Below are 141,921 nucleotides of genomic sequence, written 5' to 3'. Positions count from 1 at the left end.
ATGAACTACCAGTAATTGTCAAAATGCCACCATCAACTTACAACCCTCACCAAAATAGGGCATTGAACTACCATATGATACCAGCCGAATTCCTATTAATGTTACCACTATGTTGTTACATGTTTACAAATACACTATTAATTACAAAGTTACATACCCAAATTGTCATTCCAAACACTAATAATTAAAAGGTTACAAACAGGTTACAAACACTTGCCATTCCAAAGTGAGTCAAGTGACATTTAAGAACAAAAGACTTTTTTTTCATGATAGCCGATTGTAGGACAAATGTCCATTACATGCACCATAATAGTTGCCCCAAAACACACCTACGAAGACAACAAAAAAAATCCATGAAAATGTCAAAAGTTGACTATTTGTCTTCGAAACTTTCACTTGCATGTCATATCAAACTGCTTCAATCTCTAGCTTGGCTTTCAATTCTGCAACCTCTTTGTTCAGCCTCGCGTCCCTGTGTTGCAGACGATCCAACACTCGTTTCGCATGGTCGCACATCTCAGTATCTTTCCATTGGAAGAATCCGCACGAGCGACTAGCCTATTCAAATTAAAGGCCATATAAACAAAGGTTAGTTTATCAATTTTGAAAAAATTCAACATAATCATATCTTCTAAAGTGAAGACACCCATCAACTTTGCACCTTACATTTAAACATACCTTCATTTGTTTAGCAAAGTCTATGAGAATTTGCTTATGAATGCAATTTGTGCTACCCTAAGCTATAATCCCCCATATCACAGATTTGAAAGCTAAATATATACATAAATTCTACCTAAAAGATGAGAATTTAAATTGAAGAGTACAATACCTTATATTATCACAATGATGTAACATTTTAAGAACATGCAAGAATAAGAATAAAACCATAGGCTAGGTTACATGAGCTTATTAATTTAAGAAACGTGAAATTCTAACTTAATGTTTGAGTTGAATATAATTTATCCACCATAACTTTAAAATGATATGCATACCCAAACATTTATAAAATTTGGCTTTGATCCATCATGGTTTATCAAGGTTTGAATGCATTCAAACAAATGTTTGGACTTTGTCATAACACTTTTGTCATCGTTATGTTTAATGTTACTTCTTCTTTCTTTCTTTCTTTTTCCCAGTAAGTAGATAATATAATTTGTTAAAGGGTAAATGTTCATCAATATTAGCAGGAGTATGAGTACTTATGTTCATATTGTAAACGCAAGTGTTTAAAAATTGAAACACGTGAAAAAAAAATAGCATGAATGTGTTATAGTCTGCATTGTACTCATGGTTAACCCCAAACATATTCATTCACTCCAAATATTACTAATTTCAATTCCAACCACATATTGCCTGATAGCACACTTGAAAAATATCACTCTGTTAAGCTAGTTATATTCTTTAATTCTCTAACAAATACTGAAACCAACTAAACAATTTTTTTTCTTAAAAAAAATAGTCAATGAATCAACTTCAAAAACGGGATTCAAACACTTGAAAAAATTCAAATGACATTCGGCTCATAGAGACAGTGGTTAAAAATTCAAATCGGATCTAAGATCTAAACTTTCAAACCCTAAAAAAAAATTAACCATTGTCTACGAAATAGAAGAGAAGAACTCATCACATCCTATAACACAACCAGCCGAAATTATCTAAAATCTGAACTTTCAAACCCTAAAGAAAATTACCCATTGTCTACAAAATAGAAGGGAAGAACCCATCATGTCCGAAATCACGTCCGAAATTTACAGATCTATGAAAAAAATTCTTACATCGTAGTTAACACAACTGTAAAACAGCTTGCCGAAGTTATCCTCAGTGAAGGAAGTGTTCAAAGGTGCAGGTACTCCACAACGGCACATGGGCTCCCTAGAGGTTGCTTCGCTTTTCAGTGAACACGACATTGTTGGTCTTCAGAAAGTAGCCTCCTCCTCCTCTTCTCTTGTGCTCTTGCTGTTTGAAGTTGAAATGGGAGACAAGCTTCAAAAAGAAATGTGCAGCTTGTCTTTATTTCGTTTTTTTTAATTTTTTTTTTTTTTCCCTTTTTTCTTCTTTTGTTTTTATTCACAATCGTTTAACCTCAGCATCTGTGGGCAAAAAGGGCATGAAAAATGCTTGGACGGCACGTGAACTGCATATGACCCATTGACCGTCTATTTTAACCACTTTGACTAACGGAAGGGGGCAAAGTATGTAACTGTGGTAGTTGAATGCTCTATTTTGGTTAAGTTGGTAGTTCGTGGGGGGGTATCTGCAAAAGTTGGTAGTTCATAGGGGGAAAAGGTAATTACCCAAAAAAATTACTAAAAGAATGTGAATGATGAACTTATTTAAATTTCACGTTTGTTTGAAATAAATTATTGCACAGGTTATTTGAAATATACATACGTCGAAAATTTTATTCAGAAATTTTATTTTTGGACACATATACCGGAATTCATCTACGTTCACAGCAGCTTTAAATTTTTAGAACCTTCTCACATAACAATTAAAATTTAAACAATATAACAATAGATTGATAAACATTTGGTCGATGCACTAGTCTAAATTTGATGTTTGTATTATTCTTCCGTATTGTTTTTTTCGTTGTTTTTTTTTTTTTTTTTTTTTGGAATACAATATAAACTTGTCAACAATTGATTCTACATATTATTTTGATTATACATATATATGTATAGTGTACAAAACTAAACCCTAATTTGGTTAAGGATCAATAAATAAAATATACCATTAACAGTACTTTTGTGTGTGTGTGTGTGTGTGTGTGTGTATTATGTGTATATATTTAAAAAAAAAAAAAAAAAAAAAATTCGACAATGGGCCACATGGCATAATGACACATGGCGGACTGGACACGTGAATTTTTCAATGTGGCAGACATATGGCCATGTGTCCAAATTTCATGTGGCCACGCGTATTAATTACATGTGGCCACATTGCCACGTGGCCATGTGGCAACGCGTATTAATCCACGTGGCAATATGGCCGTGCGTAATAATGCCACGTGTACAAATTACACTTGGCCTAATACCTACTTCGGCTTTTCTGCTACATCTAGCAACGTGTTTTGGAAGACATGTTGCAATATGGCCACATGGCGAATCCCCTATTTTTATGTAGTGACGTACGTCACAGCCAGTGAAGTGCTTTGTCCACGTGGCATGTCTCATTTTGGATTCTCCTTTCATATATATGTTGGCCATAAAGGCTAACCCAAAAAAAAAAAAAAGGTGATTTTTTAATTCTCATATTACGCATGCATCTATACACCCATTATTTGGTTCTTAATTTTAAGCTGTTTTCCACAGTTTTCCCTTTAACTTTTGGGGCACCATTAGTAAAATGGTATTAAAAACACAAAAAAAAAAAAAAAAAAAAAAAAACCCTATAAAGTTTTGTTTTTTCAAATTTTTTACTTTGTCCCGTGTCTAGCTACATTCGGTAGGAGATCTACTCAACGCAAAAGCTTAATTAAGCTTATGGGTTTAGGCATGACTATGTTATATTAATCACTTACATAGTCATACTTGTGACTTTTTTCAATTCACACACACACACACGTGTATGCTCAATAATTAATCTCAATCCCTAACTTATTTGTCCAAAACCAAGCTAATGTTGAATTAATCATACGTTGATTAGGTTGAGAGACAGCTTGCATCCTCTAATTAAATGGCTTGTATACAATATATGAATCATGTTTAAAATTAAGTCAAATGAATTAACTTTGCAAATATTTAATAGATTAATACATATATTACAGATATATTGTTGAAAAGTTTTGCATATATATATGGTCTCAAGACATGAACCACGAAGTTATGCAATTTATGTCAAACACAAACAAAACTTCCAACGCGCGCATCACCTACAACTTAATCACACGCCAACCAAATTTGATAGAAACTACGGAGTGTTTCTGCAACCTAAGCAGCATTTGCGCCCATTATGTGGAGACCCAATGACTTAATGACAGCTAGTTGGATGCATCAAACCGTTAATACCTCTCCCAGTACCCCTTCCTCCGATGCCGGCTATCGATCAATTATTAAATTTAAGACTTGTTTGTTTTTATTTTACATAAACAAGTGCGCACATACATAAAAAGACTATATATTCTATGTGCTTATTTATTTACGTAGGTTTGGACCTCCCATACAAAAAAATCCCAGTTTCACCAGTGTATTAATTGGCTAACTTATTGTTAAGCTATATATCTAGTGTACTGTCTTCTGGTTCTTGGAGGTCATGATCCTGCTGCAAGATGAGATTCAATGGTGGAAATTCAATCTAAGCTCTTTGAGGTCCTCTTAATTAGGTCTAGAGAAGATCATGTTACCTGGTCTATCGATGTCCCTTTGGGGAACATATATATCAATGAACTATTACCTGCGTGAAGCTAATTAAAATGTAAAGATCAGTCTAGAAGATGTTCTAGCTTGGTCTGTATTAGATTAATGAAGTTAATTTGTATAGCTTATTTCTTCTAGCTAACTCTCTTTGTTTGAATTGTAGCTCTAGGTATTGATTTTTTTTTTTTTTTTTTTTTTTTTTTTTTTTTTTTACTGCATGTAAATGTTGTAATTACCATTTGTCTACCATTCAAAAAAAATAAATTACCATTTGTCTACTTTTGCACTAATAAGTTCGCTCGTTAGGGAAGAAAAAATCTCATACGTATCATTTAACATGTCACTACAAAAAAACATGATTTTCGCCACGTGCAAGTGGCCACGAGTGCCCCACGTAACGGATCTGGTTGTCACTAAAAACACATTTAGCCACGTGTATTTTAATACACGTGTCCAAATGGCCACGTGTCACAAAATACACGTGGCTAACTGTCAGCCACGTCTAAAATACACGTGGCGAACAATTAGCCACGTGTATTAAATACATGTGGCTAAATGTTTTTTTTTTTTTTTTTTTTTTAAAAAAAAATGAAAAATTTTGTATGTTTTTGACACGCATTCTTAAGACACGTCTCCAACAATAATATTATTGCTTAAAAAAAAAAAAAGATGAAAAGAACAGATCTGTTCTTTTCTTCTTCTTTTTTTTTTTTTTTTTTTTGGTAGCAGCAATGCACCGATTCGGTCGCCGGCTGCCTCTACCAGGTCGCGTACGACGACGGCTCGTACACGGTCGGCGATTTCGTCACTGAGATGCTGTCGTTAGGGAACTCCGGCGCGGTGAACGACGTCGCTTTGGGTTGAGGCCACGAAGACGAAGGTCTGTTCGTCGGCGCCGGAGATCAAAGCGTCGTCGTTTTCTTACTGCCTGGTCGACCGCGACTTGAGCAAGTCCTCGACGTTCGAGTTCAACTCAGTCCCACCCGGCGACTCGGTCACAACTGCGTTACTGAGAAATAGCAAAAATCGTACGTTCTACTACGTCGGACTCACCGGAATGAGCGTGGGTGGTCGGGGAGGTCGTCGGGAAGGCCGACCACGCGGTGGTCGGGGAGCTGGCCGGTAGTCCAGTACTGACGGAGAGAGAGAGAGAGAGAGAGAGAGAGAGAGAGAGAGAGAGAGAGAGAGAGAGAGAGAGCGAACGAGAGACGTCGGGAAGGCCGGAGGGAAGCCGGCAACGCAATGGTCGGGGAGCTCGCCGGTGGTGCAATACTGACGGAGAGAGAGAGAGAGAGAGAGAGAGAGAGAGAGAGAGAGGGAACGTGATTTTATTTGATATTTGAAATTTGAAAGCTACCGACCCAATTTCGAAATTTGAAATTACAAAACCTTAATAAAAATTTGAAATTTGAATTGATAAAAACAATTCGTCACGGGCCACGTGTAATTAATACACGTGGCTAACTGCAAATATAAATAAAAAAAATTAAAAAAAAATATAAATATTTTAACCACGTGTATTTAATACACGTAACTAACTGCAAATATAAATATAAGAAAAAATATATAAATATTTTAGCCACGTGTAATTAAATTGGCCACGTTTATTAATTACACGTGGCCAATTAGCCACGTGTATTAATTACACGTGACTAACTGCAAATATAAATATAAAAAAAATAAAATAAATAAATAAATATTTTAGCCACGTGTATTTAATACACGTGGCTAACTGCAAATATAAATATAAAAAAAATATAAAAAAAATATAAATTTTTTTGCCACGTGTATTTATTACACGTGGCCAATTAGCCACGTGGCTACAATAACGGTTACTGTAGACACGTGGCTAATTGCTTGTTTTTTTTGTAGTGTGTGCCCAGTTTGAAAATCTCTCACCCCTCTCCTTTTACTTTCTTATGATTTTTTTTTTAAAAAAATGATTAGAAAATAGGATTGATGTGATATAAAGTTTAAATAATTTATATGAAAAAAAAAAGAAAAAAAAAATTGTATTGTAGTAAATTTTTTATTTAAAAAGTACTAAAAAAGTGTTGATGTGATATAAAAAGTAAAAAAAATTAAGAATGTTTTGAAATTGATATCTTTTAGGAGAAATAAAAATAAGAGAAAGAGAGAGGAAAGTAAATTCCAAAAGGGACCGTTGGCTACTAAAAATGTGAATTCTCATATGACAACAGTTTATACGAAGATGATTGAATACTACCCAAAAATACAACTTTTCACCACCTTGCCTTTGTGGCAAGGTAGTCCCCCACTACTTTTTAAATTTTTTTATTTTTTAAAAATAAATTAAGGTAGGAGACCATCTTATCTATAAGGTAAGGTGGTAAAAATTGTATCTTTGGATGGTATTTAATCATTACTCGTATACGAACTATCACGTGAGTTAATAAGAAATTGCAGTAAAAGCTCCCGAACTCGTATTTTTCTTTTTCTTTTAACAAAATATGTGAAAAATTAGCTTTCTTTTGGTAGAAAAATCGATCAAACAAAGTCCTAGCCACAGTAATGTGGACGCAAAGGTTAGTCTCGAATCTCTACAAAGAGGGGACAATTGGAGGATGGAGTCAATGTGACGATTAAAGTTGGTTAAAAAATGTCTTTTTGTGTGTAATTTGTTAATTTTGTTTTACTAAGTTCCAAGTGGGTGGGTAAAACTTTTGACTCAAATTTCCTTAGGCAGAAAAGAAGAGAATCAAACGTGAAAAGCAAAATACTTAAAAAATAAAAAATAAAAAAACGTGAAAAGCAATTCACGCACGGCTTTTTTGTTTCCAATTGCTTATCACTTCAATGATCTGTAAACCAATAAGCACAGGCAAATATCTTATTTTAAAACCTTTCTCATCATCGTCACCCTGCTCTCGGCTCAGCAAGTTGCTGAATTTTCATAAACATGTTTATATTATAATATGTCTTCATTACTCGAAGTCTCAAAGATAAGCACTGTGCGTGTAAAGATGGATGAGAGAAAGCACTGATCACATTTTCACAATTACTTAAAAATTGCTTAATAAATTGCGGAGTTCTAAACTTAATGAATGTCTTCAATATCCAAATTAAGATAAGCACGGTAGATGTAACGATGAGAGAAAATGTTAGTCACATTTTCATGATCAATCGAAAATGACTTTTCACGTTGTAGAGTTATAAACAGCTTGTTTAGCGTTTTCAATATCTAAAGATAAGCACGATAGGTGTAACGATGAGAGAAAATGTAAGTCACATATAATTTGCACAATCACTCGAAAATGACTAATCAAATTGTAGAGTTCTAAATAACTTGTTTAACGTCTTCCATACCCAAAGATAAGCACGATAGGTGTAACGATGAGAGAAAATGTAAGTCACATTTAATTTGCACGATCACTCGAAAATGACTAATCAAATTGTAAAGTCATTCTAAACTTGTTTAACATTTTTTTTTCCATTCAATTACATAAAGATAAGCACTGTATATGTAACCACAAAAGAAAAGATTAATTAGTCATATTTGCACGATTACTCAAAAATGGCTAATTAAATTGTAGAGTTTTAAATTAAACTCATTTAACGTCTTCAATACACAAATTAATTAAGATAAGCATCGTATGTATAACGACGAGAGAGAAAATGTTAGTTAGACTCGCACGATTACTCTATGATGACTGATCAAATTGCAGATCGAGTTCTAAACTTGTTTAACGTCATCAATGCACAAATATGCAGACGCAAATATATAATCAAAAAGCTTTCTTATCATCTTCAGCGGCCTGCTGTATCAGCAAGTTGAAGAATTTTTTGAAACATGTTTAATGTATTCAATACATGCACAAAGATAAGCAATAGATGATTATGAGCTCATTGAACTGGAACTGGATTAGTCTTTGTAGGTTATGATTATAACAACGGCTGCTGCTCTGGCTTATTTAATATTTGAAGTCTAAAGATGACTTTAATTAGGAATTGGGATAGTTTTTCTAAATTATCATTACAACTATGGCTGATGAATTGGCACATTTAAACCAAGAAGACCATGCAGCAGTCAAGTTTGAAAACTCTTAAAGAAACATGGCTTGAAAGTCAACAAAATTTTGCATCCACAAGTAACCGTATTCCAAATATCCAAACTTATTGAACTACGTACGTACAACTCTGCAAGGTTGCTGTAGATGCAAGGAACATGCATAGTAATTTCGAATGGGCGTAATACTGTAAAAATTCTTAGCCAGTAATACTGTAAAAAGGGCAAGAGAGTGTACGTATACGGGCGTAGTAATGCATGCATAGAGAATACCTGTATCAGTGTGGTAGCCTTAGAATGTGTATTTAGGCCTTTCACTAGGCTAGTATGTAGGTCTTTTAGGTTTCTTTGAGCTTTTTGGTTAGTCAAGCTCTAGTTAAAGATCCGTCGATATGTCGACAGCCCGTTTAATAACTCCCTCTCCTTTCCTTTCCTCTTATTTTTATATGTTTTAAAAAACATCAATTCAAAACATTCTTAATCTTTTTTATTTTTTATATCACATTAATAATTTTTTATTATTATTTAAATAAAAAAATTTACTACAAAACAAAAAATATCTACTTTTTTATATAAATTCTTTCTATTTTATATCACATCAATCATTTTTTACTTACACTAAAAAAAAATGCTCCTATAAAAAAAAAAGGGGTGGAGAGGGTAAGATAATTACTAAACGGACCGTAATATGGCCATCTCCAGTAATCCTTCTATTCATTTAATTGATTAGTCATGTGCTGACCGAACAATAAATAAAAATCTGAACTTATCTTTTACACCTATCGGTATCTGAGCACTCCAATTACCAATAAAAAGTTGTACTCGTTGACAAATAGGGTTCTAATTTCTATGATCTAAACTGAATGCACAGTGCATCGATGGATTTAATTGGCTCATTGAATTTGTTTTGTCCTTTCTCTTAAAGATAAAGATTATTGATTAAAAGGATTTTTGGGGGTTGGTTTATGTTCCATCACTCTTTATCATAGTCTTATTAAGTTTGCTCCTGTCATTGTCATTGTCGTGAAAAAATTGGAGTTAAAGAGGGTGGTCTCATACTTTTCAATTTTCTTCGAGACCAGCCTGACTCCTTGAAAATTTGATTTTATTATATGAATCTGATCCTTTTTGTTGAAAATAAGAAAAAAGTCCTGACCTCCTATAATGCCCTAGACATGTTAAAATTAAATATGTAATATTTTTACTCTCATTTTCTTTCTTTAATTTCTTTTCCATACACTACTGACGGCTAATTAATAACTTCAGCAGGGTTCAAAGTCTAAGATATATCAAGAAAGTCATGACATTGGCTACAAAAGATCTATCATGTACTACTAGGTTATGATTTATTGCTATATTTTTATATAATTTTTTGTTATCATTATGTGATAAGATAGTCTCCTACCTTATTTTATTTTTAAAATTCAAAAAGTAGTAGGGAACCACCTTGCCACATAGGCAAGGTGGTAAAAAATTGTATAAAAATATGGCAATGAATCATTACTCTTACAAATTATTCCTATAGTTTCGCACAAAATATATGATGTTCATTGTTTCGGAAATATGTTTTTGCGGGGCCGGCTCAATAGATTTTGAGGCACAAGACAACAAATTTAAGTGGGGTCTTTTTTATATTTAAATATTTAATATTTTTTGGAACTTGCAAAATTCATCTTTGTAAGAAGACATATTTTGTGTTTAGCTACATATAATTCTTTTTATGTAGAATTTAATTTACTTCATTCTAAAAATTATTTTAATGGACAACTTAGTCTTAGTTTTAAGTTCATGTAAAATTATGAGTTCATGTAAAATTATGAGTTCAGTAACAGTTTTAAGAGTACAATTAATATAACATTCCATTTTTCTTTCTTTTCCTCATTAATATCTTATAATTCAATTCTTTATATTTATTTTTTATAGTAATTAAGACCTTAATTAAAGAATACTGGCTAACTTTTTTGTTATAATTGGAACTATCATTTTTTTAAAAAAAAATAATAATAATAATTATACTATCATTATTTGGGGTCTTATTTAATTGAAGGCCTTAGATGATTGCCTAATTTGTCTGACCATTAACTGACCTTGTGTTTTTGGTTAGATCCAAAGCTTTTCTTTTAAGGATGTACGTGATTTTCTCGTTGATCACTTTTTATCTAGATCGTGAGAGGGTTTTAATGTAATTTTCTAGCCTTATTTGTCCATATTTGTCTTCTTGTAGGCCCTTGCTTGTGCAGGCCTAGTACCATCTTTTTTTTAGGGTTGTCTGTGGATATTTTTGTTATTGTTGAGTTTCTTAAATTAACTGATCTTACTTAAAAAATAAAAAAAAAAAAATAAAAAAAAAAAAAAAAAAAAAAGTATACGTGGTTAACACCCAAAAAGTAATTCTTAATTAGTTGAATAATTTACCACATGAACCCTTTACCCTCTTGCTTATTCAATTATATGAAAAACCCTTTTTTTTAAAAAAAAAAAAAAATGGTGGGGGTATATAGTTAGGGGTGGACCTACCTTAATAGCTACGAGAAAAACCCCATAAGTTTATAAAATCCTTAGACAAATATTATTTTATATATCAGGACTTCGTCAATGATGACTTTTTTATTTTCTACATGGCTAGATGATTTAGCTTTTACTCTATTACTCTTTGTATTTATGTATTTATTATTTACCTAGGTCCGGACTCCACACAAAAAATCTCGATTCCATCCCGGTGTATGGTTTCTCAATTTAGAATCTTTCTAGAAATATTGAAATTTCAATAATAATTATATAAAAATAATAACAACATTTACAATAAGAAAAATAACATATTATATAGATTGGACCGTTTTATTTCTGAATTATGTGTAAAAAAAAAAAAAAAAAAACTGTAATATAAATATTTGGGTAATAAAAAATTCGCTTTGAAAATGTGAATCTTGTTAGAAAATGGTTATAAGATGGATGGGGGATGTAATTTTTACCGAACTCCTTTAATCCTCATCATCAAAATGGATTTGTAGATATTAGCCAAAGATAATTGATGGTTAATTGCTTAAACACAGCCTAAACCAAATCATAGGTGGGCAAAAACCTCACTCATGTTGGGCCTATGGGCCCTCAAGTGGACACCACAATTATTGGCCCAGATGTAATATAAGCTAGGCCTAGTGTTCACCTCCAACCTTTTCCTCTTCTTTATTTTTCATACCACAATTATGCAATTGTTTTAGATACATGCTTTAATATTTGTTTCTTCTCTCTCTCTCTCTCTCTCTCTCTCTCTCTCTCTCTCTCTCTCTCTGTGGGAAGTTTGTATTGAATCTTTTTTTTTTCTATCATTTTTTTTTCCTTTGAGGAGTAAGGTGTAGTTTTCTCGTCTTCCATGGATTGAGAGTTATTGGTTGTCATTGTGGTGTTGATTGCTAGTGTAGCAGTCTTTTTGCAGTATGCGATATGGCGGAAGATCTCTCCAAACTCTGGAGGAATATTTCCCTCATTGAGGAGGAGAGCCAGGGGTAGAGGCGATTGACCAGGGAATGCATGAGATTCTCTCTCATGGAAGATCTTGTCTGGTAGGCAAATTGTTCTCAACCCGAATCATCGAGAAAGATGCCATCAAATCAACTCTTATCCGAGGATGGAGACCTTCGGGTTCAGTAGTCTTCAAGGTTGTGGGTGAAAATCTTTTCTTGGTGGAGTTTGAGAATGCATGGGACAAGTCTAGGGTGCTCAAGGGTCGACCTTGGATCTTTGAGGGGAATCTGTTTTCAGTGGGGGACTTTCATGGCGATGTTCCACCTGTTCAGTTGAAGTTCGAATCAGTGTCCTTTTGGATACGTATGTTCAATCTCCCTCTAGCTTGCATAAGTGAGGCTATCGGTATCCATCTAGGTACCTCGGTGGGACAGATGGTGTCTGTTGATGCTAATGAAGATGGTGTAGGATGGGGAGTCTTTCTTCGTGTGCAGATTCGATTGGATATTTTCAAGCCCCTTATGAGAGGGCGTGTCCTCAAATTTAATGGTGAAACTATTTGGGTTTCCTTTTCTATATGAAAGGTTACCAAAGTTTTACTATCACTGTGGCGTTATTCGGTATGGTGCTGCAGGTTGTGTTAGCAAACCAGGAAGCCGTGGTTGTGGTGACTCTATGCAAGTCTAGCTTGGCCCTTGGCTTCGGCTCCGACCTTCAAGAGGACCACTGTGGGCAGGGGGCGGGGAGCCCTAGTGGTCTCCACCACAGTTTCATCTCACTCGGATGCAAAAGCCATTTCCGCAGAGAAGGCAATTTTATCAACCGTCATCTCAAAGGTGGTGGGTGGCGACACAAGAAGTGATGTGGCAAAGACGGTTGTCCAGGGCGGTTATAGTTTTATTGACAAGGCAAGGACACCAGCATTTTCAGGAAGCTAGGGAGAGTTAGTGGGGGATGTGTGCATGGAGGAACCACTGGGATAGGTTTATGGAAAAAACCTGTTTTTGGAATATGCAACATGTGGGGCATTTTATGGCAACCATCTTGGTTCTGATAGCCAACAACAGTCTCTTGGTTGCTCACAGGAGGTGAGAGGCTCCATAGTTCAGGGAAGTGCAGGTAGGCAGCATTGTATAGGCCCTCACGTACCACTTGGGTCTGGATCCTCAAAGTCCGGGGGCCTAGCCCCTCCCTTGTAGCCTGTCTCTTTGCACTCCCTGTCTGGGACTTCCCTTTCGACATCTAGTGGTGATGGATCCTCCGGCCGAGTCTCACCCCAAAAGGCTCATCCTAACAAAGGCTCTATGGTCATCTTTGAGCCACCAATTCCCAACCTAGTAGTTGCAAGAGTTAGCCCCAGTCCTGTAAGGGGAATTCAGGAGGAGGCAGCTGGTTCGGAAGAGTAGTGCAACAAGGCAGCTGCAGCCTTTCCCCATGGCTTAGGCAAGGGCTTTACATAGCAAACCCCCTTCTCCCTACGTTCCACGGTCGGTGTTGAAAATATTGGGCTGGGTCCACAAGGTTTTTTGCATCTGCAGAGCGGTTCTCCATAGCCACTCGGCACATCCTCAGGGCTTGCCCAAAGTAGTCCAGTTGCACAGGGGGATCTTTCAACAGGGAATGCCAACACAATTGGGGCCCTAACCTTTCATGCAGGAAAAGTTCAGCAAGTCATGACCAATCCCTCCTCACGTAAATGGAAGAAATAAGCGCGAGGCAACCATAAGGGGGTTCCATCTACAAAACTCCCGTTAGCGAGTAAACGTCCAAGGGAGAAAATGAGTTCAGTGGCAAGTCAGGGGATCAATCCCATAAAAACTAAGGCAGTGGTGGAGGCTGATTCCCAACCCCGCTTGCCGCAATGAATATCGTAAGCTGGAAAACTTTTAAGGCTTGGGAACCCTTCAGCTGTTCGTGACCTTTGCCAAATGGTGAAGGAGAAGCAGCCCAGTTTTGTGTTCCTTATCGAAACTTCGTGTTCTAAACCACGAATGGAGTGGATTCGTGCCAAAATGGGATTTGCAGGATGTTTTGTGGTGGATCCAGTAGGAAGAAGTGGCGGGCTTGCCTTGCTGTAGAAGGAAGATGGGGCCCTCGAAATCTATAATTATTCTTGTCGGCACATTAACGCTACTGTGAAGTAAGAGTTAGGACTTCAAAGCTAGAAATTAACGTGCTTCTATGGACATCCAGTGAGTGCTAGGCGTACTGAATCATGGGAATTGCTTAAACATTTGAAGTCTCTTCAGCCCATCCCATGGTTGTGCCTTGGAGACTTCAATGAGATTGTGGAACAATCAAAAAAAGAAGGGGGAGCAACAGATGGACGGTTTCCATACTACTTTAGATGAGTGTCAGCTTGGAGATCTAAGGTTCAATGGGCCTCAGTTCACATGGAGCAACCGACGAACCGACAACATGTTTTCTAAATAAAGGCTGGATCGGGCCTTGGCTAATCATGGATGGTGTGCTCAATTCCAGAAAGTTACGGTCACATCCTTGCAGCCCGAACATCTGATCATAACCCGGTCCAAGTTTGTTTTGCTGCTGCCCCAACCGAACAACAGTCCTATAAGAGACGGTTTAAGTTTGATGGCAGTGGACGACTGATGTCAAATGGCTAGAAGTGCTTAAGTTTTCTTGGGGGGTGAGGAGACCCTATGTTGTCTGTCCAACGAAAACTCTCCTCTAGCCAACAAGCACTCTCCCAGTGAAGTTGGAGGAAGTTCGGGAATGCAGCCTTGTTACTAAAAAAGAAACTGAAGCAACTTCAGCTGTTGCAAAGTCGTGAGACGCCAAGCTCTACTGACAAAATTAGACAACTTCAACGAGAGATCGAGGAAATTCTGGAAAGGGAGAATATCAAGTGGAAATAGAGGGCCAAGTAGAGTTGGTATCTTGGTGGGGATCACAATACCCAATATTTTCACTTTTGGGCAAATCATAGAGGAAGATTAATGATATCAAATAGATTTGAAGAAGGGAGGGTGTGGAGAAAGAAACAGGACATAAGCAGGGCTTTTCTCACCAACTATGAGAAGCTTTTTTCTTCACAAGGGCCTACTAGAGTCACCGAATGCCTGTTGCACATGGAGCCAATCACTGTTGAGATGAATGTCACCTTGTTGCAGCCTTTTGTAGAGGAATAAGTCTGCCTAGTTGAGCATCCCCTAAAAGCTCCGGGTCCGGATGGCTATCCGGCTAGTTTTAACTATAAATCTTAGTCTACTACTGTAACACCCCAATCCCATATTGGGAAGAGATGAATAGTTCACATAGAGTGAGTAGTTATATAGATATTCATGGGTGCTAAGTCCCACATTGCTTAGTTACTAGGTGAAACTGGGCTTTATAATGGATTCTAAGGAAGCTTCAAATTGACTTGTCCTTTTGGGGTGATAGCGCAGATGTGGCTAGCGCTTTTCCTTGGGTCGTTACAACTACGACTGGTTTTTGAATGTAGGATATTTTGATAGGGCTTTAAATTCTACCAATATAGTCCTTATCCCGAAAGTTAAGTCGCCTACAAAAGTTACGAAGTATCGATCCATAAGTCTATGCAACGTCCTCTATAAGCTCATTTCCAAAGTTCTGGCAAACCAACTTAAGAAAGTTTTACCCTTTGTCATTTGTCCGAAACAAAGTGCATTCATTCTTGGCTAGCTTATTACGGACAATATCTTAGTGGATTTTGAGACGCTACATACCATGGATGCCCGGTTGAAGGGTAAGGAGGGGTATATGGCACTCAAACTCGATATGAGTAAAGCGTATGACTGGTTGTAATAGGACTTCTTGGATGCAGTTATGAAGAAAATGTGGTTTGCGGATAGGTGGATCAAACTACTTATGTCTTATGTTCGATTGGTTTCCTACTCCATTCTTATCAATGGGCAACCGTACAGACATATAGAGCCTTCTCGAGGGGTTCAACAGAGTGATCCTCTTTCACCTTATTTCTTCATTTTTTGTGCGGAGGCCATGAGCTCATTATTGCATCAAACTAAAAGGGAATGTGTGCTATCCGGTATTCTTATTTCCCGAGGGAGTTCTACCACTAACCATCTTTTCTTTGTCGATGATAGTCTCCTTTTTTGTCGGTCTAATCTAAGGGAGTGTAAGAAGATCAAGGAGGTGTTGAATTGTTATGAAGTAGCGTCGGGACAAATGGTCAATTGCGCTAAAACATCCATGTTTTTCAGCCGTAATACAAAGCCTACGATTCGAAGTACACTTTTGAGGGTGGTGGGAGTTGCATCTACTCAACACTATGAACGCTATCTCGGACTTCCAGCCCTCATTGGAAGATCTAAGGCTAGTGTTTTCAATGACATCAAAGGCCGAATTCGGAAGAGGATGAATGGATGGAAGGAGAAATTCCTTTCCCACACTGGGAAAGAAATCCTCCTCAAAGACGTGCTACAAGCCATCCCAACCTATACTATGAGTGTCTTGCAACTCTCCAAAACCCTTGTTGGCAAGATTCTGGTGGAGCCATAAGGAAAACACAACTAAAATCCCATGGCTAAACTAGTCTAAACTTGGAAAAAGTAGGGACACGGGTGGGTTAGGCTACGGAGATTTTGAGGTTTTCAACATGGAGTTATTGGCCAAACAAGGGTGGTGGTTTTTTACAGCATCCAAATACCTTGGTCTTTAAGGTATTCCAAGAGAAATATTTTCAGCGCGACAGTTTTATGGAATCCAACCTTGACCGCAGACCTTCCTATGCTTGGCGTAGCATTTGGAACTCAAAGAAACTCCTTCAAGAAGGGCTCTTTTGGAAGGTGGGCTCAGGGGTACATATTCGTATATGGGGGGATAAAAGGATTATGTCCAACCCATCTCTTGTAATTTATTCACCCACCTAGGTTTTAAACATAAATTCAACAGTGAATGAACTCATAAATTGGGAACTTAATTGGTGGAATGTATCTCTTGTTGATACCATTTTCCTGCAGCCTGTAGCGGCCTAGATTTGTGGAATGGGTATCTCCCCGCGATCACAACTCGATAGGTTGATCTGGTTGGGCTCTAAAAATGGCATCTTCACTGTTCGAAGTGCATACCACCTTGGGGTCGAGATTCGCAACCGGGAACGGGGAACCTGCTCCTTCCCGTTGTAGGCCAATCTGGTCTGAAAGATCATATGGCAAATGGCAATTCCATGTGCAGTACAATTGTTCCTATGGAGAGGCTGCAACAATATCCTTCCAACGAGGGAGAAGTTATTTCACCGGAAAGTGGTTTCTGACCTTTACTGTCCTCAATGTGGAGTGGAGGTGGAAACATCGGGCCATTTTCTATGGCAATGTGGGATGTCTTCCGCGGTTTGGACCAAATGCCCCAAAAAAAAAAAATCCAAAAATGTGTCATAACAACCGGGGATTTTCTGAGTATCCTACAATAGCTCAGTAGTCGTTTAGAGGCTCCAGAGCTGGAATTGGTGGCAGTTACGGCTCACAAAATGTGGACACCCAGGAATCGCTTTGTCTTTAGTGGTACGATTTAGCCCCCCAGGTGTTTGGTGAATGGCATGAGAGAAACTATCTCTGAATTCCAGCAGGCCTGTGTTCCTCTGCACCCACCTAAGGGTTGGGTCAAGCAACCTCAGGTTAAATGGGAAAAACCCACTTCTTGGTGGATCAAGGTGAATTGGGATGCGGCTATAGACAAATCGACGAATGTAATAGGGGTGTGGCTCATAGCTCGTGACTCAACAGGCAAGGTTAAGGCATCTATGTGTTCGTACATGGCTTATATAACGGAGCCATCAATGGCGGAGGTGTTTGTAGCAATGAAAGGAGTGGAATTTGCGAAGAACATGGGGTTTTAGCGGCTCTTGCTCGAAGGAGATGTGCAGGTGATAGTGTCGGCATTGAACTTTGATGGGCCTTGTTCGGCCAGTTTAGCCAGTTTAGTTGAAGATTCTCGCATTATACTGCAATCCTTCTCTTCCTGGAGAGTTGCTTATGTTAGGCAGGGGTGTAACATTGTAGCCCACCGTTTGGCCTGTATGGCCGTTCATCTTTGTATTTATCAGGTTTGGATTGAGTCTTTCCCAAACTCAATCGTAGATTATGTATGTGTTGTCAAGGGAGTTTTCCCTAATCTTTTATGAAATATGAGAAGATTCCAAAAATAAATAATAATAATAATAATAATAATAATAATAATAAATCCTAGCAGGCTATTACTTATATATATATATATATATATCAATTTATTAGCCAAAATTAGGTTATAAAAAATTACCATTACATAAACCGATCTGATAAAATAATAATTTCACATTGTAAAATTACAATTACGCGGGCTATAAGGTAACAATTACATATACTGACTTTAAGCTATAATTTATCTACCTATACTAAGTAATTTAAGTGGTTTTATTTTAAATAAATAGTAAAAAATGCAAGAACACATAAAGAAAGAATGGGTGGTTTGTGACTTTGTGTTATGTCCAAACCATAAAGGTGGCCATTGGAAGTTGTTGAACCATCCCTTTAAGGATAGTTCAGCCAGCCCTAAGCTAACTTTGGGGTAGCTGAACCACCTTTTTAGCCACATAAGTAGTTCATTCACCCTAACTTGGCCAATGAGATTGATCGAACTACTCCCATCAGCTGGGACACCCCTGTGACTTGCATGCGATGTAAGCTACTCATTCTCTCTTATATGTGCGGTCATGTTTTGAGTTGTTCAAATAAAATGAATGATTTAAATAAATGACCTAAATTAGAACTATTTATATAAGTATTGCAAGTTATCTTGACTGGAATCATGTATATATATATATACATAAATAATAGGGGAATCAGTAAAAGGAGAGCCTATAATCGTGACAAGTGGCATCTCATACAATTGACAAGTGTTCCTATTTTTGTGTAAAAACAGTTTTTTGCCTTAGAAAAAAACTGTATCCTATTTTTTTTGTAAAAACAGTTTTTATCCCTACACCAATATGTCTTGCATTGTGTAAAAGTTGTGTAAGTGGGTTGTGCAACAAACACATCCCATTGAACAAATGGGAAATAGAAAAATTTTGTAACGGTTTTTTTATTATCTATGCAACATTTACATTTAGGTGGGCATAAAATTGAATAGACGGTTTGTAATTGAGCTATATATATAATAGGAGAATCAGTAAGAGGAGAGCCTATAATCGTGGCAAGTGGCATTTCATACAATTGACTAGTGTTCCTATTTTTGTATAAAAACAGCTTTTTACCCTAGAAAAAAAAAATTGTATCCTATTTTTTTGTAAAAACAGTTTTTATCCCTACAAAACAACTGTCATTTGTGACATTTTCTCCTCCTCCCATGTGGCATTCTTAGTGAAACATTGAAGTCAATTTTTGGCAAAGAACAAAATATCTGTTTGTAGACTTTCTTTTGTAATTTCGCATATATTGAGAAATAACCTAAACACCGGCCACTTGAGAATTTTGTTTGAATCATAGCCAATGCCACCATTTTGCGGGAAAAGGAATTCCTCTCAAACTCCACTAAAAACTCTGGTATTGTATTATTATTAATTTATTATTATCACTCTCATTACTCAGGTGTTGATGAATGCCTTTATGTAATTTACGTGAATTCATGTAGTAAGTGTTGATTTTTTACTATACTTGATCTTATTTCAAATTTAAGATGATGCATTGGATTCAAAAAAAAAAAAAAAAAAATTAAGATGATGCATGAAACAATGAACCACCAATTGATCTGCAACTCTCATAAATATGTAGTGGTTTTTGTTTGTGCCGAACAATAGCAAAAATTGTGGTACTCATACACTCATATGTGATGCTTTTCTGTTTGCTTTCGTTCGCATTGCCTTGGATTATGTATCCAACAGGCAATGCCCACAATATAATCCCATCTCCAAAAACCTATGAATTTTATTGAAGTAGAGGAAAGAATACAAAAATACAATTTTTTTCTATTGTATTAGTATTTTTTTTATTTTCAATTTTATTAACTGTGGTTATGTTCCTCTATTTCTTCCTTTTGGTCTTATTTCTAGTTCTAATTTATATATCATTTTTAATTTCTGTTCTGAAAGTACTCTCTCTCTCTCTCTCTCTCTCTCTCTCTCTCTCTCTGTGTATATATATATATATATGCAAAGATGGTAAAAAGAAAAAAAAAAAAAAAAAAAAAACTCTATTTCAAAGGACTTCTTCCTATACCTGTCAATTTCTTTGGAATAGGGAAAAGTATATAGAAAATATATTTATTTTTATGTTATATTAATATTTTCCATTTTCCATATTTATTTTATGTTCATTTCCTTTCTTTTCTTTTTCCCCCTTCTAATTTATATATTATTTTTCCTTTTGAAAAATTTATATTGAATTCAGTAAAATTATGGTGAGAGAGAAGATTCTTATCGTTGTTTTTTGTACGAGATATGACGATTTTTTAGTTTATACTGTTATTTATTAATTTTTTCTATTCTTTTCTTTTTTTTGGAATGTGTAATACACATTGTTTATGTACTTAATTAATTGACGATATTGCTTTCAAGGTTTCATTGGAATGGAAAAAATTATACATAAAGTACAGTTATTTTCTATTATATTAGTATGTTTCATTTTTTATTTTTTGTCTTTATTTTCCATTGAAATAAATAATGCTCTTAGTTAATTTTTTTCTCTCATATAAGTGGTTTTTGTTTTTTATACTCCATAATTTTATTATTTTTTTTTTTTTAGAACCGGGAAAATGTACAGTAATTAGTTAATTTCCATTATTTTAGTAATTTCTCTTCTCTCCTTTTTTTTTTTTCCCCCTTTTTTTGTCTTTATTTTTTATGGTCAATTGGTCATGTTAGTTTGTTATCATTTTTTCTTCTTATTTTTTTTTGTTATAATTTATATATTATTTTTATTTCTATTCTAAATAAATAAATAAAAAAATCTATTTGACAAAACTTATTGCTATACCTGAACCAAAGAAAGTATACAAAAAAAAAAAAAAAAAAAAAAAAAAAGAAGTTATTTTTCTATTATATGAGTATTTTTCGTTTTTTCATTGGTCGTCTTTTTTTTTTTTTTCTTCTTATTTTATATATTAATTTATATACAAAAAATACACTTCTTTTTTATTATAAGAGTATTTTTCAGTTTCTGTTTGTTGTCCATTTTCATATCCTGTCATTATTTTCTATTCAAATTTATATATTATCTTTATTTCTATTCTAAAAATAGTTTTTTTCTTTCTTTCTTTCTTCTTCTTCTTTTTTAACGTTATATATGCAAAGAATGGTTGGGAAAAAAAAAATCTCTATTAGACATAACTTTTTCCTATACCTATGAGTCTATGAATACATTGGAATCGGAGAAAATATACGAAAAGAAGAAGACAATTATTTTTATACTATATGAGGATTTTTCTTTTTTCGTTTATCATCTATTTTCATTTTTGTCCTTATTTTATGTTCTAATTTATATGTTACTGTTTATTTTTGTGTTAAAAGTATGTGTGTGTGTGTGTATGTGTGTGTGTGTGTGTGTGAAGGACGGTGAAAAGAAAAATTAAAAAAAAAAAAAAAAAAAAAAATCTCATTTTGACAAGACTTCTTCTTATACCTATCAATTTCATTAAAACTAGGAAAAATATACAAAAAAAAAATACAATTCCTACGTTTCCATTTTTTGTCATTTCTTGTTCTAAATGTAGCTTTTTATACATTATATATAACACTCCAGTCCCATATTGAGAAGATAGGAATAGCTCACATCGAGTGAGTAGTTTATAAGAGATAGTCATGAGTGCTAAGTCCCACATTACCTAGTTACTAAGTAAAACTAAGTTTTATAATGGATTCTAGGGAAGCTTCAAATTGACTAGTCATTTTGTGGTGATAGCGCAAATGTGGCTAGCGCTTTCCCTTGGTTCGTTAGTTTTAGTATCAGAGCCACCTAGTAACGCCAAGTCATCATATGGTACTGGAGAACTGCATGACGTGGCCCTGACGAGGATGTTAGTGGTTTAAGGGGGGGAGTTTATAACATTCCGGTCCCATATTAGGAAGAGATGAATAGTTCACATCAAGTGAGTAGTTTATAAGAGATAGTCATGAGTGCTAATTAGTCCCACATTGCCTAGTTACTAGGTGAAACTGAGCTTTATAATGGATTTTAGGGAAGTTTCAAATTGACTAATCCTTTTGCGGTGATAGTAAAGATGTGGCTAACGCTTTAATTCCCTTGGGTTGTTATATTATACATGCAATACAGTAGTACTATATATATATATAATGTTGTGTGAGTTACGGTTAATTTGATATTACCTTCAATTTTAAAGATACCATCTATACAATAATAAGAAAATAATATTTATAATATTGACAATATAATATTTCGCTTCATATTTGGTGGTTTATAAATTGTTAATAATTCATTATTTGATCACAGCGAGTATGTGATGTACCCCTGAGTCCTCCGACAATGAGGACGATCATGCTTGATAGATTTTAGTTTCTCAATTATAAGTTCTCAAATTTCGTACTTATAGACTTGATACATTTTATGTAACATTTTAATACAGGTTATCATGTTTGTAAATATTGAATACAAGTTATAGCAGTGATGTGAATGCACTATTTTGTTTGTTTTTGTGAATTCCTATATTATGTAAAAGGTTTCTTAAATTAACGTCTATAAAAATTGAATACATGTGATTTATTTTACTTCTTTATGAGATAATTTACAATATATGTTTACATATTTTCATTCTTATTCTTGAAATTTTATTTTATTTCTTAAATTAAATGTAGCATTGTAATAGAATAACTTAAAACTTTTTATTAAACTACTCTGTACATTATCTATTACTTTTTAAACATAAGCACGTGACAGTTTTAATATGTTAGTAAGACTGATTAGGATAAAATTGATGTAGAGTTAGATAATATTAGCAATGGATAGAAATTTCATACAAACCAATTTGTAGGAAATTTTCTACAATCCATATGTAAGAGTGACGTGTTATTTAAGCATGTGAGAATCACATGTTTTTTTTATTAATGTTATTAAAAAAATGTGAGAAACATATGTTATTAAAACATTATGTATTTTTCACATATCAATTGACACATGTCATTTTTATACGTAGATGGTAAAAATTTTCCTATAAATTAATTTGTAAATTTTTTTTGTCCAATAGCAATGTAGGCAATTCTTTTCTAAAATAAAATTGACCGTTACATGCATACAATCTCCTTCAATAATAGTAATAGGTCAAATTATTGTCTTGCTCTATGTACCGGACCGGACTCCGAGCAGTAGTCCAAGTACAAGTAATACCATGAAAAGCTACTTAAATGCCGGCCACCGATGTCTGTCTCTCCACTTGCTGCTTGTCAGCAAATCATTAATCATCTGAGAGGCAAAGTCGACCCACTTTCCAGTTTCTACATTCCCTCTTGACTTGGACACTTTTTTTCTTCTCCTCCACTTCCCTTTCACACTCACACTCACACTCCAATCACTCGTATATTCATTGCAATCTTACAAAAAGCTCCAACATCTACACCTGAATCTATTTCTCCTTTCACCTGAATCTTTTATATATATGTAGCGTTCACTCATGGGCTGCTTTCAGTCCAAAACCTCCCGCCTCACCTCCCCAGATCAAGACCCTCCTCTCCCTCAGCCCACCCCAGATCCAGGTAACTTTTCCCATTTCCCATTTCCCATTTCGCTTTTACTTTTGGAGCCACTGTTTTATTTGGGGTGTTTCTTGTGGAAGCTAATAATGGGGAGGAGTTCTTACAAAAAAATAATGGGGAGGAGTTGAAGCAAAGCGACGGCGTTCCGGGCTTCAAGGAGTTCGGCCTGGCGGAGCTGCGAGCGGCGACCAATGGGTTCAGCAGCGAACTCATAGTTTCGGAGAGTGGAGAGAGGGCACCCAATGTGGTGTACAAGGGGAAGCTTCGCAATAATCGCTTGGTGGCAGTCAAGCGCTTCTCCAAGCTCTCCTGGCCAGACGCACGTCAGTTTGTGGTATGTTACGTATGTAATTGTTTGTGTATGTGTGTGTGTTTTCTCACTACTATTCATGTTTTTGTTTTTACTCAAATATTAATCAAATGATCATATTTAGACTTTTCAATCAGTATTATAAGTTTTTTGGAAAACTAGTGACTTTGGAAAAGCCGGTGATGATGTAATCAGTATTAAGCATGTGTTGTGTTTCCAATTATTAAAAGGGCAATTTGATACGAGGGAAAGTATAAGAATATTAATTTAATGATTAAAATTACTAAAAGTTTGAGATAATTTTGTTTGAAATTTTGTTTTGTAGACGGAAGCTTCTGGGGTTGGCAAGGTTCGGCATAAGAGACTGGTGAATTTAATTGGGTGCTGCGCTGAGGGAGATGAGCGGCTATTGTTGGCAGAGTTCATGCCTAATGATACTCTCTCCAAGCATCTCTTTCACTGTATGCTTTGTCCTTCACTTGATTGTGTATTCTGCTTTTGAAGCTCTTCCTTTTTGTTTAGTTTGTGTCTATCTTTTTGGCTATTTGAGAAATTATTTTAGGTACATGTTAATCGAATCACCTAGTTCAAACAAAAGGGGATGAAACCGGGGCTAGAGTTGGTACTCTGCATTACATTTATAAGTGTACATAGAGTAATTGTACATCTTAGATGGGAAGCACATAAATCAAATATATTTACAGTTCAAAGAAAGAATGTTCCAGAACAACATAATGTTCAGAAAACCATAAAGGATCCTCCAATATCATCCGGTATGTAGTAGTGTGAGGATTGTGAAGTTCATAATTTGCTTTGTGCATATTCTATAATCCCTGAGCATGCAGAATTTATTTGTGCCATTTGTTTGTTTCTCTTCCATGTTTGAATTTTGAAACTGCTGTCCTGGTCGCAGGTTCAAGTTCTCTTTTCTTGATGATTATTGATTGTTTGAGGGTTTAATGTGTTGCTTAATGTGTTCTTTTTTGCCTTCTTTTTTTTTTTTTTTATATTGCTTTTGTAAACATTGATTACTTATTGTAGGGGAGAAACAGCCTTTTCCTTGGGAAATGCGTGTGAGAGTTGCATACTATATTGCACAAGCACTTGATCAATGCAATACCGAAAACCGAAAAATCTATCATGATTTAAATGCATATAGAGTTCTCTTTGATGAGGTAAGCATTTGAATTGTAATAAGTATTTCGACATGAAGATTGATCTTAGATGCAATACAATAGTATTTCATTAACTTCAAAATTTGTGATATACATGCATGAGTTTGTTGGATACTAAGCCACTTTGATAGATTATACACTGTATCAATTTATTCCTAGCTTTATATGAATACATCTGACTTCTTCTTTTTCCCCCTCAAAACTACATTCGAGTAAACTAAGCATATTAATCATGTAGTTTTATTTATTTTCCTAGGTAAGACAGAACAATTAAGAGTAAGCAACATATGGTAAAAAATATTTTTGTGATGTTATTATCAGATTCTTGATATTTGATTTTTCTTAAACAAAATACTCATAATGCATCCAAGAGTTGGATGGATTCCTCCTGAAAATTAGGCTTCATGGTGGAGTACCGGTGTAAAGTAAGGAATTTCTCATAGAAATTAAGTTGCATGGGAATTTCTCCTAGTCACCCACTTACAGTACAGATGATAATTTTCTTTTTTAAGACTATGCACTATTGGCTGCATTGTATCAGGTGTATTTCTTGCCCTGAGCACCCCATGGACATGCTGCCATTATGATTTTTTAAAAGTGGTTTTGGGTTTGCATATTAATCAAGCTAAGACTAAATTTCAGGGGTTGGCAAGGTTTCAAATACACCAGATGTTACAAGCCACACTATTAAGAGATTAAAAGAGATTTCTTCTGTGAGAAAGGGGAAGGCAAAGAAATGAAGTATTGGTTAAGTGAGACAACAGTTTTTATCCGGGGCTTGATGGGTCCTTCGAGATCAGCCCTACATCTAATTTCAACATTGACCTCCTAGGTAAGTGGCTTTAGAAATTTGGGGTGAATAGATAAAGAATGTAGATGATTCTGATGGTGTTGAGGGCTTTAATAGATGGGACTCAATTAAACCTTCCTCTTCTCACAGTTGTGGAGTTAGGCAAACAATTGAGTGTGAGGTTTTTTTTTTTTTTTATTATTATTTTTTTTTATCCTCTGTTCTTTTTTCTTTTTTGAAGAGTAATTGAAGTGGTTAAGGGAAGGGAAAAGTGGGATAGATTTTATGATTTTCATTTTTAGAGGCATAGAAATCTGGAATATGGATTTCTTTCCTCTAATACGTTTAGAATCACAATGGACATGAATATTTTTGACATGAAATCAAATGGTATCTGTTTTTTCGAAAGTCTCCATGGTTAAGTGTTTATTATAGAATTTATTCAGGCAATGTCAGAGCTGTGGATCAAATCCTTTTCAGAACATTCAGTCACCTCTCAATTTATAGTCCTTCAAGCAGTATAGATTCTTAGTAACATTGAGATTTTTATTATCACTATGATCGATCTGTCGGAGAAAAAGGGGTAGAAATACTGTTGTAAGCGATGAGAAAATAGTAGTTATCTTAAAAAATGTTGAGTTACAATCTTCCATCCAAACATCTGAACTTGTGTCGTACCTTATTATTTTTTGCCTCTCCCATCTTGAGGCAGACACTCCCGTTGTTGTTTTTTCATCTTGTGGCTGGGATATTTTGTGTTAAAAGTGATCTTACCAGTTTTATTCTTAAACTTAATTTTGTTCTTATGTCAGGATGGTGACCCTCGACTATCTAGTTTTGGTCTTATGAAGAATAGCCGAGATGGAAAAAGCTATAGCACTAACTTAGCTTATACTCCACCAGAGTTTCTGCGGACAGGTACATCATTATGATTTAACATACATTTCTATGGATATTGGAAGTCCGCTTGTGGGCCTTTTTTAATTTTATGTACTTTTTTGGGACAAAGATTTCATGAAGTACTTAGGCTATTTATTTTGTTGAATTAGGACAGATTTTCTAGAACAGAAAATTATAAAATATAGGAGAAGGATGTAAAATTCTTCTAAAGTAAAGAGAACGTGATATCAAGCAGTCAAAGCGATCTAAAACAAGGCTGCGAATGGACAATTTGGAAACCTCTCTGATGGAATCCAGTAGATAAGATCCCTTAAACTCTAATGTTGTGGCCCTGTGCTTGGCTAAGGGATTAACTATTACAGTAGTGGTGTGCGATGTAAACCCAGGAAACTTTTTGTTTTACAAAGTCTGTCTAGTTTCAGCATTTGTCTTTGTTGGTTAATCGTGTTACAAATGGAAATTTTATTGTACAGATGCTTAGTTTCTCTGTGCAATGAGAAATGCATTTAGGCATTTCAAAACAATTTGAAAAGTAATTTGTAAAAAGTTCACTATGTTCCTGGTTAGCACATTGGACACTCACGATTTTCAGGTTTAAATTTTTGTAGTTCAAGACTTGGTAAACAAGCTCAGTAGGAAAAAAAATAAATAAAAAAATAAAAAAGAAAAAGGAAAGGAAAAAGACTTGGTCAACACATTAGGATGTTTTGCTCAATAGTCTTGATATCATAGATGCATTAATTACTCTCCCTTGACCATTGTGTGTTTGGTTAGTATTTGGAGTCCTCACTTTGGTTGTAATATGTAAAATGTTCCTGATGGTGGTTGAAAGTTAAGTACTCCGCTACATGATATTTGTGTTTAACTTTTTGCAGGCAGGGTCATCACTTTGTGGTTGTAATATATAAAAAATGTTCCTGATGGTGGTTGAAAGTTAAGTACTCCACTCTATATGATATTTTTGTTTGACCTTTTGCAGGCAGGGTCATCCCAGAGAGTGTGATCTACAGTTATGGAACTGTTTTGCTGGATCTTTTGAGTGGAAAGCATATACCTCCAAGCCATGTATGAGTATTCTATCACTTGTATCATCTTCATTGTTCTCTGCAATTTCATACTTCCTGGTAGTCTGCACTTAGTTAAATTATCTGCTCTCTATATCTCTGTTTAACATGATCCTTGTCGAGAGTCATTCTGATTGTATCATTAGCTTATAGTTAAGAACTAATAAACTGTGCAAATAAAACTAATACTGTTACAAGATACCATTGGTACTCCTTTCTATTCATCAATTAACAAAGTTATGATAACAGAGGTTTTAATTTATTTATTTTAAATGAAAATTTTATTAAAAAGCAGAAAGGGCAGAAGCAATATGTGCATGAGACATACAAAGATAAGGCCAAAAAAATGTAATATGAAAATATAAAATCGAAAAAATGAAGAAATTAAAAAAAGAGAAGCATAATAATAATGGTAATGGATATTTCATCATGATTTATGATTACTGTTGGTGTCTGTTTTCTAATATGTGCTCACAAAATAATAATAATAATAATAATAATAACAACAGTTTGATTCTCTACTAGGGGACTTAGCACTACCAGCTTTATAATATACCCTTTCTTTGTTCTTAACAATTGATTAGGCTCAAGATTGTCAACATTTGATGTTCCATTTTGCCCATGATGGTTCACCATTACTTTCAATGATTATGATACATGCGATCAGGCCCCCTCTCTCTCTCCTTTGAATTTTGAATAAATTAAGCAACTTTGATTAATCCTTGGATGGATAATGTGTCTACAAAGATAAGGTTAAACAATATTGTCCTCATCACTTTGGTTTTGTTTCCCAGGCATTGGATTTGATAAGGGGAAAAAATTTGTTGTTATTGCTGGATTCATCCTTGGAAGGACAATATACCCAAGAAGATGCGACAAAGTTGGTTCAGCTGGCCTCAAAATGTCTTCAATATGAGGCTAAAGATCGACCTGATGGCAAGTTTCTTCTTTCGGCCGTGTTACCCCTCCAAAAGAAGAAAGAGGTGAGATTTTTAGTGTCTTGAAAATCAACTTAAGAGTTAATTTGTGTGCTATGTCATTCTGAGATGGCTCGATCTTTACATATGATTTAGCGATTTTGATCACATTGGTAATCCTAGGTTGCATCACATGTCCTAATGGGTCTAGCAAAAACGACAGTGGCGTTGCCAGCCATACTTTCCCCACTGGGAAAGGCTTGTGCAAGGATGGATCTTACTGCAGTGCATGATATAGTGCTTAAAACAGGTTATAAAGATGAAGAGGTTGCAGAAAATGAGGTGAGTTTCTTTCATTACCTTACTGCTAATCGTTTCCTTAATGTTACTCCACAATCTATACGTAGAGCAGATGGAATTAAATAATTAAATGCAGCCTTCCATAATCAACACTTGGGTTTTTTTAACCAAGGATAAAAAAAGTTGTTGATGTTTGTGCTATATTTTAGTCATCCTAGTGATCTTATATAATGATCTGTTTTTCTTTAAATCTATTGTTTCTGAAGCTGTCATTCCAAGAGTGGACACAACAAGTGCAAGATATGTTGAACACAAAGAAATTCGGGGATATTTCATTTAGAGACAAGGATTTCAAAAATGCTATCAACCATTATTCGAAGGTATCTTCTTATATTTCTTCCGGTGGGTTCATTTATTATCAATATGTATGAGCGGGGTTGACTGACAGAATGTTAAGTCGAGATATTAGAAAGTTTACATCTCAAAATGACAGCCATGGAAGCTAAACTTCAGCATCCTTTGTCGTTCTTGCTAAAGCTTACTTTTCAAGCTTGGTATCTTGTTTGGATTCTGAATTTCTGGCCCTTGTGGTCAACTTCTACTTATCTCATAATTAGGTTATCTTAGAATGTAATCATTTCTATATACAGTTAATATCAATGATGCCAGTTCCAGCGGGTACCGTCTTTGTGCGGCGAGCCCTCTCGTACCTGATGATTGGCGAACCAAAACTTGCCTTGAGAGATGCCATGCAAGCTCAGGTGTGCTTGCCCGACTGGTCCACTGCCTTCTACATGCAAGCTCTTGCTCTCTCAAAGCTTGGGATGGAGACCCATGCCCAGGACATGCTTAATGATGCAGCCTCCTTGGAAGGCAAGAAGCAAAACAGCTGCCGCAGATAAGGTTCTCAGCTAATGGTGGCAACATTTCTGTCAACTTTTACCCTGATTTTGTCATGGGCTGGCCAAGAAAATCCATATATATATATATATATATATATATATATATATATATATAAAAGCCGAGTTTTAACTTAGAGTTAGTCTAGAATTGTGACATGTGGCGTGAACCTATTATTTTTAAACATTGAACCGGTCTTTTAAGTAAAAAACTAGTGAATTTTAAAAGTTGAATCGGTTTTATTATGATTTTAATAAATTTATTGTCCTTAAATGAAAGCATCATGGGTGTGAATCTTCATGAGATCAAAATAAAAACTTTTTCGCATTATAGCATTATATGGTACGGTGAGAATTTTTTTTTAAAATCTAAAATTAAAAGCTTTTCCTTATATATATATATATAAAAGCCGAATCTAACTTAGAGTTTGCTTAGAATTGTGACACGTGGTGTGAACCCATCATTTTTAAACACTAAACCGGTCTTTTTAAGTAAAAAACCGGTGAATTTTAAAGGTTGAACCGGTTTTGTCATGATTTTAATAACTAATACACACACACACATACATATATATATATATAAAAGCCGAGTTCCAACTTAAAGTTTGCCTAAAATTGTGACACGTGGTGTGAACCCATCATTTTTTTTTTTTTTTTTTGCTCTTCATTTGCTTTTTCGAATGTTTAGAATTATATATGATTGAAATATAATAGGTATCACACCGACGATATAAAAAATTTATACTAATTTTCTATTTTATGCTTTGGTAATCAAAATCGTGGTTTTCTTCTTGCCATTTTTTTTCATACTCATTTTTATTCTAAACTACACATATAGGAACAAAGATTTTAACATGTTTTAATTTAGAGAAATGTTTATTGCACACACTTTATACATAAAGTCCTACGTGGTACACACTAGATAAAATAAAATTAAAAAACGTAATACGTATCACACTAACAATATCATAGATTCTTACTATTAATCCTATTATTAATGCTTTGATAATCAGAATCTAAGTTTTTCTCTTGCTATTTTTTTTCTTTTTACACTTCTTTCCATTTTTAACTACACATCTAAAAATATTTTAAATGTTTTAATTTATATGAATTAAAACTAAAATTATGGTTATTTTGATAATAAAATTTTATATGATTTATATATTCATGTAATGTTCTATATATAATGAAAGTGTTTTTCCAAGTTTCAAAATTAAATTATAATTAATAATCTCATATATTGCGGGGGTTATGAGCTAATTTGCTCTACCACATAAATGTACAAAGCATTGCTAGTTTCAATAATTACCTCTGCCGCCACTGACTTAACAATATCATAGACGGGAAATGATACTTGGGAAAACGTCCCCCAGCAGACTTTTATAATAAAAAAATAATTTTTTTAATCAAAAATAGTTTCTGATGTCACATCAAAAACTGTTTTTGATTAAAAAAATTATTTTTAAATGAAAAATAACGGGCAAAGGCCGACTGTTTTGCCCCCGCCTATCATTACTCCGTAAGAGAAAGATTACCATAGATATCGTGAGATCTCTCTTTATTAATCTAACAACTAAATGCCGTCCAACGTTAATGGTCGTGCACTACAGCCTAGCGCAAGAGGTCAAATTCTCTTTGTTCCCTTTCGTTCGTACGTATAATAAATTTTCTCGAGAAATTATTAGAAGGAAAGATCTTTTCTACTCTTCATTTGAAAAGGAAAAAGTGATCGATCTTAAAATTAAAAATAGGATGGACTTCTCAACAACAGAATCAAAACAAATTAAAACAGTTTAAAAATAATTACAAAATATAGAAAATGGGTTAAACAAGTGACCCGATTTTCTCAATTGGTCGCACAAGGCGGTTACAAAAATAAAAAGGGCGCAAATTAAGGCGAACTTATTTGAACCCCCACTTGGAACCAACAACAACTATCAGGAAGAGGCCGAAGCCGAATATCACTACAAGAATTTGCTTCATTAGCATCTAAAATTTTAGCGGCGACCTCAAAGTGGCGACTACCGCTAATAAGGCCTCATTAGCGGCGACTTTTTTTTCGCCGCTAATAAACAAAATCATTCATATTAGTGTCGACTTTTGGATTGACGCTAATATATTGCCACTAATAACTTGACGGGAATTTTTTACCATGCGCATGCTGTTAGGGGAAGATATTAACGGCTGCCCTTGTTGCCGCTAATAATAAAGACAATAATAGTGACTCAAAGTCGCCACTAATAATCGACTAATAGCGGCGACTGTTAGAATGAGAAATTATTAGTAGCAGCTGTTAAAAATCTCTGCTAATAATCAATTATTAGTTGACGCTTAAAAAAAATTTATTAATAATAAAGATATTAGCCTATTAGAATTATAGTAGCATATTAAAAAAATATATTTGCCTATTAAACCTATAGAAAAATTTAATTTTTTTATACTATTAGTGAATTTTTCTATTTTCTATTCTTGTTTAATATATATACACCATTTTCTTTTTCTTTTATATATATATATATATATATATATATATATATATATATATATTCATTCTTCACGGTCGATCCTGGTGCATTGAATTCTAGACTTCGTCAAATTCATCATTAACACAACATAATGATCTAATGTATCACTTTTCTAGTGCATTTGTTTGATCGATCCTAGCGTACTAGTTCGATTGATCATGATAGATCATAGGATCGATCCGCATACACTAGTCCGATCGATCATGACTTTATGCATTGTCTAAGTTCAATGTAGGGACTGCAAGAAATAGAAGAATTAACACAAATTCGATTACAAAAATCTCGACAGTATAATAAATTATCATTACTGACTGAATAAGAATCCATTGCTCCAGTGTTCCCCAATTTGAGGAGCTAACCAATTGGAATTTGCAACAAGCAGAACATATAAAAATCGCAGAAGTTCTTTTGCAAGATTCTCTAGTAGCTTGTGCACTACGGCCTACAACCTATTATATTTTAGGGTTAAATATGGAATTGCTCCATGTGGTTTAACTTTTTATTTTTTGTCCCCCGTCATTTATTTTGTATCGCAAATAGTACATGGGCTATGGGAAAAGACAAAGATAGTACTTCCATCCAAAAACTAACAATTGTCTACATCAGTACCACTAAATACCCTTAAACACTCGACACATGTCTCATATGCTACGTAAGTTGCCACATCAGCGCCATGTCACTGCCACATATTATTATTATTATTTTTAAAGCTTTAAAAAATAAATAAAAAATTTAAAAAAAAATGGCTTAAGGGTTAGCCACCCCTACCGCTGGTCTGGGGTCGCCGAATCACCCCATGACCCTAGCCTTTTGGAAGAATGGCTAGAGGTGCATATATAATATGGAATTAACTATGCTTTTGCACTTTGTAAGACACTTTCTTTTTTTTTTGACATGTCTACACAAGAGGGGGAGGGGGATTCGAACTAGTGACATCCGCTCAGGGGCGGTCCTACATGGAGGCTAGGGGGGGCCCTGGCCCCCCCAAGCCCCAAAATTTTCCCCTTAAAAAAAAAAATCCCAAAAAAAAAAAATTAAAATTTTACCCCTTAATTTTTTAATTTTTTTAGTTTTGCCCCCTCTATTTTTTTTCTTTTCAATTTGGCCCCTCCATTTTTATAAACCTAGGTCCGCCACTGCATCCGCTTCATGAGGTATGGTCCCTAGCCGATTGAGCTACCCCTTGGGGACTTATAAGACACTTAATGAACCGTGAAAAAGGCCATTTAGACCCATTTTAACCACACATGCTTATCATGAAACAATAATTCCTCCTTAAACATCAAATACTAAGCTGAGATGGTAGTTCTTGTAGTAATTGTGTTGGGGTGAAAGGCCGAAAACAAAATCACAGCGAAAATTATTTATTCTTTTTTGTGCAAATTAAATAGTCAATCTAGCACCAAAAATATCAACTCACTCAAGAATAATGCAGACAAATAAATCTAGCAACCACCACAAGCAAGACACCAAAATTTGTCCGTGGAAAACCCCCAAGTGTGAAAGAAAAACCACGAGACCTAGTCCAGTTAAAACTTTCACTATCAACAATAATGAGCTTACAAATGTCTTCTCTAGAACAATATTTAGAGGTTACCACCACATCAAAAATACACACATTCTTAGATTAAAACATAAATTCATTACTTCAAAAAGTGGATTCCAACGAGAACAAATAAAGGCCTCATCAAGTCAGGATGAACAACTAAGCAACTAGCCGGAGAGGAAATCCAACGATCAACATCAATCAATATATAGCTCTTGTCGTCAGGAACAACATACTTAAATTTCATCAAGATCGAGCCATAAACAATCCTCCAATGTGAGAAAACTTTATTTTTCTCTCTTCCCTCTCTGTTTTTAGACGAAGCTCCCACCAACTCTCTGTGTTTCAAAAACTGCAGACCCCTTTCTTTTCTTTCTATTTTCTTTTTCTTTTTCATTTGCTCGCAAGTCACGCATTGCTTGCTGCCAGCAGAAACAGGGGTGAGTGCCCTGTTTCGCTGGTCTGGGTTGGTCCCCCACGTAGGAGGGACCACCCAACAAATTGCAATCGATCGATCTGTATTGCTCTCTTTTTATCCTGGTCGTACCGTCAATCTTATTTGACATCAAAAAGCAGATCAAACCTCATTATGTTCGATCTTGCTCCCTTTCTGGCAGTTTCTGCCCTCTTCTACTTTTTGTAATTTAAACTTGTGCTCTCTTTTCTTGTTTAGTTGTTTCTTCTTCTTCTTCTTCTTCTTCTTCTTCTTTTTTTGTTTAAATTGCTGCATGAAGAATGTATTACGGGAATCATAATACATGCATGCCTTTGTGCAGTTGTGCAGATTGTGTGTGTGCGTGAGTCTTCGCATGCCTGTGTGCAGTTGTGCATGCATTAAATGTTTTGTCACATGCAGCAACAATATAGCTTAAATTCACATGCTTGACTGATAGCCGAACCATGCACCCTCTAGACTGATGCTAGATCAGGGACGTGGACGACTGGAGGCCAAAGGAAGGCGGATGGTGGCAGAGAAACCAAGCCCAGCTGAGAAAGACGGAAGTCGGCGCTAGGTCGTGAACGAGGCACGACAGGAGGCGGCGAGGTGGAGCTGAGCAGTTGGATCGCCGGTGAAGGTCGGATGGAGCTGGGTCAGCTGTGGATCGACAGCTATGAAGCAAGGTGAGATTCTTGCTATGCAAATTATTATTATTATTATTATTTATTTTTTTAATTTTTTTTAATAAACATAAAATAAGGAAAATCATGAATAGAAACCAAGGGGGTTTGGTGCCTGTGAAATGATAAATATAAGAAAAATGATTTACTTTCTTTTCCTTTCCTTCCTCCATCCTCTCATTTGATCTAAATATAATGATTTGATTAACAGTTTAACAAAATGAAGAAGAGGAATAAAAACCACAATTTGGCTAAACTTAGGGTTCGTTTGGATTTGTGATTTAAAAAAAATACTTTTTAAAAACATAAACATTTGGCAAAATCGCAGTTTGACATTTAAAATCACATGTTAAAGACTACTTAGTCTTTAAAATTTTGAGTTTTCAAAAAAGTATTCCCTTGGCTTCAATTTGAAAAAATAGTTTTCTACTTTTTCAAATCGCAATTTTTTAAAAACTCAAGTCTCAAATGATTCATTTTCTACAATTTGATTTAAAATCACACTTTTTATCTACGAAATCGCAATTTCAAACGCACCCTTAGCCCAAACAAGCATGGTCGGTCGCACCGGTCTACCCTTTTTGGTAATTAAAAAATATACCGTACACCAATTATTTATTTATTTATGTTTATTGAAAAAAAGGAACCAGGGAAGATACACAGAATGCACCAAAAAGATCCATAGAATGCACCTCTGTGTTGTATATATCCAGCCAGCTATATACATCACCCATTTTCATATACTCCTTTAGAGATTTTCAGCAGAAGGGCTGATCATCAAATCACTGATCACTGGAATTCTAACTAAACACAAAGGAAAGAAATGTCAGCCGAAATAAGTAAACAATATTCAAGTGAGAGATCAGCTTAGAAACCCCAGAGCTGCAAGTCGCAGTTTCAGAGTGATCCGTAAAGTTACAGTGCCCAATGCCCATGGTGGCAAAATGGGTGAAGAGAAAGAAAAGGTTAAACAGCCTGTTTGGCAAATGGTTTTTAGTTTTTGTTTTCGAAAACAAAAACAAAAAAATCATGTTCTTTTTTTTTTTTTTTTTCTTTTAAAAAAGTGTTTGGCAAATTATTTTCGAAAACAATTTTAAAACACAGAAAACAATAGTTTAGGTGTTTGGACAATTGTTTTTTAAACTGTTTTTACTGTTTGGATTTTTTTTTTTTTTTTTTTCAATTTTTTGTTTTTGAGGCTTCTTCTCTTTTTGTTACTTTTTTTAAAAAAAAGAAAAAGAAAAAGTGGTAATCCAAGTGAGAATTTTTTAACCATAAATAATTAGAGGGATAATTCATGACCAAAACTTATAACTAAATATCTGTCACCAAGATCACTTAGAAGAAGAAAGAAAAGAAAAAAAAAAAAAACTGGTACCTAGAAATTAATGGGTTCAGAAGGGATAAATAACCGGCTCCCAAATGGTACATGAAAATTGGTACACTGTAATATTTGCCAGAGGTAGAAAAACTTTTCAACCAGTCCAAAAAAAACCCTGCAATATATATACATTTCCAAATATCAGCAAAATTAGGAACAATTTGAACAAAGATCAGCAATGTTGTATTTCACACATGCACAAGGAGTTAAGAAAAACTCTTAACAGCATAAATTTCAGCAAAATATATGCAGCTCTTTCATGCAGGACAGAGACAACGAGTTTGTTAAGTAATTATCTATAACTCACTCGATTTCAAATTTCATAGTGAGAACAACACATTTTTCAAGCAATTTCTGTGTTCCTTAAAACTTAGTAGTGATAACAAATTTATTCTAATACTTGTTGATTAAATAAAAATTGTATTTCTTACTGAAACTCATATGTACCTAAGCATTTGTTACTTTGGAGACCATGTGCAGCAAGGTGAAAAGCATACAGCTGCACAAGATGGAAAAAATATTGGAGACGATAGCCAAGCATATGGTACAATTAAATAATTTTGAGTTTCTATTGTTTTCTCTATTTTATTTACTTAATAATTTCCATATTTTGTAGAGAAAAGAAGTTTATACAGTAGCAAACGTCTTTATGTCAAAAGTCCTCACAGGAATTGCCTTTCTCAATGAAACAAACTTGAGCATTGATGAACGACAAATAGAAGGTAATTAAATAGCTTGAAAACACAAAACAATTGATCTAATCTTTACTTAGAAAATAACTAGATTTTTTGGCAATTAAAACAGTATCGGAAATAGAACCCTATTATGCCGACTTGCCAATAGAACCAGATATTGTTGTCGTCAACACGGATGCTTCAATGAAGCGGAGGGAAATTTGGCTGGGCTAGGTGTGATAGTTCGTGATGTTGGCAGACTACCGCTACTAGTGGAATTAGTCTCGATGCGGACCAAATATAATAATGTTTTGAAAATGGAGGCATTGTGGGTAACAAGGGCAATAAACATTCGCCTAGCTGAAGGCTACGAAAAGGTGTCCATTGCGACGGACGCAAAATACATCTACAACCTGATTCTAAATGCTGAAATTTTCAAGATGACAAATCAGAATTATGGAGTGAATGCAGAAACAATGGAGTACATATATCTGTCGAGATCAATACTAGACGAGAAAGGTTGGGGTTTTATATAAATTTGGCGCCAAACAAACATGATAGCGGATTTTCTCGCAAAGTATGCAAGAATTCAGAAGGAGAATGGTAGGTTGGACACAGGGTATTATGAAGATTTGGACACACTATACTTGAAGAACCGCATGCCTTTTGGGTTGAAAAATATATTTGAAAGTGAAATGAAACTTATTAGAATATCTGGAAGGAGTATAGCTGGACCGCACTAGAATTGCAATGCTAAAACCCCAAGAGTTTCTGATGCAACAAACAATAGCAATGGGGTTACATTGAGAGATTGGACAATAGGTATGATGCAATATTTACATTTGAACATTCAACAATAGGATATGCATAGAGTTAGTACTCATACTAAAAATTGTTCTGCTTGTTTTTTTTTTTTTTTCTTTACTATTAGTTGTGACATGATACATATATTCCATCCAGTTCAGGAATGACAAATCACTGGTAGAGGAAGTTGAAGGTATTCCCTTATCTAACATGAGATCTATTTAAATTTAACTCTTTCATTTTCAAAATTCAAATTCACTGATTGTGAAATTGACAGAACTTTTGTGCGCTCTGTGTCCCTAGTTATGAAATTGACAGAACCTTCGTGCACTTTTACCTACCTTTGGGTAAAGAGATAAATTATCAAATTCAAACTCTCCAAAATCGATTTGCGTTGACGGCAGCTTCATCCTCTCCTTGGACTGAGGTAACTATTTTTCTTGTTTCATCATCATCCTTCGTCAACCCTTAAATTGAACATGAAGCTGCAGTTTTAAATATGTTCAACTCACTTTGTTGAAATCGTAACGCCTAATTGTAGGAACAAAAGAGCTGTAAGTGTCTGATTTTAATGTAACAGTAACGAAGTTGAGCTATTCACACTTCAAAATTTTTATAATAATTCTATTATACAAACGGTATATTTTTTGAAGAAAAATGTTACTCTATAAAACATTTTTATCTCTTAAAAAGAAGCGGCACAAGAATAAATTACAGAAAAATGTTGAGGGATTCCCTTGAAATAAATGAAGATTATTAACAGTGTATTATGTATTTATCATATAATAGAAGAGTTTACTAAACTCCTCAACCAAGAGTTCAAGGAGATTTGCAGGAAAAGGACCATGGAATACCACCAAAAGGAAATTGATAAACATATATTAACATTAACCTTTCTCAGCCTCATGCATAAAAAAATGATAGATCACGAATTCAGAATCATGTTCCAAACATATTAAAGGTAATCCATATTACCCAAAGTTGATTGATGAGTCTATCCAACACAAATGCTGCAGCCTAAAGATGACCTCAAAAGGTATAATAGCCTCCAAACAAGTCTTAGGGAAAAGCAACCCGAGCAATTTGAAATTAGAGAATTGTAACAAGGGGTGACAAACCAACTCAGTTAGAAGTCTACTAATAATTTGTATCACATCCAGTCAAAAGGCATCTGGACTATGATCTATACCTTAGCAAGAAGTTTTTTGGAAAACAACTTCTTGCATCTCACGGTCATTGAAATTAAATTTTGAAAATGAAAAAGTTCAATTTTAAATAGATCTCATGTTAGCTAGATAAGGGAATACCTTCAATTTCCTCTAGCAGTAATTTGTCGTTCTAAAAATGGATGAAAAAACATTTGATCTCCATGGAAGATATGTACCATGTCACAACTAATAGTAAAGGAAAAAAAAACAAAACAAAACAAAAAGCAAAAAACAAGCAGAGTAATTTTTAGTGAGTACTCACCATGTATATCCTATTGATGGATGTTCAAATGTAAATATTGCATCATACTTATTGTTCAATCTCTCAATGTAACCACATTGCTATTGTTTGTTGCTTCAGGAACTCTTGGGGCTTTAACATCGTGTTTCTGGTGCGGTCCAGCTGTACTCGTTCCAAACATTCTAATAAGTCCCATTTCACTTTCAAGTATATTTTTCAACCCAAAAGGCATGCGGTTCTTCAAGTATAGAGTGTCCAAATTTTCATAGTACCCTGGGTCCAGTCTACCATTCTCCTTCCGAATTATTGCGTATTTTGCAAGAAAATCTGCTGCCGTGTTTGTTTGGTGCCAGATATATCTAAAACCCCAACCTTTCTCGTCCAATATTGATCTCGACAGATATATGTGCTCCATTGTTTCTGCATCCACTTTATAATTCTGATTTGTCATCTTGAAAATTTCAACATTTAGAATCAAGTTTCAGACATATTTTGCGTCAGTTGCAATGAACACCTTTTCGTAGCCTTCAGCTAGGCGAATGTCGATTGCCCTTGTCACTCCCAATGCTTCCATTTTCAAAATATTATTGTTTTTGGTCTGCATCTAGACAAATTCCACTAGTAGTGGTAGTCCACCAACATCACGAACTATCGCACCTAGTCCAACCAAAATTTTCCCCGCTTCATTGAAGCATCCATGTTGACGACAACAATGCCTGATTTTATTGGTAAGTCGGCATAATAAGGTTCTATTTCTGGTATTGTTTTAATTGCCAATAAATCTAGTTATTTTCAAAGTAAAGGTTAAATCAATTGTCTTTTGTTTTCAAGTTATTTACTCGTTAGCTTTTGCTCTCTCCACATCTCTCTCTGTCTCTCTCTAGTTAAAAGTGTATTTTGTTGATGCGTTTTTGGTGATCATATATGCAGTAAGCAAGGGATGATCAGTAATTCTTCCACATCAAGATCAACCTATATCCCCTTCCTCTTTTTGATTGCATCAGTGATTGGCCTACTCCAAGCGGATGATCTATTTGTGCGCGCAGCGACATGTTTTGCCCATGTAATCAACATCAGTGCATGGCCTCTGCATGTGTTTTGTTAGTGTTCCTGTTCCACATGATCGATGCTCTTTCAGCTACCACTCGTACATCTTGAATATTTGTATTATATTGCCACTTTTTTTTTTTTTTTTTTTAACATGCGAAAAGAACATGTTTTTTTTAAAATTTGTAAATTTCAAAAGTTGTTTTTCTCCATGAAAAATTTGTAGATCAATCGTAAATATTTAATCAACTAACAATTTTGATAATTAAAAACTTTTCAATCCATATATCTTATCAAAAAAGATAATTGCAAAATTAGTGCTTGTGGTTGGCCTAATTTACAAATCTCTTCATTGTTGTATCAAAGTAAATTAAGATGTCCCTAGGATATGCAAAAAAAAAAACAAACAATTTAGTCCCGGAAGTCAAATTCGGTTAAAACATTTAATAGATTCTGTTATGTGTCACGTCAGCACCAATAAAATGACAACCAATGTCACAACTAATAAAAAATATTAAAATATTAAATATATAAAACTTAAATTAAAAAAAAATTGAAAAAATAAAAAATTGAAACGGGCAGCCACCGCTAGTCACTCCCCTAGCCACTAGGGGTGGCCTATTAAATGAGAATAACTATTTAGCATTTTTTATTTTTTATTTTTGTCATTCTTTCATACAACTTTTTAAAAATTTATTAATTGGATTAACACTTGCAAAACATAAGATAAAAAATACTAATCTAATTGCTGGTTTTTAAAAAAGTTATATATGAAAATGACATACTCAAATTAAATAATCATTTACGATTATTAATCCCAAATAGATGAGGAAAACAACATTGGATGGGCCTAAACTTGGGCCTTAATTGAAAGGACGATTGCCAGGTAGGCTGGTACTGTCTTGACGATTGGCCAACCGGATCTTGACTTGAGAGATGCCACTTTATGGAGTTTATAACTGAAATTAAGAGCGAAACTAGCATTTAGGATTTAGAGGAAAAAAAATTTAAAATATAAAAATTGGGGGATATAATTCTGATTTTCTAAGAATTATAAGAATATTTTTTTTTAAAAAAAAATTATAAAAAACATGGAGACCCCCAAGCCATCATGTGGCTATGCCCCTTACTGGAATTTTGTGTTTGTATTCGCATATATGTATATCATGAACCAAATTAAGATTTTATTACTATTATTATTATTTATCTTAGGGGTTTAAAGTATGAACAAAGGTTCAACCTAATTTTTAAGCTTAAAAATGCAGATATATTTAACTTAATAAAAAAAATTAAAAGAAAAATTGAAAATCAAAGAGTGTCATATGTGGCCCTCGCCCCTCGGCTGTATGTAGTTCCGTCCTTGTGTATATGTGTATATATTCATATGATGTGAGGAGAAGATTTTTTTTTTGTTTGTTTGTGAGGTTAGAGGAATATAGATTTGATGGTTTTATGAGTTTTCCATTGTATCCCCCTTTTTTTAATTTTGTTTATTTATGTCAATACTTATAAATAGAAAAAATAAATGATGATCGATGACAGGGTTATAATTTGAGTGGAACAATCTAAATTGGGGGGCAAACCTTGGATTAAGCCTGATTTTTTCAACCTCAAATTCAAGTTCATCCCAAGTCTTGCTTGTAGAAAGTTTTTGGGTTAATTTTTATGCTGCATTCCATTTAGGCATGCCAGGGAATACTTAATTAGAGATCCTGATTTTCTAAATCTTTCAAAATATGTTATGTATAGAATTTTTAGATATGTTTCAGGATATACTCCTAACAATAAATTTTTAGAATATGTTATTTATAGAATATGTTCGGGTTATTATACCACCACGTTTTTGAATTTGACGTCAACGACAACTCACTCTATCCTATAGGTTTTCCCTTCTGTGATTCAAACTCATACAAAATAATACAAACCTCAGTTAGAATTCACCCTTGAAAGCTAACTTTAAAAAAGGGGTCTAAGATTAAGATTGCATCTAAGGTAGAAAAATGTTCGGTTGTACGCTCTCATCCCACTCATATCTCACCCTTGTCTGCGTAGGCCAATGATGTGAAAGATAATAGAGAGAATGTAGTGGGACCCTAATTTTTTTAACAACATTATTAGTCCACATAAACAAGGGTAGGATAAGAGTAGAATGTGAGTGTACAACTAAGTATTTCTCTTTAAGTTATATCAGATATTTATGGTCATAATATTTAATTACTTTAAAAATTGGATTGGGATCTTTTTTTCATTGAATAAAAGCATGAAGTATCTGTTTAAAAAAAAAAAAAAAATTGGATTGAGATCCACAACAATTAGTTGCCTATAATGCTCGCAATTTGAATAGTTAATTAATCTGAGAAGAGAACCCCTTCTATACGGTCATGGCAAAAACCAGTGGGTTTATGCCCACCAATAAGAGGGTGACACATCACCCTAGAACAAGAAAAGCAAAAGTCTGCAAAATACTGGATTTTATCCTTCTTTCACTCTTTTAGTTTGAAAAAAAAAAAAAACCCTCCCAGCCACTGCCTACCCCAGAAGCCGCCGCCACCGCCACGTTAGATGCCGCCGCCGGTAAGTTCCGCCGGCCATCCCAGACTCTGCCGTCATCTCTTTCAGCCGTCGTCACCATCTCTCGCTCAATCAGATCTCCTCCCGCCCAATCAGATCTTTTCCAAGCTTCAGGATAATACTCAGTGGTCACCGGGGTCCCAGGCGGCACCGGCATATGGACCGGCTTGCACGGCGTGCCCTTGCCACACTTCTGACCATACCAAAACACCCACCCCATCGCTGCGAGATGCTTTCTTGCCTTTTTTGTCCCATCTTTCTTCTTGAAACTACTTGTATAACTCTCGTCTTCACCCATCATGTACCAATCCACAATGGCCTGGGGGCAATACTCGGGTTCAACAAGAACCAGATCTGAATGTGAATGGCAAATACCAGTCACAGGTATTTGCTTTCGTGGGTTTTAACAGGAATCGGTGGAGAGGCAGAACAAGTAGATCTCCTCCTATAGTCTGGAGATCTGCATCGTGGAGGCGACCATCCGGCACGTGGAGGCGACGATCTGCTGTCCGGCGTGGGGCAGTGGCAGCGGGCGGTGGCTGGGAGGGTTTTTTTTTTTCGTTTTTTAAACTGAAAGAAGGGTTACATCCAGTGTTTTGTTAACACTTGTTTTTCTTGTTTAATGCTGATGTGTCAGTTTCTCATTTGTTGGCAGAAAAGTCTTGGGTTTTGCCAATACCTGATAGAAGTTATACTCATCTGAGAAAGCTCATATAAAACCCACCTGCTCGGTAGCTGATCGGACAATCCAAAATTAATTTAAACAAATAAATTTCATATTAATTATTCAAATTTAAACAGCTAATTGTCATGAATTCAACGCTTAAAAATAACTCTATTTTTTGCCTCAATTTTTCGGTCCAAATTTGCTAAGAGAAATGATTCTTCACCACCTAAATATACAACTTTTCACCACCTTGTCTATTTGGCAAGATGGTCCCCCACTTTATTTTATTTTTTAAAGATAAAAAAACTCTAAAGTTAGTAGGGACCACCTTGCCACATAGACAAGGTGGTAAAAAGTTGTATATTTAGGTGATGGAGAAGGAAAATGTTAGATTTACAACACCAATACAACAATTACACAACAAGCTCTCACATGAGGGTGGGTCCCATACACTGGAGCCCACCTTCATGTGAAGGGTTGTTGTGCAGTTGTTGTGATGATGTTGTACAAGAATCAAATCCCGATGGAGAATCATATCTCGTTTGCTAATAAGAGTTGTTTAGCCACGTCAGCTAATGGCCAAGTCATGCTTATCCACGTTGTAAAATCTATATATTCATACCTCATGAAATTATATATTTTTCCTCTTTGCAAAAAGATAACGTCGATTCATTTTTCCTTTTAGTGTCGTGCATTGCACGCGTTGTCCGAAAGGTTTATCACGTGGGCCGCACCTGACACGCCAACTTTTAAATAATTTGAAAATTCTCTCGCTCACTTTCAAAGAAAAAAAAATAACGATAAAAAATTGAAGAGCCGAAGAAAGAAATAGGACATCTGCAACAGTCGGAGGGAGAGCCTCTGCCTCAGACCACCGTTGGTTGTTGACTTAGATTCGCTCGCTCGCAAAATCATCTTTCTGGGTAATCTTGAAATTATCTTGTTCTTTTCTCCTTTTGTTTTTGAATCGTCTTCTGTGGATTTCTCTGTGATAATTCGTGAAACTTGAACATGGGTTGGTGAAGAATTACTCTTACTGGGAGTTTGGTTTTATTCTTTAATATGCACAAAGCTCTTTATAATTTTTCTGGGTTTTTTTTTTTTTTAATATATTTTTGTCTTCTGAGGAATTCTATGTGATAATTCGTGAAACTTGAACATGTGTTGGCAAAGAATTGTTCCTGATGATTGTTTCATTAGTGGAAGTTTGGTTTTATTCGCGAATATGCACGAAGCTAAGATCTTTTTCTTCTGGGTTTTTGTTTTTGAACAAATTCGAACGCTTCATGCTTCTGAATTCAAGCTTTGTGCTTAATTGGCTCGTTTAGTTTGAATCTTGAGATATGTTGTACACTGAGGTACGAAAAATTGGATGTATGGTATCTTATTGGTAGTAAACAGTACCTGAAAATTTCAGGGATTTTTTTTTTTTTTTTAAGTTGGAACAAGAACAGATTTTTGATACAGACGATGTGAAGTAGATAGGAAAGAGTGAGGTTTGTGCTGATTGATCAGATAATAACTTTTGATTTTGGGGAAGTTGTGACAATCTAAGTTCTTGAGAGCACTAAAAGAAACCAATCAATTTTTTTTGATATTTCCCTTTGTGGGTTTTGGCCTGTGCTGGGTCCTGGCTGCGGTAGAGATACTTGAGATTGGATTTGAAGGGGCGTTTATGTGTTAACCCCATGGTTTCGGCACAGATATTGGATGAGAAAATCGTAGACGGGGGGCGGTTTTGGTGATAATACGGGAGTTTGAGGAGGTTTAAGGGGAAATTATCTTATGCTTCTCTTTGGAGTTAATTTTGTAAGGCTAGAAGTGGAGGGACTACTAATCATGTGAGGCATTTAGCCTCATATTTGTGTTGGTTTTGGCGATCATATGGGAGTTTGAGGAATTTTAAGGGAGAATGGAGAATATATCTTATACGCTTCTTTTTTTTTTTGAAGCTAAACAGTTACTTAATTTTGTAGGACTAGAAGTGGAGGCACTACGAACCCACGAGGGATGTAGCTAGCCTCCTATTTGTGTTAATTTGTGGATTTGCACGGTCCCATGGTTTATGGTGTCTCAAACCCTATAAGATTTAATATGGTGGGTGAGGTCATTGGACTTGAACCCATGGAGTGTGAGTTGCTTACCAATCTGAAGAGAGAAAAAAGGAAGGTCTATGGTACTTATTTAGAAATGATAGTTCAACAAAGAAAGATTTATGTAAGGACTTCAACATCTCCAGAGGTTTAGTTAAAATGTTGACAATAAACAAGGAGCTTGGTAGCTTGCACAGTTATGTGAGATTTGTATGGCTTTCTACTAAATCTTTCTTTATACATTGGTGCAAAATAAGTGATTAATATACTGATATCTAAGGTTCTATATTCAATGATCTAGAGACCAATTCAAAGTATCAAAATGTTTAGAAGTTTCACTTTGTTATCTTCCATCTCATTATCCTAAAGAAGAAATGGCAGATTCCTAGTGGACATGAGGGATTTCATCCCATTAGCTTTCTGGAAATGTTTGTAATATCTGGTGCAGGTTTTGGGGAAATGGGTGATGCTTTCTTGGGAAGGTTTTCCCTCTTTCAAATTGAAATTCGACGTATTGAGGTGGAATTTAGAGTGTGTTTACAGTTGATGTAGTTCTGATTAGTAGAATGCAGTCAGGAGTGGTTTGCAAAATGGATTGTTATGAAACTTTTGATGACATGAATTAGAAGTTCCTTTCCTTTTTGTTTTTTTTCTTGTATTTCCTCCTTTACAAGATGTTAAGCTAGGTAGAGAATATGCATTGATCTTTTTTGTTTGTAAGTTAGTTGATGGGGTGTTTCGAGATTCTTTAAAGTTTCAAGGATTTCGAGGCATCAAGGGTTCTTTTATTTTTAGTTGATGGGGTGTTATCCAAATTAGTTACTCGGTCAGTGCCAGTCTAAATTGAACATCTATTTGACTGGAACGGGGATGAAAGTCAACTGTATCAAGTTTGAACAATTCTAAATTAAAGTTTTGCTGATCAAATTATGATTAATTATAACTTATGTGTGAATGGGTAGTTTTACTTTTTGCTCTATGCATTTTGGTAATCAAGCTCTCTTGTTATTATTTCCGGGTATTTTTTCCTCTGAGATCACTAATTTTCCAAATTGTGTCTAAATACTTGCTGAACAAACAGATTGTTGGTTTATGGATAAATCAGAGACTCCTGAGGAGGTGACTCGAGAGTCGCTTATTGCCATTTCTAATTCTCTACCAGATAAGGACCCCACTTCAAAACTCTTGTCCGAAAAGTTGAATGGTGAGAATCTTGTTGGAGGGATTGATTACAGTGGAGAAGAGAAGTACAGGTCTAAGCTGATTTCTATTTCCTACACGCAGTCACCAGATACTGGGGGTCTACCTGTTGCTGGGGGTCTACCTGTTACTGGGGGTCTACCTCTTACACCAGGAGGCCTACCTGTTACACCAGGAGGTCTACCTGCTACGCCTGGAGAACACAAGGGCTAGCCTGGATAGCCGGTCCTGTCTAATGAATACTGTGGTATGTTGTGCTGTAGAACTGTAGTAATTTTGAGCGCATGGATATGGTGAATGGGTGATGCCCTATATGTTTTTCTGGAAGTTGATGTTATTGTAAAATAAATCGCATACAGAATTGTGCACTGTTTTGAGTGGGGAAGCTTTATTCAGGCTAATGAATGAAGATACATAACCATCTTCCTTGCTAATTCCTTCTTTCATGATACAAGTTTCTGTTTCAAATTGCAAATGCTTAATTTTTGTTTATTTGTTAGGTGTTTGATATTTCTGCTCTTGGGGTGTGTGCGCACGTGTTTTCAAATGCGCTTTAAAGAATGTTCTCATGAGGTGATATACAGGAGCTTGTTCTGCACATCGCTTTGTAATTGAAATTAGTTTTGCTTTTTTCTTTTCTTCAAAATTTAAATAAAGTGTTTTGGCTTTATAAACTGTTGTGGTTGGTATTCCTTTTTACCACCCACACACACACTTGCGCACGTGTAAATATATATTGCGATATTACATCGCTTACATTTAGATTGATATCTTGTTGAGTCCTTTACGGAATTATGTCTTTTACATGCTTATTATGCATGCTAAATTTTGTAAATTTTGACTCATTAACTGTTCTAATTTGATTTATAGGTATGTGACAAAGACCATTGCAAATACAATGAAATTGTCTTGGACTCTTTACTATTTCTTCTTGTCAGTTTTTATACCGGAGAGAAGAATTGCATATTGCTCTCTCAAGAGGTGGCGCACTATAATAGAGAAAATTACTTATAATATTCTTTCGGTTTTTGTCATCCAATTCAATGCTTTTCTGTGTTATGCTTGGCAAGAGTTAGGAGGCTTGTACTTGTTTCTTTCTGGACTATAATCAAGAAATCAAGATGTACTTATTAATAGAGGCATTTTTCCTGGTGGAGATTTTCTTTTCAACTAAACTTGTGTTAGAATTTCAACTCTCTGTTTTAGTTTTTCTTCATAAAGCTTCTTTTGGAGACTATGCAATAATTGTGGATACTTTGTACAGCTTAATATCTGCCAAAATGCCTTTGCTTGGACTGATACTTTGGCAAATCTTTTGAAATCTATGATTGGTTGGGAAGGTTAGTTTTTTACTTTTGTTGCAATCGCCTATCTATCCTATATGGCAGGAGGAAATTAAGAAGTCATTCTTTTACTAACATTTACACTGACAGAGATCTTAGAGCAGTCATTCAGGCAGCAAAGTGTACAGAATCAAAAGCGAAGTCATTTGCTGCTTTAAAGTTTAAAGGAAGGTGTCTTCAGCAGGGCACCGTACACTTTTTTTGTTTGGTATTATGAAAATTTTATTGTTTCAAAAGATAAATACAAAGTTGTTCCAAGCAAATACAAGAAAACTCCAAAAGTATTAAAAGTGGAGTCTCTTACAGTTAGCTCGGGCTAACTTTTAGAATGCTTGTGAAGGGGTTGGAAATGGACCAAAGCTTGATCGAAAATGTTATCTGGCTAACAGGCCGAGAAAATGGCCACCATGATTGGTGGTTTTGTAGCGGGCAAACGGTATCTTCGGCTAAGCTATCGGAGGTGGATTTTGCGACAAGCAAGTTGGACTTGAGCACCATCTCGGAGAGGGTAGCACTGGTACTAGTTGGGCTAGGATAGTTAGAGAAGATGTCTACGAAGATGTTCGGAGATGATGTTGCCCGACGGTTTACGCATAAAGGACATCGTTTGTTTGTTTGAAGTCGGCATTGACAAAAACGGGGGTAGGTGTGTCGGGGTCACGCATGAATGGGGAAGCTTGCGGGCTGCATGATGGAGGTGGGATGCGGGGGATGGAGGTAAGGTTGGGTGGCCAATGGTGGGGTGTGTCGGCGACGGGCGGAGAGGAATGGTTTTCAAACAAAAAAATAATAAACATGAAAACAAGGGAGTAGGGAGGGAGTCCTAAAGTATGTTCTTCATTCATTTTCTTTTTCTTTTTCTCTGGGTTTACAGTATGCCCTTTCAGATATGTAGTTTCTTCAGGTATTTGAACGCACCAATTCATCTTGTCACAATTGTAGTCTACTGATTGAAATAGTGTCATCATTGCAATGCTGGTTGTGAGATTTTTCCTTAGTGGGTGCAACTCTAAACATGAAAAATATATTACGCAGTATTTTGATGTTATTTTTTCATTTTTTTTTTCTTTATAAAGAGTTATGATTACGAGGTTGACAATGATCTTTTTATATATACTTCTATTTTATCATTAGGGAAAAAAAAAAAAAAATCATGTAATAACCGATGTTTTTAAAATAGCCCTACGAAGTGACAAGTGTACTAAAGTGATATATCAAACTATCAAGGGTGTCAAAATTAAAGACGAGTAATGATAAAAGTTTCACTTGTGTCCCTTAAAAAAATAGATGGCTTTTAAAATTACTATTGGTTTGTGTGATCAATCAATATTAAATTTTGATCAAATAGTGATTTTAAAAGTCATCTTAATTTTTTTAGGGATGCAAAAGTGACACATGAAGGACTTATAGAATTACTGCAAAAAGACCACTTTTTTTATTATATTCCTATAATACCCCTATTCTCTTAAAAATTAAAATAAAAAATTAATAATAAAAAAAAAAAACTAAACTAAACTACTAATATATATATATATATATATATATATATATATATATATTTTAAATACAAAATCAATCTATGCAGTTGGCTTAAATTACAAATCGCTCCTTACAATATAAAAAATTATTTAGAAGCCATCAGGGTAAGCCAAAATAACAATTTAGTTCCTACAGTCAAATACCGTCAAAATATTCGACGGATTCCGTTAGTGTGCTACGTCAACACCAATAGAATAATGACACGTGTCACTCTTAATAAAAAAAATAAAAAATTAAAAACTTACAAAATTAAGGAAATATAATTGCCATGGAATATTATATATATACTTCTATTTTATCATTAGGGAATAATTTTAAAAAAAAATTCATGTAATAACGAATGTTTTTAAAATAGCCTTATGAAGTGACAACTGTATTAAAGTAATACATCAAACTATCAAGGCCTGTCAAAATTAAAGACGAGTAATGACAGAAGTCCCTCTTGTGTCCCTTAAAAAATTAGGTGGTTTTTAAAATTATCATTAACTTGTGACTGATCACTATTAAATTATGATTTTAAAAGCCATCTTATTTTTTGAGGGACGCAAAAATGACACATGAGGGACTTATAGAATTACTCCAAGATGGCCACTTTTTTATTTTTATTATTATTATATTTCTATAATACCATTATTCTGTTAAAAATAAAAATAAAAAATTAATAAAATAAAAACATAAACTAAACTAAACTAAACTACTGTTTTAAACAAACTATTTTTTTTTTTTTGAATAAATGTAAAATCAGTCCATGTAGTTAGCTTAAATTACAGATCGCTCCCTGCAATATAAAAAATTATTTAGAGGTCTTCAGGGTAGGGCAAAATAACAATTTAGTTCATGTAGTCAAATTCTGTCAAAATATTCGACGGATTCCGTTAGTGTGCTACGTCAGCACTAATAGAATAATGACACGTGTCACTCTTAATAAAAAAAAATTAAAAACTTAAAAAATTATTTTAAAAACAAATGAAAAAAGGAAAAAGAAAGGGGAAAGGCGTGGCCCGTGAGCCACCCCAAAATGGCGCCGGGGTTTTAAAGGAATATAATAAAAAAAAAATAGCTTTTCTAACACATCTTAATAGTTTGATATATCACTTTAATACACTTGTCACTTTCTAATACCATTTTAAAAACATTATTAGTTCACGAGGCTTTTTGATATTTTCTCTTTGTCCTTATCAATCAAAAATGTGTTCTAACATTTCAATCCTTAACCCAAGTGCACTACACGTGCACAACTCCAAGAGATATCAGGGTTGGGTTCACACATGTGAATCCCTTCCAATGTCTTAGAGTTGTACACTTGTAGTGCATTTGCTGTAATTTTAACATTTCTCAAATATATATATGGAAAATGTTAGATTTACAATATCAATACAACAACCGTACAACAACCCCTTACATGAGGGTGTGCTCCACATACTGGGGCCCACCTTCATGTGAGGGGTTGTTGTGATGGTGTAGTGTAAGAATCTGCACTACACCCCCACAACATGAGTACAACACCTCTTCACATGGGGTGGGATCCAATGTCTAGTGAAAGTAACATTTATCATATATATATATATATATATATATATATATATAGATGGAAAGATATTTGAAGTCAAACTTGACAAGGTTTTCCTTTCAATGATTTCGTTCAATGTGGTTGCTACTACTTTTTAGGGCAACTTGGGCAAGTGGGGCGGATCCGGAGTTTTTTTTTTTTTTTTTTGGGTCTAAAGAGGGGAAGAGGATATCCTTGTCCGTACCTGTAGGCTGCAGTCTAGAGGATATTTTTCATCAATAATTAATTTAAAATAGCAATTTAAATATAAATAATTTTTATTACTCAATAGTAAATTTAAAAATAAATTAATGTAAAAATTTAATTAGATACGCACCAAAAAGTTTTCAAGAAAGAGAAAATCTATTTATAGAAAATTGATGCTTGTTATTAGAGATGATGACAATTATAAGCTGCCTTGGTGGGTGGGAAGAGAAAAGATTTTTTTTTTTTGAAATTATTTTTATAATTCTTAATTTTTCATTATTTTTTTTAAAAAAAATTATCTAAAATTTTTAGAAAGTATCAATTTAGGATATTTCATCTTTTCAACTTTTTTTTTAAAAATCTCAACTCTTCCTTTAGGATTTTCCATTCAATCCTATCAAAATTCTCAAAATACCCATTTTTTTTTTTTAAAAAAAAAAATTATAAAATTTTTCAAAGATTCAAGCATGAGTATTTTTGCGAATTCCATTAAATTTTGATCAACACCTAAATCCTAACAATTTTTTTTTTTTTTCTTTTTTTTTTTTTCCCTAAATAAAGGATGAGTATTATGAAAATTTTAACAGGATTCAACGAAAAATTATAACGGAAGGTTGAAATTGAAATATGAATACTCTAAATTGACATTTTTTTATAGTTTGAGTATCTTTTTTTAAAAGTGATTAAAAATCAGAGATTGTAAGTGAAGTCTTTTTTTTTTTTTTTGATGGTGTTTGGTGATTTACGTAATGGTGGGAAGGCGGGAGGAAAAACTATATGGCGAATTTCATTGGTGCGAATTGTGTGTGTGTGCACGTGCGCGCGTTTAGGCCTATTAAAAGTATTTCATCCAAATAATTATTGATCGGAAGATGACCTAATAGTACTGCTTAAGACCAAACTCAAGTCCTATGTTTTTAAAATGGTTAAGAACCCCAGATTATTGGAAAAGTTCTCATAATTGACCTCATCCATATTTCTAGCTAGTAGGTGCAATTGTTCAAAAAATAAAAAATAAAAATAAAAATCTGCAAAAATGCAAGGCCTAAAAGCTCTACACATGTCAGTGGGAGAAATCGCTCCCGCTAATTAAGCATTTGCAGAGAAGAGCTTTGGCATATATTCTGAAACAGCATTGGGTTCTTCCTATATAGTACTGTCGGATAACAAAACCCAGAACATAATCCGACCTTAATTTGACCGATTTGTCGTTTAGGATATACAATATGCTAAGCCACACGTACAGTTTGGTCAACGTTGCACCGTTGAACATCATGTCACCACGGCCTCCTCGTCAAAGGGAGAGAGGCATATATATATATATACCGGCCACGGGCCACTTAGCTGCAAAGGCCGGCGAGATAAACTTAATTTTAGGTCGCCGGCCGGTAGACCTAATTTTAGCCTGTAAATAGGCCGGAGAGCTGGAGTTAATTCGGCTCTTCTTGCATTTAAAAATATTCTACTGTTTTCTTTAATTTGTATTCGGATGCAGGCCTTCGTGATCAACCCACAAATTTAAGCAACTCTATGATGGTGGAGTACTAGGTAGTAATGACACCAATGGAAGTATTTTTGTTTAGGATGATTTAGATCCTTAAACAATGTCATTTTCCTTTAGTACTCCTTTTCCATCAAGATTATTATTTAAAGGTGGTTGACTTTATATTTAATGTTCTCAGCAATTTTAAAATGAAATGATACTATTTATTTCATAATCAGGATTTAGGCCTCGTTTGGCTTAATGAATAGACCCTTAGAATGAAATGACTATTCTCATGAAATAGTCATTATTTAATTTGTTTGGTAGGAGTTTATTCCTTGAAATAGTTATTCCCATTAGAATAACTATTCATTTACGAAGAGAAATACGTATATTCCTCTAAAAAATTAGAAGAAAAACTATTCCTTTAGGAATATACTACATTTTCCATAAAAAAAAAACTACTCATTATTTTATATTTTCTCTATTTTTTTTTTAAAAAAAAGAAAAAAAATAAACCCTTTACAGTGGCTGGCCGGGGTGGTTAGCCAGCCATTGTATGGAGCCGGGGGTGGTCAACCAGCCATTGTATGGAGCCGAGGGTGGTCGCACCCGCCCTCGAAACGCTTCATGGTAGACCCCCGAGGCGACCACTGCCAAATCATTTTGGGGTGGCACCACTCCTGGGGTGGTTGCAGCCACCCCCAACTTTTTTGGTGGGTGGCCGGCCACCCACTTGTTTTCAATTTTTATTATTATTTGAGTTTTTTTTTATAAAAAATAATAATAATAATAATAATGTAGATTTTTTTAGTAATTTTGATTGGATTCTGATTAAAATATATGAGTTATTACCAAACTAAAGAGTAAGAATAGCCATTCCATTCCAATCTCTTTTATTCTAGGTAATAGCTATTTCATTTCTCTATGGAATGCTCATTTCGCAAACCAAACGAGGCCTTAAAGTTAATGTATTTAATGGTATACATAATATTACATTATTTAAGTTTGTTAAAAGATATGCCAACATCGATTTCATATATATCCGTACACTGTTTAGATGCATTAATTTTAAATATTGGCCATGAAATGGAGACGGTCCTTGTCCTGAAGTATTAATAACATGTTAATTAATACATTGACCTTTATAATTTTTATTTTTCCTAACATGTCTTAGGGAAAAATGCTCTACCTGTTTTTGAGCGAGGTTTTATCTTTTTATCAAATTAGTGCTCTTTAAGGTTTTAGATTTATAAAATCAATTTTTAACGGTGATGAGTGACACATGGCCATTAGACCACGTCATGTCCAATAAAAAGTAAATGCATGTCCAAATGATCCATTCAATTAGCTAGCTTACATTAAGTCATCAACGTACGTTGGATACACCATGTTATATTGACACGTAAGCTATAACTAAAAAAAATGACACTTTAGTAAGAACATAAAAATAAATAAATAAAATAAAATTGCTATGGGAGAGAGTGGTCACGCATGCAGCCACATGGCGGTCCCTCTATCATATGAGACTGTCCCATCCTTTGTGTGAAGAGAGGTTTCGTAGTCACTATTATATTGTACAGAAACAACTATTTCTAACTGTCGTGGCAGGCTAGGAGGTGGCCGCGGCGACCCCCTCCTACAATAGATGTTGGTAATATATATGGATGGTTTGAATAAAGTATTCCTTTTGTGGGACATTTCTCCCAATAGTTGTATGCATTATTCCTAATCCAAGAAAAAAAAGGTGAGCAATTATTCCTTTTGTCTAAACACTTTATGATGATTTCTTTTGAGGGTAGTGGGAAATGGTAGATGTTGAACATCTAATCACATATGTTCGAGTTGGATTTCCACTAATTTTGTCATATATTATCTGAGGGAGGACCAGGTACGTAGGTTTTCTTGATTACCTTTTTTATCTTCATTTCTTTTCAAAGATTTATTGTATGTGGACGGCCTGGCTAATTAATCTAACTTTTGATTATATGCATTGCGTCATTGCTTTTAGTGGATGTGCCTTAATCTTTAATCTTTTCACAGTGGACTTCCTTTACAATCTATCAAGTACAGAGACTAATTATTTATCATCACTAAATATTCATAGACAATTAGCTTAATATAAACTATATATCCATTAATTGCAGCTGTTGCTCTAGGTGTGTATGCAAATATACCACTACCCTTTTATGCAAGTTCAGAAAAAAAAAAAAAAAAAAAAAAAAAAAATCTATGTTCCAATGGCCCAATAGCAGGCTCATGCAATGCCCAATTCAATGCTGTGAGTAATGCTGCTAGCTTGTAGCACTTGTTTATTGGACTGATATGGAAATATCTATCCTACCTTTATTTTGATTATGTTAACAATGGTCGATCCAATGACTGATAGGCACTGCCGGCCATGTTAACTCAATAGGATGAGGGTATGATATGTAGCATTACTCCTATGAGAGTAGAAAGAGTTTTTTTTTGGGCGGACTTTTTAGGATCCTCTTCAATAAAGTTTATGATATGCTAAATGATATAAAAAGTGTTTGTATAGGCTGTAGTACCCCGGTTTGAATTGGATTATTGAGACATTATATGGACAAGTGTTATCAGCAGTTTCAGAAAAACTCCAATTGTGTCTAATCTTTTCAAGGTATCATGTAGATGGAGGGTAATAAATACCATTAGAGTCAACCTAATAAAACGGTGCAATGCTAAGACACTGCAACACAATGTGACTCTTAACGAAGAAGTTAGGAATTTGAACGAAGGAGAATCGAATGCCCCGGATTGGATTAAATTAGATTACCAAGGCATTGTATAGTCAAATGCTAAGTTCTACATTAGTTATATATTAGTTAAAACTAAACTATATATATATCCAATTCCAAGAGAGCCTCATTAAGGATCTTTTGAAGCATCAAACAAATGTGATGTATATTCCAAGCATTCTTTTGTATTTCTCTCTTGTAAATATCTATAAGCATTACAATGATATTTGTTCTTACCAATATTAAGAGTTATATATCAAAGGTCTAGCTATAAAATAGAAGTAGCATATATGGTAGGCTTAGTTTGAGTATATATAATAATTATCAAATATTGGTATTTTTGGTTAGTGGTAATGTAATATTATCATGGAGAGTTTATATATAATGTAAAAAAGTGGAAAGCCAATTTTAAATTTCGAATATATGATCGTTGCAAGAATATTTCAAATGAGGGAAAGCCAATTTTAGTGACTCAAGACAGACATGGTGTAGAACAGATTTCAAGAACTGACGATCAAGAAAAACCCTAGGCGAACAAAATAGCAAATATTCATCCTGTCTTCAACAATATTTGAAGTATAAAAAGAGGATTCCCCAACAAACAAGAATCCTAACTTAGTTTCCATTCAGCTCTATGCCAATTTTAGACTGATTTATTTCCTTCTTAGATTTGCTAGCATTCATATTCCAACTTTAGGAGATTTTAAATTAATTATAGCAATTAGTTTCTTTCATTTTGAATTGAAGCTTTGTAGTTACTATTATAAAAGAGTACTAAATTTAACGTAAAAATCAGTTTTTGATAATGAAATAATGAATCTGTCAGAATACGTTATAGAGTTTTACGTTATTGAGTTTTGACCGTTTCTTTCTAACTTCGGCTTGTGCTTCTTTATAATAGAAAACGCCGTTGTTGCTTCTATTCTTTTTTTATCTTTCACGCTATATATTCACCACATCACATGCATGCATCTTGAAGGGATTAAGTAAGTACTCTTTTTATTTTTCTTTGTTGGCATGAGCATTAAGAATATATATATATATATATATATATATATATATATATATATATATATTTGAGAATCAAGTTTCATGAATAGATGATGAACTATTCCCTTCCATAAACGTGTGTGGGGTTGAATAAAATGTCAATCAAAATCACCAGAATAGGAAAAACATGATTCAAAGTAGGATATATATGAAGAACCATGAAGCCTTTAGCCTTGTTTGTGTCGTCACTTTGGGGAGCATATCATATATGCCTTTTGTAAGGTCTTGGGTGTTATGACTTGCAACCACTAGTTTTAGACAATATTGTCCATTATCTCATTTAGATGGAACACAAGTATAGTTGACTATAATAATGTTTCAAGTCCTTCTAATTAATCATTTGTTTTAATTAAGGTACTATTGATACGTACAAGATAACTCTATTATATATATTTATCTAGCTAGTGTATTAAGATTGTGGCTAGCTCTTAACATTAATTAATTTGCATATTAGCTTATGTAAAATAGATTACTATCTAAAATTTATATTAAAATAAATTCTCAAAAAACACTTCACATCCGAATAGCCGTTTTCAATGTAAAATGCATTTCAACTATAGTGCTTCTCCAAATTGTAGCACATGCAAAAAAGTTTTTTCTTCATTTCTCTCTCTCTCTCTCTCTCTCTCTTGAATAATTTTTTTTTTCTTTTTTGTTTAACCTCTTAAATAAATATAAAAAAAGAATATTTAAATGTTATAGATAAAAAAATAGATAATCAGATGCATAATGTATTTAAAATGCCTTTACTTAAAATACAAAAAGTAGCCTAGGTTAGGTATTTTAGATAGCCACCCCTTACGCTTAGGTGCCGTAAAAAATACTACAAGAGATCCCCAATAGTTTTTTCAAACGGTTCAGATTTAATTCAACTCTTTCTCTTTCTCATGAAAAACTTGGAATTAAATTTGGATGATTGATTTTACATCACCTAAGCGAAATCCTCAACAAATAATACAAAACGCTCAAAATTATATTTACCTTTATGTCAATCAGAACACTCTTTTTTTTTTAAAATATATATATTTCTAAAAAGCATTTGCAAACAGAGCCAATATTTGTTGTTTTGAGCTCAAAATCAACAACAACAGCATCTTTAAAAGGTAGGTCGAGTAAAGGTGAAGGCATTTTGAAAAGTGAGGGGAAGATTTGAAATAACTTTTTGTTAGTGGAAGGCAATGGAGGGATCAAGGATGTAATCCATTGGCATATATATATATAATATTGCCACGGTGGCACAGGACAATGTTTTCATACCTCTTTAAGTAATGTATCATCCCCATCCTTTTTTGGGCAACATCTTTTATGGGAAATTGTAACTCGAACCTAAAGCGTTAGCATGGCCACCCCGTGGATTTGAATTTTCAGCAATTTTTGTAGTTTTTTGAGTGGTTAATAATTTAAATAGAAAATATGAGAGAATTTTTATAGTCTATAGAGCTTACCTACCTTAGCTGCTCGAACATGTGGATTCTATAATTACGTACTCTCTCATATTTGTTGTTAACAATTCGAACAGCAAAAACGATGTGATCATTAGCCGTTGCTACCTATGCAAACTTGGTTTATTTACTTTTTAAAGGAAATCAAGCTTATTGTACAAGATCGATTAGGTATTGCTTTGTCATTTAATGCAAAATAGTAAATAGGAAAATTTTCACTTAGGTTGCGTTTAGAATTGCGATTTCGTAGAAAAAAAGTGCGATTTTAAACCAAATCGTAGAAAATGAACCGTGTGGAAACTGCGTTTTTAAAAAATTACGATTTGAAAACGAAAAAAAAAAAGTACTTATTCAAATCACAAGCAATGGAGTGCTTTTTTAAAAGCGTAGTATTTTCAAAAGTTAACCTGCGATTTTAAAAGCCAAACTGCGATTTTGTCAAACGTTAACTGCGTTTTTAAATATCATTTTTTTAAATCGCACATTTTAAAATCGCAAACCCAAATAGACCCTTAATCCCTCGTGAACTTTCATTACTTTTGCAATCTCCTCTCAAAATTAAAAAACTTTCAATTTTGTGTATTGAACTTTAAAAAAAATTGCAATCTCACCCCTCCGTTATAGAGAATCCTGACGAATGGGTGGAAAGTTCTCAAAATACCCTCTTTTTTTTAAAAAATAAAATAAAATTATAATTTAAGGGTAATTTTGTAATTTTATAAAGTTTACAGTGGTATATTTCACCTTTCGACCGTTCAATTTAATCCCAAACCCTATCGGAATGGGTGAAATTGTAAATTTTTTAAAATTCGATACATAAAATTAAAAGTTTTTAAACTTTGGAAGGAGATTATAAAAGTGATAGAAATTCGAAGGGTTAATAAAGTTTAACGTAAATATAATATAATTTATAAGTTAATTAAATAATTTATTTACAATAATAAGTAAATTATTTTGTACTTTTTTTTTTCTTCTAAAGTACGGAATGAAAGTCAAATTATAGTAATGTTCTCATTAACGTGCCATATGTCATTCAAACAGACAACTTACGTGATTCATGAAGGTTGATTTGTTCAAGTTCAAAGTTGACCAAGGGTTAGAAAAAAAATTGTTTGCTTTTTTTTATTCTTTTAAAAATAGAAATATTAACAAACAATTCAAACACAAAAATAACTTTTATATTTATATCACATCGAATACTTTTTCAAACTAAAATCCCAAAAAGTGTGGACACAACCATTTCTTTTATAAAATAATAATAATAATAAATTTATAAGCAAAAAGTCAAGCTATTTTCTAAAAAAAGAAAATTACTTTCAGGTTTTTCCTAAGAATATTTGGGACTTAAGGACAAGTTTGGGTAACACATTTGTTTTTATTATATTTTACTATTTTTGAAATACATGTTTGAGTTGTTTTTCTATGTTTGAATTCTACTTAAATTTTATCCGATCTTTTTCTAATTTGGTCTCAAGTTTTCTAAACTATTCAAAAATAATTTTAAAAAATAAATTGTTTTAATATTCACAATTTTAAATATAATAAAAATAGTAAAATATATATAAAAAAAAAAATTAAAAAAAATGGCGCAACCAACGTGGCCTAAAAGCCTGCAATGAAGTGAAAAAATTGGTGGGACAAAAATGTGGTATGTGAAAAAAAAACAGGGTCGGTCTGCGTGCGTACGTGTGAGTGCGATATGGGTTCGAGATAAACGACAAGGAAGAAACACATCAAATTGTGAGCAGTGAGCGGATAGAAGGGAAACTTGAAAGTGCATAAGTTTTGAAGAGAATCACAACAATTGACAAAACGACAAACCGATATATCTGATATTCATATATGCCGTCCAGCTCTCTAAATGATCACCCCATTTGAAAGCCCAATCGTAAATGCCACAAAATCCATTGCACGAATCCCCTGTTCTACAATCTACACCATCATCCCGGAATAGTTTTTTTTTTTTATTATTTTTTTAAATTTTTTTTATATCAACGTAAAAGGATAAGGATGATTCGAAATATTGACCACCACTTCGTGGGGGGGTTGGTGTTGGTTTTTTTTCGTGACTGTCTGTGTTAGTGTGAGAGACAGAGTCTATAAATAAAGGTGGGCATCGTCGTACTATACACAGAAAGAGACTGAGAGGGATGCGTGATTGAGTCCTTTCGCACTCGGAGAGAGGAGGTTTTTTTTTTCAGATATATTGGTGGCGTGGCGGTGGTGGTGGCCCCTCATAGTCATAGACACAGAAATTCACAAGACCAGCGGGTTAATTAATTTCCCAAGTTTTTCATGGAGTTGGGTTCCATCTGGGTCGTCCTGTTGTGCAGCTTTGGCGCTCTGGTGGCCCTCAAATGGCTACTCAAGAATGCAAATTCGTGGCTCCACGAAACCCAATTGGGTGATATACAGTACTCTCTTCCTCCTGGTGATTTGGGCTGGCCTTTCATAGGGAACATGTGGTCCTTCCTCCGAGCCTTCAAGTCCCACGATCCTGAGTCCTTCATCTCCTCCTTTGTTTCCAGGTCACACCTCTCTCTCTCTCTACATATATGTCCATATCTTTGCTTTAACTTTGCTTAAATTGCACTGCTTTTCTCTCTCTCTGTCTCTATCCCTATCTCTATCTCTATCTCTATCTCTCTCTCTCTCTCTCTCTCAACTTAAAAGGAGTTCCAAGTTAAATGGGGTTGCCCCACATCGGCCAAAAAGCGGAAGAAGAAAGGTTTCCTAAGCACGACTGGTCTTCTTTCCGTCAACATTTATCTAGATGAAATATCTTTGTGGGTCTGCCCTATATATTAGCCATTCTCTTCATCTCCGCTGTGCTGTGTCATTTCTCTCTTCCTCAATCCTTCAAATAGTGGTCTGGAGTACCTTTGTCATTCTGCCTCTCATTCACCTATTTCTCTTTTTCTTTTCTTAATTATTTCTTTAGTATTGGGTTTTTTTTTTTTTTTTTTTTTTAAAAAAAAAAAAAAATCTAAGCTACAGTTCCACAACTACAGGTGAATGGCATTTTGGTAAATTTAACCTGTTACTTTCAATTTTTCATATTTATGTTTTCTTGTCTGAATTACCAAAGTAGACACATGTAAGCATTGCAGCATTGGGGTCTCCAATCTCCATTGGTAATGTCTTCTGTCTGTGCTCTCGGACTTACCTTGGGGAGTACGGCAACACAGGCCTATTTTTGTCATTTTGACTGTCCACAACTCCTCCACGAGAATTCGCGGCTAGCAATTTGAGCGGCTATTTTAAGAGATCTCACGTAAAACCTATCTATTTAAATAATTTTTGAATTGTTCGACCACCTACTCGACAATGACTTTTTCACAATAATTATTTAAATTGCTAGTAATTTAACTATTTGTTATGAATCCACATGCTTATTTTTATCATTTTGACCGTCCAAAGTTGCTCGATGGAAATTTACAGTAGTTAATTGTCTACATTGCTAGCAATTGAAATTGTTATTGTGAGAGAGCTCGGGTGGGACCGACCTATTCAAATAAATTTTGAGATGTTCGGCCACCTACACGAAGAATAACTCTCTCACAACAAATGTCCAAATTACATTCAATTTGACAAATAATTGTTTATGGATTCCAATCCAAAAACACAGGCCTATTTTTGTCATTTTGGCTGTCTCCTAGTCTCACTTTGTTTATCATTTTTCAAATTCTATCAAGTAAAAGGTTTTTGCATTTTCTTTGTAAATGTGGGACAGTCTCTGCTGCGGCGTAGCCGCATCATCCATGATGGAATGCTCCAAATTTCACCGTCGGATTTAGGAAAGGACAAATTTTTATTTTTCGGCCCTTTAGTTATTCAGCTTTTAGGATGTCAACGTCATCTAGTGTTTCTCTGTCATGATGGCCCTATTGGCCTTGAAAGGTCCTTATCATCTTCACAAAGTTTCTCCATATACATTTATACCACATTTTAAAAATAGGAAAAATAGTAGAATTAAAATATTCTTGAGTTTTTAGGGTAATATAATTTATAGAGTTTTTAAAATCTTTAGGGTATTTTTTATAATGGTTTTGAAAAATGATTTTTTTTTTTTTTTTTTTTAAAAAAAAAAACATGTTTTGTTATGTTATGAAGGTCGAAAATGTTTTTTTGTCCATATTTAAGAATATGATTTATTTGGGGTTTACTTAAGAAAATTATTTAGTTGTCTTTTCAAATAAATAAATACTAAAAATGCTTATTTTGAGAAAAAAAAAAATACACAAGCAGGTGGTACGTACCCCAATCTAGTCGGGGTCACACAGCCACCCAGGCTTGTTATGATGGCCGCACAACCACTTCTGGGCAGGACAGAGGTGACATCCTGATTTGGTCGGGGTGGTCCTGTAGCCATCACTCTCATTTGAGAGTGGCCACAAGACCAATTATTATTATTATTATTTTAATTTAAAATGCTAGCCTCTACAATTGCCAAAATTAAGCAATTGTTTTGTCCAAATATTCCTATAAGAATATGTGATTTTTTTTTTTTACTTCCTAAAAATTGTTTTGTGTTTTAAATTGTCTGATAATGATTTTGAAAACAATAAGTAATATTCAGAGATATTTCCAAACAACACCTCAATTATTATTTTTAAATTAAATGGTTCAGATTTTTCCACCTCAACAATATTTATGTCCTTAATTTCGAGGTAGAAGGTGACAAAACATGAAAATTTTACTACTTTAAAAATAATTATTGAAATTTTAAGAACCTATAATATCGATTATCTCTAAGAAGATCTTTGTATAGCATACACCATTTACATTGTTGGACTTGATGTCTTTATAGATGTGTTCAATGGAACAGGGTGTCAAGACAAAATAAATAAATAAATAAAAAGAATAAAAAAAAGAGAGTGCAAGAAACAAAATCCAACATGGTGTTATATTATAGCATATAGTAGTTTGGACTTACATTATGATAAAGACGTCAGTGGTTTAATTAGATTAATTTTCAAGTACAAAGAATATTAATAATACAATTAAAAGTTAAAATATAGGCATTAGAAAAAGATCCCAACTAGAGAATTGTCTTATGTTGTGTACGTGCATTATATATATATATATATATAGTGGCCAACACGTTCCAATCAAATATTACATTTTCTAGGAATTCAGGGACGGAGCCAGAAACTCTTATGAGCAGGAGTAACCAGTTCCCTAAATCCGCCCGCCTCGAATGATTTGCATTTTACCTTTAAAAATATCTATGAGATTTTTGTGATCTTTTTATAATTAAAAAGACACATTTTATGAGCTATGAGCCTAGCTAATTGGAAAAGCTTTTCTATTGATGGGATATTTTTAAATATATATTTTTTCCCATTTTCTCGTAGACATAGGAATTGGTAAAATTGTTTTTATTTTATTTTATTAAAAATTTGGGGTCGGCAGTTCTTGTTGTTTTACTTAACTTTATATAATAGTGTTCCACATTGCAAGGGGTGATAGACTTTATCAACAATAGCAGCAAGAACTGATCGTCGGGGCCCCCACATCCTGTCAGAAATTTGGCCTATTCAATTAGGAAAGAAAAATCATTTTGCAACACAAAGTAGGAGACGGCCACATTTATATATATTTTTTTTAAGACGGCAGATAAGAATATTATCGTCTTTACTATAAGTCTTTTATAATCTAATGTGATAAATCCGTCACAATCTAACGTGTACGTTAAGAATATTTTCTTAACACGTTACTATAAGTCTCTTACAAATTTCAGCCTCTCTCGCTATTTTCTTATTATTATCCCTACTCCCTCCTTCTTGGGCCGGGAGTAACAAAGGATCTAAATCCGTTGATATTTTCTAAGGGGTTTTCAATGGATGGGGTTAGAAGATTTCTTTATGCCTTGTTAGGCTACGTGGAGCATGGTTTTGTGTCCGTCACAATGCACCCGACCCTGTTCGATGTCGGAAGCGTTAAGATTTAAATGGGTTTTTTATGAGGCTTAGTCCATGGAGCGGAGGCTTGGGCCGAAACGCCTCACCCGGTTGAGGGTCGTATTTATAGTCGCTTCTATTTTCTAGGGTTCTGTGTGGGATTGATGCCTCCTTGTATTGTTTCTCAAGAAATAGTGAAACTTCGCTGCAACTCGGTGGATGTAGCCTTTAGTAGTGAACCACATAAATCTGTGTTTTGTAATTGCTTGTTTTTATTTACTTCCTCTTATTTTTTCGCTTCTCATTGGTTTTGAGAAATAGGTTTTATTTCCTAACATGCCCCACCTTTTAGGAGCATGCTTTTGGAACCTTGTTGCTCCAGGAAATGAATCTTCTTAATCAAGCAATGAATTATGGTCTTTTGGGAGTAACAATGGCTGTAGTAGTAGTCATTTTCTGTCAAATTGACAAAACCATGTTTGTATCAACAATGCAGATTTGGACGTACTGGAATTTACAAGGCCTTCATGTTTGGGAGCCCAAGTGTGATAGTTACCTCACCTGAAACATGTAGAAGGGTTTTGACGGACGATGATTGCTTTAAGCCTGGATGGCCTCGATCCACCGTTGATCTGATCGGAAAGAAATCATTCATTGGGATTTCTTATGAAGAACATAAGCGTCTCAGACGGTTAACAGCTGCTCCAGTCAATGGTTATGAGGCATTGTCCATGTACACGAAATATATAGAAGAAAATGTAATAGCTTCCTTGAACAAATGGGCAACAATGGGAGAAATCGAGTTCTTAACCGTGCTTCGGAAGCTTACTTTTCGGATAATTATGTACATTTTTCTTAGCTCAGAAAGTGAGCCGGTAATGGAGTGTTTGGAGAGGGAATATACGAAACTTAATTATGGGGTTAGAGCCATGGCAATTAATCTTCCTGGATTTGCTTATCATAAGGCAAAGAAGGTGAGTACTAGTTATGTTTTTCAGTTTTGTTTTAGTTACTTGTGAAGTCAATCACTGTTTTTGTGTGATAACTCAAGCTGATCAAAATTTTCATTTCAGGCTCGAAACAATCTTGTGGTTACCTTTAAATCTATTGTGAATGAGAGAAGAAAACAAAAAAACAGCTGTGTCTCAATAAAGAAGAAAGATATGATGGATGCTTTGCTCGAAGTTGAGGATGAAAATGGTAGAAAATTGACTGACGAAGAAATCATAGATGTTCTGTTGATGTATCTGAATGCAGGCCATGAGTCATCAGGCCATACTGCAATGTGGGCTACCATTTTCCTACAAGAGCACCCAGAATTTCTTCAAAAAGCTAAGGTACTGGACTTGGATATAGTTTTTGAAACAATTGTCTGACAAGTTTGTGACTATGAGAGTCTACCCCATTGTGGCATGTGAAGTGCAACCTTTAAACTCATCATATATGTTTCCTATTCGAATTTAATTTACCAACAGGGGAAAATTTGTTGCCATTCAATGCACGATTGTGTGAGATAATAGAAGGATGAATGCCATAAAGATTGTGGTTTCAATCTGTTTTTTATTTTTCTTTTGGAATTCTGTTTTCACACAACTGCAGGAAGAGCAAGAGGAAATTATAAAGAAGAGGCCGCCAACACAGATCGGTTTGACACTGAAAGAAATTCGAGAAATGGAGTATCTTTCCAAGGTACCACATCCAAGTGCTAAAATTCATTTTCACTAGGCCTGCACTGAGTCAGTTTGGCATAATTTTTTTTTTTTTTTTGGTCTCTTCATCTTATGATTTTTTACTTTATGGTAGGTGATTGACGAAGCGCTTCGTGTGGTAACATTTTCCCTAACAGTTTTCCGTGAGGCAAAAAGAGATGTCAATATAGGCGGTCAGTTTATGTTCTGGATTTTCATTCTTTTTAGTTTTCTGATATGGCTATGAGGCTTGGCAATTCTGGTACTCAAGAGTGCATTAAATTTAGCTAATATGTTGGTATAACCTATTAATAGACAAAGATGAATGTGTATCTAGATATTTAGCTGGAAAACACGTGTTTAACAGGAACTACTTAACACCTTATGATTTACTAATGAGGAGTTGGTTGTTTTTCAGGTTATACCATTCCCAAAGGCTGGAAAGTCCTAGTCTGGTTTAGAAGTGTTCACCTAGATCCTGAAAATTTTCCAAATCCAAAGGAGTTTAATCCTTCCAGATGGGATGTAAGTAATCCAGCACCTTTATCTTTCTTCGAATCAATCTAAGATGCGTGTCTTTAATATATGCATGAGTACTTATGCAGCTATGTCTCATGCTTGATATATGTTTAGGTGTGTGCTATGGTTAGAGTTTGCTGATCTGCTTTACATTGTGCAGGATTTTACACCCAAAGCAGGAACCTTCCTTCCCTTTGGAGCAGGAAGCAGGCTGTGCCCTGGAAATGATCTTGCTAAGCTGGAAATCTCTATTTTCCTTCACTATTTTATCCTTAATCATCGGTGACTTGATCTTGCAACCTTTTCTTCTTCTTTTCTAACTCATAGATTCCTATGCAAATAACATTTCCAATTACTGTTCTTTTACTTGACAGAAACAGAAAGATTCATTTATATCTCTACAAGCTTGAGAGTAAAAAACAAATGCAATCTATTCAATACCAATATAACCTCAAATAGTTGCAGAACAGTACAGAACAGGACAACAGAATTTTTAGTGTAATATAGCAGTACACATATACAAGCATTTGCTAATGCATATCTGATTCTTCTATCTTTTTTTTTTTTCCTCTCACGGTACAGGCTGGAGCGACTCAACCCTGGATGCCCAGTGATGTACTTACCGCATACAAGGCCTATTGATAATTGCTTGGCAAGAATCAAAAAGTGCCCCACCTCATCTATATAAGGAGGGAAAGAAAGTGGAAGAGAAAATAAAACAGCATATTCTTGTCACTTGACTAAGATATATATACTATATTTTTTTTTTTCTGAGTTTGTCTTCATCTCCATGCGCCTTGGTGCTCATGAAGTAAGAGTAGTAGTATTACCCATACCTGATCTTAGGTCCCATTTGTTTTGATAGAACCCATCCATGCTGTATTTGGTGGCTACAAGCATAGTGATGGAAATTCTATTAGGCTACAGCAAGTGATTCTTGTAACCTGAGACAATATATCATTATTATATTATAAATATGCAAGCATTTGCAATTATCTAAATTTTAAGCAAGCAAGGATTTTTCTGCAATCTTTCTGCCAGGTATGAAAGCTGTATGAGATGAACTGATGATGAGATCATTCAAACAACCTTTAAGCCGGTAACAGGCAGCTTGGAAATGCATTTATAAAGGGTATTACAGCATGAATAGTCCTGAATTCACTCATTCGTAAGAATTTGGAACTTTAGACAGTAAAGTGATGAATATTGCTGCATTAACCTCTTGCAGAAGAGCTGCCAGAAGAGAAGAAGAAAAAAAAAATAAACTCTTTGATAGCAACTGTGTTAGAATTCGCAGCAAACGCCCAAGTACAACAAAAGTTGTAACGACATACGGAAAGTGCTACTCGCATCTGTACTATCACTCCAACATGACTAGTTAATTTGGAGTTTTCTATAATCACTGTAAGTATTTTTATAAGCTACTCACTCTATATGAGACTCATCTTTCCAACGTAGGATTAAAGTGTTACAAAAATAATAATAAAGAAGAATAAAATGAAGAATCAAGACATAAGAATTCAACATAATTCAACAAGATTATCTACATTCAAGGGCATCAAGAACGATTTTTCTTTTTCACTAATATCAAGGAAAAATACAATGATCTTTAAGCCTCTCTCTCTTTTTGAAACCTCAAACTAATTCCTAGATACAAGGTGCAAGCCTATTGACATAGGTTTATTTATAGGCAAAAATATTCCTCTTGAAACTATGATTTACAAATTAAAAAAGAATAGATCTCACAATCCTAGTAGACTAGGATTCATAACCCTGAAAGGATTTACAATCTCACAATTCTACAAAAGAAATGACTAAGATTCTAACATTAATTCTCTTCAAGAATAGTACAAGGAACATTAATTCATCAACTTTTCCTGGCAACCAAATGGAAAAGGAAAAGGGACAATTATCAAATTGCAGAAGCATCCTCACAAGTCAAAACACTATCAATAAAGAAGAGGAATCCCCCCACTGCCCGTATTTAAGACAAACCAAAATTCCAAAATATTTGTTCATGATAAAACGTACAAAGAACAGTAAATCAAATTATTCAGAATTGAAGTAAGAACCTGAAGAATGATGTCAATAATTCATCCACCTGCTCTTCTCCTTTCCTTGAAGTGCATTGCATAAACAAAATTTGACGGCTTTACTAAACAATCTATATTCAATGATTTAACACTATTTAATATTCTCATATTCTCGATGACTTAAATATATTTTTATTTAGCTTATAAGCGTCCGTCCGTAACTCGAACCCATTAGTTCAAAAGCTTTAAAATTGTTGGATACTAATTTAGTTAAACCCTTAACCCTTAAGATGGTTACAGTTCGTCTCTTCCTTTCAGGGTTAGAAAGAAAACATGGTAAATATTTGGACAGTTGAATCCTCCGATTCCGACATTCAAAATTAAGAAGACAGGATCCCATGAAGAAATCAAAAGATTGAAATAGAAATAGCAGAATATGCTTATTATTCATTAAACACTAGAATATATATACAATCTGGCCGTTGTCTCAATGTACTTATGACAACGCTACGACGACCCGTCTAAGAACATCGCTAAACGACTTCGTCGTTTAATGAGATGCATTTAACCGACACACACAGACACACGGTCCATAGCTGCTGTGTTTCGGAGTCGGCATTGATAGAATGGCAGTGAGCACGCCGAGCTTATCAACAGCCGTCCGATTAGAGGCTGCAAAATCCAACGGTGCACCTGTTCCGCGGAATCCAAGCCCCTTGCCCCATCTCTCCTTCAATAAGTCGTCTTGGGTCGTCAGAACCGAGGCAAGTTCAGTTCCTCTCTCTTATCCCCTGTTTGGTCGAGAAAATGGTGGGAAAGAGAAGGAAAAGCAAGAAAATTTGTTTCTATGCTTATAAGGTTTCATTTTTTTTTTTGGAAGTATTGGGTTCAGTGAAGGGGAGGTTTTTGTTGGGTAGATTTACTTGAAATTCAAGTTTCAAGCTTTTTTTCTTATTTTCTCTCCCACATTTTTCCAGGAGCCAAACAGCAGTTTAATTTTCTCTATTAGCTAGTTACTGCACGCAAAGCTAGTATGTTTTAAGATTAGCATCAAAAGTTAGATAGCTTGAGCTTGTCCCACAATTAGTTTGTTGTGATTGCCATCTTGGGTGTAATTGTAACACTTGAATCAATGGAACTGCTTTTTGATACAAAATACAATCACTCATCATCAAGCTAAAAGTCTGTTATAGCTTGAGTTTGTCCCACAAGTAGTTTGTCGAATGAGGTTGAATTAGAAGACTCATAAAATGCCCCGATTGCAATAAGGATTGCAATCATCACATAGCGTTTGAACGGGATGGTCATCAAGTTAGATCCGAGACAGTCAATTGTAACCTTGATCGCACACCTTTCAAACACTGTATGTGATAAGTTGTGAAACACTGCCATTCGAACCCGACTTACTTCCGTTCGATCGCGACAACCCCAGGCTATGTTATTTCTTAACTAACTTGCTCATTAAACTTTCGTTTTCTCCACTTCTATATAAGTGTCATAAGCCACGACTTTCACACACCTTGAGAGGCAATGTTTCATTGATATTCGAGAGGTTAACCATTGTTCTTGAGCTTGAACAGTTTCAAACCATAGAAAAACATACAACCACCAGAGTTCTGGGTTAAAGCGAATGAGGTTTGTTAGTGAATGTGATCCTTGTAGAAGAAGGCTAGAGGTTTTGAAGCTATTACGATGAGAGGTCAACAGATTGTTTGTCGGGGTTGCAAATTGAGTCTTGGGAGTTACCAATGTTTTGTAAGCAAGGGCGAAACTAGAATTTTAGGTGTTGGGGGTGGTGGGGGGGCAAAACTAAAAAGAAATTTTTTTGGGGGGAGTGAAAATTTAATTTTGAAAGGATTTTAGAGGTATTTAAAAAAATTGCGGAACACTTTGAGGCCTGGAGGGGTTAAAGCAAACAAGGTTCGTTAGTGGAAGTGATCCGTGTAGAAGGCTAGAGATTCTGGAGCCACTACAATGGGAGGTAAACAAATCATTTGTCGAGGTTACAAATTGAGTCTTGGGAGTTACAAAGGTGTTGTAAGTAGGGGTAGAACTAGAATTTTAGGCATGAGGGGGCAAAACTAAAAAGATTTTTTTTGGTGGGAGTAAAAATTTTGTTTTGAGAGAGGCATTTTGTTTTTTTTTAAAGAAAGGGAATACGTTGAGGCTTGGGGGGGGGGGGGGGGGGGGGGGGTGGCTTTAGAGAGGTATTTTTTTTAAATAAAAAAAAGGGGAACATATATGTCTCCATTTGTAAGGAAGATCAATCTAGAATACAAGTCTTCTATAGTGGATACCTTTAAGGTTAGCTGACCCCCGGAGCAGTTTTACTTTTGAAGAGTTCTTCAAAAAGTTTCCACTTCGTTAGCAAAATCTTTGTGTTTATTTGTTTTATGCTAGCTTTAATTTGGTATTGATATATGTACTGTTTAGCTTTAAATTTGATAACTTTCTTAATTTGAATTGTGTAAAGATTGAGATATTCACTGTTTGTTACAACTCGGGGTCTAAACGTATTTGTCAGAGTACAGGGAAACAAGCCACATACACAGATTTATCTATATCTTGCATGTGGGTTTATTTGGGGCGTTGAGTGTCAAGCTATCCAGTCTCCCCAAATGAGTGCTTTATCCACACCTGAAACTTTCTAAAGTATTGTTTCTTGAAAAATGATAAGCAGGAATGCTTTCATAGATATCACTATTCTCAAGTCTTTTAAGAGAATCTTCATTCATGTTGGATTCTCGTACCTTCCCCAAATCTCCCTTGATTTCTCTTATGCTTGATTGTTAGGCTTGTTGACTTCCATAGACAGTTTGCTGGATTGTTACGCTTTGCTTGATTGTTATGGTTTGCTTGATTGTTGTGCTTTTCACTCCATGTTAAGCTTGATTTGCTCCTATAAATAAGCTGTAGATGCCGTATGGCTGATCATCAAGGAAAACACCCCATTGCTTGAGCAATATTTGGAGGCCCAATCCCCTCGAAGAGTTCATTCCTTTTCTCTTTCTCTTTAATTTAATTTTTTTTACTGATTTTCTGATTTCCATTGATAGATTCCTTGGGTCCTATCAGTTCAACTAAAAAAAACCTCAGTCCCTACAATTTCAAGAACTTAGGTTTTGATAAACTCAATGTTTTAACTTTTAATTCATTTCAGTCTATACTAGTAGGGAAGTTTCTAATGCAAGCATGTTAATATTTTGATTCTTTGTTGAAAAGGTTTTTTTTTTCCCCATGATTCATCCTCAGGTTGAATGCCTCTTGGTTATTGCTATTAGTTTCTGGTAAAAAAAAATTTGATGCCTCTTGGTTGTTGCAGTCAAATGTTCATAGAGAAGAAAGAAAGAATCCAGATCCACCTTGTGTTGTCTGCAAAGGGAGGGGAAGGGTTGATTGCCATCATTGTCATGGAAGAGGTCTCTCTCTCTCTCTCTCTCTCTCTCTCTCTCACACACACACACACAATACAGGCAGAGGCACAGACATGTACATTTACACAATACAGGCAGAGGCACAGACATGTACATTAGTTCCATTATAGGGCTGTCTATGAGGTCAAACATCAATTAATCTTCTTTCCTTTCGATGATGATAATTTTCCAATAATATTTGTTTTAAATATATCATTTATATTGCTTTCTGTGATTTTAATTCGAAATAAGAAGTGCTGACTCTTGACTTATCTAGTATTGGTTTGGTGCCTCTAAACTATATGCTTAAGTTTCAATTTTTCTGTAGATAAATGTTTGTGAGAATTAGTCCATGGAGTCCATATTTGATCTCAAGTAGGGACTAGAACGTAGGTCTACATAGTGATGCTATTATGATTTATTAGTTCTTTCCATCTAAAGTTGTAGATAGTAATCCTTTTTTTTTATGGCAAGACTATGAAGTAAAATTCATTTAAATAGGAACGGGAATTCTCATAGCACAGGAAGCACCTTGTGTTTTTCAAAATTTAAGTTATGCCAGATCATGTCAGAAGTGTGCCATTGAGCTCTTATATCTGAATTCATGTGGAACACCCCTCTTTTATTTTATTTTTTGTGCTGACCTTTTAGATATTTAATAGAATAATTGAACTCAACTTCCTTTCTCATTTTATATTCAAATTTTCTAACTTAGCATGAAGTCTCATAAACTTTTAAAGAATAGAAAGAAAAGAAAAGGAAAAAATAAATATGAAAATATGAGTTCGTTTGTGCAATGAGCTCTAGATTACATTCTCTTAATAAAAAAAAATAAAAATAAAAAATAAAAAAAAACGAAAAGATGGGAAGTGAGGTTATGGGTTCAGACTTACTAGATGCATTTGTAACCTACCATTTGAACTAAAAAAGCAAAATTATATTTTGGTCCTTCCAAGTTTGGGTTTCTTCTTTTTTTTTTTTCTTTTTTTTTTTTAATTTTTTTTTATTTTTATGAGTAATAAGCCAATCTCATTAAAAGTATGAGGCGCTCCTTAGTACATTGTGAGTATACAAAAGGAAACACCTAACTAGAGAAACGAGTAAGAAAATCAAGAAAGCTAAAAGATAAGGGGAACACATAAGTCGTAGTCCAAAGATACAGAGTGTGATAAAAGGAGGATAAAAGTTCCTCAGGGATCTTCTCCACGTCCTCGAAGCTCCGGTTATTTCTTTCCCTCCCTAAGCACCAAAAGAGGCAAGTGTGGGCCATTTTCCACACCGTGACACTCCTTGACCGGCCTAAAGACCACCAACAAGCGAGTAGATCGATAATCCGTCGTGGCATAACCCAAGACAACCCAAATCTGCTGAAAAGAGAGTACCACAAGGTAGAAGCCACATCGTAATGGAGAAGGAGATGGTCCACGGACTTCTTCGTCTTCTTGCACATGCAACATTTGTTTATCACGATAACATGACGCTTCCTGAGATTGTCTAAGGTGAAGATCTTACCAAGAGCCGCCGACCATGAAAAGAAGACCGCCCTTGAGGGGGCTTGGGTCCGCCACACACACTTCCAAGGAAAGTGAGCACCTATAGTACAAGTCAAGCAGTGAAAAAAAGTCTTGAACTTGAAAATGCCTTTTTTGGAAGGGACCCACCAAAGTTTGTCTTCGCCGCCTCTTCTGACTATAACTAAATGCAATATCTAGAAGAAAGAAGCAAAAACATTCACCTCCCAATCATGCGCTTCTCTAGTAAAGCTCACGTTTCACTGGTTGGAACCACCCAAGAACTCTACGTTATTTGCAACAGAGGCGTCATTCGCAGCAGCTATATCAAATGGGGCTGGAAAAGTTGCCTTGAGAGTCATATTCCCGATCCACAGATCGTGCCAAAAGCTAATCCTAGTTCCATCTCCCATTTCGAATCTGATGTAGCCTGAAAAAGTCTCCCAATCTTTTCTAACATTCTTCCAATACCCCACCTTGAAAGCTTCTGTAGGAACGTGGGAGCACCATCCACCTCGTAAATAGCCAAGTTTAGAATCAACCACAGTTCTCCACCAAGCATCTCCCTCAATACTAAAGCACCACAGTGGGCTTGTTGTCAATTTAGTCCCTGTAGTTTTAATTTAAGCAATTTCATCCTTAAAGTTTCATATTGCCATCAATGTGGTCCTTTTGTCCAACTCCATTGACTAACTGCTGTGGCACATGAGCTAACATCAAAAACAACATTTTTTGTCAATTTTTATTTATTTATTTATTTTCTTTTTTCTTTTTTTCCCCTTTGAGTAAGTAGTGTTGTAAACTTTTTTTTTTTTTGATAAGTAAGAGAATTTTATTAGAAAAACGCAAAGCGCAATCAAGTATACAGGGGGTATACAAGAGAGACAATTAAGAAGAAGAAGAAAGCAATACAAGGAAATCGTTAAAACTAATCCCTAGAGGTGCTAGATACGCAGCCGTCCAGGAGTACAAAGAATGAAGAAAAAAGGAAATGAGCTCCTCTATGGTTCTTTCTTTGTCCTCAAACTGTCTATCGTTGCGTTCCGTCCACAAGCACCACATAAGACAACAAGGAGCCATTTTCCACACGACCGCGCTTCAGGAACGTCCCCCCGGCCACCAACTGGCATATAAGTCTATCACCCGAGAAGGCATCACCCAAGACAGACCGAAACGACTGAGGATGACATACCAAAGAGCGCGTGCAACCTCGCAATGAAGAAGAAGATGATCCACAGTCTCCCCGGTCATTTTACACATGCAGCATCTATCAATCACAATGACCCGCTTCTTTCTGAGATTGTCCAAGGTGAGGATTTTCCCTAACGCTGCCATCCAAGCGAAGAAGGCCACTTTCAATGGGGCCTTGGTCCGCCAAATACTTTTCCAGGGGAATAAAATAGCTTCTTTGCAAGCAAAAGCCTTATAGAATGATCTAACATCAAAAGACCCTTTGCGAGAGAGGGACCACCATAGCCGGTCCCCCCCATCTTGAGCAACCTTGGATGAATACAGTAAGGAGAAAAAGGAAGCCATGACGTCCACCTCCCAATCGTGTACATCACGGAAAAATTTGACATCCCACTGATAGGAACCACTTACCACTACCAAGTGGTCTGCTACCAAAGTATCCTTGGCACAAGCTATATCATACAGAACTGGAAAAGCTTCCTTGAGGGACATCTCTCCACACCATACATCATCCCAAAAACGTATCCTCGACCCATTGCCCAAGATAAGTCTGGTATAGCTACAAAACAAGCTCCACCCCTTCCTAATGTTCTTCCAAATCCCCACACCATGAGACCCAAGGGGATCTAAGGAACACCAACCAGCCCTAGTAGAGCCATACTTTGCATCCACCACAGATTTCCACAAAGCTTCTCTCTCATAAGCATAACGCCACAACCACTTCCCTAAAAGCGCCTTGTTGAAAATTTTCAAGTTTCGAATGCCCAAACCACCTTCAGAAATAGGATGACAAACCTTGGACCAACTAACCAAGTGGTATTTGAATTCGTCGCCTATACCACCCCACAAAAAGTCTCGATGCAGCTTCTCAATACGACTAGCAACACTGGATGGAATAGGGAAAAGAGAGAGAAAATATGTAGGGAGGTTGGAGAGAGTACTCTTTATAAGGGAAAAGAAGAACTAAAAATTTGTTAGAAAAATAATATAAAGTAGTTAAAGAAAAAATAAAAAGAAATTTTTCTTCATCATCCTCCTCATCCATTTCATGGGCGAGTTCATCACCACAACTAACGCCGAGCTCTCTAATGGTCTCACCCACACCCTAATTACTCCCAAGACCACTCTAATAATGCCTTAAGCAAAAGCACATAACTTCTACCTTAATGCTGCTTGAATACCCTCTCTAAAGCCGTGTTTGAATCTGCGAGGCATGTGGTGGTGGTACCCCATCCTTGCATTTGTAATAATCTTCCTTCGTATCACCTCCATGTTCCAATTACATTTTCTCTTGTGGTAGTGGGGAAGCCACAAGTGTTGCAGCGACTATTCTGGATATGGAAGATTTTTTCCCCTTAAATATCAAAATTGAATAAGTTAGGCAAAGCCATCATTGGTAGAGTAATAAAGCTTATTATTTACTATCTCCACCAGTTGAATGAATATGTTTGCACTAGAACGTATTGATTTGGGTGTCATTGGTGGTGAAGAAAAAGAAGAATGGGGGTTCAAATTTGATCAACTTTATGCTTTAGTAGTCTTTCTTCTTCTATTTATTTTTTTGGGAATTGTCCCAAAAGTCACTCAGTTTTTTTAAGGACCTGAGTTTCTAATTTTGACAATTAAAGTTGAGTTTTGTTCGAGTGACAATTAAAGTCCCTAATTTTCCGTCCAGGCTTTAATAGAAAACCTCCCACTTGTAATATTGTTCACGTCAACCAATGAAAATGTGACACTTGTATTCACATACACGTTAGTCTGCCATGTAAGCAATTAAGCCTAATTAAAAAATAATTTTAAAACAAAAAAACTGAAAAGGAGAGAGAGAGAAAAAAAAAAAAAAAAAAGAGTGGAAATCCACCCTACCCCACCCCACCCTAGAGAGAGGGGTGGTGGAAGGTGGTTCCGCCCCCACAAAGGGGCACTGGGGGTTGGCTCTAACCCCGTCCACCTCATGGATGGGGCTTTGGGGTGGATGTCCACCCCCTCACACCTTTGTAGGGGTGGAGATCCACCCCTTAGAGGGCTTAATGGGATGGCTCCACCCCTACCCACCTCTGCAGGGGTGGATAACCACCCCACAGATGGGGGGGGTTGGAAATCCACCCCCATAGAGTGGGCAGTGGGCATGGAGATCCACCCCCACAAAGGTTGGGAGTGGAGAGCTCTTCTCCTTGCACTCCTCTGAGGGGATGGAGCTCTCCACCCCTAGCCCTCTGTGGTGGCAGAACCATCCTCCATTGCTTCTTTCTGTGGGGTACAGGGTAGCAGTGGGGTGGATTTCGAAAAGAGGTATGACTTCATTTGCATAAACTATAGAGTGCCTTTATTTAAAAGCAATGTGATGGCTTTACTTACATTTACATGTAATTTTCAAACAATCTAAACTACTGTAATGCATGGAATGTAGAAAGAATTTTTCGATGATGAAGTAACCTAAAAACAGAAAAGAGTAACAAATAAAATAATAATTAAAAAAAGAAAAAAAAGAGTTCAGGAGAATAGTATTATTATAATAAAATTCCTTAAATCTGGGGCTATGCAGAACCATTGGCAGGAAAATGCCTCATTTGTCCATCTCACACCATTCTTTTACACAGTCAACTTTTCTGATGCATAGCAATTAGGTTAGTGTCAGAAATCCCAATGCCAGTTGAGTCCATCGTGTTGCACCCTTTCTCGCCATCTGCTAAATAAATTATTATCTGCTTCCTTTTCCTGTTTTGAGTGGACCTGATAATGAGTTCAAGAAGATCATGAGCTGTTTTCTGTTCCTTCTTTCTTTTGTCCTCTGCTTCTAATTTTATCCTTCGCTTTCAATATCACAGGAAGGACGAACCGTGTTCATTTAACAATGCTTCCTAAAGGGGAATGGCCAAAATGGTGACATTATTGAACTCTTGTTTATGACTATGAGTGCAATGGATGAATAATTTCATTTTCATCCACTGTTGGCCTTTCACTGCCTTGAATCACTCTTGCAGGTGCAGGACCTGTGGTGGAAGTGGTCTCAGCTACTGCTCCCGCTGCCTTGGGACTGGGGAGTATAGGTATATAATGGGCTTCCATTTCATGAAGATGGATGCCAATCACACCCAAAAACAGAAAAAGTATGAGACCCAAGCTGACCAGGAACATTGTACTGCAGCAGATTTACTTCTACATGAGGAATAATTGATTCGAACCACAAAAAGTGAGGACTTAATGAAAGGTTTTGTTCTAACTCCTTTCCAAAAGGCAGTTCAATTCCAAGCTTGTAACAAACTAGTGTCTTTAACATTGGTAGTAAATCTTTGTGCTTGGCAATTTATGAAACAAACAGCGTAGCTGATTTTTTTCTGTTGATATGCATCATCATAAACGTTTCCATGATTCAAGAAGCCTTGTACTACATAGCATGATCACCATAGAAAAACATTAACCTGTAAGATTAGTACACCATTATATATAATTAAAAGTTTTTAGAACCACATTGCTCTCTCTCTCTCTCTCTCTCTCTCTCTCTCTCTCTCTCTCTCAAATGTGACCATTATGGATGTCTTGTGAAGTTGAATCACTGTTTATTGTCATAATGGTAATAATTATTTGAGAAAAATCCATGTTTATGAGTGTTGACTAGGTCTTCAGCCTAATTTTCCAATTTGACAAAGCTAAAAAGATAAAGAACTGAAACTTAGCAGGTGGAACTAATAATTTTTGTTTGTGGCTTGCTTATTTATTACTCAATTTCAGCTTCTAAGTTCCACATTGCAAAATCCCCAACTTATACATGGAAAAAGTCTGTTGGCCCAACTTATACATGGAAAAAGTCTACACACCCTTAAAACCTACTAAGTTTAAGCCCAAAAAGAAGTTTTATGTTTTGGCTGGTCAAGTTTGTTTGGTTATATATGCTTTTAAAAAATTGTTAAGATGTATAACTCTGGAATTAATTTCAGATTTGGTGCCAACCCCACAAACCAAAGTAATTTTAGATTCTTGTTTGGCTCACATTCCCATGCCATACAAATCAGTTTGATAACAAAGAAAAGAACTTCTCAATTTGTTATCTCTCAAAAAAAAAAAAAAAAAAAATCAAAATTGGTTCTTGCAGTGGCTTGACCTTATAATAAATAAATTCTTGTGGTTTTAAAATGAACTTATAAGTCCATATTGTATGCCTTCAAATGGTCACTTTGTACAAATTTTGATCATTTTTCCAATAGAGTCCTTATAAAATTACAAATTTATTCTCAAATTCAAAGGTTAAAATAAAATTTAAAATATAAAACCAAAGAAAAAAAAAATGATTTTAAAGTGGCCGATCCACCTTTATAGGCCTCGGAGGTGTTCAACCTAGTAGCAGTGGCCAACCACTTCCAAACCATTTTTTAATTATTTTTTTTGTTAGGGTAAAATTGTAGCTTTATAAGGGCTATATAAAAAAATGGCCAAATTTACACAATGGATAATTTTGTTACAGAGGGATGTTACATGAATTTATAAATTCATGGGTTAAATACTTTTTTGGTTCATGTGCATTACGTTTTTATTAAACTACTTCCTCAGTTTTTTAAAATTACAAAAATAATTATTGTTTTCACCGTTTATCTTTTACTCATTTTGTCTATATTCCATTAAAAAAAATTAATGAATTCTCTGACAAATGTGCAAGTTGCCATGTAAGACCAATTAAACAATGTCATGTGTCCATTATTGCCACATCCGCACATCACTTAAAAGAAAAAAAGGTGGCTTTTTGCTAGGTTGGAGATGGGGGAAATCCAATCCTACAAGTGGGGGTCGCAGGGAACCCCATCCTTGACCAGTCGACATTGTGCAGGGTGGAATGTCCACCTTGACCCAACATGTTGCGTGTTGGGTGGTAGGCGGGAACGACCCCAACCTCGATGACTACATTTTTTTTAAGTGATATGTTGATGTAGCAATAATGGCACGTAACAGTATTTTATTAGTTTTACGTGGTAAAGAATCCGTTAATTTTTATAATGGATTATGGACGGAAAAAATAAAATGATAAACGATGAAAGGACGCTTTTAAAAACCAAGAGAGCAATTTGATAAAAACATACTAGAAATGCTACACTTACACCCATTCTCCACTCTCATTTTTTTACACCCCGACATGGCAACAGCATTTGCACTACTTTCTTTTTCTTTTTTTTCTTTTTTTTTTTTTTTTTTTTTTCAACCCAGATATTTCTGCCATTTTTCCCTTCTCTCTACCACCCTCTTTCTCACATTCCCATCCCTCTCCACCACATCAAGGTAAAAATGCTCTTGCCACGTCAGGGTGTAAAAAAGGGGAGTAGAGAATGGGTGTAAGGGTAGCATTTCCCAAAATATAAAGCACAAGGATTCAAAAAATTATTTAACCCATAATTCATTTTGAGATAAAATTTTAATTTTTTAATTTTTTAATTTTTTTTTTTAAGGTAAAAATGGTGACTTGGGGGAAGCTCCCCAAGCCCTAACGTATTATGCAGCTCCGCCAGTAGTTTGTAGGTAATTAAAGAAACGAGTTAAGGAGGGTTACTGTGCATGGCATGCTGAGTGCACAACGTGTGAAGTTGGCAATGAGACGCACTATGTGGTGAGCACGCGCCACCTCCTCCACGGTGTCGAACGTGCCCAGACCCGATACGGCCAAGTATATATCTTGCCCGCCTCGGCACAGAAACGTTGCGAAATGGAAACGAACTCGAGTGTTCGGGCTTCACAATAACTCCCTCGCCCCTGAAACAAAAGTTTCTTAGATCCCCCACCGGCGTCACTCCCTCACGAAGCGGAAGCACCACTGGAGGAAGAATACCCCAAGGCCCAAGCTAGGCACATTCATTCAAAAACCAAAAGGATACCAGCAAAACACAGTAAAACACCATCAAAAAAAAAAAAACGACACTCCGGAACAACATCACGACACTAATCAGATTTATAGACAAGGAAATACTATAGGAGAAAGTAGCCGGCGCAGACGGGTTACTTTGCCGATCAGTTGCCTGCGGGCAAGACGACCGAAAGCTCTAGACCGGTCTCTTCGGGGTACTCCGCCGGAGGTAGACGTGGCGGTTGAACAGTAGCTCGACCAGCAAGTTGAGCAGCAGCAGCAGCGTGTTGGTTACGCATGAAGTAATTGGCCAACTTCTTAATTAGGAGCACAGTGATGACCAACACGAAGATTTTAACCGAATCGCCCTTCGCAAGGTCGTACCCATGGGAGCTCTGTGGGCTTATGGGGGCAGGAGGAGGAGCACCGTAAGCTTCCATTGTCGTCGTTGATGATGCGGGGACGTGAACTTTCAGGTCTCAGAGTTACAGGCCTTTATATATAACATGCGAAGCAGATGACTCATTGGCCGGAGGAACCTTATAAGAACCTTCGCTCCCATGGATTTTCACTTTTTCTTTTTCTCTTTCGTAACGAGCTACAGAAGAGTTATCTGACATCTGTTATTCTATTTCTTTTTTTTTTCTTTTTTTTTTTTGAGAAAATTCTATTTCTAACTAAGTCACCATGAAGGGAGTACGGGAGTACCCGTATGGGTTTTTCTACCGGATTCAGATCCACGTAAGAATTGACGCGTTAATTTTTTTTTTACAATCTAGGCCGTTAAACGAATCTAACGGTCTAGAACATGCCACCTACCAAATTTATTTTCCTTTTCCCTCCCAGGGGTTCCCCGCCCACTCCCCGCTCCCCACTCTATCGTCCGAGTTCCTGTCTCTCTCATCCACAATTTCTTTTAGAATTTTGAAATAGAGAGGATGTTTTTCATTTAGTTAAATAGGGAAGGTATAATTATCTTTACACATTTTTACAGACAATTATTCTTTCTATTTAATCCACTCCATTTGATCATGTCAAATGGAGAGGATCCTTGTCCTTTCTTCCGAGTCCCTGTGCATCTTGTGGGTCGTTGTCACTTGTCATAAACAAATCAGGCCTCCAATTTCTGATCCTTTGATTCCTTTCGTAAGTAATAAGTCCCACCTCTCCTTAAAGGATTAGGTTGTGGGTTTTATTGATTTCATTCAAATTTGACACCCTTATGCGTACTTGCTTCATGCAGCGGCGGAGGAGCAAAGATTTTAGTTGGGGGTCAAGATTTTTTTTATATATATAGTTACTTGAAATAGCAATTTAGATATTAAAAAAATTAATTTAAATGAACAATCTAAATATAAAAGCTTAATTAATCTAAACATCCTCCTCTCATGCAAATTTGTGCCTTCTCTCCCGACTCTTATTTGTCGTAGCTATTTACATGGCAGAATTAAAGTATATAATTGTGAGATATTATTTATAAGGTTTATTTGACCAAATAAAGTTGAGTTACCCGTGAATTTTCTAAGTGATCTCTTTTAATTATTTGTTTGAATTTTTTTAAATTTAAACAAATAATTTAAGAGAATTCTAATCCATATTAAGCCATATTGCTCTTACTTTAATTGTTGTGACAATGAAGTGGTTGGCTTTCAATAGCTCCGTCTGGAATTATGGTGAGTGAATTTGGAAGTGTTAGGGGAAGTGGGAAGCGGGTCCCACTGATGACCAAATTTAGAGGACCCACGGGTTTTTCACTTTTTTCTTTTCGTAACGAGCTACTAAAGAGTAAGAGACATGTTACATGCACATCACTTATACATCTTTTACACATCACTTTTTTAAATCAACTATTGGATCTGTAGGACCCACGTATGAATTTTTATGGGTCCTACAAATTCAATGATTAATTTAAAAAAAAAATAATGTATAAAAGATGTACAATGAATGTGTAAAAATTATTTCTCAAAAGAGTAATATGTTATCTGTTATTCTATTTCTTTTTTGAGAAAATTCTATTTCTTACCAAGTCGTCATCAATTCTTACCAAGTCATCATGATTCATGAATGGAGTACCGGAGTAGCTTAGTACTCATACGGGAGTACCCGTAGGATCAGGATCTCCTTAAATTCTTTGTCCGAATTTGATATAATTCGGGCAGGTTGTTGTGAGTAAGCATTTATGAGATTCACCTGACCGGATAAGCAGTTGGGCAGTCCAACTTTTATTTGGTCAGGTGGGTCTCATAAATGCTCACTCACAACTACCTACCCGAATTCTATCAAATTCGGGCAAAAAATTTGAGGGGATCCTAATTAGTACCCGTATGAGTTTTTCTAACAGATTCAAATCCCCGTAAGAATTGCCGTGTTAATTTTTTTTACAATCCAGGCCGTTTAACGAATCTAACGGTCTAGAAGAGATAACAGTCCAAATTTTTTTTCTTTTCCCTCCCGCGGCCCCACACAAAATATTTTTTTGCCGAGTTTGAACTACTTTTTCTTTAGAAATGACTCATAATTCTATTGTAGTACGTCCTATCATGGTAACTCATTCAAGAGATAAGGTCACTTCAATTTCAAATTCATTTTCGTGGATAACCTCTTTTTGTTTTCTTTAAATAAAACAAACTTAAAAAATAATAAATTCTAGCTAACCATTTGACGCGGACAAGAAAGTTCGAATTCGATCTTGACTGTTCATTGGAGCAAAATATATATATATATATACTTGCTTTAATGGCGGAGCTGAAATTTTAGTCGTGGGTTCAAGATTTTTTTTTTTTTTTTTTTTATATATATGATTTAAAAAAAAGAACCTAAAGTTGAAGAAAAATTAATTAAAAATATTAAGAATATAACTATTGAAATAAATAAACAATTCAATAAAATTTAATTATTAATTAAAACATATAAATGTAACTTACAGTTTATTTTGTTACGCTTAACGTATTTAAAATTTGATTGGAGATCAATAAAATTATTGTTCTCTATAATTTTAAATAACTATAATTATATATATAAAATACAATTAAAATATGTAAGAAAAACTACATATATTCATAAATAATTAAATATAAAATTAATTATCAAAAATAGCAATTTATATATTAAAAAAATTAATTTAAATGAACAGGCTAAATATAAAAAGCTTAATTAATGTAAAGTTTTGATTATATACCTGAAAATTTTTAAGAAATAGTGGGAAGAAATTTTTTAAGAAATATTCGCAAAATGAGGCTTAGAAAATAAAATTATGGCCTTGTTTGAAATCCCCATTCCCCTTCCCTCCCCTTCCCTTCACTTCACTTCTCCCAAAAAATATCAATTTCAAAATATTCTTACTTTTTTCACTTTTTATATCACATCAACACTTTTTTTATTACTTTTTAAATAAAAAACTCACTATAATACAAATTTTTCTCACTTTTTCATATAAATTATTTCAACTTTATATCACATCAATCATATTTTTTAATCATTAAAAAAAAGTCCAAAGGAAAAAGAAAGAGAAAAGGAATTTCAAAAAGGGCCTATGTTTGACAATTTGGCAAATCAGAATTAAAGTTGGCGTCACTTTTCAGAGTTTGACAATTTGAAAATTCATAGTAAAAGTTGCACGTTTTCGTCTCGATTGACGTGAAACCGTATGCCCAAAAGGTTGCTTAAGTGCACAGATTCCAAAAAAAGAAAGAACGGATTTAAGAGTAATGGTAGGAAGGGTCCCGGAAAGGGCCTTTGGGTGATTTTTCTACAACTTTTTGTGGTTGTAGAAAAAGTTGCCACTCGTATCATGGCTGATTTTGGCTACAAATTGACTTTTTTTTTTTTTTTTTTTTTTTGAAAAAGCCAACACTTGCAACCATGATTTATGTTAGATTATTAATTCAACCAATGCTTAGTCTTTTTCTTCTCGTTCATTGTATTAGGAGCCCTTGACTATGTATTGTGTTTGACTATGTATTGTGTTGAACTTATTGTCCTTGTAAACTAGGATTGCTTTATGTAGAGAACCAATTTAAAAATAGGTGTAAGAAAGTTTAAGCGGTCAGCAAAAAGTAGAGGATTGTGATGTAAATGACATTTTGATGCTCTCTTTTGATGTATGTGTGTGTAATGATTATCTTATTTGTTAGTAGACAAAGATGAGTGATCCATCCTACAATACATACTCATGAGAAAGTATTGCCAGTGACAGCTCAATTTGCTAATTATAAGTTAAGTACTTCTTGATTTTGAGTATAAAATTGAGCCTTTGTTCATCATAGAAAGTTTACTAATTTTGATTATATTTGTAGCATGGTTGTGCATGTAAATATTTTGATTGGATTAATGATCCTTCTATTTGCGAGCATGGCAAAAGAGTTTTGAACCGGTTGAAGGATAAATACATGTGCCTAAAAGATGAAAAAGAAAGGCTACATGTTGCAGTTGCGAAGGGCGATATAGTGGAAAAGGAAAAATGCAAGTGCAAAGAAGAGATGGAAATGGAAGTTGCCGAATGTCGAATGAAGTTGGCAGTTGAAATAGAGTAAATGTGTTTTTCTTTTATCCATAAAATTTTGTTTAGCATTATATGTCACTAGAATATAGTGAAATTTTTATGTTATAATGGAGAAGCACTACAAGTGTTGTTGAATGTCATTATAAGCATACAAGTGTTGGATGCCATCGTAATGTTGCTTTTGCTTATATGGAATGTATCTTGGGTGTTTGGTTTGCTAGTTAATGACTTCGGCCTTCTAAAATGTCTGTGTAGTTTATACAGTTCTCTATATACCTCGTGTGCGTGTATGTTTAAGTGATCCTTGGCAGAACCTTTTTATTGGGTTTTCTACAATACCAATTCTTGACCAACCATCGTGATGATCATATCATAAAAAAACCTTAAAGTAGCATACAGCCCAGCAGGACCAACAAAAGTCTAAACCTAATTATACCCAAAGTGACAACAGCAGGCCGGAGCATCAATTTCAACAGTATTTGAGAATCAAGAGCATTTGCAAGCACATCACTATGTGCATTTGCATTCAATTACATGTAAAAGATGAGTACATGAAAGCCAATGCAAATCAACTATTTCTGAGATATAAACATGCGACAAAATTGAATGGATCCAAAATATACACAACCTATAAAAGTAGAATGAAAGCCAATGCAAATCAATCGAAAGTGAATCTAATCTCACTTGCTCCATATATCAACAATGAAGTACAATGGATCCAAAATATTCACCACCTATAAAAGGATTCAAAATATACACCACCTGTAAAAGCATTTCTCAACAAAACAGAATCCAAAGAATTTGTACACCCTCAATCGTTTTGTTACGCACAGAAACAGTTACTAACAGCCTCTACATCCATTGCCAACAACCAGTAAGCCAAAAGGGCTTCAAGATAAACAAAAAAAACTGCAGCTTTTGTTCTGTATATTCCCCAAGTCAGCAACCCAATCACTTTTAACCAAGTCAGCAACTCCATCACTTTTGTTCTGTATATTCCCCAACTTCGTTCAGATCCAAGATTCAATGACATATATGTTCACAATTTTATTTTATTATTTTTTTTTTTTTTTTTGATAAGTGCATATATGTTCACAAAATTACAAACAGTTTTTAGATTTCAACACAGCAGCATCAAATTCGAGCAAGAATATCACTTGAAAATAACATGTAAGGATATCTTAGACAATAGCAACAATGGAATATCAACTTTACAAGTAATGCATAAAAATCTAAAACTACCAGGAAGTAAATATTGATTTCAACCATCAACCCTTAGTTTCAACATTTTCAATGCTTAATATTGATTTCATATGCAAACATGCACTACAAGACTATTTTGTATAGCCTGGTTCACATAGTCTCAGTAATGACCATAAAGAAGCAAATTTAAAGTCATTCTCGCACATGAAGAGACTCAAGACATAATAAGTAATACATAGACTAAATGAATAAATAAAGGGGAAAAAAGCCAAATATATATATATATATATATATATATATATATATATATATATATATATATATATATATATATATATATATATATATATATATATATTGTTTTGGGAGCACCGGATTAGCTTAGTACTCATACGGGAGTACCCGTATGAGTTATTCTAACGGATTCAGATCCACGTAAGAATTGCCGAGTTAATTTTTTTTACAATCTGGGCCGTTAAACGAAGTAGGTGGCATCTAATCGAGGATAACAGTCTTGGGCCTTGTTTGAAATCCCCATTCCCCTTCCCTCCCCTTCTCCCAAAAAATATCAATTTCAAAATATTCTTACTTTTTTCACTTTTTATATCACATCAACACTTTTTTTATTACTTTTTAAATAAAAACCTCACTACAATACAAATGTTTCTCACTTTTTCAAATTATTTCAACTTTATATCACATCAATCATATTTTTTAATCATTAAAAAAAAATTTCAAAGGAAAAGGAAAGGGAAAGGGAATTTCAAACGGGCTCAAATTTTTTCTTTTCTTTTCCCTCCCACGGCCCCACACAAAATCTGTTTTGCCCCGCCACTCTATCGTACAATTCCCTGTCGCTCTCATCCACGTTTTCTTATTGGTTGTCTCCCTTGTGATAGAAAAACTCGGCCTCCAATTTCTGATCCTTTCGTAAGTCTCGCCTCTCTTTACAGTATTAGGTCGTGGGTTTGATTGATTTCGTTCACATTTGACACCCTCATTCACGTTTGACACCCATTTTGTGTACTTGCTTAGTGGTGGACTTAGGATTTTGGTCGATGGGTCAATTTTTTTTTTTTTAATATATAATTTTTTTTAAAAAAAAGTTAAAGCTGAAGAAAATTTGATTAAAAATATTAAGAATATAACTAATGAAATAAATAAACAATTTAATAAAATTTAATAATTATTTAAAACATATAAATGTAACTTACAATTTATTTTATCACGCTTAGTATATTTAGAATTTGATTAGAGCTCAATAAAATTATTGTTGTTCTCTATAATTTCAAGTAACTATATATATATATATATATATATATATATATATATATATATATATATATATATATATATATATATATATATATATATATATATATATATATATATATATATATATATATTTTAATACAATTAAAATATGTAAGCAAAATTACATATATTCATAAATAATTAAATATAAAATTAATTATCAAAAATAGCAATTTAGATATTAAAAAAATTAATTTAAATGAACAATCTAAATATAGAAGCTTTATTAATGTAAAGTTTTGATTATATACCTGAAATTTTTTAAGAAATATTCGCAAATGAGGCTTAGAAAATAAAATTATGTTTGACAATTTGGCAAATCAAAATTAAAGTTGGCGTCACTTTCAGAGTTTGGCAATTTGGAAATTCAAAGTAAAAGTTGCACTTTTTCGTCCCCGTTGACGTGTTGCCATAATGCCATATGCCATATGCCCAAAATTGGGTAATGCTACTTTTTCAGTGGTTAACCCAACACTTTTTATTAAAAAAAAAAAAAAAAAAAAAGAAACAAAATTGGATTTTGCTTGTCGGAACACGCACAGTTTTGTAGACGATGTAAGATTCTATCTGTACAAATAATCGTCACTTTTAAAGTTATCTCCAAGAAAATGTTCATTATTTTACTTGTTGTTAGTGTTAGGCGTGAATGTCAATAACAAAAATACAGAGAAAATTATTTACCTCTCTTTGTGGGTTGGTCCCACATGGTCCACCCAACGGTTAGTTCTCTATTTTGATATTTCCATTTCATAGCATTTTAGTTTTTTATTTTTGGAAAAAAAAACTGAAGGCTGCAGTTTGTTCTCTTTTATACATGTCTTAATAAATCTAAATTTAATTTTGTTCCATTTCATAGCATTTTAATTTTTTTTTTTGGTCAATACAGCTGTAATTTGCCATAGATGATGGACGATTTAGCATGTTAGTCTTGTAGACTAGAAAGATATATCTCCGCACATTTTATTTTTAAATTTATTATTGAATTTTATAAATTCAGTTGATTTAAAATGTAATTGTATGGAGATATATAAATGATTTATATGTATCATTGATCTTAATAAAAATGCCAATTTTTTAACAGGGATAATTGCACCATTAGTCCCTGTGGTATGCCATAATTATTTTTCACTTCTTATAGTTTAAAAAATTCATGGGAGGTCATTGTGGTAAGCAATAATTACAAAACGATCTATGGCATCAAATTCCTTTAAAATTTTTGACAGATTCTGTTAAATGTCACGTAAGCGCCACGTCAAACCAATAAAAATGCAACACGTGTCCATCTTAATAAAAATAAATAAATAAATATACTTATTTTTTAAAAAAAAAAAATTCAAAAAAAAAAAAAACAAAAACAAAAAAGCAAAGGGTGGCCGGGGGTGGCCCTTGGTCCAGGGGTGGCCCAAAGGATGATATTAATTAAAAAGACACAACTATATATATACAAAAAAATCAATTAATTAACTCATCAGTAACATCTACATTACACAGGCAAAGCATTTCCAAGAGGACCGGGATTCAGTATTTCATGTTTTCACCACTTCAAATTTAATTTTCAAGTTTCTAACATTTTTAGGCTAACGTCTTAACTCTTCTAAGAAGGAACATGAACAAAATGCTGCATTAAACTTTTTTTAACAAAACGCTCCGTTTCATTACCGTATTCAATTGTCCAGTTTACATCAAGGCACATTCTAATATTTCTCCTATTAGTGGTAGTAGTTATATTAGCCTTCACTTTAAATGCTTTTGTAATCTGATTGACCAAATTGTCCTACAAATTTGGAGGAAATTTGTATCCTTTAAATGGCATGATGTCTTGAATTACAATTTAAATATTGTAGCTCTTACCTATTTGATATTTTTCAACTTATAGTTTCTCAAGCGAAGGCAAAGATGGTTATGTACGTTTACATCACTTTGGCCCCGATTACTTCCACATCAAGATCTAGATTTGGAGCATAAAACTTTCACATTGATTGAACGGTGTGGCTGTTTAATGCCACCCAACAGAGAAGCTTGGCTTGGAAATTGGAAAGTGTAATGATGTTATCACTTGGGATGATTTTCTCACACAAGTATCCCCACTGAAAATGTCAACAATTGAGATATACAGTGATCGACTTGAGAATGATTTCCCTACTTGAAGGTTTATTATTATTATTATTATTTATTTTTTGAAGTCATCTATTACAATTAGAATTGAGCTTTGGAAGTTCTTGGAAGTAAACTTTATTTTCCTTCTGTGGCAGTAATTTTGTAGCGTAGGTGTTGGATGAAGCAAATGCTTAATATTTTGCTTGTTGGAACACGTACAATTTTGTAGACGATGTAAAATTCTATCCGTACAGATAATCGTCGTTTTTAAAGTTATCTCCAAGAAGATGTTCATTATTTTACCCGTTGTTAGTGTTTGTGGTGAATGTCAACAACAAAAACACAGTGAAAATTATTTACCTCTCTTTGTGCAAATTAAATAGTCAATCTAACACCAAAATATCAACTCACCAAAAACAATGCAGAGAAATAAATCAAACAACGCACAAGTAAGACACTAAGATTTGTACGTGGAAAACCTTCCGGTGTGAAAGGAAAAACCACGAGACCTAGTCCAGTTAAAACTTTCACTATCAACAATAATGGGCTTACAAATGTCTTCTTTGAAACAATATATAGAGGTTATCACCAAATCAAAAATACACACATTCTTAGATTAAAACATAAATTCATCATTTCAATAGTGGATAATTATTTCAACAAGAACAAAGAAAGCTCTCCCCAAGTAGGGATGAACAACCAAACAACTGGAGAGAAAATCCAACTATCGACACTAGTCAATACGTAGCTCGATCTCGTCGTCAGGAGTAGCATCAAAATTTCATCAAAATCAAACCATAAACGATCCTCCAATTTCTATCAGAAATGGCTAAATAGAAAATTATATTTTTCTCCTTTTCTCTCACGTACTGTTTGCTCGAAGTCGAAGCCCTCCTCAAAACTAGATTCTTTTCACACACTGTCTCAGATGAACTGCAAGCCTTTCTTTTATTTTATTTTATTTTATTTTATTTTTTCTTTTCATTTTTGGTCGCAAATCACGCACACAATGCTTGTTGCCAGCAGAAACGGAGGCGTCATCCGACATAGTCCATCGAACAGTTAGCTCTCTATTTTGATATTTCCAATATTTCATAGCATTTTAGTTTTTTATTTTTGAAAAAAAAAAAAAAATGAAGGCAGCAGTTTGTTGTCTTTGATACATTTCTTACTAAATCTAAATTTAAGTTTGTTCCAATATTTCATAGCATTTTTATATCTCCTCCGCACATTTTATTTTTAAATTTATTATTGGATTTATGAGACATATATTGAAATTTATAAATTAGGTTGATTTAAAAGTACTTAATTGTGTAGAGATAATTAATAGGAGATTTATACGTATCATTGCTCTTAATAAAAATGCCAATTTTCTAATTATAAGAACCCTATATATATATATATACAGAACTGACGCCTGATCGACGTGGATAAATATTACCAAGGGATCGGAGTGAGCTTTTTGCCCTACAAAAGTTTTCTGGAGGTACCCGATTTGCGGGACGTACAAAAAAGGGCCAATAATATTTTGGGAGATGATTGGGGTACAACTCCTTTGTACAACTTGGGCACAACCCACTCACAATGAGGTGGGGCACATACACATGGGCCCCACCTCATTGTAAGTGGAGATTGTGTCAAAGTTGTGATGGGATTGTATATTTATCATTTCCCTAATATTTTTGTGCCCAAATGCGCTCATTTGCACACTTAAATAAATAAAATATATCACCAGACGTACGCGTCTAAAAAAGATCATCTTTGTAAGGGTAAAAGCCTAAAAAGGAAACTTTTGCACAACATAATAAGCATGTAGTAATTTTATATAACTATGAAACGTACGAATATTAGAGCAAAAGTTTATTATAAAATCAGATTCTCGATCAATGGGCTTCTTGGGTCTTCCCACCCACGCGCGTGCGCATGTTGGTATCACAACCACTTTGTAGAATGTAGGTAAAGAAACGAGTTAAGGAGGGTTACTTTGCATGCCTCGCTCAGTGCCAAACGTGCATGTGAAGTTGGCACACTATGTGGTGAGCACGCGCCACCTCCTCCACGGTGTCGAACGTGCTCAGACCCGATACGGTCAAGTATCTTGCCCGTCTCGGCACAAAAACGTTTCGAAATGGAAACGAACTCGTGTGTTCGGGCTTCACAATAACTCCCTCGCCCTTGAAAGGCTGAAACAAAAGTTTCTTAATCCCCCATTGCCACTCCCTCACGAAGCAGAAGCACCACTGGAGGAACTAGAAAGAATACCTCGAGGCCCAAGGCACATTCATTCAAAAACCAAAAGAATACCAGGAAAACACAGTAAAACACCATATATATTCATTAAAAAAAAAAAAAAAAAAAAGGAAAGAAAGAAACAACACTCTAGAAAAACATGACGACGAAATACATTATAATTCATACATTCAGACTAATCAGATTTAGAGACAAGGATATACGATAAGAGAAAGTAGCCGGCGCAGACAGGCTAGGGTTACTTTGCCAGTCAGTTGCCTGCGGGCAAGACGACCGAAAGCTCCAGACCGGTCTCTTCGGGGTACTCCGCCGGAGGTAGACGTGGCGGTTGAACAGTAGCTTGGCCAGAAAGTTGAGCAGCAGCAGCGTGTTGGTTACGCATGAAGTAAATGGCCAACTTCTTAATTAGGAACACAGTGATGACCAACCCGAAGATTTTAACCAAATCGCCAAGGTCGTACCCATGGGAGCTCTGTGGGTTTATGGGGGCGGGAGGAGGAGCACCGTAAGTTTCCATTGTCGTCGTTGATGATGCGGGGCGTGAAGTTTCAGGTCTCAGAGTTACAGGCCTTTATATATAACATATGAAGCAGATGACTCATTGCCCGGAGGAACCTTATAAGAACCTTCGTTCCCATGTTTTTTCACTTTTTCTTTTTCGTAACGAGCTACTAAAGATCAAGTGATCTGTTATCTGTTATTCTATTTCTTTTTTTTCTTTTTCCCTTTTGAGAAAATTCTATTTCTGACTAAGACTCCCTACCAGATTCAGATCCACGTAAGAATTGACGTGTTCATTATTTTTACAATCTAGGCCGTTAAATGAATCTTAACGGTCTAGAACATGCCACCTACTAAAACGTAGGTGGAATCAATCGAAAAGAGTCCAAATTCTTTTCCTTTTTCCCTCCCACGGCCCCACTCAACTCATGTGAGCAAAATCTTTTTGTCCCCCCCCCCCCGTCCTATCATTCGAGTCCCCGTCGCTCTCATCCACGATTTCTTCTGGGTCCCTGTTTATTTTGTGGGTTGTCAATTGTCATAGACAAACCAGGCCACCATTTTCTGATCCTTTGATTCCTTTCATATGTGATAAGTCTCACCTCTCCTTACAGTATTAGGTTGTGGGTTTTATTGATTTCATTCAAATTTGACACCCATATGCGTACTTGTTTCATGCAGTGGCGGAGGAGCAAAGATTTTAGTTGACGGGGTCAAGATTTTATATATATATATATATATGATTAAAAATAAAAAGAAACTAAAGCTAAAGAAAAATTGATTAAAAATATTAAGAATATAACTAATGAAATAAATAAACAATTTAATAAAATTTAATTTTTATTTAAAACATATAAATGTAACTTATAATTTATTTTGTCACGCTTAGTATATTTAGAATTTGATTAGAGTTTAATAAAATTATTGTTGTTCTCTATAATTTCAAGTAATACAATTAAAATATGTAAGAAAAACATCATATATTCATAAATAATTAAATATAAAACTAATTATCAAAAATAGCAATTTAGATATTAAAAAAATTGATTTAAATGAACAATTTGAATATAAAAGCTTAATTAATCTAAATATCCTCCTCTCATACAAATTTGTGCCTTCTCTCCCTACTCTTATTTGTCATAGCTATTTACATGATAGAATTCAAGTATATAATTGTGAGATATTATTTATAAGGTTTATTTGACCAAATAATGTTGAGTTACCTGTGAATCTTATAAGTGATCTCTTTTAATTACTTGTCTGAATTTTTTTAAATTTAGACAAATAATGAAAGAAAAGTCTTATTCATTTTAAGTCGCATTGCTCTTCCTTTAATTGTTGTGACAATGAAGTGGTTGGTTTTCAATAGCTCAATCTATAGGTTTTGTAGAGGCCTATTAGATTCCGTCTGAAATTATGGTGAGTGAATTTGGAAGTGTTAGGGGAAGTGGGAAGCGGGTCGCACTTATGACCAAATTTAGAGGACCCATTGGTTTTTCACTTTTTCCTTTTCGTAACGAGCTACTAAAGAGTAAGGGGTTTGATTCCTACACTTTACCGGTACAATAATTGCACAATACCCTTTCACATGGGGGTGGGCTCCACAAACTGGGCTCCACCTCTATATAAGAGAGTGTTGTGTAATTGTTGTGGTGGTGGTATTGTAAATCTATCATTTTTCAAAGAGTAATCTGTTATATGTTATTGTATTTCTTTTTTGAGAAAATTCTATTTCTTACCAATTCGTCATCAATTCTTACCAAGTCATCATGATTCATGAAGGGAGTACCGGAGTAGCTTAGTACTCATACGGGAGTACCCGTATGAGTTATTCTAACGGATTCAGATCCCCGTAAGAATTGCCGTGTTAATTTTTTTTACAATCCAGGCCGTTTAATGAATCTAACGGTCTAGAAGAGATAACAGTCCAAAAAAAATTTCTTTTCCCTCCCGCGGCCCCACACAAAATATTTTTTTGCCGAGTTTGAACTACTTTTTCTTTAGAAATGTCTCATAATTCTATTGTAGTACGTCCTATTATGGTTACTCATTCAAGAGATAGGGTCACTTTAATTTCAAATTTATTTTCGTGGAAAACCTCCTTCTTTTTTCTTTTTTCTTTTTTCTTTTTTTTTTTTTCTTTTTTCTTTAAACAAAACAAACTTAAAAAGAATAAATTCTAGCTAACCATTTGACACAGTCAAGAAAGTTTGAATTCGATCTTGATTGTTCATTGGAGCAATATACCATATATACCTGTGTACTTGCTTAAGTGGCGGAGCTGGAATTTTAGTCGGGGGTTCAAGATTTTTTTATTTTTTTTATATATATGATTTTTTTTTTTTTTTAAAAAAAAAAAAAAGAACCTAAAGTTGAAGAAAAATTGATTAAAATTATTAAGAATATAACTATTGAAATAATATTTAAAACATATAAATGTAACTTACAATTTATTTTGTCACGCTTAACGTATTTAGAATTTGATTGGAGCTCAATAAAATTATTGTTCTCTATAATTTCAAATAACTATAATTATATATATATATATATATATATATATATATATAATACAATTAAAATATGTAAGAAAAACTACATATATTCATAAATAATTAAATATAAAATTAATTATCAAAAATAGCAATTTTGATATTAAAAATAATAATTTAAATGAACAGCCTAAATATAAAAGCTTATTTAAATGTAAAGTTTTGATTATATACCTGAAATTTTTTAAGAAATAGTGGGAAGAAATTTTTTAAGAAAGATTTGCAAATGAGGCTTAGAAAATAAAAATTATGTTTCACAATTTGGCAAATCAGAATTAAAGTTGGCGTCACTTTTCAGAGTTTGACAATTTGGAAATTCATAGTAAAAGTTGCACGTTTTCGTCTCGATTGACGTGAAACCGTATGCCCAAAAGGTTGCTTAAGTGCACAGATTCCAAAAAAAGAAAGAACGGATTTAAGAGTAATTGTAGGGAGGGGACGCCCTTTCTGCGAAGGAAAGGGCCTTGGGTGATTTTTCTACAACTTTTTGTGGTTGTAGAAAAAGTTACCACTCGTATCATGGCTGCTACAAAATGACTTTTTTTTTTTTTTTTTTTTTTTTTTTTTTTAAAAAACCGACACTTGCAACCATGATTTATGGTAGATTATTAATACAACCAATGCTTAGTCTTTTTCTTCTCGTTCATTGTGATTAGGAGCCTTTGACCATGTATTGTGTTGAACTTATTGTCCTTCTAAACTAGGACTGCTTTATGTAGAGAACCAATTTAAAGATAGGTGTAAGAAAGTTTAAGCAGTCAGCAAAAAATAGAGGATTGTGTTGTAAATGAACATTTTGATGCTCTCTTTTGATGTGTGTGTGTGTGTTTTTTTTGTGTGTATGTGTGTAATGATTATCTTATTTGTTAGTAGACAAAGATGAGTGATCCATCCTACAATACATACTCATAAGAAAGTATTGCTAGTGACAGCTCAATTTGCTAATTATAAGTTAAGTACTTTTTGATTTTGAGTATAAAATTGAGCCTTTGTTCATCATAGAAAGTTTACTAATTTTGATTATATTTGTAGCATAGTTGTGCATGTAAATATTTTGATTGGATTAATGATTCTTCTATTTGCGAGTATGACAAAAGAGTTTTGAACCGGTTGAAGGATAAATACATGTACCTAAAAGATGAAAAAGAAAGGCTACATGCTGCAATTGCAAAGGGCGATATAGTGGAAAAGGAAAAATACAAGTGCAAAGAAGAGATGGAAATGGAAGTTGCCGAATGTCGAATGAAGTTGGCAGTTGAAATAGAGTAAATGTGTTTTTCTTTTATCCATAAAATTTTGTTTAGCATTATATGTCACTAGAATATAGTGAAATTTTTATGTTATAATGTTGAATAATGGAGAAGCACTACAAGTGTTGTCGGATGTCATTATAAGCATACAAGTGTTGGATGCCACCGTAATGTTGCTTTTGCTTATATGGAATGCATCTTGGGTGTTTGGTTTGCTAGTTAATGACTTCAGCCTTCTAAAATGTTTGTATAGTTTATACAATTCTCTATATACCTCATGTGCGTGCATGTTTAAGTGATCCTTGGTAGAACCTTTTTATTGGGTTTTCTACAATACCACTTCTTGACTAACCATCGTGATGATCATATCATAAAAAAACCTAATTATACCCAAAGTCTAAACCTAATTATACCCAAAGTCTAAACCTAATCATACAGCCCAGCAGGACCAACGAAAGTCTAAACCTAATTATAACCAAAGTGACAACAGCAGGCCGGAGCATCAATTTCCACAGTACTTGAGAACCAAGAGCATTTGCAAGCACATCACTATGTGCATTTGCATTCAATTACATGTAAAAGATGAGTACATGAAAGCCAATGCAAATCAACTATTTCTAAGATATAAACATGCAACAAAATTGAATGGATCTAAAATATACACCACCTATAAAAGCAGAATGAAAGCCAATGCAAATCAATCGAAAGTGAATCTACTCCCACTTGCTCCATATATCAACAATGAAGTACAATGGATCCAAAATATACACCACCTATAAAAGGATCCAAAATATACACCACCTATAAAAGCATTTCTCAACAAAACAGAATCCAAAGAATTTGTACACCCTCAATCGTTCTGTTACACACAGAAACAGTTACTAATAGCCTCTACATCCACTGCCAACAACCAGTAAGCCAAAAGGGCTTCAAGATAAACAAAAAAAACTGCAGCTTTTGTTCTGTATATTCCCCAAGTCAGCAACCCCATCACTTTCAACCAAGTCAGCAACTCCATCACTTTTGTTCTGTATATTCCTCAACTTCGTTCAGATCCAAAATTCACTAACATATGTGTTCACAAATTATTATTTTTTTTTTTTGATAAGTGCATATATGTTCACAAAATTACAAACAGTTTTTAGATTTCAACACAACAACACCAAATTCGAGCAAGAATATCACCTGAAAATAACATGTAAGGATATCTTAGACAATAGCAACAATGGAATATCAACTTTACAAGTAATGCATAAAAATCTAAAACTACCAGGAAGTAAATATTGATTTCAGCCATCAACCCTTAGTTTCAACATTTTCAATGCTTAATATTGATTTCATATGCAAACATGCACTACAAGACTATTTTGTAAAGCCTGGTTCACATAGTCTCTAATAATGACCATAAAGAAGCAAATTTAAAGTCATTCTTGCACATGAAGAGACTCAAGACATAATAAGTAATACATAGACTAAATGAATAAATAAAGGGGAAAAAAGCAAAAATATATATATATCTAAACTGTCTCCATAAAAGAGTATTAGTTCATTTGATTAATATTGATGCTTTTTTCGTTGATTCACACATCAAGGAACAATCGAAAACCTTTTCTTTCCAACAATACATTTTAACTTGCAACCTAACCATGAACAATAATACAGTTGCAGAGGATAGTAATGGACCACTAGGTAATAACTTGTTTACCAGAAAGTATAAAATTCTGCCAAAACAATGACAAACAAAACAAAAGAATGAAATAAAATAAATGTTTTGACATTATATATGGCATGTCAATCAGAGCACAATATTCATAGATAACCTAAATGTTCTCATTGGTTGTCTGGTTTCAAACTAAATCTGGGAAAGAGAGAATTTTCAGAAATATTATCAATCTAGAGGTATATTTTCGATTAACAATTATAACCCCAGAATGTAGAAAATTCTGGTAAAAAAGGCGGATCCAAAAATAAAATATAAAAACAAAAAGACACTTTTTATGATAAAAAAGGCAAATCGAAAAACAACTCAGAAAACCAGAAATGGGAGAGATCGCTACCGGTGCCGAAAATGGAGGAGATTTAGGCCGGAAATGAGGGAAATGGTCGCCGGAACTGGGGGAGCTCGTTCGGCGGTGGGAATGAGGAGCTCGGTCGGCGAAAGGCGGTGGAAGCTCGGTCGGAGATGGAAGATGGCCAGAGATGGCCACCGGTGCTGGAAATGGTGGAGATCTACGCCGGAATGGGGGAAATGGGTCGGCGGAAATGGAAGAATGTTAGTTGGCAGTGTAGACGGCTAGAGAATGCAGGTCGGAGCCAGAAAAGGGGGGAGAATGGCCGAAATAGTGGAAATGGATCGCCGGACTTGGTGGAGAGAAATTTTCGGTCTTGCTCGATGGGGGGAAATTTTAGCTTTGGGGGAAAATGAGGAAATGCCTAGCTTTTAGCAAAAATATTTTTGGGTTTTTTTTTTTTTTTTTTTTTTCAAAAGACAAAAGGCCCTTTCCACATAGGAAAGGGCCGGGTAGGGGACCGCTAAATGTCTTAAAGTCGCGCGGCTTTCAGAGTTTGTTATCATAGCTAAACGATGCGTTTGAAGACATTATTTAAACGGTACGTTTTGGAGAAAAAAGAAACAATGATTGCGTCGTCTTCAACCTTCCTCTTCTTCAATCTTTAATTTCCTCAGACCTAGTTATTACAGAACGTATGAAACAATGGTAGAAAGAAAATCACGAATCCATGAGTCGTGAATTTCGATCATCTTGGAAACAATTTGTCCCCTGATAAGTGGCTGAGGGTGGACAACCAAGGCATTAAGAGAAATTTTTTCAAAGGTAAGAACATTTTTTGGGAGTTGAGGGGGGAGGCATTTGACCCCTTTCGACCCCCCTACCTCCTCCCCTGACTTGCTTTGTCTTAGGCTTCTCTCTGTGATTTGTTTGAGAGATTTTGTTTTGGATTTTGCCTTTGTAGCCTGTTGGCTTGAGTTTTTCAGCTTGAGTGCCGGCATATGTATAAAATAAAAATAAAATAAAATAAAATAAAAGTTTTTTATCCCTTGTTTCTTGCTAGCATGAAAAGAGCCACTTCTCACGTCTCGACCTAGTGGCTAGAGGCAGTGGCCAACCACTTCCAAACCATTTTTTTTTCTTTTACTTTTTTATAATTATATTTTTAGGGTAAAATTGTGCCAAATTTACATGATGGATAATTTTGTTACATAGGAATGTTACATGAACTTATAAATTCATGAGTTAAATACTTTTTTGGTTCATGTGCTTTATGTTTTTATTAAACTGCTTCCTGGGTTTTCTAAAATTACAGAAATGATCATTGTGTTTTCATCGCTTATCTTTTACTCATTTTATCTATATTCCATTGAAAAATTTTAATGGATTCTCTGTCACATGTGCAAGTTGCCATGTAAGACCAATAAAACAGTGTCCCGTGCATTACTATTTTCAGTTTCCCTCTTTCACTCTCTCCCTCCAAATTTTTTTCCCTCCACTTTCTCCCACCACCACAGTTCAGCTCCGGCCACCACGAAGCAATGTCAACGCCCTCCATCCGGTAAATCTACATATTTGGTCTTTTAGATCTGTTTTTTTTTTTCCTGCTATTTTCCCCTGTAAGAGCCTCTGGTTTCTTATATTTGTTTTTTTTTTTGTCCTTTTTTTTTTTGTGGTTTTTTTTTTTTTTTTTTTTTTTGTGTGTGTGTTACTGTAAGATCCTCTGGTTACTTAGATCTGTTTTTCTTTTTGGTTCATTTTTTTACATAGAGAATGCTACTCCATAGCATTACTCTGAAGTTTCCTAGTCATTCTTTTGGTTTTGGTCCTTCGAAGTATTCCTGTAGAGATTTCTGTTTGTTTCTTAGGAAAGTTTCTGTTCTTGAATTTTATCAGCTACTTAAACTACAGTTTTTTTTTTCCTTGCTTCTTGTTAAATTGATATTTTGTAGTATGAAATTAAGAGGACTGGTGCGTCTAGTTGAGGCATTAGGAAATAGTGGCAACGGAATGTGGTTAATTTTTAGGCGTTTTGTGATCTAGGGTTTTGGGTAATTATTATTAATTTTTTTGTACTCTTTAAATCCATTGTATGGGTCCGGTAGTAGCATTATTTTTTCTTTAGTTAGAAGTAAAAAAATTGAAACTATATTTGTTGTGCTATTTTCTGTATTTGTTTTCCGTCTACTGAATTTCTAGAATTGGATTTTGTATTTGGTTCATTTTTGTATTCGTATTTAAATGAATCAGATATGTTTGATTTTTACTCTATTTTATATAATCTAATTGTGTATCTAATCGGCCAATTTACCTTGGATTAATTGTTTATCATGATTTTTTATTTTTTATTTGGGATGATTAAAGTATTCTAATTTTGCCTTGGATTTATTGTTTATTATTCAGTCAGTTGCTTTGCATTCCTGATGCTGCTTTTGTTCACTATATTTTGGTTGTGCATAATACACTTTTGTTTCATCTTGCGGTTTTGTTTAGGTTGGCATCTAATTTTAAATTTTTCTTGTAATAACTCTTAGATGGACTTGGGGAATGAGTACGATGATGATTATATGCTTCCACATATTACAGTTGATGATGATCCGCGTCCCCAAGTAGTCCCTCAAAATGGTTTGTTAGACTCTTCCTCTCTCATTAGTGTAACATTTGTTGAATGTTGTTTTGCTAAATTTTATTATTCACGGTGGCTCAACAATGTTTGTATTTTTTTTGTTATAGATGAAAATGAAATTGTAAGTGATGTGGAGTCGGACGACAATGAGGACCAATGCGAGTGGAAGCTCATAAATGATGATGGAAATGTTGAGCAACCTAAGAAAGGTATGACATTTGACTCCATAGAAGAACTCAAATCATATTATGACATTTCTCTTCCCCTAGTGCTTAATTATGCTTATTAAAAAGATTTGTTCATTTGTTAACATTTTTCATGTTTTACTTGCAACACAAAACATTTGCTTTACCCTTTTCATTTTTTATTTTTTTTTTCATGATATGCAGTGTTTACTCAAAGTTTCTTCGCCAATTTCACCTAATTTTCAGCATAGTGATGTTTTTGGAACTCAGGATAGTACGACTACAAAGGTATTTAAAAAGAAAAAAAAAATCTTAATAAGATTTAAAAATTGGCTTGTATTATCTAAAATATTGCTCACAATTTTGCAAGATATATGGTCACGTGAGCTATTGGAAGGTTAGATGGAACAAGTGGAATGGAAGGAATGAAAATTACAATGTATTTTGTTGTTTTGACATTTTTTTGTGTTGTATAGACAAGTGAATATGTAGATTTTTATATGTAATAGTAGCTTGTCCCTTTTTGTTGTTGCAACTAGTAGATTTTCAAGGTGTTGCAACTACCTGAACAAGTTGATCCCATGTACTTTGTTGTGATGTTGAATATTGTGATAGGATGGGAAGAATATTATCTATTAAATTGCCAAATGTTCCACCTTTGGAGTTCCTGTACTTGTATTTTGGTTTCACTGGCATTCTCTTAGATGTTAGCATCTGGGGATGGGGGTTTCAGTCATCATTCTCATATATTTTTTTGTTGGAATCTAGTCCTCAAGAGGAAATCAGAATAACAATTGAATGAAGGCATAAAACAAAAGTTTCTTTGATCAACTAGAAGTTCCAACAGGTATTTAAGCCAATGCGGAGTCTCAAATCTAGAATGATGTTTTCATATTGTGGATTCTTTCATAACTTAGTTTATGCCTTTTCTAGTAAATTTTTTTTTTCTTTTTTTTTTTTGCATCTTGGTGTGTATCAGTTGTGCATATAGTTTTTTTGCACAACTGATACACCAAGATTTTTGCATATAGTTTTTTTGTATTGGAAATTATATATTACTTGAAAGTTGATACTCAAGTAATGGAGTTCATTTGTTTTGTAATGAGTTGGATGTTTAGTGTCCTACATTTGTGTTCAAATGAAAAGAAAATTTGCACACTATTAAACACCTTTTAAATTAGTCCATACCTCTGTGCACTGATTTGAAGTTGCATAAAAGTGAACAATGTAAACTAAGGGTCCGTTTGAGTTTGCGATTTCAAAAAGTGTGATTTAAAATAACGATTTTAAAATGTACGATTTGAAAAAAGTGATTTTTAAAAACGCAATTAAGCGTTTGACAAAATCACAGTTTAGCCTTTAAAATCTCAAATTTACCTTTTAAAATTCTGCATTTTCAAAAAAGCATCATCTTATCTGCGATTTGAAAAAGCAGATTTTCTGCGTTTTCAAATCGCAATTTTTAAAAACGCAGTTCCCAAACGATCTATGTTCTGCGATTTGGTTTAAAATCGCACTTATTGTCTACGAAATCGCAATCTCAAACGCACCCTAAAAGTGAACAAAAAAATATATACAAAAAGCCCATAAGCTTGAAATAAGGCCACATTCTATAATAAATATCAAGCTATCAGCATTACTCTAAAATGTCAAAACTATTAGCACCGTAAAAAAAATCCTCTCCCACCAACATCCAACTAAACCATTCAAAAAAATTGTTTGTCCCAACTGTATCTTTTGGCTTCTTGATCTTGTTTAAATCACATTATAGGAGAACTTGCACGTTGCCAGTGAAGAACTTGCATGTTTCATTAGATATGAGGCTTTATCCTGCATCAACATCATAAAGGAAAAATATCATTTTTTTTTTTTTTTTTGATAAGTAAGAGAAAGGAAAAAATTCATATAAAAGAAAACAACTTATATTCTAACATATCTGAATGTTATATCATGCAACATAACTCTCCGAACATAAAGACTAGTTAAAAAATAAACAGTCTGTCAATCACACTAAGAGATGAAAATCTGAACTTTACCCATGCCTATCTGGTGATAGTTTTGTGATCTCGTGGCTTAAAGCAAAACCCAACTACCAATTTAACCCCATGCCAAAACTCATACCCATAATTTAGTAGTTAATGATCAACAAACATAAAAGTCTATCAAACTCACACCAATGGTTAAGTATCCAATTGCCAACATATACAAAATATTCTTAAACAAGATTAAGCTAAATTTAGTCCTTCACAAGGAGCATTTAAGATTCTGTCCCAATATGATCCCTAAGGTTCACCGTCCCCTTCACTTTCCAGGTTTCTTTACCACTAAAGAAAACAATATCCATATGGAAAACAATATTTTTGAGTTCCATGCTGAGTAGGTGGTATGATTCCAACAATGAAGTGAGTTTTTAAAGTTGTTTTTAGAACTTTTAACATCATACTGGTGGAGCATAGGCAGTCTAACATCAGACCATGACTAGAAATTATCATCAGAACAAGTGAAAACTCGACCAACTAAAAGTACTTCATCAAATTGTTTAGACCTTATGCACCAGACATTAAAAAAAAAAAAAAAACTCTTCCTGATGTTGTTAAAATACAGGTAACATTGAATACAGATCCAAAAATAAAACATAAAAACAAAAAGACACTTTTTATGGTAAAAAAGGCCGATCGAAAAACAACTCAAAAAACTAGAAATGGGAGAGATTGCTACCGATGCCAAAAATGGGGGAGATCTAGGCCGGAAATGAGGGAAATGGTCGCTGGAACTGGGGGAGCTCGTTTGGCGGTGGAAATGGAGAGCTCGGTCGGTGAAAGGCGGTGGAAGCTCGGTCAAAGATGGAAGATGGCCAGAGATCGTCATCGGTGCCGGAAATGGGGGAGATCTACGCCAGAATGGGGGAAATGGGTTGGCGGAAATGGGAGAATGTTAGTCGGTGGTGTAGACAGCCAGAGAATGCAGGTCGAAGCCGGAAAAGGGGGGAGAACGGGCGGAACAGGGGAAATGGGTCGCCGGACTTGGTGGAGAGAAATTTTCGGTCTTGCTCGATGGAGGGAAATTTTAGCTTTAGGGGGAAACGAGGAAATGTCTGGCTTTTAGCAAAAAGATTTTTGGGTTTTTGTTTTTTTTTTTTTTTCAAAAGACAAAAGGCCCTTTCCACATAGGAAAGGGCCGGGCAGGGCTGCAGGGGACCCCTAAATGTCTTAAACTCGCGCGGCTTTTAGAGTTTGTTATCATAGTTAAACGATGCGTTTGAAGACATTATTTAAATGGTACGTTTTGGAGAAAAAAAGAAACAATGATTGCGTCGTCTTCAACCTTCCTCTTCTTTAATCTTTAATTTCCTTAGACCTAGTTATTACAGAACGTATGAAACAATGGTAGAAAGAAAATCACGAATCCATGACTTGTGAATTTCAAACATCCTGGAAACAATTTTCCCCCTGATAAGTGGCTGAGGGTGGGCAACCAAGGCATCAAGAGAAATTTTTTCAAAGGTAAAAAAATTTTTGGGAGGTGAGCGGGGAGGCATTTGCCTCCTCTCGACCCCTGACTTGCTTTGTCTTAGGCTTCTCTCTGTGATTTGTTTGAGAGATTTTGTTTTGGATTTTGCTTTTATAGCCTGTTGGCTTGAGTTTTCCAGCTTGAGTGCCGGCGTATGTATAAAACATTAAAAAAAAAAAAAAAAAGGTCTTATATCCCCTGTTTCTTGCTAGCATGAAAAGAGCCACTTCTCACTTCTTGTTCTAACTCCATGCTGAACGAAAACTCTCCTTGCTTTGATATCTACTTCCGTCTATTCCAGGTATTTGAGCAACCTGAAGGTGTACGGAAACAAAAGAATCAGAAAAGGCATGTTGAGTGCACAACGTGTGAAGTTGGCAATGAGACGCACTATATGGTGAGCACGCGCCACCTCCTCCACGGTGTCGAACGTGCCCAGACCCGAAACGGCCAAGTATATATCTTGCCCGTCTTGGCACAGAAACGTTGCGAAATGGAAACGAACTCGAGTGTTCGGGCTTCACAATAACTCCCTCGCCCCTTAAACAAAAGTTTCTTAGATCCCCCACCGGCACTCCCTCACGAAGCGAAAGCACCACTGGAGGAAGAATACCCCAAGGCCCAAGGCACAATATTCATTCAAAAACCAAAAGAACACCAGGAAAACACAGTAAAACATATTCATCCAAAAAAAAAAGTCACAGTAAAACACCATCAACGAAAAAAAAAAAAAAACAACACCACTCCGGAACAACATCACGACACTAATCAGATTTAGAGACAAGGAAATACGATAGGAGAAAGTAGCCGGCGCAGACAGGGTTACTTTGTTGGTCAGTTGCCTGCGGGCTAGACGACCGCAAGCTCCAAACTGGTCTCTCCGGGGTACTCCGCCGGAGGTAGACGTGGCGGTTGAACAGTAGCTTGGCCAGCAAGTTCAGCAGCAGCAGCCTGTTGGTTGCGCATGAAGTAATTGGCCAACTTCTTAATTAGGAACACAGTGATGACCAAGCCGAAGATTTTAACCAAATCGCCCTTCGCAAGATCGTACCCATGGGAGCTCTGTGGGCTTATGGGGGCCGGAGAAGGAGCACCGTAAGTTTCCATTTGTCGTCGTTGATGATGCGGGGGCGTGAACTTTCAGGTCTGAGAGTTACAGGCCTTTTTATGCCATATGAAGCAGATGGCTCATAGGCATAGCCTGAAGGAACCGAAGAACCTTCCCATGGTTTTTCGTAACGAGTTACTAGGAGTTTTCTGTTATTCTATTTCTTTTTCTTTTTCTTTTTTGAGAAAATTCTATTTCTTACTAAAGGGAGAACCCGGCGTAGCTCATACGGGAGTACGGTCCTGTCATTTTCGTAACTCTCGATCATTCTAAACGGGATTCAGATCCACGGCACGGCAATTCTTAATTTTTTTTTTTTTACAATCTAGGCCGTTAAACGAATCTAACGGTCTAGAACATGCCGCCTACTAAAAAGTAAGTGGCATGTAATCGAGGATAAAAGTCCAAATTTTTTTTCTTTTCCCACTCAACTCATCTGAGCAAAATCTCTTTTTCTCCTCCACTCTATCGTCCACGATTTCTTCTGGGTCTCTGTGTATTTTGTGGGTTGTCTCCCCTGTCATCGACAAGCCAGGCCTCCAATTTCTGATCCTTTCATAAGTCTCACCTCTCCTTATAGTATTAGGTTGTGGGTTTTATTGATTTCATTCAAATTTGACACCCATCTGTGTACTTGCTGTCTTGCTTTGTCTTAGGCTTCTCTCTGTGATTTGTTTTGGATTTTGCCTTTGCAGCCTGTTGGCTTGAGTTCTCCAGCTTGAGTGCCGGCGTATGTTTTAAAAAAAAAAAAGTCTTTTATCCCCTGTTTCTTGCTAGCATGAACAGAGCCACTTCTCACGTCTTGTTCTAACTCCATGCTGAACAAAAACTCTCCTTGCTTTGATATGTTATTGCCAACTTATCCACTTCCGTCTATTTCCAGGCATTTGAGCAACCTGAAGGTGTAAGGAAAAGAAAGAATCAGAAAAAGCCGAAAGGAAGAAGCAAAAATGCAAAATCCAGTTGAGTACTACTGTGGCCGTGGAGTCCACGTACGGCGGCTGAAGCCGAAATCCAAAAAAGCCAAAAGCTGGAAGTTTTTTGTCATTTTCGTTGAAAAAACACTACTATTGTGGCTGAAAGTGAAAGGTTAGTTTTTTTTGGCTTAAATTTTCAGAAGAAAATGAAGGGAACTAACGAAAGTTTTTTTTTTGGTTGAGATTAAAGAAGAAGAAAATGTCTGGTTCGGCAAAAGACTCGCAGGCCGTTCTTTTGATATCCTCGGTGGTTGCTGGGTTTGATGGCGAGACGAAAGAGTTGTGTGCAATTTTATATCTTTTAGTTTTGGCGGAAGAGTATAAAACCGGTTGGTTGAAATTTGAGTTATGAAATTTAAAATTTTACACGTGTCATCTTTCGAGCCGTTCGTTCTGAGAGTGGCCTGGATTGAAGCTATTGCTTAGGAATTGCCGTGGATCCGAATCCCAGCGTGGCACAACTGTGCCAACATCTGAGTTATAGATGCACGCTTCATCTGTCCACCACTTACGGTGGCACTTTGTACTGGACACATCCGTGGTTATCGCCATTCTTTTCTTTTCTTTTAACCCCCTTCTTCTCCCTCTTCTCCTCCCTTTTTTTTTTTTTTTTTTTTGTCCTTTCTTCTAACCCATTTACAAATTACAAATAATCATTTGCATTGTGCATGCAGGTCATTCTCAAAAAATAAAATAAAATAAAAAAAAAAAAAATTCATTTGCATGGATATAAGTTTGAACGGTGAAAAAGAAATCCCATAACTGATACATGGAAAAGGTCTGTTGGCCCATTTTGCTCTTTAGAATCATTAATTACAGACTACACACCCTTAAAACCTACTAATTAAGTTTAAGCCCAAAAAGAAGTTTTATGTTTCGGCTGGTTAAGTTTGTTTGGTTATGCTTTGTAATAAAATGGTTGTACAAATTTCGATCATTTTTCCATTAGTCTTTATAAAATTACATATTTATTCTTAAATAAAAAGGTTAAAATAGAATTTAAAATATAAGACCAAAGAAAACAAAAATTGATTTTGGAGTGGCCAAACCACCTCTATAGGCTACCGGCTAGAGGCAGTGGCCAACCACCTCCAAACCATCTTTTTTTTTCTTTTACTTTTTATAGTTAATTTTTTTAGGGTAAAATTGTAGCTTTATAATGGGCTATGTATATATAAAAAGAAGGCCAAATTTGCACGATGGGTAATTTTGTTACAAAGGGATATTACATGGATTTATAAATTTATGGGTTAAATGCTTTTTTGGTCCATGTGCTTTACGTTTTTTTTAAACTGCTTAGTGAGTTTTCTAAAGTTACATAAATGATCATTGTATTTTCATCGTATATCATTTACTCATTTTTTCTATATTCCATTAAAAAAATCTAACGAATTCTTTGTTACATGTGCAAGTCGCCATGTAAGACCAATAAAACAATGACATTTGTCCAATATTGTCACATCCGCATATCACTTATAAAATTAAAAATTAAAAATTAAAAATTAAAAATAAAAAGAAGGTGGCTTGCTAGGTGATCGTTGGGGATGGGGGAAATCCAATCTTGCAAGTGGGTTGCAAGGGACTCCAACTTCGACGACCAGTCAACGTTGTGCGGTAGGGATGCACAAACGGAGCGGTTATAACCGCTCAACAACCGCTAACCGTCTTATAACCATTAACCGCATAACCATTTCGAAAGTAGTTATAAATAACTGCTAACCGCCTAATTAGAGGAGGTTAGCAGTTATTGGGTTGTGAAAATAGGTTAATAACCACTAACCGCCTATATATATATTTTTGCAACTTTGAGCTATAAGCCTGTAACAGACTAACATGCTAGTTTACACGATTTTTAAAAATTTAGTATTATGACTTGATTGTTTTGGTCTTGAGTTGTCATTTGGATTTGCAGAATGAGGTCAAATTGTTAAGCAAAATTCAACATTCAAATATAATTTCTCTACTGAGTTGCAGCATTTATGGCGAGACAAAGTTTTTTTTTTTTTTACGAACTGATACAAAATAGGTGTTTGGAAACTCAATTGCACGGTAAAAACACATTAATCTCATTCTTCTTCTCATTAAAAAAACCAAGGAAATGGAAGGTAAAAAAAAAAAGAGGATGCAATTAAATAAAGCTAATATGTTTATTTTCCAAATCTCTTGTTGATAAATAGGACCTTCTTGCCCAAAAATTACATAAAAAATGGTCCAAAATTATTAAATTCTTTTTTTAAAACAATTAAAACATGCACAAAAACCTGCCAAAAACCGGTCCAAAGCTCAAATTAAAAAGTGGTTTTAAAACCAGCGGTTATAAAAATAGCCACATTTACTTAGGCGGTTACCAGTTACACTTGATAAAATGCAATAATCGCCTAAGATAGTTGCGGTTAGCGGTTTTAGCCAATAACCGCTTCTACACCCTTAATGTGCGGGGTGTAATGTCCCACTTGACCCAACATGTTGTATGTCGGGTGCTCGCCGAGAACCCCAACCTCAACAATAACAGTTTTTTTTAAGTGATATGCTGATGTGACAATAATGGCACGCAATAATACTTTTGGTTTTACGTAGCAAAGAATATGTTAATTTTTCTAATGGAATATGGACAAAAAGAATAAAATGATAAATGGTGAAAGCACTCTCTTAAAAACCAAGAGAGCAATTTGATAAAAAGACAAAGCACAAGAATTCAAAAGATTAATTAACCCTAAACTCATTTTGAAATCACATAATTTTTTTTTTATTTTTATTTTTTTAATTCAAATCACATAATTTATTTTCTAGAAGTCAAACCATATATATCAATTTAACAATTTTTTTTTTAAAAGTACGACTCCTTGACCCCAAAATTTGCCCTTTTAATTTTATTTAATTTTTTCTATTAAGGTCAATTGTCAAACTGACAAACACCATAGCAACTTTTTCTTGGGTCGGTTATCACAGACCCGGCCCGACCTGACCCGACCCTGTTTATCTCCCACCAAAAATTTCCAGCCTTATTACTCTTTGACTATATATATATATATCACTCTCACTCCGTTCGAGTCATCTCTAGGGTTCCACTCAAGACTCAATCCCCCAATTCTTGGCGGGAACAAACGGAAAAAGGTAAATAAAAGAAACAAAATCCAGAGAAAAAGCCCGAGAAAATCCAATCCAAGCAGCCGCATAAGCGACGAAGAAGATGGGAAAAGACGAGGAGGAGATGAGGGGGGAGATAGAGGAGAGGCTGATCAACGAGGAGTACAAGATCTGGAAGAAGAACACGCCCTTTCTTTACGATCTGGTCATCACGCACGCCCTCGAGTGGCCGTCCCTCACCGTCGAGTGGCTGCCGGACCGAGAGGAGCCTCCCGGAAAAGACTACTCGGTGCAGAAGATGATTCTTGGGACGCACACCTCCGAGAACGAGCCCAACTACCTCATGCTCGCGCAGGTCCAGCTGCCCCTCGACGACGCCGAGAATGACGCTCGCCACTACGACGACGACCGCGCAGACGTCGGCGGCTTCGGCTGCGCCAATGGCAAGGTCCGTAATTACGTCCCAATTATCGGGGCATTTATTTTCTTTTAGCTTTGTCCTCTGTTTCTTGGTTCAACGTTCTTGTTCTGTTTGATCAATTGTCAGTTATTATAAAAGTTTATGCTTATAAGAAATGGTGAATTTAATCTCATCCCGTGTGGACCCAGAGTCTTGTGAAAAATTGCAGCCAACATGGGGATTTTAGAAATTCTAACGCTTCCTCCCTATAAGTGGAGCGCAACATGTGGGATTTTTTTTTTTTTAAAGGGAGGTTTGATGTTAGTATCATATGCTATAATACCATAATAAACTAATACTTGATTACCGAAAGTTTTAGTTGATCAGAAATATTAAATTTGTTCATTTAATCAATATTCTAACACTACTATCCAGAAAGTAATATGTTCAAGAAATTATTTATTTATTTTTTATTTAAAATACAATATCTGTGCCCCTTTCTTTTTGAAGAAAGGTGAAAATTAATATGGTAAATGTTTGGTGATATTACAATATTTGGTAATTAAGTCATTGTCATTAAAACAATATATTGGTTTTGTTCATAATGTTTATATTGGCCTCAGAGTTGGTTTTTCTTTGTTCTTTTTCGTGCTTGTTAATCTTTGATTCTTTTTTCTTGCAGGTGCAAATAATCCAGCAAATAAATCATGATGGAGAGGTTAATCGTGCTCGTTATATGCCTCAGAACTCGTTTATCATTGCCACTAAGACAGTTAGTGCGGAAGTATATGTTTTTGATTATAGCAAACACCCATCTAAGCCTCCTCTAGATGGTGCTTGCAGCCCTGACTTGAGGTTGAGGGGCCATAGCACTGAAGGATATGGTTTATCATGGAGTAAGTTTAAGCAGGGCCATTTATTGAGTGGCTCTGACGATGCTCAGATATGCTTGTGGGATATTAATGCTACTCCCAAGAACAAAACGCTTGACGCCATGCAAATTTTTAAGGTGCTTCTATTTTACTTTGATTTTATAATTCTTCAGACAATCTAGCTAACCAAGTAACTCTACATGTACCCATTCACCCATTTCATTGTTGAGATAAATCATTTTTATGTGAAGGCTAAAACATTCGAGGCTTTAGCATGCTTTGTGTGTTAAAAAACAGCTTATTATGTGAAGCTGATGCTATCATCGAACCTGCTTTGTCTTTACATTAAGTACACTTTACACTTGGGCTGAGTATTTGATGGCTGCAAAGACCTGTTTTTTGTACTCTTGGAGTCGGATGGCTCCTTGGACAGAAGAAATCTGTTTCTTTTACTTTATTTCAAATTTTTACAAAACATTCGTATAAAATTTGTCGCCTACTGCTGTGTGATATGTATTTTTACATGGTTTGGAATTGTTACTATAATAGGTGCATGAAGGTGTTGTAGAAGATGTTGCATGGCATCTGAGGCATGAATATTTGTTTGGTTCAGTTGGCGATGATCAACACCTGCTTATATGGGATCTCCGGACTCCATCAGTTAGCAAGCCTGTCCATTCTGTTATTGCTCATCAAAGTGAGGTAAGTGTTAAGAATATGAATATGTACACTTAGTCTAATTGCTATAGATGGTTTAAGTCGCTACATTCTAGTTTACTTTATCCATTTTGGCATTTTGGTGCTTTGAATGCACTTATCAAAAAAAAAAAAAAAAAAAAAAAAATTTGGTGCTTTGAATGCACAACTATGCACTAGATGATAGCTTTCTCAAACTGTCAGAAAAGGTTGGGATTTCAAATGGGTAAGGCAGGTTAGGTCAGGTCATAAATGAGTAGGATATATAAATCCCATTTATCCATTTACTACCAGTATAGCTAAATGAGTAATACCCAACCCAATCCATCCCATTTATTTTAGGATGTGACCCTACTTGTTATGCAATAATATTTGTTGAGACTACATCTGTCTATATAGGGTTATGTTTAACACGGTGTAATTCTTTTACAATTTTATACCTCTTAATAAAATCTCTAGGATCAATATTACCAAACCACTGTGGTTATATATCTCCACATACTTTACTCGGGGGGGAAAAAGGGGGGGCGGGTGACTGTTAATTAATGAAAATACTACTAGAAATAATATTCAAAGATTATATGAAAGGACCTACCAGAACACCTTAAGTGTTATTAAGGGGAGCTTTGTTTTACTCAGCCAGGGATAAAACAAGTACTAACAATGACAAATTGTCTCCTGAATGCTCAAAGAATCATGTCAACAGAACATTCAAACTTATTTGGATTCGGTCTCGTTAAAATCTGTGAGAGGGCCTATCAGAACATATAGTCCAAAATAAAGGTATACGTTGTAACCTTCCTGAAACTGCAATGGAATTATCAATTGCATTGCTTGTCACCTGAAAATTGAGCACATGAATGTATCAAAATAAATTGTCACCAGCCCCTTTGTCTTCACCACTAAATATGCTTGCCATAATATAATGATAATAGAAAATTAAGTACCATCTTATCTAAAAAATGTTTTTGAATTATGGTTTTTTAATATATTTAATAATTTACTAAACAAATTATTTTTGGATTCGATTGTAAACCACATCAGATTGACTTGATATTTAGCATCTATAGTATGTATAATGATGGACTTGGAAAATTATTATTTAATTAAAATTGTTTAGTGGCGTAACAGCATTAACTGTTATGCTAAGTGTAACTTGAACCCTACCCATACATACACTTACATATATTGTCATAATTGTTCTATACCCTAAAAGAACTCATCAAAAGTTCGAATTCCCTAGATTCATTTATCCTAGATTCACTTACCCTAGTCTCACTTTGTATAAAACAAATGTGAGACTTAGCATCTATGCAATACCTTCACAATCAACCTTTCCAATAGGTGACTAACTTTTTAGGGTGTCATAATCTCCCATCCTTAAGTCTATGACACCCATGTCAAAGCCCACGTTATGTTGCAGTGCAACAACGCTACATTGTGTTTTTAGGTTGGCTTTGACACCATTTGTTATGACTAAGAAAACTTCTAGTTACATCTGTGCTATACTCCAAATGGACTGATCAAAATTACAATTGGAGCTCTGTAGAGTAAGTTGTATTAGCCAATCTAACCTAATAAGGAATCAACGTGAGACTTAGAACTCATGCAACATCTTCACAATGCACCCACCTAATGTGAGACTAACTTTCTAGGGTTATTTCATGTATATATTATAGATAATTGGAAATAGAAAAAAAAAAAGGAGAAAGGGGAATATGTAAGTGATGCAAGCTAGTAAGATAAAAACCTAGTCTTGTAGTCCGTATCCTGCAGTATAAATTTCTGCAGCATGGTGATACTCCAGAAAGCTTTATTTTTTAGCTTTTGAGAAGACATGTTAATATTTAGTATTCTCTTGCATACACCTTGAAATTCAAAATTTTCTCATGTACAAACTGTATGGGTTGGTATTGTCCATCTGGGTTGTAGCATTTTGTCACTTCTTCCTCCCTTCTCTACCTGGAAATGCAAACATCGATACTTGTGAGTTATGAATGTATATAAATTCATTTGCAAATTAATGGTTAGGATGGTGTAATTTGCCTATGCCAGCGCAGCAAAATCCTTCCTGTGTGCTTTTGATGCTTTTAGTGCTGAAAGCCTGATATTTTCTTATCTACGACATGCCCTTGGCTGTTTTCCAGAGAGTGTGCTGTTTTCTTTCTTTTTGGGTCGGTTGATGAAAATTTATCTTTTTCGTGATATTGTGTCAGGTTAATTGCTTAGCTTTCAATCCCTTTAATGAATGGGTTGTCGCTACGGGGTCTACTGATAAAACTGTCAAGTTGTTTGATTTACGCAAGATCGATATTGCACTCCACACCTTTGATTGTCACAAGTAAGAATTTTCATCTGGTTTGAAATGTTCAGCTATATAGATACATCTTTTGAACTTTGGGGGTATATTTGTTTGTGTGCAACTATTCTTCAATTGATCTTTTGCTATGATGTACAACAGGGAGGAGGTTTTCCAAGTTGGCTGGAATCCAAAGAATGAGACTATCTTAGCTTCTTGTTGTCTTGGTAGGAGACTCATGGTGTGGGATCTTAGCAGGTATTTGCTAGACCAACTATTTATTGTCTTTCTTGAGGTTTGTCAATGAATGGTATTTGGTCACGTGTATTAAATCCAATATATCTTCAATTTTATGAAGCTTGAATTGTGTTTGAAATCCTTGTACTATTTTTTGCAATCTAATAAATTGTGACTTTGCATGGGAATCATGTCGATTTTGGGATGACTTAGTGGTTTGCCTGCGAAGGTATTCCCGAACAAGTCATGCTAAGAAAATCGAATTTAGATTTGGCTGTTAGTTCTCGCTCGGCTAAAGTGAGCATGGAAGATGTACATGAGCCACAAATTGAAGTAAAGAGGGTTAGTCTCTTTATGATTACTTCAGCTGATGGAGTCGATGGTATAGAAAATCTCACAGCCTGTTGTATGTTTCAAGTCCTATGTCTGCAGCCTTTACAATTGTGAATCAATGTGACAAAACTTTTGAATGTAAATGGCAGAAACTATTAACCGCCCAGATATTGAGTAATTTTGATTAGCTGTGTTTCTGCATTTGGGTCCATGAAATTGATCCCTGATTAACCTACCCAGTAAATTTGCAAATAACAAAGAGATTGTTTTGGCGTGTTTTATTTTTATTTTTAGGATTGATGAAGAGCAAACACCAGAGGATGCCGAAGATGGACCGCCAGAGTTGCTTTTTATTCACGGTGGGCACACGAGTAAGATATCTGATTTTTCCTGGAACCCATGTGAAGATTGGGTTGTTGCTAGCGTAGCGGAAGACAACATACTTCAAATCTGGCAGATGGCAGAGAACATCTACCATGATGAAGATGATTTACCTGAAGAATCTACCAAGGCTGCTTAGTGTAATTTTTCCAGTATTTGACGTACCTAGACAAAGTAGCCAGAAAAAGAAATAGTCAAGGGGCAACTGGTTGGTGTTTTCCTTGATTTGCTTTTGGTTTCCCATGACCTCCTTAAGTCTCTAAGCTGAGCTTCCCATGATGTATTCAACCATGCATACTACTCGTTATGATTAGCAGTGAAAATGTTTCTGATTCATTGTACTTTCAGTTCTTCAATCACAAATTAGCAATGAAACACATGTATTTCGAATTTTATTCAATTTTTTTTGTTTTGTTGTTTCAAATTCAAGAACAAGTGTAATAATTCTTCAGTTTCATGGTTTAATTGACATCAATGTGACAGAGAGGGGGAAAATGAAAATGGTGTTGGCGTTATCTGTTCAATGAGTTTTGAGACTAATAAATCGAAGTTCTAAACTTTAAAAGTTGGAAAAAAAAAAATTTAAAAAAGTAAGGGATGGTATTACTTTTCTGCATGCTAATATGGAAAGATAAAGATATGTTAGAGGCTATGAGGGTGTAGTTCCGCTAGTTCTCCTATGTGAATAGGAATATCTTTATTTCAAATGAAATGGATAGTATTAATTTCGAATAAGAATTATTTCAAGTTTAAAAGAAAATGAATGAGAAGGAATCTAGAAGGTTTTATTTGAAGAGTAAAATTGTTATTTTATATTTTTATGAACAATTTTACTCATTAAATTGAATTTAAAGTTAATATATTTAATGGTCTAAATAATTTTACTTTATTTAAATTCTTCAAAAGGCATACTAACATTGATTGCAACTTGGAAGTTGCAACTTGGAAGCTGAAATTGAGTGATAAATAAGCAGGCCACAAAAAATAATAGTTCCACCTGCGAAGTTTCAATAATTCAAATTCTTTATATTTTTAGCTTTGTCAAATTGAAAAATTAGGCTAAAGACCTTGTCACCACTCATAAACACGGATTTTTCTCAAATAATTACCATTATAACAATAAACCATGATTCAATTTCACAAGACATCCACCACGATTACTTGAGAGATACATTGCATTCACATTTGAGAGAGAGAGAGAGAGAGAGCAACGTGGTTCTAAAACTTCAAAAAAATAAAATAAAATTGAAACCTTGATTATATAAACAAATTTTCTTGCTTTTCCTTCTCTTTCCCACCGTTTTTTTCTCGGCAAGCAAACAGGGGATAAGAGAGACGAACTGAACTTGCCTCGGTTCTGACGACCCAAGATGGCTTAGTGAAGGAGAGATGGGGCAATGGGCTTGGATTCCGCGGAGCAGGTGCACCGTTGGATTTTGCGGCCTCTAATCGGACGGCTGTTGATAAGCTCCGCGTTCCCACTGCCATTCTATCAATGCCGACTCCGAAACACAGCAGCTATGGACTGTGTGTGTTGGTTAAAATACAGCTTATGAAACGACGAAGTTGTTTAGCGATGTTCTTAGACGGGCCGTCGTAGCGTTGCCGTGTTGTTAAACTGGAAGTACATTGAGACAAAAGCCAGATTGTATATATTCTAGTGTTAATGAGCATACTCTGCTATTTCTATTTCCATCTTTTGATTTCTTCATGGGATTCCGTCTTCTGAATTTTGAATGCCGGAATCGGAGGGGCGTTGGTAGGATTCAAACGTCTACGCATTTACCGTGTCACGCACAATATGTTTGATGAAAAGCCTCAACCAGTTCACTGGATTCATGTAATCCAGTTCACAATATGTATAGAATTTTGTATTAAATTCTAAGAAGTATTGGGTTTCCTCTGTTTGCTCAAACTCTGTCTGTGTTGTTCAGTTGGACTCGATATCTGCTGCGTGAGTTTATCTTCAGATGCTTCTATCTTCATTGGTTCCGTAGCTGAGGAGACTTCAATGGTATCTTCAATACCCTGCAAAGGAGGAGTTGAAGTTGTAAGTCGAGTTAAGGGTATAATCAAATACCCTTAACTCAAATTAGTGTCTAACAGTTTTAGGGCTTTTGAATTAATGGTTAGACTCTTAATAATTGATATCAACACTAGTCACGAGTTCGAGTTATGGGGAGACCTATAAAATGAGTTCGAGATACGGAGGGGACGACTTATAAGATAGGTTTGAGATATGGAGGGGGCAACCTATAAGCTAAATTATAATATCTTTCTACTATGTATGAGAATAGTATTAAGTCTTTATATATGAGCACAATGTTAAATAGTGTTTAGAAATTGAATGCTAATAGCTTAGTAAAGCCGTCAAATTTTGTTCAAAAATTTTGTTTGTGCAGTGCAATTCAAGGAAAGGAGGAGAAGAGCTGGTGGAGCAATTAGCAACCCCATTCTTCAGGTTCTTACTTCAATTGTCAATAATTTGATTTAGTGTTCTTTGCATTTTATCATGAACAAATATTTGGGAATTTTGGTTTGTCTTGAAAATGGGCTGTGGGGGAATTCCTTTTCTTTATTGACAGTATTGTGACTTGTGAGGATGTTTCTTCTGCAATTTGATAATTGTCCATTTTCCTTTGCCGGTTTGTTGCCAGGAAAAGTTGATGAAAAAGAGAAAATGGAAGAGGATGTTGGATATTGTTTTCCATGTGTTTGTCAAGTCGTAATGTTCTTTGACTATGATCAAGTGATGTTGATCTGGAGCTATTGAGTAATAAGGTCTGAGTAACCCTTGATTAGACTATAATCTAGGGTTATGTTGTGTTATACACAAGGTCTCGATTAATTGTGTATGAATAACCAAAAAGAGATTTGATGTACCAGATTTTGTTACGTTTTAGAATTGGCATGCACATAGTTTACACATTTTTTGAAGCATCCAGTTGAAGATAAATTGGCATAAAAAATTATTGGTACTCTTTTATTAGCTGAAACAATCTTAAATGCTACACTAGAAAAGGAATTATACTGTCTACCTCCTGGTGTTTCCTTTTGTGCATTTCACTTTATATAATTTCTACACCGAAGGCAGTCAATCTTCTCTCCTGACTCATGAATGAGAGAAACATTCAAGCATTTCTCAAGACGATCTTAGCCTTATAATTGTTGCTATTACGCTTTTGATCTATCTTGCTCCACCAAATTTAATATCCGGAGATTCTTTCATTCTTTGAACTGAGAACTAATCATGTCTATTTGCCAAGTTGTTGAAACTTTTTGATCTTGAGGAGTACTCCTGTATGAGTTTAGAGAAGAAAGAATCCGGTCGTTTCAGTAGCTTTCCTGGAGTGTCATATTCTGCAATTCTTCCTGTTAAAGCAGAAGTCCTTTAGATTCTCATTCAATATTTTAATGATATATACTTTAGAGTGTATGATATATTTTCATGAATTATACTTGCCTTCACTGAGGACCAAAACGAGATCGCTATCTATAACTGTGTGGATTCTGTGAGCTATAGTGACAACTGTCCGATCTTTGAACTCTTGACTAATGATCTTTTGCATCACTCCATCAGTTGCAGAATCAACTGATGCTGTCGCTTCATCCAGTACGAGAATGCTACTCTTCTTCAGCAAGGCTCTTCCAAGACAAAATAACTGTCTTTGGCCCACACTCCAATTTTCTCCATTTTCAACGACTGTTGATAGGCATGAATATTACTGATAGTCTCAAAAAAAGAAAAAAGAAAAAAAAAAGGGCATATAATCAACAATGTCCAAGAGTCCAAGTTGTTGAACTTGACCTGTGGAATCCAACTTCTCTTCCTTATCACGCACTCGATGACCTAGCTGACATTTATCCAGAGCCTGAAAAGTTTGGTTTTTTTTCCAATGAGCATGATGTCAAATAGAAACATTGATAATGATGACCCCCTTCTATTAAGTATATTTCATTTATAAAATATATAAGATCATTTGTAACTTGTTATTGAAAATTTGCATTTGTCAAAATGCTCAACACAGAATCTACCGCCTCTTGAATGAGGTTAGATTCTTGGTATTGATAAGATAGAACCTATTACCTTCCTATATTTTAGTTTAGAGTTTGTCCTTTGACAAGAATATTACCTCCCATATTTCGCTGTCAGAATATTGCTGTAGAGGGTCTAGGTTTGCTCTAATTGTTCCCTCAAACATTGCTGGGTCCTGTGGTATGATGCTAAGCCTTGATCTTAAGTCGTGAAGGCCTATTTTGCAAATGTCCACATCATCGATGATGATGCTGCCCTCTCCGGGTTCAACAATCCTGAAAATAGCTTGTATGAGGGTTGATTTCCCACTACCTGTCCTTCCCACAACACCAACTTTCTTCCTTCCTGGAAATGTACAGTTAATGTTTTTTAGGACAGATGGAAGATGTTCAGCATAGCGTATCTGCAAGACAGTCAAGCCACTTGTATGTATCAGTAAATGAAGGCAACAACTGCCCAGGGAAAAAAAAAAACTGTAAGGCAACAACTTAGTTGGATAAATTGGGGATTTTCCTTAAACCGGATTTGCCACACAACGATGTTGTTACTTCTTGGAATTGTGCTTACTATGGATGGTTCACAAAAATAAATTGATGTTTAATTTAATGTTGAAGATTTTGAACATATTTTGTTGTTGTTTTAACTCTGCTTTAGAGGCTTACCTTCAAATTTTTAAAGCAAATTGTTCCAACTTCTGGCCAATTGTTTGGTGGTCTGCTATCTTCAATCACAAGTGGTGCTTCACTTTTTATCTTTGAGAACTGAAGAATTCTTTCAACTGATATCATCTTATTTTCTGCATTGCATATGTACCATATAGCTGAAGCTTGCAACACGTTCAAATTGATTCCGTATGTTACTGCCAACCCTGCAATGCCTGTTGAAAAGCCAATTTCCAGATAAGTTTTCTCACTATATTTTTATTTTTGTACTTTTTAAAGAAACTCCATTTACTTGAAAGAAAATATGTCACTGATTGAGTACCTGTTGCTATGCATTTTTGTTATGTTGGTACCTAATCCTAATTTTTCTTCTTCTAAGGAAGCAAATACTTTTTTAACAAATGCTACATTCATGGAAATTGTAGTGCATTGTTTCTGAAAAGACTAGTGATACTCACTTGGATTGATAACTCCTTCAGGGAGGGTGACCAGTAAAACCAATGAGAAGGCAAACACAAAGTTAGATAGCAAATTGAGTCTGAAAGAAAGCCATTCCATCGCTGACATATTATGAAACCATGGCCTCGAGTGGTTGTCAACAAGACCGAGGTTTCCATCAATGAAACGGTCTTCTTGATCAAAAGCACGGATTGTTGCTGCTCCTGCAAGTGATTCTGCAAAGTGATGGAGGATTGGTGCTCGTTCAATACCTGCTAAGCGGGCCAGTTCTCTTGCTGTTGGTATGTAATATTGCTGGAATAACCACAAATAGTATTGATCAGCTCAGAGAGAGAGAGGCCGTTCTGAAGCTACTTAATAATAATCTCACATAATTATGCTTTCCATAGCGTTAGAAGTGAATCCATCATTGGTTTTAGAGAGAGAGAGAGAGAGCGTTCTGAAGCTACTTAATAATAATCTCACATAATTATGCTTTACATAGCATTAGAAGTGAATCCATTATTGGTTTTCAAGACTTAACTTTATTAGTGTTTTATCATTATTATTGTGATTTTTTTTTTTTTTTTTTTCCTGTTGGCAGCACAGTTCTTGTTAATATGATGGTATTCAGATTGCTTTAGAAGTCAAAATTGTTATTGCCCTTATCATGCTCCCCACATATTAAATAATCATCTCCAGTATATATACCAGATGGAAGAAGTCTCTTACTTGGTACCATATGCAGATTGCAGTTACTGGAATGAAGATGACAAATACTTCCCATGTCACTTGCGACATCACTGCAATAGTTCCTAGAATCTGAATTATTGAGAAGGCACACGAACCTACTTTTCCTGCCAGTTCCAAGTCTACCACACTTTGATCTGTAGATACCTGCAAGTGATGTAACCTTACGCTGTCAGTCTTCTTGAAAAATATCAGTAATTGGTTTTGATATTTTGTCTTTAGTCTACTGCCTTTTGGAAGCTATTATTTTCTGGCATCTGGTTTTGAAGTTTAGAGTCAACTTTATCTTATGATTGTAAGTTTTGTCTGAAGGAAAGTCATTTTGGTATCATTCTATTTCTGCCTCCTCATAATTCATATATTTTCTTATCTTGTGTGGGGTATTAGAGGATTCTCTGGAAATTTCCTTCTTGCGTTATGTTGGGACGTGCCGGTGGAATGCTGTCAGAGATAACATGATGACATTTTGCAACAAGAACTGTTTCCTCTAATAGATGTGATAGCCTGTTTAAATTTTTTTGCTCAGCGGATAATAACTATGAAAGGAGTTCCATATTCTCAGAATTGCCTTTGCTTTAGTGTCAATAGGTTCTTCCCTTCTCATTCATTTCTGTGAATCCTTATCCTCTAAAATTCTACATATTATTAACAGCATATTTAATTTTAATTGATTTGAGCATGTTTGGATTTCCTTATTTGGTTGTTGTATATAACCCTTGCAAGTTATTAGTTTGTTGCAAATGCAATTTGTTTTTGTCTAGATTGGATTAACATTCAGGTAACTAGAAATTCATGAATGCATACATGTTCAAGTTATTACTTACTGACAATAATGTAGCTGCAATTTTCATTTGACTTTCTCTTCCTTTTTCTTTTAATTCCCCCTATTGTTTTAATCTGTTTTTCTAACATCTTACTAATACATACATTCAACTGAAATCAACATAAACTGTGTAAAAGTATAAGTTACCCGGTTTAAGATTCTTCCAAATGGGGTTGAATCAAAAAATGCCATTGGTGCCCGGAGCACACTATGCAGCATTTTGGTGAAAAGCTTTTGTGATGTCCAAAGTCCTGCTAGTGCTACTAAAGTGGCTCGCACCAGCACGCAAAGTGAACTTCCAACGGCAAGTAATATATAAACAAGCAATATGAAGTTCATCGGCACTTTCGGTTGAGTCTCACTTGTGGTAGGAGAAGCCCATGCCATCCAGTAGTTACTTGCTATCTGTAATACTTGGAATGATGACTGTGCCAAAAGGATGAATGGAACTAGGGCTCCACCTTTCACAGTGGTCAAATAAGACCAGTAAACTTCTTTTCCAATGCTTCCTTTCTCTCTTTCTTCATCTTGGACCAATTTGCCTGCTTTTTCTGTTATTTCTAGAGAAAGATTATGCTCTGAGTCATGTTGTGTGTGTAGAAGCTCTGCATTGAAAGTTGAATCTATGTTGGATTCATCATCAGCCGTAGGACTTGGAGATGTTTTACTTGAGTTTTCAACTGTGAGGATTGACTCTAGAGCTTCACTATGAGCACCAACTAAAACTTCAAATCCTATATTTTGCTTCAAAAGTTCCTCGAATCGTCCAGCTTGTGCAATCCTTCCATTTTGCATCACCTGTTGAAATTTAATGTCAGATGCAGTCCAATGAACCACAATCATAAGTAAACATTCTTGTGATTTATATGTCCTTCAGAAAAATAAAATTAATTCTTCATTAGGTTCTCTCTGTAAGGAGAGCTCTCAAATTATCAAGTAAATCCTGAAATCACAACATATGCTTCTTCTTTTTTGCATCTCCTTTTTCAATCACTCAAAACTATCCTAAAAATTTATTTATTTTGTAATCAGTCACTACTATATAATGTCCTATTCTTTTTATCTTCTTAAATATTTAAAGAATGGAGAGAGAAGTTGTTATGTCTTGCTTACCAGAATAAGGTCTGCTGCTGGAAGAAACTCAACTTGGTGGGTAACAAAAAGTATAGTCTTGTCTTTAAGAATCCCCATCAGGCATTCCTGCAAAAGGTAAAGGAAACAATAAACAAGTGTCAATCTCTATTGACCCACCCAAAAAAAAAAAAAAAAAGAGTCAATTTCGATTGAAATGTTGCCTCAGACTAGGAGTGGCCGAGTTGTTTAGTTATAGGACCTAATTGAGAGAGATTCTCATACTTTAGCGTCTGACATGGTCTACTAACCTCAAAAATTTGAGTGCCAGTATGAGCATCAACAGCACTGAAAGGGTCATCAAGTAGAAATATATCAGCATCCTGGTAAATTGCACGAGCAATCTGTATTCTTTGCTTTTGGCCTCCACTCATATTTATCCCTCTTTCTCCAATCTCTGTTAGGTCACCACTGGGGAAAAGTTCAAAATCCTTTTCCAAAGCACATGCTTTAACTGTTCTGTCGTACTTAATACCATCATATTGATTCCCAAAGAGAATATTCTCCCTCACATTTCCTGTTAGTATCCATGGAGATTGAGGTACATAAGCCTTTGTACCACTGATCTTCACTGTCCCGGATAGCTTTTGTATTTCTCCAAGAATGCATGAAAGCAGGCTAGACTTCCCTGATCCCACAGTCCCACATATTGCTACCTTCATTCCCCTCTTCACTTTTAATTGTATTTCTTCAATAGTTGGATTTCTAGACTCAGGATCCCAGCTGAATTTCCCACTGTTAATCTGGATGTCAAACTCTGTTTGATCTCTTGGAAGATACTTGATGGCGTCGCTTTGAATCTCCTCTTCCTGTAGATAGGAAGTAATTCTATCCGCTGAGACTTTTCCTTGTGCAATCGCAGAGAGTAAGTCAGGCAGACTGAATATAGGGTCTTGTAGCATTCGGAAGGTGGCCAAAGCAGATAAAATTCTCCCAGCTGTGAGTTCAATCCCCATTAGCATACATGTCCCAAAAGTTACCACAGAAATTAACGTAGGTGATCCCCAGAAGATAAAAGCTGACAATGCTGATAACCTCAGCGATTTCCATAACCAATTATACTCTATTTTCCTCAATCCCTCTAAACTGTTAAGGAACTGACTGTCCCATGCTTGAAGTTTAAGAGTTTTCAAGTTTCGAAGAACTTCTGAAGTGACTTTCATCCTATTATCCTTAGCTTCCATGATCTTAGATTGGTATCTCTTCTGGAGTCTTGTAAGGGGTATATTGCAAGCCATAACTGTTAAAGTTGCGGCTAATGCTCCCAATGAACCCAAACCTAGAGTTGTATGTAGAATGTAGATAGCTAAGGAAATTTGTATGGGTAACATCCATACTATGTTTAAGTACCAGACGAAGTCTGTGATTCTTTGGATATCTACACTCATATAGTTTATGATCTCTCCACTAGTGCAGCTTTGGCGGGATCGGCTTGACAGGACTAAGCCCTTCTTATAAATACGAGATATCAGAGCAGCTCTAAGGCGAAGGCCTAGTTGGCGTGCCCCGAAAACCCATTGCTTCTGTGCTATTGTCTCAACTATTTTGGCACCTACAAAGGCTAGTGCTAGAAGGTAGCCACTCTCTAAACTCCGGGTGCTCTTCTGGGACAGGAAAGTTACAAAGTCCTCAATGAGGTATGGGCCAACATATGATGCTACAGCTGTAACCACTGCAAAAAATGCATTGATTGCTGCTTTCTTCCTGATAAACAAGTAGATTGCCTTGTAGATGGATGGGTTTGTAGTTCCATCTCTCTCCTTAACATGTTGAAGGCTCTCATCGAATGAGTGGGAAAGAAATCTTGCAGAGTCCTTGATATCAACATCTGGAATTTCATCCGGTTCGAGGGGTTTCTTAAACCCAAGAGCAAATAAGGGATTGAGCCAAGAGAAGGTAACTAGTTGGACAAGAGTAGCTTTCCCATATGGAGATTCCCTAATGCAGTCTGACTTTTGATCAGTTTTTCCATTGAGAAGTGGCTCAGAAGTGCCATTGGGGACAGTGAAGACAATGTCTGTCTTCCCTCTGATTGAAATGCCCATGAGGCATGTGGATGCAAGCAGACCAAGAAAGTCTGTAAAGTCTCTTACGCCAAGCTTGCCATGGTTTATCATTATAAAATTGGTATCAAGAGCTATGCAGATGATAGACAACAAGAAACTGCAAAGCCACCATGCTCTTAGTATCCAGGGAAACTTGATGTACTTTCTATTTGGTACTACGTATACCGCAACCACTGTAATTGCCCATGATAGCACTTGCAAGGTTTCTGATGAAAAGGCCCAAGCCTTAGAGTTGCACTGAGTTCCTCTACCATTTAGCAGCATCAGTAGCATTAAGAAACGAGTCCCCAGCAGTAAACTGGTACAAATTATGCTAGCCTTATAGGCAATGCTGACTTTTATTCTGATGGGGTACTTGTCCATGCCTCTATCGGCAACCTTTGCTCTGTGTTTGGATATTAGGCCCAGACGTTTTCCTGCAAGTTCTATTAAGAAAATTGCAAGGAACCCCATTGGCACAACTATGCTGACATGCTCCCAAAGACAGGGTGATTCGAGCTGCGGCCATCCTGTCCGAAATTGAAGAATCTTAACTTCTGTCAAACATCATGAAACAGGTTTCAAAAGGCATTATGTAGCCGTTATGTGACTGTCACGTAAAAAATTTTATAGTAAAAATTGTAATATCCCAATTTTTTTTAGTCAGATTTATCACATAAACTAGAAAGGTCCAACAAATTAGTTTGCGAGTACTTCCAGAAACTGCTCATAAATAAGTAATAACTTAAAAAGAAAAACCATTCTGCAGAACATAAAACATTCTGCAGAAACCAAACAAAAAACTCCTACTCTTCCTCTGATTTCTACAAAATAACAACAAAACTAAACCTACTTTTTACAATTCAAAACTCAGCATTACAAAGGAGTTAAATAATCATATATACTCTCTTCCTCTCATGCATAAGCATGTTTATGTGTGTCTCTTCAAACATTAACTTACGTGTTGCGCCATGTAAATTGAACATGATGTCCTCCCAAAGCATGCTTCAGGCTTCTGTAGTCTTCCCTTTAGCTGCTAGCTGCCGATGGTTTGTTTGTCGAACAACCTTTTCTCAGACAAGCTAAGAAGAAAATACGAGCTGCAATCAAAACCTAAATGATGGGGTCTTGGTCTTTTTTTTCTTTTTCTTCTGTGTCTGGTTATTTTAACTCATGTTGGAATTTTCAAAACCTAAATTAAGCGGCTTCAATTCAAAAGCTAACAACCCCACTAGTGCATGTGTGATAAAATGGTGGAAAGTGATGTTTCATGTCTTGGTCTTATAATTTTTTTATGTTAAGTGTGGTGGAAAATCCTTTGAGAATCACAAAAGGTTTATATAATATTAGCTGAGCTTCAGACCATAAATCCTATATAACTTGAATATTATTTGGGAAAGTTTGATTTGGCCAAAGTGCATTAAACTAACACGACTTCTCCAGGAACAGACAATTTCCAATGAAACTTATCTTATATCAAGAAGTTGGTCTTAGTCATCAGAAGTGATTCCTTTCTGCCTACGTATTTGGACCAATCAAAATACATGACGCTTGACGCCATGCAAATTTTTAAGGTGCTTCTATTTTACTTGGATTTTATAATTCTTCGGACAATCTAGCTAACTAAGTAACTCTACATATACCCATTTCACCCATTTTTTTAGATGAATAAAATCTTTCATAGAACAACAAACCAATAATACACCACTCCAGTGAAAACTGGAACACAATCCATCAACCGGAATACAACATTTCCACAGGCTACAACTAACAAGCCAAACAACTAGCCATGCTACCACAATGCAGCAAGACAGCACACAACAAAGCCTAACAGGCTAAACAACCACAAAACAGTCAAAGAATCCTAACAACAGATAACAAAACAAACTAGTGCTGCATAAGATACATAGCTGCTCAAGAGCCACACAATTAAAAAGGCAAGTTCCAAATTCTTCCACTTGAAAAACTCCCCTTAGCCAAAAACTCTTGCTCAAACTTCCCATTTAATCTGTCCAACAATGGCTTCCTCAGTCCTCGGTGTTTTACAATGCAGCAGGTCATTCCTCTGCCGCCAAAGGTGATAAACTGTAGCTCCCCAACATAGTCTCCTCAAGATAGTCTTTAGACCTCTACCATGCAGAACAGCAGCCCCCCAGTTTTGCCAGTTACCCCAATCCAATGGCATAATATTCAACAAAGAGCACTCAGCCGTGATATTAATCCAGACCCGGGAGCTAAAACTACGCCTAAAAAATAGGTGTTTTCTGCTTTCTTGAGCACCATAGCAGAAGAGGCAAAGACTTTTTCCAGAATAGCCCCAACAATTCATCTTTTGCTTAGTCACCAAAGCATCCCGGAATGTTAACCAAAGTATAAAGGAATGTTTAGGGATGTCCATGGAAACCATACCATTTTCCACCAGGTAACACCCATTTCATTGTTAGAGATAAATCATTTGATGGCTGCAAAGACCTGATTTTTGTACTCTTGGAGTCGGATAGCTCCTTGGAGAGAAGAAATCTGTATCTTTTACAAAACATTCGTAAAAAAATTGTCACCTACTGCTGTGTGATATGCATTTTTTACATGGGTTTGGAATTGTTAGGTACTATAATAGGTGCATGAAGGTGGTTGTAGAAGATGTCGCATGGCATCTGAGGCGTGAATATTTATTTGGTTCAGTTGGCGATGATCAACACCTGCTTATATGGGATCGATGTCCGGACTCCATCAGTTAGCAAGCCTGTCCCCTCTGTTATTGCTCATCAAAGTAAATTACCCAACAAAAACCTCCCCTTCACTGAACCCAATACTTCAAAAGCAAAAAAAAAAATAAAAAAATGAAACCTTAATTATAGAAACAAATTTTCTTGCTTTTCCTTCTCTTTCCCACCATTTTTTCTCGGCAAGCGAACAGGGGATAAGAGAGACGAACTGAACTTGCCTCGGTTCTGACGACCCAAGATGGCTTAGTGAAGGAGAGATGGGACAAGGGGCTTGGATTCCGCGGAGAAGGTGTACCGTTGGATTTTGCGGACTCTAATCGGACGGCTGTTGATAAGCTCGGCGTTCCCACTGCCATTCTATCAATGCCGACTCCGAAACACAACTATGGACTGTGTGTGTTGGTTAAATACAGCTCGATGTTCTTGGACGGACCGCCGTAGGGGCGTTTGTACGATTCAAATGTCTACGCATTTACCATGTCACACACAATATGTTTGATGAAAGGCCTCAACCAGTTCACTGGATTCATGCATTCCAGTTCACAATATGTATTGAATTTTGTATTCTATACATAACATGTAATCAAGTAGGATTCAAATTCTAAGAAGTATTGGGTTTCCTCTGTTTGCTCAAACTCTGTCTGTGTTGTTCAGTTGGACTCAATATCTGCTGCGTGAGTTTATCTTCAGATGCTTCTATCTTCATTTGGTTCTGTAGCCGAGGAGACTTCAATAGTATCTTCAATACCCCGAAAAGGAGGGCATGAAGTAGCAAGTCGAGTTGAGGGTATAATCAAATACGCTTAACTCAAATTAGCATCTAACACTTTCATGGAGGGGACAACTTATGAGACAAGTTCGAGATACGGAAGGGGTGACCAACAAGCTAAATTAAAATGTCTTGCTATTATGTATGAGCATAGTATTAAGTCTTTAAATATGAGTACCATGTTAAATATGTTAAGAAATTGAATACTAATAGCTTAGTAAAGCGGTCAAATTTTGTTTTGGTGCAGTGCAATTCAAGGAAAGGAGGAGAAGAGCAGGTGGATCAATTAGCGACGCCATTCTTCAGGTTCTTACTTCATTTGTCAATAATTTGATTTAGTGTTCTTTGCGTTTTATCATGAACAAATATTATGGAATTTTGGTTTGTCTTAAATATGGGCAGTGGGGGGATTCCTTTTCTTTATTGGCAGTGTTGTGACTTGTGAGGATGTTTCTTCTTCAGTTTGATAATTGTCCCTTTTCCTTTTCGGGTTGGTTGCCAGGAAAAGTTGATGAAAAAGAGAGAAAATGGAAGAGGATGTTGGATATTGGTTTCCATGTTGTTTTGTCAAGTCGTAAAGTTCTTTGACTATGATCAAGTGATGGAATTTGATCTGGAGCTATTGACTAATAAGGTCTGAGTAACACTTGATTAGACTATAATCTAGGGTTATGTTATGTTGTACAAAAGGTCTCGATTACTTGTGCATGAATAACCAAAAAGAGATTTGATGTAGTAGATTTTGTTACGTTTTAGAATCGGCATGCACATAGTTTACACATTTTTTGAAGCATCCATTTGAACATAAATTGGCATAAAAAAATTATTGGTAATCTTTTACTAGCTGGAACAATCTTAAATGCTACACTAGAAAAGGAATTATACTGTCTACCTCCTGGTGTTTCCTTTTGTGCATCTCACTTTATATAATTTCTACACCGAAGGCAGTCAATCTTCTCTCTAACTCATGGATGAGAGAAACATTCAAGCATTTCTCAAGACGATCTTAGCCTTATTCTTGTTGCTATTACCCTTTTGATCTCTCTTGCTCCACCAAATTTAATGTCCGGAGATTCTTTCATTCTTCGAAGTTAGAACTAATCATGTCTCTTTGCTAAGTTGTTGAAACTTTGAGATCTTGAGGAGTACTCCTGTACGAGTTTAGAGAAGAAAGAATCCGGCCGTTTCAGTAGCTTTCCTGGAGTGTCATATTCTGCAATTCTTCCTGTTTAAGCAGAAGTCCTTTAGAGACTCGTTCAATATTTTCATGATATATACTTTAGAGTGTATGTCATTATATACGTTCATGAATTATACTTGCCTTCACTGAGGACCAACACGAGATCGCTATCTATAACTGTGTGGATTCTGTGAGCTATAGTGACAACTGTCCGATCTTTGAACTCTTGACTAATGATTTTTTGTATCACTCCATCAGTTGCAGAATCAACTGATGCTGTTGCTTCATCCAGTACGAGAATGCTACTCTTCTTCAGCAAGGTTCTTCCAAGACAAAATAACTGTCTTTGGCCCACACTCCAATTTTCTCCATTTTCAACGACTGTTAATAGGCATGAATATTACTGATAGTCTAAAAAAAGAAAGGAAAAAAAAAAGGGCATATAATCAACAATGTCCAAGAGTCCAAGTTGTTGAACCTGACCTGTGGAATCCAACTTCTCTTCCTTATCACACACTCGATGACCTAGCTGACATTTATCCAGAGCCTGAAAAGTTTGGTTTTTTTCCAATGAGCATGATGTCAAATAGAAACATTGATAATGATGACCCCCTTCTATTAAGTATATTTCATTTATAAAATATATCAGATCATTTGTAACTTGTTATTGAAAATTTGCATTTTTCAAAATGCTCAACACATAATCAACCACCTCTTGAATGAGGTTAGATTCTTGGTATTGATAAGATAGAACCTATTACCTTCCTATATTTTAGTTTAGAGTTTGTCATTTGACAAGAATATTACCTCCCATATTTCACTGTCAGAATATTGCTGTAGAGGGTCTAGGTTTGCTCTAATTGTTCCCTCAAACATTGCTGGGTCCTGTGGTATGATACTAAGCCTTGATCTTAAGTCGTGAAGGCCTATTTTGCAAATGTCCACATCATCGATGATGATGCTGCCCTCTCCGGGTTCAACAATCCTGAAAATAGCTTGTATGAGGGTTGATTTCCCACTACCTGTCCTTCCCACAACACCAACTTTCTTCCTTCCAGGAAATGTACAGTTAATGTTTTTTAGGACAGATGGAAGATGTTCAGCGTAGCGGATCTGCAAGAGAGTCAAGCCACTTGTATGTGTAAGTAAATTAAGGCAACAACTGCCCCGAAAGAAAAATGAAAAAAAAAAAAAAAAAAAAACTGTAAGGCAACAACTTAGTAGATAAATTGGGGATTTTTCCTTAAACTGGATTTTCCCCACAACGATGTTGTTACTTCTTGGAATTGTGCTTACTATGGATGGATCACAAATATAAATTGATTTTTTTTTTTTTATAAGTAAAAAAAAAAAATGATATTTAATTCAATTTTGAAGATTTTGAGCATATTTCGTTGTGGTTTTAACTCTGCTTTAGAGGCTTACCTTCAAATTTTTAAAGCAAATTGTTCCAACTTCTGGCCAGTTGTTTGGTGGTCTGCAATCTTCAATCACAAGTGCTGCTTCACGTTTTATATTTGAGTACTGAAGAATTCTTTCAACTGATATCATCTTATTTTCTGCATTGCATATGTTCCATATAACTGAAGCTTGTAACACGTTCAAATTGATTCCGTATGTTACTGCCAACCCTGCAATGCCTGTTAAAAAGCCCAACTCCAGATAAGTTTTCTTACTATATTTTTATTTTTATATTTTTTAAAGAAACTCCATTACTTGAAAGAAAATAGGTCACTGATTGATTATCTGTTGCAATGCATTTTTGTTATGTTGGTACCTAATCCTAATTTTCCCTCTTCTTGGAGATTTCCAACTCCAATTGTAAGGAAGCAAATACTTTTTTAACAGATGCTTCATTCATGGAAATTATAGTGCATTATTTCTGAAGAGACTAGTGATACTCACTTGGATTGATAACTCCTTCAGGGAGGGTGACCAGTAAAACCAATGAGAAGGCAAACACAAAGTTGGATAGCAAATTGAGTCTGAAAGAAAGCCATTCCATTGCTGACACACTATGAAACCATGGCCTAGAGTGGTTGTCAACAAGACCGAGGTTTCCATCAATGAAACGGTGTTCTTGATCAAAAGCACGGATTGTTGCAGCTCCTGCTAGTGATTCTGCAAAGTGATGGAGTATTGGTGCTCGTTCAATACCTGATAAGCGGGCTAGTTCTCTTGCTGTTGGTATGTAATATTGCTGGAATAACCATAAATAATATTGATCAGCTAAGATAGCGAGATAGCTCAGAGAGAGAGAGGCCGTTCTGAAGCTACTTAATAATAATCTCACAAAAGTATGCTTTTCATAGTGTTAGAAGTGAATACATTATTGGTTTGAGAGAGATAATTTCATTAGTGTTTTTATCATTATTTTTGAGATTTTTATTTTTTATTTTTTCTGTTGGCAGCACAGTTCTTGTTAATATGATTGTATTTCAGATTGCTTTAGAAGTCAAAATTGTTATTGCCCTTATCATACTCCCCACATATTAAGTAATCATCTCCAATATATATAGAAGATGGAAGAAGTCTCTTACTTGGTACCATATGCAGATTGCAGTTACTGGAATGAAGATGACAAATACTTCCCATGCCACTTGTGACATCACTACAATAGTTCCTAGAATCTGAATTATTGAAAAGGCACACCAACCTACTTTTCCTGCCAGTTCCAAGTCTAGCACACTTTGATCTGTAGATACCTGCAAGTGATGAAACCTTACGCTGTCAGTCTTCTTGAAAAATATCACTAATTGGTTTTTATTTTTTGTTTTTAGTCGACTGCCTTTTGGAAGCTATTTTTTTCTGGCATCTGGTTTTGAAGTTGAGAGTCAAAACTTAAGCTTATGATTGTAAGTTTTGTCTGAAGGAAAGTCATTTTGGTATCATTCTATTTCTGCTTCTCGTAATTCACTTATTTTCTTATCTTTTATGGAGTAGTCTCACTGGAGTTAGAGGATTCTCTGGAATTTTCCTTGTTGCGTTATGTTGGGATGTGCTGGTGGGATGCTGTCGGAGAGAAACATGTTAACATTTTGCAACAAGAACTGTTTGCTCTCATAGATGTGATAGCCTGTTTAAAATTTTTTGCTGAGCAGATAATAACTATGAAAGGAGTTCCATATTCTCAGAGTTGTCTTTGCTTTAGTGTCAACAGGTTCTTCCGTTCACATTCATTTCTGTGAATCCTTATCCTCTAAAATTCTACATATTATTGACAGCATATTTAATTTTAATTGATTTGAGCATGTTTGGATTTCCTTGTTTGGTTGTTGTATATAACCCTTGCAAGTTATTAGTTAGTTGCAAATGCAATTTGTTTTTGTCTAGATTGGATTAACATTCAGGTAACTAGAAATTCATGAATGCATACATGTTCAAGTTATTACTTACTGACAATAATGTAGCTGCAATTTTCATCTGACTTTCTCTTCCTTTTTCTTTTAATTCCCCCTATTGTTTTAAGCTGTTTTTCTAACATCTTACTAAAACATACATTCAACTGAAATCAACATAAACTGTGTAAAAGTATAAGTTACCCGGTTTAAGATTCTTCCAAATGGGGTTGAATCAAAAAATGCCATCGGTGCCCGGAGCACACTATGCAGCATTTTGGTGAAAAGCTTTTGTGATGTCCAAAGTCCTGCTAGTGCTACTAAAGTGGCTCGCAACAGCACGCAAAGTGAACTTCCAACAGCAAGTAATATATAAACAAGCAATATGAAGTTCATCGCCACTTTCGGTTGAGTCTCACTTGTGGTAGGAGAAGCCCATGCCATCCAGTAGTTACTTGCTATCTGTAATACTTGGAATGATGACTGTGCCAAAAGGATGAATGGAACTAGGGCTCCACCTTTCACAGTGGTCAAATAAGACCAGTAAACTTCTTTTCCAATGCTTCCTTTCTCTCTTTCTTCATCTTGGACAAATTTGCTTGCCTTTTCTGTTATTTCTAGAGAAAGATTATGCTCTGAGTCATTTTGTGTGTGTAGAAGCTCTGCATTAAAAGTTGAATCTATGTTGGATTCATCATCAGCTGTAGGACTTGGAGATGTTTTACTTGAGTTTTCAACTGTGAGGATTGACTCTAGAGCTTCACTATGAGCACCAACTAAAACTTCAAATCCTATATTTTGCTTCAAAAGTTCCTCGAATCGTCCAGCTTGTGCAATTCTTCCATTTTGCATCACCTGTTGAAATTTATGTCAATTGCAGTCCAATGAACCACAATCCTAAGCTTTGTAGCAAATTCTTTAAATTTTGGAACTCCCAAGTTAACATTCTTGTGATTTTATGTACTTCAGAAAAATAAAATTAATTCTTCATTAGGTTCTCTCTGTAAGGAGAGCTCTCAAATTATCAAGTAATCATGGAATAACAACATTTGCTTCTTTTTTTTAGCGTCTTCTTTTACAATCACTCAAAACTATCCTAGAAATTTATTTATTTTTCAATCAGTCACTACTATATAATGTCCTATAATTTGATCTTCTTAAATGATTAAAGAGTGGAGAGAGAAGTTGTTATGTCTTGCTTACCAGAATAAGGTCTGCTGCTGGAAGAAACTCAACTTGGTGGGTAACAAAAAGTATAGTCTTGTCTTTAAGAATCCCCATCAGGCATTCCTGCAAAAGGTAAATGAAACAATAAACAAATGTCCATCTCTTTTGACCCACAAAAAAGAAGAAGAAGTCAATTTCTATTGAAATGTTGCCTCAGACTAGAAGTGGCTGAGTTGTTTAGTTATAGGATCTAATTGAGAGACATTCTCATACTTTAGCGTCTGACATGGTCTACTAACCTCAAAAATTTGGGTGCCAGTATGAGCATCAACAGCACTGAAAGGGTCATCAAGTAGATATATGTTAGCATCCTGGTAAACTGCACGAGCAATCTGTATTCTTTGCTTTTGGCCTCCACTCATATTTATCCCTCTCTCTCCAATCTCTGTTAGGTCACCACTGGAGAAAAGTTCAAAATCCTTTTCCAAAGCACATGCTTTAACTGTTCTGTCGTACTTAGTACCATCATATTGATTCCCGAAGAGAATATTATCCCTTACATTTCCTGTTAGTATCCATGGAGACTGAGGTACATAAGCCTTTGTACCACTAATCTTCACTGTCCCAGATAGCTTCTGTATTTCTCCTATAATGCATGAAAGCAGGCTAGACTTCCCTGATCCCACAGTCCCGCATATTGCCACCTTCATTCCCCTCTTCACTTTTAACTGTATTTTTTCAAGAGTTGGATTTCTCGACTCCGGATCCCAGCTGAATTCCCCACTGTCAATCTGGATGTCAAACTCTGTTTGATCTCTTGGAAGATACTTGATTGCGTCGCTTTGAATTTCCTCTTCCTGTAGGTAGGAAGTAATTCTATCCGCTGAGACTTTTCCTTGTGCAATCGCAGAGAGTAAATCAGGCAGACTGAATATAGGGTCTTGTAACATTCGGAAGGTGGCCAAAGCAGATAAAACTCTCCCAGCTGTGAGTTCAATCCCCATTAGCATACATGTCCCAAAAGTTACCACAGAAATTAACGTAGGTGATCCCCAGAAGATAAAAGCTGACAATGCTGATAATCTTAGTGATTTCCATAACCAACTATACTCTATTTTCCTCAATCCCTCTAAACTGTTGAGGAACTGACTGTCCCATGCTTGAAGTTTAAGAGCCTTCATATTTCGAAGAACTTCTGAAGTGGCTTTCATCCTATTGTCCTTCGCTTCCATGATCTTAGATTGGTACCTCTTCTGGAGTCTTGTAAGGGGTATATTGCAAGCCATAACAGTTAAAGTTGCGGCTAATGCTCCCAATGAACCCAAACCTAGAGTTGTATGTAGAATGTAGATAGCTAAGGAAATTTGTATGGGTAACATCCATAGTATGTTTAAGTACCAGATTAAGTCTGTGATTCTTTGGATATCTACACTCATATAGTTGATGATCTCTCCACTAGTGCGGCTTTGGCGGGATCGGTTTGACAGGACTAAGCCCTTCTTATAAATACTAGATATCAGAGAAGCTCTAAGGCGAAGGCCTAGTTGGCGTGCCCCGAAAATCCATTGCCTCTGTGCTATTGTCTCAACCATTTTGGCACCTAGAAAGGCTAGTGCTAGAAGGTAGCCACTCTCTAAACTCCGGGTGCTCTTCTGGGACAGGAAAGTTACAAAGTCCTCAATGAGGTATGGGCCAACATATGATGCTACAGCAGTAACCACTGCAAAAAATGCATTGATTGCTGCTTTCTTCCTGATAAACAAGTAGATTGCCTTGTAGATGGATGGGTTTGTAGTTCCATCTCTCTCCTTAACATGTTCAAGGCTCTCATTGAATGAGTGGGAAAGAAATCCTGCTGAGTCCTTGATATCAACATCTGGAATTTCATCCGGTTCGAGGGGTTTCTTAAACCCAAGAACAAATAAGGGATTGAGCCAAGAGAAGGTAACTAGTTGGACAAGAGTAGCTTTCCCATATGGAGATTCCCTAATGCATTCTGAATTTTTATCAGTTTTTCCATTGAGAAGTGGCTCAGCAGTGCCACTGGGGACAATGAAGACAATGTCTGTCTTCCCTCTGATTGAAATGCCCATGAGGCATGTGGATGCAAGCAGACCAAGGAAGTCCGCAAAGTCTCTTACGCCAAGTTTGCCATGGTTTATCATTATAAAATGGGTATCAAGAGTTATGCAGATGATGGACAACAAGAAACTGCAAAGCCACCATGCTCTTAGGATCCAGGGGAACTTGATGTACTTTCTATTTGGCACTATGTATACTGCAACTACTGTAATTGCCCATGATAGCACTTGCAAGGTTTCTGATGAAAAGGCCCAAGCCTTAGAGTTGCACTGAGTTCCTCTACCATTTAGCAGCATCATTAGCATTAAGATATGAGTCCCCAGTAGTAAACTGGTACAAATTATGCTAGCCTTATAGGCAATACTGACTTTTATTCTGATGGGGTACTTGTCTATGCCCCTATCCGTAACCTTTGCTCTGTGTTTGAAAATTAGGCCCAGAAGTTTTCCTGCAAGATCTAGCAAGAAAATTGCAAGGAAACCCACTGGCACAACTATGCTGACATGCTCCCAAAGACAGGGTGATTCGAGCTGCGGCCATCCTGTCCGAAATTGAAGAATTTTAAGTTCTGTCAAACATCATGAAACAGGTTTCAAAAGCCATACAAAAATTCATTTCACTTCTGTGCTATAGTCCATAGGCATGACAAACAAGCTAGTTTATCTGTAACTTCTTTTACTAGATAGGTAGCTAGATTGATGTATAACTACAAATATCAAACTTGAGTACACTGATAAAGATTATGTGTGAATTCTACATGTGATCAATAATTTCATCAACGAAAATCGAATTGAAAATTTACTTTATGCTATGCAGAACATATTACTGGAACTCTTAGGCATAAACATGGTGGTTTGGTGCTAGGAGCTAAGGAATGATATATTGGGGTACTCTCTACAACATGTTTGTTACAATGAAATAGTTTCCATGTATTCTGTAGATTGATTGTCCAATTTCCTTTGCATTTGAGTAATTATGAATTTCTCGTCTGTCTATCTGGCCTGCTCTCCTTTTGGTCTTGTTCATAAACTACTTGATATTTCTGGAATATCCCATAATATGGACACTTTGTAAGAAACCTAATAGAAAAAATTTAGTACAATGCCCAATTTTGATGATGATGGCTCCATATGAAAATATACCTATTTGTCCTTGCAGATCTGACGCAATGTTTCTTCTTCTTCTTCTTCTTCTTCTTCTTTTTTTTTTTTTTTTTTTTTTTTTTTTTTTTTTTTTACATGTGAAAACTGTTGACTTGGTCATGTTTTTAGTCTGACAGTGTCACACTCATCACTGATTTTGTAGTTTACGTGATATTTATCATGACTAATTTGACAATATGTGACTGTGACATGAATTTGTAAGAAATTTAATAATAAAAATTATAATATTCCAAATTTTTTGAGTCAGGTTTATCACATAAACTAGAATGGTCCAATAAAGTAGTGTGTGTTTTTTTTTTTTTTTTTAATTTTATATATATATATATATATAAAAGTTATAAAGTAGTTTTTGAGTACTTCCAGAAAGTACTCCTCTTAAATATCTGCGCTAGATAAGTATGAACATTTAATGTACAACAAATTTCAAGATCAAACAAAACCCCATACGATTTTATCCATGTAAGCAAAAATGTCGGGACTTTGGTGAGTTTATAGTGCTAGTAATGATGAATGATCTCGAACATAGTTTGCATCGAAAACTATAAGACAAGATAATAAAACATTTTTCTGAAAACCCATAAAAAAAATAAAAATAAAAATTAAAACATTTTGCTGAAGGAAAAGTTCAATTTGGTGGAGAGTAGCTCAAGAATGTAGAAAATTAACAATATGGAAGCATATGAGTATAATACTTTGAAAAAATAGTAATTTTTTTTTTAAAAAAAAACATATACTAATTTAGTATCCGGGGTTTGCAGTTATACCAAACTAATCTCTGGGTATTGAAAGTACTAAATTGATTCCTAAGTTAAGTTATTTGTCTAAAATTGTAAAAGAGATAGAGTGAAATTAAATTTAGACCGTTAAAAAAACAACATATATGTTGTAGGATTTTTACGGCATCTAATTAAGCTAAATCCATTTGACACAACTATAAATCTCAGGAACTAAATCAAACAATATTGTTTGAAAAAAAAAAATGTTATGATAATTAAGTTAAGATATTGATGTGTTTTTGAAGCTTCAACAACTGAATTGAAAGAGTCATTATTCAAGAACGAAGTTAATTAGAATATATGAGATACACTTCGAGGGCTAAAATCGTATTTTGAGTAATTAAACTAAAAATACAGGAAACTTAATTACCCAAAAAAACACTAACAATAAAATTGTGTTTGTGGGCTTAAAAGAATAATTATCTTTGCATAATCCATCAACACTACAACTTTACTAAAATGACAAAAACCTTACTTTGTGTTGCATTTTCAACTGTGTAGAACTATCATTTTTTTTTTTTTTTTTTTTTAATCTAAATACTCCGGTATATTAACAACCCGATCACTCGCGGTTAGAGTATATGATAAGAATAGAAATGAAAATTAGATTATTCTAAATTTAAGAACTTGATAAGGATTAAATCACCCGCGGTTAATTTCTAATTTTATCATATACTCTAACACCGACTACATGCATGCAACCTGCGGGTTGCTAACATTAAAAAGAAGAACCATTCTGCAGAACATAAAACATTCTGCAGAAACCAAACAAAAACTCCTACTCTTCCTTTGATTTCTACTAAATAACAACAAAACTAAACCTACTTTTTACAGTTCAAAACTCAGCATTAATACAAAGGAGTTAATAGTCATACTCTCTAGCTTCCTCTCATGCATGAGCTAGCTAGCATGTTTATGTGTGTCTCTTAAAACATTAACTTACGTGTTGCGCCACGTAAATTGAACATGATGTCCTCCCAAAGCATGCTCCCTTCAATTCCCCGGCCAGCTTCAGGCCGGCTAGGCTTCTGCCGATGTATATATGGTTTGTTTGTCGAACAACCTCCTCGATCTCAGACAAGCTAAGATAAAATATAGACCGTCGATTATTGTAAGACTAACACAGAAAGTGTGGAATATTATTGATGGGGACCATGACAGAGAAATAGTAAGATATATCGAAGAGATCGAGGATCATAAAGAGAATCAGACATCACAAGAGCATATATGTATAGGAGATGCTATATAGGAATTTGTTTCATGTCCCGTGAGAGCTCATTTAATTTTTGTGTCTGGTTATTTTAACTCACGTGTGAGTTTTTTAGCTTTTTGTTTGGGCATGTGAGCAGCAGCAATCAAAGGCTAAATGATGGGGTACTCTTACTTTACTTTACTTTTCTTTTTCTTTTTCTTTTTCTGAGTAAGTGGTGCAGAATCCTTTGAGAATCGCAAAAAGATTTTCTTAGGTTCATATTTCCGATCTACTTGATATTTAATCAATACTTTAATATCTATGAAACTTAAATGTAATTTTTTTTAAAAATAATTGTTGTGTTTTGTTAACGTGTTTTGAAGGATATTTTTTGTTTTTAGTTTGAAGGTGTTCGGATATGAAATAAATTCGAAAATTATTTTTGTGTTTTAAAGAGCGTTTTTTTTTTAGTGGTCTATTAATACTTTTGTTGTGAGAAGAATATATAGAACTACAATATGGCCTTCGTCACGAACATTTCGCACTTGATTTGTAGGAAAGATCAAGGGGGAGATTAAATATTTTTTGTTTATATATTTCTTTTTTTTTTTTTCCATGTTCATTCATATAATATTAGTTGAGCTTGAGAGACCATAAATCCTATATAACTTCAACATTATTTTGGAAAGTTTGATTTGGCCAAAGTGCATTAAACTCACACGACTTCTCCAAAAACAGACAATTTCACGTGGAACTTATCCTCCTATATCAAGAAGTTGGTTTTAGTCATAAGAAGAAATTCCTTTTTGCCTATGTATTTGGTCCAATCAAAACGCGTTTTGGATACTCTACATTCGGCGCAATAATTTTTATTTTTTTTTCCTCTATTTTATGTAAAAAAAAAATACTTCTTATTTTTTCTTATTTTAGCTACTCGATCACTTTTTCAAATCACTTACATCTTATTTTTTATTTTAAATATTCATTTTTAATATTCCATTAAAATGATTTTTTCTGAATGATTTCTCTTTTTGATAAAGTAGCTAGCCGGATACATGTATTTTTCACCTAAATTTGCATTCCAGCCAGGTAGCCAATATAACTTTTAGCTAACAGGGTGTCAATGCTCTTAGCTTGGTTGGTCAATATAAACAATAAATATTAACAATCAACATTAATAATAGGATGGACAAATTAAAAAAAAAAAAAATTATGCATAGTCCTTAGAACCCTCGAGTTACTTTAATTAACTATTGGATTAGCCTTTGTTTAAAAAAAATTATACACACACACACATATATATATATATATATATATATATATTAGGTTTGCCTCGTTTGAATAATAATGTGGAATTTCTAGATTGCACTTGAAGTTGCATTACGTACACGTATGATGAAAACGGCCGGCCATGATCGAAAATAGAAATCATCATGTTCTGACACGTGTATTCATGTGGACTTGTTGGTTTTCCATGTGGAATAGTAGTCGGATCCATTTGATGTGGTGTTTGTCTTTGAATTGAGTTAAGGTACTTATCCCGTACAGTCACTGATCATGGACCACTCCTTTCTCGAATAGCTGGGTAATCATCAATCTGGACCGCCAGATTAGTGGACCACACTATCGAACAGTTACACTTGCAAATCTTTCAAGTTTCCCTTTCGCCACACGTCGCTTCAATCTTCAGTCCAACGCTATGACGTAGGCCATATAAAATAAGATGTACATTTCTAATAAATCGGGTGAAAGGAAAATTCTTTCAATTTAATTTCTAAAAATATTATATAATATGTGAGAAGTTTATATTTTTTTTTAAAGTAAAAGTTTTTATTGGCTTTAAGTTTTTAAGATTTGTGATGGTGACTCAATATGGTATTAGAGTAAGGGTTTCTTAAAGTTTGTAATTTTTAAAAGTGCTATCTAAAAATCGTAGGTTAAGCCTTTAAAATTATGAATTTTTAAAAAATCACTCAATTGCCTGCGATTTGAAAAAACAGTTTTCTGTGTTTTCAAATCGCAGTTTTTTAAAAACGCAATTCCCAAACGATTCATTTCTTGTGATTTGATTTAAAATCGTACTTTTTGTCTACAGAATCGCAATCTCAAACGCACCATATAATGTTTTTAATTTGAACCTCATTTTCGTAATTCACCTCTTATTTTAATTAAATATTAACGTGCAAGGGTGAAACTAGAAGGTAGCCCCCCAATCCACCATGTTTTCTCCAAATTTTTTTAAAAATTATTATTATAATTATTTAAAAATTAAAATTTTACCCTCCAATTTTTTATTTTTATTTTTTTTTTTTTCGGATTTTCAGTTTTGCCTCTCCAAATTTTAAATGATAATTCTATCCCTATTAACGTGTTGAGTTTCATTTATTAATATGAAAAAAAAAAATTATTAAAATATTAATTAAATAATTAAATTTTTTATTTTTTATTTATTTAAATTTTTAAATAAATAGTGATTTAACCACTATTATTATTATTATTATTATTATTATTATTTTTATAGATAACCACTATTATTATTACTATACCATTAATTAGGAGTAACTTTCAATTAAGCCATTTAGCACTTGTTCTTTATGAAATTGATTACTCATGATAGGAATATTTTCCAAACCGACAAAAGGTTAAAGTAGAATAAGGAAGATTGACAACTGGTGATGTGACATCAAAGTTAATCTATTACTGAACTATTCTCAGCCGTTACTACAACTCAAAAGGTGAATAGGTAATCATGTCTTTTATTATCATAATTTTACAGATTTAGTAGTAATTTTTAAATGGGAAAGAACCAGAAAAATGATAGAAATAATAAATAAATTAATTCTCTT

General features: G+C 35.1%; 7 protein-coding genes and 4 long non-coding RNA genes across 16 annotated transcripts; 8 read left to right on the top strand and 3 right to left on the bottom strand.

Annotated features, from left to right (window-relative positions):
• The first annotated feature begins 23,192 nt into the window (after positions 1-23,192).
• On the top strand, positions 23,193-29,981 carry LOC133879908 (serine/threonine-protein kinase BSK2-like). The gene is made up of 10 exons (XM_062318723.1): positions 23,193-23,524; positions 23,605-23,858; positions 24,160-24,295; positions 24,876-25,009; positions 26,612-26,717; positions 27,679-27,764; positions 28,558-28,746; positions 28,864-29,022; positions 29,247-29,360; positions 29,631-29,981. Exons 1-10 carry the CDS (start codon positions 23,443-23,445, stop codon positions 29,880-29,882), a joined length of 1,512 nt encoding a protein of 503 aa, XP_062174707.1. The 5' UTR covers positions 23,193-23,442; the 3' UTR covers positions 29,883-29,981.
• Positions 29,982-38,269: 8,288 nt separating this feature from the next.
• Positions 38,270-40,578, top strand: LOC133879525 (uncharacterized). The gene is made up of 3 exons (XR_009902109.1): positions 38,270-38,355; positions 39,498-40,105; positions 40,308-40,578. It is a non-coding gene; the product is annotated as an uncharacterized LOC133879525 (long non-coding RNA).
• A 3,850-nt stretch (positions 40,579-44,428) lies between these two features.
• Positions 44,429-47,389, top strand: LOC133880378 (uncharacterized). The gene is made up of 2 exons (XM_062319331.1): positions 44,429-44,585; positions 46,837-47,389. The coding sequence occupies exon 2, from the start codon at positions 46,848-46,850 to the stop codon at positions 47,166-47,168; it is 321 nt and encodes a 106-aa protein (XP_062175315.1). The 5' UTR covers positions 44,429-44,585; positions 46,837-46,847; the 3' UTR covers positions 47,169-47,389.
• A 13,016-nt stretch (positions 47,390-60,405) lies between these two features.
• LOC133879973 (ent-kaurenoic acid oxidase 2-like) lies at positions 60,406-67,438 on the top strand. Its single transcript, XM_062318806.1, has 8 exons — positions 60,406-60,855; positions 64,727-65,204; positions 65,304-65,567; positions 65,830-65,919; positions 66,034-66,112; positions 66,337-66,443; positions 66,598-66,719; positions 67,020-67,438. Exons 1-8 carry the CDS (start codon positions 60,623-60,625, stop codon positions 67,123-67,125), a joined length of 1,479 nt encoding a protein of 492 aa, XP_062174790.1. The 5' UTR covers positions 60,406-60,622; the 3' UTR covers positions 67,126-67,438.
• Positions 67,439-69,045: 1,607 nt separating this feature from the next.
• On the top strand, positions 69,046-77,965 carry LOC133880623 (protein disulfide isomerase pTAC5, chloroplastic). 2 transcript variants are annotated; one of them, XM_062319606.1, is made up of 5 exons: positions 69,046-69,234; positions 71,793-71,889; positions 77,414-77,468; positions 77,570-77,635; positions 77,839-77,965. In XM_062319606.1, exons 1-5 carry the CDS (start codon positions 69,097-69,099, stop codon positions 77,843-77,845), a joined length of 363 nt encoding a protein of 120 aa, XP_062175590.1. In that variant the 5' UTR covers positions 69,046-69,096; the 3' UTR covers positions 77,846-77,965. The 2 variants fall into 2 exon arrangements, with proteins under 2 accessions (XP_062175590.1, XP_062175589.1); XM_062319605.1 differs by having other exon boundaries at positions 69,048-69,234; positions 77,570-77,965.
• A 24,524-nt stretch (positions 77,966-102,489) lies between these two features.
• LOC133879826 (uncharacterized) lies at positions 102,490-104,010 on the bottom strand. Its single transcript, XR_009902157.1, has 2 exons — positions 103,616-104,010; positions 102,490-102,727 (listed from the first exon to the last, which is right to left on the bottom strand). It is a non-coding gene; the product is annotated as an uncharacterized LOC133879826 (long non-coding RNA).
• Positions 104,011-109,538: 5,528 nt separating this feature from the next.
• Positions 109,539-115,192, top strand: LOC133879824 (WD-40 repeat-containing protein MSI1). The gene is made up of 6 exons (XM_062318597.1): positions 109,539-110,027; positions 110,662-110,988; positions 111,401-111,553; positions 113,764-113,888; positions 114,009-114,104; positions 114,711-115,192. The coding sequence occupies exons 1-6, from the start codon at positions 109,683-109,685 to the stop codon at positions 114,934-114,936; spliced, it is 1,272 nt and encodes a 423-aa protein (XP_062174581.1). The 5' UTR covers positions 109,539-109,682; the 3' UTR covers positions 114,937-115,192.
• A 1,495-nt stretch (positions 115,193-116,687) lies between these two features.
• LOC133879569 (putative ABC transporter C family member 15) lies at positions 116,688-125,878 on the bottom strand. Of its 3 annotated transcripts, XR_009902115.1 has the most exons (12): positions 125,644-125,878; positions 122,889-125,239; positions 122,620-122,706; positions 121,654-122,304; positions 120,666-120,830; positions 119,954-120,248; positions 119,496-119,710; positions 118,931-119,236; positions 118,606-118,669; positions 118,257-118,500; positions 117,836-118,165; positions 116,688-116,825 (listed from the first exon to the last, which is right to left on the bottom strand). XR_009902115.1 is itself a non-coding variant. In XM_062318183.1 (11 exons), exons 1-11 carry the CDS (start codon positions 125,684-125,686, stop codon positions 118,042-118,044), a joined length of 4,545 nt encoding a protein of 1,514 aa, XP_062174167.1. In that variant the 5' UTR covers positions 125,687-125,878; the 3' UTR covers positions 117,754-118,041. The 3 variants fall into 3 exon arrangements, 2 of the variants coding, with proteins under 2 accessions (XP_062174167.1, XP_062174169.1); XM_062318183.1 differs by lacking the exon at positions 116,688-116,825 and having other exon boundaries at positions 117,754-118,165; XM_062318185.1 differs by lacking the exon at positions 116,688-116,825 and having other exon boundaries at positions 117,754-118,165; positions 122,889-125,212.
• LOC133879570 (uncharacterized) lies at positions 116,809-120,816 on the top strand. 2 transcript variants are annotated; one of them, XR_009902116.1, is made up of 4 exons: positions 116,809-117,258; positions 117,455-117,578; positions 119,654-120,235; positions 120,682-120,816. It is a non-coding gene; the product is annotated as an uncharacterized LOC133879570 (long non-coding RNA). The 2 variants fall into 2 exon arrangements; XR_009902117.1 differs by lacking the exon at positions 117,455-117,578.
• Positions 125,879-127,229: 1,351 nt separating the features above from the next.
• Positions 127,230-129,678, top strand: LOC133879998 (uncharacterized). Its single transcript, XR_009902171.1, has 3 exons — positions 127,230-128,319; positions 128,425-128,483; positions 128,680-129,678. It is a non-coding gene; the product is annotated as an uncharacterized LOC133879998 (long non-coding RNA).
• On the bottom strand, positions 128,951-139,087 carry LOC133879997 (putative ABC transporter C family member 15). Of its 2 annotated transcripts, none has more exons than XM_062318839.1 (11): positions 138,827-139,087; positions 134,162-136,512; positions 133,899-133,985; positions 132,900-133,550; positions 131,898-132,062; positions 131,263-131,557; positions 130,783-130,997; positions 130,165-130,470; positions 129,841-129,904; positions 129,495-129,738; positions 128,951-129,398 (listed from the first exon to the last, which is right to left on the bottom strand). In XM_062318839.1, exons 1-11 carry the CDS (start codon positions 138,867-138,869, stop codon positions 129,275-129,277), a joined length of 4,545 nt encoding a protein of 1,514 aa, XP_062174823.1. In that variant the 5' UTR covers positions 138,870-139,087; the 3' UTR covers positions 128,951-129,274. The 2 variants fall into 2 exon arrangements, with proteins under 2 accessions (XP_062174823.1, XP_062174825.1); XM_062318841.1 differs by having other exon boundaries at positions 134,162-136,485.
• Between the last annotated feature and the right edge of the window lie 2,834 nt (positions 139,088-141,921).

Source organism: Alnus glutinosa, chromosome 10 (assembly GCF_958979055.1).
Source record: "Alnus glutinosa chromosome 10, dhAlnGlut1.1, whole genome shotgun sequence".
Taxonomy (NCBI): Eukaryota; Viridiplantae; Streptophyta; class Magnoliopsida; order Fagales; family Betulaceae; genus Alnus; species Alnus glutinosa.
This window is presented reverse-complemented; position numbering and strand designations above follow the sequence as displayed.

What these genes read in the sequence shown, in the direction of transcription:
- LOC133879908 (XM_062318723.1), top strand. Translation starts at nt 23,443, where the DNA reads ATGGGCTGCTTTCAGTCCAAAACCTCCCGCCTCACCTCCCCAGATCAA. An exon ending in ACCAGAGTTTCTGCGGACAG is followed by an intron (nt 26,718 to 27,678) that starts GTACATCATTAT and finishes GACCTTTTGCAG; the next exon opens with GCAGGGTCATCCCAGAGAGT. An exon ending in CCCTCCAAAAGAAGAAAGAG is followed by an intron (nt 28,747 to 28,863) that starts GTGAGATTTTTA and finishes TGGTAATCCTAG; the next exon opens with GTTGCATCACATGTCCTAAT.
- LOC133880378 (XM_062319331.1), top strand. Translation starts at nt 46,848, where the DNA reads ATGGATAAATCAGAGACTCCTGAGGAGGTGACTCGAGAGTCGCTTATT.
- LOC133879973 (XM_062318806.1), top strand. Translation starts at nt 60,623, where the DNA reads ATGGAGTTGGGTTCCATCTGGGTCGTCCTGTTGTGCAGCTTTGGCGCT. An exon ending in AATTTCTTCAAAAAGCTAAG is followed by an intron (nt 65,568 to 65,829) that starts GTACTGGACTTG and finishes ACACAACTGCAG; the next exon opens with GAAGAGCAAGAGGAAATTAT. An exon ending in AAGAGATGTCAATATAGGCG is followed by an intron (nt 66,113 to 66,336) that starts GTCAGTTTATGT and finishes GTTGTTTTTCAG; the next exon opens with GTTATACCATTCCCAAAGGC.
- LOC133880623 (XM_062319605.1), top strand. Translation starts at nt 69,097, where the DNA reads ATGGCAGTGAGCACGCCGAGCTTATCAACAGCCGTCCGATTAGAGGCT. An exon ending in CTTGGGTCGTCAGAACCGAG is followed by an intron (nt 69,235 to 71,792) that starts GCAAGTTCAGTT and finishes TGGTTGTTGCAG; the next exon opens with TCAAATGTTCATAGAGAAGA. An exon ending in AAAGGGGAATGGCCAAAATG is followed by an intron (nt 77,469 to 77,569) that starts GTGACATTATTG and finishes TCACTCTTGCAG; the next exon opens with GTGCAGGACCTGTGGTGGAA.
- LOC133879824 (XM_062318597.1), top strand. Translation starts at nt 109,683, where the DNA reads ATGGGAAAAGACGAGGAGGAGATGAGGGGGGAGATAGAGGAGAGGCTG. An exon ending in TTATTGCTCATCAAAGTGAG is followed by an intron (nt 111,554 to 113,763) that starts GTAAGTGTTAAG and finishes ATATTGTGTCAG; the next exon opens with GTTAATTGCTTAGCTTTCAA. An exon ending in ATGGTGTGGGATCTTAGCAG is followed by an intron (nt 114,105 to 114,710) that starts GTATTTGCTAGA and finishes TTTTATTTTTAG; the next exon opens with GATTGATGAAGAGCAAACAC.
- LOC133879569 (XM_062318183.1), bottom strand. Translation starts at nt 125,686, where the DNA reads ATGCTTTGGGAGGACATCATGTTCAATTTACATGGCGCAACAC. An exon ending in CAGCAGCAGACCTTATTCTG is followed by an intron (nt 122,305 to 122,619) that starts GTAAGCAAGACA and finishes AAATTTCAACAG; the next exon opens with GTGATGCAAAATGGAAGGAT. An exon ending in TTGGAAGAATCTTAAACCGG is followed by an intron (nt 120,831 to 121,653) that starts GTAACTTATACT and finishes CATCACTTGCAG; the next exon opens with GTATCTACAGATCAAAGTGT.
- LOC133879997 (XM_062318839.1), bottom strand. Translation starts at nt 138,869, where the DNA reads ATGCTTTGGGAGGACATCATGTTCAATTTACGTGGCGCAACAC. An exon ending in CAATCTGCATATGGTACCAA is followed by an intron (nt 131,558 to 131,897) that starts GTAAGAGACTTC and finishes TGGTTATTCCAG; the next exon opens with CAATATTACATACCAACAGC. An exon ending in TTTGCTTTAAAAATTTGAAG is followed by an intron (nt 130,471 to 130,782) that starts GTAAGCCTCTAA and finishes ACTCTCTTGCAG; the next exon opens with ATCCGCTACGCTGAACATCT.